This window comes from Vanessa atalanta, chromosome 1 (assembly GCF_905147765.1).
Source record: "Vanessa atalanta chromosome 1, ilVanAtal1.2, whole genome shotgun sequence".
Classification (NCBI taxonomy): Eukaryota; Metazoa; Arthropoda; class Insecta; order Lepidoptera; family Nymphalidae; genus Vanessa; species Vanessa atalanta.
This window is the reverse complement of record NC_061871.1, coordinates 10,639,374-10,783,552: the sequence shown is the minus strand read 5'-3', so window position 1 is coordinate 10,783,552 and position 144,179 is coordinate 10,639,374. Positions and strand designations below refer to the sequence as shown.

Genomic DNA, 144,179 nt, shown 5'->3' with positions numbered 1-144,179 from the left:
TCACGAGTAGAATAAAGATAAAAATAAAAGATAAAAATAAAAATAAAAAAAACGTTCTTTAGTTTTCTATGTTATCTTCTATGTTGTTTGTACTTACATTGGGATCAGAGTAATGTATGTGATGTTGTCCAATATTTATATCGAAGGACAGAAGTACAAACGGAGCTGGTGTCGCCAGAACGACAACAAAAAGAAATTCATCACAATCTGATTAATAGTTTAGCAACGTATAGCGGACAAAGAGATACAAATATTCTTTTTTTTTAATCAAAAAGATAATCGTAATACAATTTCCTTTAAAAAAAAAAGATAACGTATTAAGCTGAAAAGGATACAAAGTTCAAACAAACTCCATTTGCGTTTGAGTCATACAAAAGTCAAATGGTGCCCGCATCGGAACTGAACGATAAAACTTTGTCAGAACGGATCCGGATTCGTACAAAACGTGCTGAAAAGTCAACTCTTAGACACAGGTGTCTCGGGCAACTGTCGTTCTCTAATCAAGTGGAAATGTTTGCTTGGACGCTCGGACGAATCTAAGCCGGAACGTACGGCCCCAGACTACCTTATTCACCTGAGCGCCATTCACCCCATGGAATTCAAATCCCTCTTACAATCGGTTAGCCCTAAGTGAATGACCCAGACCTATTCTATTTACCCGCTCGATTCGACTCATAAACATTTTTATAACGAAACTCACTCAGAGCTTTTTATTTCGAAACCTGAATACGCTTAGCTACTTAATAAAAGTAAGATAAAAATAACAAAAACACAATAGAACAAAGAATGATTAAATATATTTACGTTTAATTTAACAAACTCCGAGCTTAAATTAATGCTTGTCGAAGTTACTGTCTTATCTAAGAGAAAGCGGTTGGATTGCGTGCGTTTGTTTGAACTGCGAAACACGCGCCGATGGGCGGATAGCAAGTGAGCATTCTTTTGTTTCGTTGCGAGTAAGCGTCGCTCGTTACCTCTAAGATCCGTATAAGCGTTTTGACGTTTCGCTAAAGGGTTCATTTCGGTTGATTAATGTTGTAATTCTCGCGGTTGCTGTACAAAAAAGATTCAAAGAACGTTTATTGGGCAACGGGTCGTGAGTGAAAGAAAAATGAAGCAAATTTATCTGAAACGTGTATCGTGGCAAACGACCGACTTGATTCTATTTTAGTACGACCGTTTTAATGCATAGAGTTCAAAATATATTCGAGAATATCAAAAAGGGGACAGTGGATATTTCATATTTCAAAACCAGATTAATGAGATCTGGTTCTCGTACATAAACAAACTGTAGCAAACATGCCAAGGGGTATTTGTCATAAGAGTCCAGACAGCCTCTACAATAATCTATAAGCTTGTTTACTGCCTACGATCAGATGTACGATTATTGAGTGTAAAAAATTTTTCGTCTAAATAAACATATGATCATATTTTAAATTTTATATTAAATAATTGAAGTCATATGTGGTTATTCACTTGGTGGTAGGGCTTTGTGCAAGCCCGTTTGAGTAGGTACCACCCACTCATCAGATATTCTACCCCCAAACAGCAGTACTCAGTATTGTCGTGTTCCGGTTTGAAGGGTGAGTGAGCCAGTGTAACTACAGGCACAAGGGACATAACATCTTAGTTCCTGAGGTTGGTGGCGCATTGGTGATGTAAGGAATGGTTAATATTTCTTACAGCGATGATGATACTAGATAATGGGTCTATGGGCGGTAGTAACCACTTACCATCAGGTGACCTATTTGCTCGTCCGCCTACCGATGTGATAAAAAAGGGATAGTATTGTTAAATAGCACATAATTATTACTCAATATTATTTAGGTGAAAATAAATGGGAGTTAGTATTTGTTGATTTTCAAATAAAATATATATAGGTACATTTAATTGGTGCAAAGAGACTAACTATCTACTGAGTTTTTTGTTCTATAGTTCTTCTAGGTATTTGGTGAATTTAACTTTTAAAACGGCTGTACAAACAAAAATATTATAAGTGTGAAAGATTAGATACGTGGACGTATGTTATTAAATCAAGCCAAACGGCTGAACGGAACTGAATAAAATTTGGTACAGAGATAAATTTCCGTATATAATAGCACATAAATTTTTGTCCTGGAAAAATGCATTCCCCCTAACCATCTCCCGTCATGCGTGGGAGTAGCTGCATTCGGAAACTAGTTTAATATAATCCTGTAATGTGACATTTGTAATTCAGAATTGCTCGTACAAAAACCATGAATAAAGCGTATTATGATTTTTGATTTTAGAGCAACTAAACGCGCCTTAAAAAAAAAGTATCAAGCTCATTAGTACTGTTGAATACCTTTTGCTATCGTGATAAAAATCGTCACAGATTAAATATGCTCATCAAATTTCAACGCGTTAACGAGGTAACTCAGTGTACGTAACAAAGTTACAAAATGCAACGACTTCGGCAGTAGCGCTTTCAGTCTGCGCCATTCCCTTAATTATTTTCTTTACAAACTCTTTAAATTTTCCATCGCTTTTAAGATTCGCGACTCAAAACGCTTTGCAACGAGAAATTGTGTAGCTACTGTACAGGCTCGTAAAAGATGCAGCTATCGCATTCCAGGTTTGTAGTTTATGGCTGTTAATTTTCTTGTATCTCGACTATCCTTGATTATTTTCGTTGTTTGACTACAAATTTTCGTAACTATTTTAGTTTTAAAAAATTTACATAGATATAAGTAATTTTTAAAAATTTAATTAATTCTATACACGTATATAAAAGAACTGTACCACTCATAGATTATTCACGAAATCTCAGAAATTTTTCGGATAGGTTCCTTATAAGGTACAGACATCCGCTAGGAACGAATTTTATGAAACTCAATCCCTAACTAACACTATAACCAAGAGGGTAAAACGGGGTTTGGAAGTTAGTGTTTTATAAATTTCGCGCAAGTAAAGACGCTGGTTCAGCTATGTTGAGCGAACGGCGGGTTGAATAAATGAATCTTAACGGATGATTGTGCTCCGTAAAGTATACTTAAATTTAGTTTATAATTCGACTCGTGCACGGTATAGTAAAGAAAAACATTCTGAGGAAACCTGCATATATCAGTTGAAAATTAGCCTCAAATATTTTGAGAATTGCTGCCGTAAAATTTTCTTGTTGTTTGGTATCTTATCAAGAACTTATTTTCTGTATCGTAACGTATATACTCGAACTGTATTTAATATATATATAATAATAAATTATTTTTATATATCTTTTAGTATAAAGCTACACACTTCACATAAGACAATAGATAAAAATTGTAGAGTTGATGAAAAAAAAATGTTGGTGACTTACTGCTGAATATAGCATACAGTTTCAAATACAGAAACGCACCACAACATCTTAGGAAGTTTTCTAAAGATTCCGCGAATCGTGACTATAAGACAAACATAGTTTATTATATCTCTACAAGCCGGTTTCAAATTTATTGCCACTTACTGCCCTGTATCACTCGAGTTAATCTTTTTGGTCGGCCGTATTCTTACAGATTTGTCAGGACAGGTTATCTATTCTGTAAGGCGTTAAGAAGGCGTGGGTAGGTTGTTTATTTAGGGACATCTCGAGCGCATATTTGAACAGACATACACTTGTAATGTCATTCGACGGGCCATCTTAAATTGGATTTACAAAGCTTTTAAATTTTATAAATGACCATTGATTAGACCACCAAAATTAAGCGATTTGTCTTGAAAATTTCTAAGTTCAAAGAGGTTTTATACATGTATATATATTTTTTTTTTAATAAGTAGTTATTAAATATCAGTAGTTAAGACGCAAAATAACCAAACAAATTTACAAACTTACTAATTAATTATTTACCTTAACTAGTGTCCTGACTTTTTACGTGGTTATTGTCACTTAGTCATGTTTTTTTTTGGGCATGAAGCCCGCATAAGCTATACCATCAATTACATTTTTATGCGAATGTTAAATTTTAATATTATTTCCCTAAATGGTAATTAACACGAAATAATAAAACACATAAATAAAAATGTTCTTGCTGGTATTAATGATAGCCATACGTTATATACACATTTGTAATTAATATCACTTTTTCATTCGAATGTATAAAGTAGTTGATGTGTGATCTAGACGAATCAAAACAGCAGTTTCGTTCTAAGAAAATAAAAACTCGACGACAAATTCTAAGAACACTCGCCGTTCGACTCAGTAACTACTTATGAAACTTTATCTTATAATTATCCATCTGTATTCTGTTAAATTAAAAAAATAAAACTTTAACCTTAAGAGGTGCTTCGGATACAAAAAAAAAAAAAAGAATTTCATTACTAATTAAAAGGTCATAAAACAGTTCTCTATATTTGAAAATTATTGTATAGCCATTTTCTTTTTCTATTTTAAATGAACCAACTTATTCAAAAAAAAGGAAGTAAGGTTCAAATTATAAGAAAATATATGTGAAAGGTGGATTCATCTTTCTTATTACAGATAATTTTATTAATAAAATTAACAAAGTTCTGCTGTTTAAAATGTTATTTATCGCACTTTAATAAACCTCCGAATTAAAACAGTACTCCAATGTTTTGACAGTTACATTTTAATCGCTCCTTTATAATCTGTATTCTGATTTAATTAAATAAAATATTATTACTTATATTGTATTTTGTAGCGTCTTCTCTACATATATACTATATATAAAATGCTAATTTTATGAGGCTGTTGACCTCACAGTTCTATTTACAAGTCTCAAAGCCGGGCTAAGAAAAAAAGTAAAGTTATGGTGTCGAAGTATTCTTAGTAGAAGCTCAGAGTTTGGAACTTGACCCTACTAATACTGCCTTGCTTCGGGAAACATATAGTAATCAGCCGGTCTTGCTTATGAACACGTTCCGTTCGTGTTAGATTGTCATCCCGACTGAGTATCAGAGTTATAGAATAGATATGGACTCAGTATTGAAGTAACCACTGTAGAACTATAAAATCTCCTACACAGTTGACTAATCTTGAGACTAGACGATCGCAATCAGGTAAACAGAAAGAGACTATAAATAAATATGTATTAAAACAAGTTCAAATATAAGACAAGTACATACATTTTAAATTTTACTTTAAAATGTAAACGATAATAATAGTGTAAGCTGATGTAGACAAGTGATAATTTAACTGAGCGACCCCACCTTGTGCGGCGAGCACGCGAAAGGGGTGACGTAATGGCGAGTACAGAAGTACAACGTAATTTCGTCTTATTTACAATAATTCGCCTGTCTTTTTTCAAAATTGGATTCCTTAATATGTATGTAAAATATAAAACATGATTTTTTATGCAGAATTAGTTATTTAAAACAAATGAACACCTTTTATAGAGAAATAAGGCGGTGTAATTTTAATAGTTAAATTAACAATATATAAATTGATTATATCAATAATTATTTTTATTTGATATCACATGCGAAATTCAACGTAAAGTGTAATTAGGAGAATTTTTCAACGATTCTCATATATTTATTCCATATATATTATAATTTTTTTTTTAAATTCCGTAATACTCGAATTGAGTTAGAAAATACAAAAATAAACTGTTGTTTAAAATAAGTTTTATTGTTCAAGAAACGGAAGAGTAATGAGGTTACGAGTTTATATACGATGAAAACACTGAAAGAGAGGATCGCAAATAAACGGAGCCCGTTTTTATTTTTCTTTTATCTGCCCCACTAAGTAAAATAGCGAAATAAGGTCGATTGGTTAAATAATAACAAAACGAGTTTTATAATAGAAAAAAAGTAACTAAGTTTTATTCGTTGGTTCGTCTCAATAGTATCTTACCTCTACATTTAATTGAACCACAAAGAATATTTTGATTTTTATATCATAGTTACACTTACTGGTAGTTGATTTGTATCTAACTTACAAAATTCCAGTATATTGGAAATATATTGGAATTTTTAACACAATAGGAGATAAATTGAATATTTTATATATTATTTTATAACTAAAGGTCTCTACGACTACTTTTGTATGGAATTTAGACGTGAGGTTTGATTCCATTTTATTTTCTGGTATAAATAATTCTATCATACCTACTATCATACCTACTTGAATATCGTATTGAAATATATATTTGAACGTTATGCCTTGAGGAGATTCATCAGTATTTAAGCATCTTAAGTAGCTTTGGTATGATGAGTGAAAAAATAAAAATAATTTTAAAAGATTTCGAATAGACAACAATTCAACTTGTAACTATTTTTCAAAATTCAATTGGTTTTATATTTATATTATATACTGTAACAGTTATGTAATCGATAGTTCTAAAATAATTCTAAGTCGGTTAGATAATGACCACATGTCGTAACGTTTATGGTCGGTGAACAAAAAAAAAAAAAATATGCAAAATACGTGGTTAATTTCCAACCCTATAAGGGGTTAACTCACCCTTATAAATTACAACCCACCTGCCACCTTTCTGTATTCTCTAATCGTGAAAAAATATTGCACGCAATCGTCAATTTTTTAGGCACAGTTGTTTAGCTAAAACATTCTTTTTTTATAATATTTACTTTTTAAATTGTCATCATTCGTTACAAGTCATGTAAACGAAAAGTCTAAAAAAACACGTCATGTTTTTTATTTTTCAAATTAGTTCATGACTCATAAATATTTACAATTTTATTTACGTTACTAGCTGTGCCCGCGACTTCGTGCGCGTCTGAATTTAATAAAAAAGCGTGACTTTATTATTATTTTACATATAATTCTAAACTAAAAGTACTAGTAAAGTACTAGTAAGTAGCCTAAGTTACTCCTTATTACATTAGCTGTCTGCGAGTGAAAGTCCTGTCAAAATCGGTACAGCCGTTCCAGAGATTAGCCGGAACAAACAGACAGACAAAAATTGTAAAAAATGTTATTTAGGTATATGTACCGTGTATACATACATATGCCTTTAGTAAAACGCGGTTATTTTAATATTAAAAACAGACACTCCAATTTTATTATATGTATAGATAGGTTGAATGTCATAGAAAGCTTTTATGGGGATAAATCCGTCTTTTGGATTAGAAACGATAAAAAAAAAACTTTATTAAATAATAAAATAGTGAAATTAGTATTATATGTAATCACAGTAAAAGGAACAACAATACGGGTCAAAATAAAAGAGCGAGGCCGTCTATAAAGAGGCGGTTCGTAATATAAAATTAATCGCTTATTATAAGACTAGTATGTTTGCGCGGGTGAAACTTTATGAATAAATGGAAAATATAACGATGTTGACAACAATAAACATCCTTCCTCAAAGATTAGACACGAAGGCGGGCTTTAAAATAATGCTTCCATTATCACAACTCATGTCTTTGTATTTTGTCACAATCTTCCATCTTTTCATGCTTGAGCCTCTTTGCTAAAAGTACCAGTTTTTTATGGGTGGTTTGTTATTAATCATTTATTGTTATTGGTGGTTCGAACACGTGGATATTAACGGAAAATTGCGAGTTCGAAATCGGACTAGCATAATTTCATGTGTTTATTTTCTGTTTATTATTCAAATCTCGTTCTCGAGAAAAAATGTGCGAGGCAGCGCGATGGAATAAGCTCCAAACCTTCACAAGGAAAGAGGAGCTTAAGCCCAATAGTGGGATAATTATGTCGTTACTTTCAATAATGTATATGCATTAGTAAATAATCCAAGTAATTAAAATGCATCTATCATTGTAAGTAATTCATAGTATTCGATAAGATTGTTCGGTTCAGAAGGCTTAATGCGACAAAGCCTGTGAAAGTCGCATTTGTCAATGCCCGCCCAGGTGGGCGTTGTACAGTTATTACTTTATATTTCAGTTCATTTCATAGTAATGCTACCTTACTTTTGACGGCACAATGTGTATTTTAAAACCAAGCTTATCTGAGCTTCATGCATCTTATTTATACATCAAACGAGTCACAAATGCAATACAATAAAATTCATATTTCAAGCACAATCTTCAATCTTGTGGCGTCTTTATTTCCGTCGTAGGCATACAATATTTTGACAAAATAATTTATGGATCATGGATCTCATCTTAGATAACGAACTTTACTGTTAGCACAGGCTGAAGTTTGAGTATCTGTGTACGATAGCTTAATTATAATTTAGATTATTATATATTTTGTTCGCAACTAGTAAGGCGATAAAGAACATTCCCAACTGGACTGCATAATATTAAAACCTATACTTTTTCATATTTATTTGTTAAGTTATAACACGTTTTCTCACTGAGAAGATCGTTCATTTGTTTCAGTTTCGGTCCATGTATACTATCCACGGGACCTGGTGATTAAAATATTTTAATAAACGTCGGATAAACGAGGAATAATACCAACCAGTCATTGACCGGATCATAACCGAATCTTCAGTAAGTAAGTGCCACGGGCCGGGTGAAAAACGACATACATTAAGGAAGTGAATACATTTAAAATAATCGGCTTAGTTGTCCGACGTTGACGTATATTCGTACTTATCTTACGAAGATACCGACACAGATACCCAGACTAATCCCTTACACAAATATCGGGAAAAGACTCGGCACTCCTTGAGCCGAGTAATTGAATGGGTCGCGTCCAGCGCTTCGATTTGAACAAAAGTAACTAATAATTTATGCCTATAATCTGACGCGCTCGGTCTTATACGTTTTTGGAATCGGGAGTACGTCCGCCTTTGTTAGATTCAGATATTAACTCGACAATAGCGGCGACAGTCACAATATTACGAACATGTTCTCTATTCGCTGTCAAGTTGCAATATTTATATGTTGCCGGATTAAGAACGCGCGTAGAGTGTAATATTTCAGTGAATATACAATCGCCCTTTCGCTCGTAAAATACGGTTTGTTTATCTTTGTATGTACAGTTTGAATACCAGCTTTATTGTAGCTAATAATGTATATATGCTTTTATAACTAAATCTACAGCTGTAATTAATGATATGCCATCGCGAATTAGTCTATGACATTTTTATGTCCATTTAATTTATAAATATAATGACGTGTATCTGAAAGGTCATTAATACGGGATGTCAGTTGACAACGAAACACAAGTGTGCAATTGACGCGCTTCGATAGAATCCTCATATAACCAGATGTTCGCGCAAGTCGATAAAAAGGGATATTTCGTGTCGCACAAATTAGATTATTACACATCGTGCGATACAATACAATCACAAAGGACGACAAATGATGAGTAACAAGATAACAATAGATAAGCTAATAGTCATATCTTTAATTTGTTGTGGAATGTTTAAATATATTATGTAACTAGCTGTGCCCACGACTTTAATAAAAAAGTTATCGTTTCAGCCTAAGTTACTCTTTATTACGTCATCTATCTGCCAGTGAAAATCCCGTCAAAATCGGTCCAGCCGTTCTAGAGATTAGCCGGAAAAAACCGACTGACAGAATATATTAAGAAAATTGTTTATTTGGTGTATGTACCGTGTATACATATGCATTTAGTAAAAAGCAGTTATTTAATGTTACAAACAGACACTCCGATTTTATTATATGTATAGTTAGAAATATAAATGATATCTTTCTTTGTAGTTTAAGCTATGTAAAGCAATAACATTCTGAAACTATATTGTAATCAGGAAGCAGTCGTGAATCTTTAATTATTTCCGTCGTATTAAGGAGCTGTGTTTGTTTATTTGTACTTCGTGGCATCAGCCACAAATCGTTGAATCAATGACTTATGTATCCGACAAGTCATTTATACTATCTATACACTTTATTTTGTATGTATGTAAATAGTATTAAATATCTATATACATATAATAAAATTGGAGTGTCTGTTTGTAATAATAAAATAACCCATTTTTACTAAATGCATATGTTTGTATACACGGTACATATACCAAAATACCATTTTTTACTATTTCTGTCTGTATGTTTGTTCCGGCTAATCTTTGGAACGGCTGAACGGATTTCGACGGGACTTTCACTGGCAGATAGCGGATGTAATAAGGATTAACTTAGGCTACTTTCATTTTAGAATTATATATAGAATAAAAATAAAATCACGCTACAATATCCAAATAACATAAATTCAAACAACGCGCACGAAGTCGCGGGCACAGCTAGTTATTTAATATAAAAGAAAATTGTGGGTTCAAATTTAACATCAATAAATTTTCATATGCTTATATTGCGTTGATAATAATTAATGCTTGGGAAGGATACGCCCGCGAAGATACGCACTGGTCGAATAAAGATCTGCCAAATGTTTATCAACGAACTAACATTAGAATAGCTTGGCGGAACCTCCAATTCTTTTCAACGCGAGATTAAGCCTTGGCCCAAAGGTACATTTACAATACTTTTTATTTTAAATTAAAGATAAAGGCTTAACTCAAAGTCACCGTCACGTTAAATGTATTAAAGGAGATAAAATTAATTACATTAATCCAAAATCGATACGGACCGAGATCCCATATAAGTCCGGAAGCAATGCCTAAGGATAAATATTATTACGTATACACAATTGCACGGAATAGCCGAGTTTGCTATAACTTAGTTACAGAGAGGTAAAATAGATTGTTGCTGATCACTGAATCAAATAAAAAAAAATATCTTCAATTATGACATCATGAAACATGGATTCGTCTATAAACTTACCTTATTCAAATATATAAAAAACTTGTTCAAAAGTGATCTAAAGTCCACGCTAAGGGAAATTCTCTTATTTAAACTCATTTAACAAATAAATATATTGTTACGTATTATATACTTATTGTTGCACGAGTTTATGCTTGGAAATAATAACTTTATAACCGCTTATAAAAGTATTTTCTTTTTAAAAAAATATATATTATTATTAGTATATATCATTTCCAAAATTTGAAACTCAAAACGAAAGTAACATTTAATTTTAGAATCACACGATATTATATACAAAATTGAATAACTTTACGTGTATTTTAGCCTCTCAAAACAATTCCCTGCCAATTTATCGATCAATTTATATAAAACACAGTACAAGTACTGTAACAATACATAATTACGTTTGTGAGAAAAGTTTTTACCAACTAAAAGAAGCTCTACGATCATACAGTGCCAATTCCGTTAATTAAGAGACGGGTGTGGATTTGTGGGACGCCTATTGAACTACGGTAAAATGGCAGAACTCAATGAGCATTCCCGTGGTATTTAATCAAACAAGAACTATTGATTTTTGTACTAAAACTATAGATACGTGCCTCCAATTAGTGCTTACGCTCGTAGAATATTTACAAATGTTAGAGTCAGACTAGCATCGTTTCGTAGGACGTGAGGTCGCAGCTTTATCTGTTATTGTATTTCAGTTCTCACACGTTTACGTTATCGTGTTATTCTGTTGCAACTGCGTTTTATAAAAATAAACGCAACACGTAACCTTTTATGAGTAGTATAATTGGAAAAATATTTTACCCTGTTAAATATTTTGTAAATAAGCATTTTAAAGCTGAGGGTTCTTAACTATTTTAAATTCCTTATAAAAATAATGCGAAGGTGAGCTCTAGTGACCCTTAACAAGTTTAAGAGTGGCTACCATCGAAGCGTCAGAGTGAATTATGAGAGAATCGAAATTTGAAGTTGTTTCGACGTCTCTAGACGTAATAAGCATTTAAGGGATTACATCCGTAATGTAATGGCGGTAAGGACTATAGTCCTTCAACTGAACAATCTCTTGCATTTTAGCTTCCGATTCAAGTGTACAAATAAAAACAATTACAGTGACAGTTCTCATAGGAATAACTTTGTACTCTTACCTATTTTCATGTCAACGGAATTCGTTAATTATTTCATCTGAGATGAGACTCATATTTTCTAAGAATATACGCATATAAATAAAAAAGTTAAGTTACAATGTGTTATCCCACTGAGTTAAGACCTTATTTTAAGAAGAAGGATTAGAGCTTACTCTAACACTGTCCTTCAAAGAAGGTTGGTAGACACATGTCGTGACCGATTATCATAGTAGGCTTTTGCACAATTTTCCCGGACTTGAAGTTGATATCTGAGGTTGAGTTTCATCACTTAGCTCATTTATTATCTCCATCTTTAAAGAAGACATACAATGAAAAGTACTTTTTTTAAAAAAAAACCACATCCATTACTATAAAAACATATTTATCGCATATTGAAGAACCATAAATTAAGTTCTTAGAGAGTTTGTTTTAATATATAAAACCTTTTTAGAACATCTAAAGTAACATCTCTGTTGACTGATACAACTATTTCCGTTCAAAGAGGGTGTTAAAACGATGATCCTTTTAAGTCGCATCCGAAATAACTACCGTTTCAATAGTCAATAACTAAGACTCTAAAGAAGCATCGATCCACACAAATCGCTCTGCGGAAACTACACTTAATACATTTTAAATGTTTGACATCGTGACGCATTAAGATGAAAACATACTAAATATAAAACGTTGGGTGAGATGTTACTGTTTTCATTATTCATCGTTCTATTTAAATAAAGAATTAGTTTTTTTTTTTATTCTTGAAAAATTTGTACACGCAAATGATTCATATGGTCATTTTGGATATTCGATTTAAAAAAAAAAATATTTATGGAAGACCGTTCGAAATAAAAACAGTTTTGTGATATATATATATAAGCGATTTATTAATTTAAATGAATCAATGAAATTTATAACAATGATTTAATTATTGTTTTGTACTTTAAATAGTTTATTTATGTACGTGTACATTATAATATTACATATTTAGATATAACAAATAAATTTTAATTGTACTTTATTGACGTATTCTGTAATTATATATTGGAAAAGAGTAACTACTCAGTTTCTTTCCGGTTCTTCCGGAATCGATTGTAACTTTATCTTAATATAACACTGTAACATAACGATTCAAACATGCTTTTTAGTGCTTGAGTCTACTTGAATAAAGAATATTTTGATTTAATTACTATTTACAATTCAGTATTGGTATGAATCGACACTAATGTTTCCCCATCGGTACATTTCCCGGCGCCCGCGCTCATGTAACTAGTATGGCGTCGTTTGGAAATCCTCTTCCGCACCGTTGGCTCTGACGAATTAAGTTATTAACGCTCCAAACAGCTGCTACACACAAATCAAAGTGCCGATCGGCCAGCGCATCTAAAGCACGCTCGGTGCTCCCTACCACTCTTTACGACTATTTTATGAGCTCTCTCGTATTCAACTTTCAGCTACGAAGCTCTTAAGGAACACGATTGTTTCCAGGACGAAATAAATTAATATACACTCGTAAACGTGTTCATTTTCCGTGTCCTGCCATATCCACGATAACGACTCTTTGAAGATCCTAAACAGTTATTACTACTCGTCACCTTTGATCCTGGCGGCGCTCCTTAAATGAATTTTCATTGCGTATTTGTCATTCGACTGATGCTATATTAGTTTCAAATGCTTGAGTTGAATACGATCTGTGTTGGGACCTTTGAAGTGCCTGCGTGGTGAAATTACTAAGCTCCAATGAGAAAATGTAACAACTAGAAATAATTGTACTTTACGCTAGCGCCGTGTGAGAAAGCATTTAATCCTGCCAAAATCTGCAACGTAATTTGAATTTTAGTACGATACCAGATAGTACATTTTGCAATGTATTAAGTTAATAGATGCCGTGCCTCGTCAGGTGGCCCAATGTTTATTCGACGTGCAATATCTTTCCCTGAGCCCTGTCTTGTCATCGCTCCGAGTTAGAAACGTCGTAAAGCGAGCTGTTATAAATTATTTACAGTTTCCACGCGAAGGCCCCGTATTTGTCACCCCGGGCTGAGGTGAGTATTAAGACATTGCTTCGTATTCCTAAGGGTCTCATTACAGGTCGGGGAGGCACGCGATACCTCCAATATTTTATCCTTAAAAGGGAACGCTGATGAAAAATGCTACAAGAAAAAGGAAGACTTTTAGAAATGATGTATTCAGGTGCTCGTGTGATTATTCACTGAACATTAGCTTTCTTTCAGCGTGTTTAATATATTTTATTCTTAATTATATTAGAAGCAAACATTCCGTGGGAAAGAGCTGGCGAGCAAATCGCTAAAAGGTTGTTTTGATGCGTAGTAACATTAAGGTAATTGGTTTACGACTGCGAAGCATTTTTATAGCCCATCGTGGCCGACGGTTTAGACCACTCCAGGCCAATCGTTGTCTTTGCCTCCGGCTTAAATTAACACGAAAAACGCTACAAATGAAATTCGAGTTATAAATCCAATGAATAAATTGGCTCTCAGAATTTATGAAACCACAAACCGCCAAACATATATTTAAATTAAAAGCCCGGTGTTTATGAAGCCTTGTCACGGGCATCTGTTATAAAAACAGTTACAGATGAAGTTCATAAATAAACTACATTTAAATACCATCATTAAGACCATCCATATTACTTAACATAAACTATCTAACGGTCGTTATGGCGTCAAACAAGAAGAAAAATGTCATAGCATATGCGTAAGCAATTGCTTTAGCGCCCGCAGCATCGTCAAAGTTCAATTTACTCTTACAAGGATGTTAATGTAATAAAGTCATCGCGGCTCAGTGACGAGAGTAACAATTTTCATTATAAAAGTATTAAAGGAATACTATTTGATATTATCTCGAGCGTGAGTCGCGTGTGCGAGAGGAAACTGAGACGGGACGTTATTAAAAAAGCACATGTGGCCCAAGATGCGTATCGCAGCGTTCGTTAATTACTTTTGACACGCAGCATATGATTCAATTATCATATGATTTATACGGAACGATGGATCGGCGGGGGTAAACGCGCCAGTTTATTTAAGCGTTAAGTAGCACATTAATTTCGACGTATCGCATTCCAGGCAGATGGTAGGCAAATTCTCACAAGAACGGTAGCCCGCCTTTTTGTCAAATTGTTAAACACGCAACCGATGTGTCCCACACATATCGCGTTTTAGTTTTCGTAGATTTAGATATTTGATAAAGGAAGAAATTCGAAAGTAACTTTATCTAACCTGAATATTTTTTATAAAATATAATCTTTCTTTATTTAATTTTCTCTGAAAAAGTAGTCATATAATAAATTCGTGCCATTATCGCGCGCCACATCTAAGACAGCATTCCCATTCAAGAACCGCTTTAATTGCTCAACTCATCCGTCCCTTGACCACATCACTCACTTCGGAACCGCTTTCAAACTCAAGATCATCTCGTTGTAATCTTCAACCAAAACCTGCTAGTAATAAATACTAATTACTAGAGAAAATAATAACGATAACATCATGACCGAAATTCTTATCATTATTAGACCACGACTAGTCGGATGCTTATTCTTTAAAAAATGTGGATCCATTTAAAGTAAATCTTGCGTGACACATACTGGTGCTACAGACTTGATTTATAGACGTCAGTCGTTTCAAGTGAAACGTTTAATAAATATTATCACTTTTTAATTCATCAACAAACGTGAGAAAATAGCCGATGACCCGATTCGTGATATTTGTCTCGTTTTCGGGATTAAAATTGATCGCTTCCGAACGACACTCTTCGCTTTGTTGGATGTGTCTTGTAAATAACACAGATGGTTTATGAGTCTTTCGCGTCTCAGGACTTTCTTACAAATAATTAGTACCGGTTCAAATAGCTTTTGAGTGTTCTCTAATAACAAAAGACGGCTTAAATGGATTTGTATATAGTAAGGTTCTTTGCTCGATTCTATAGACTCAATGACAACACTTCATGTCCAATTTGTGGAAGCATTTTTTTTTTCGCTTCCTTCAAAATCCTTTACACGTTTTGCCGATGTTTTTAATAAAAAGGTAAGAGATAACACCTGGTATAAAGATAATAGATCCATTTATTTGTGAATATATATTTTTAATGCGAGTTATTTTTATTTTGAACTAATTTGCTTTAATTACTTAAGTAAAACGAACAAATTAAAAAGAATGTATCGTTGAATTTAAATGTGCATTGTAACAGCGTAACAATGGTGTAACGATGTCATTTAGTGGGGCAACGTCTTGGCGGGGTTCCCACATTTGCCACCACATGGCTCGCATTAAAACCTATCTCCGATGTAGTGTATTCAATAAATCCGGATTACTGTTCACTGATATAGCAATGGAAAAATAGAATCTTTTACCGGCGTTTCAAAACAGTTTTAAGTTTTAACGTCACAAGGTTCACTATACAATAAATTGCAAGCATTGTTCATTCCAAGCTCGAAGGAAGTGCGTGTTATTGCAGCTTATATTCCGAAGTTACCCGCTGAGACATTCGAAGCACCCGTCCGTTTTTTGTGACAGACCAACCGAGTGCCATAAATAATAGGTAGGGGTCGTACCATGCGCGCTTTGTAATAAATTCGATGTTCTTTTTGGTAGCAAAGAGCGGGCTATACGATTGAATTATGGTGATGCGTTAAGCCAGCTAACGCAGTTGGAATCCCGGTTTTTATTTTCTTTTCATTTCACTAAGCTTCTTCTCTTTGCGTTTGTATCGTTGATTATTTCTCTAAGTCACGTTCTGTTGCTATTTAAAATCACTACAATGGTATTTGTTCGTTTTATTCAGTTCATCCTGTTCCGAGTAGCGTATCAAGTTACTCTGTATTCCCGGCCATTTGAAAAAGACAACACGCAGATGGTACATCCGTATTGGTTTTCTCTTAAAACAGAAGACTTTTAAATCACATGGGACCGTCAATATTTTCCTCTACCAAACAAAGGAGTATTTACTTCGCTTCCAACTAAGATCGATTGGGTGGGGTCATATAAAGCAGCGGCTATACACGATGTATATGGCAACAAGTTGTAAGTTTAAATGAAACGTATAAATTAAATGTTATATTATAATAATAATTATAATATAACATTTAATTATCGTGCGCGTATATGTCTCTATCAATAAATTATTTGACGCTTGTCTTAAGTTTTGTTACAACTATTCAATAATTTATATTTTCATAGCCAGAGATTTATCGTGACTTCATGATTTTTTTAATATAAATTGTTATAATAAAAAATTAAATTATAGTACACGTTTTATTACTTTTATTCATTCACAATTCATGAAAGAATACATTGCTTTAATAATTGAAGTTTAGTATTAACAGATTAACAAAGAGCGATTTGATTCATCCGGCACTTCAATCTATCCTTAATATATGCATCGGTAACATTAAAGCGTCCTTATTTTAATACCTGTCACTGTTGGTGCTTGTCGCTCGAGAGCGGGTATTGAGTTTCCCTCGGGAGGCAGTCGCGGTCCGTGCATCGCGCGACCGCTCACGTCGCGAGTGCCTCTCAAATTACCCCCGGATAAGTCAATCATTGAAAACGTCCACGTCCACGTTTGCCCAAAATAAAACGCAGTTCGAATGTTGCGTGTGGCGCTCCCGGCATAATGCGTTGCGACAGCCGACATGTTTTGTGCGAGAAAATAAAATTGATGGCACTGGGAACGCTTCAGATTTAAATAGCTCACTATTCGTGTTGAAGCTAAACGCTTTTGTCTATTTTATAACAGGCGTCATGTCCCCTGTGTTCTTTTTTATTTGTGTTTCCCATATAACATACTAGTTTTCGTTACAGTATATGTGTCACGCGAAAAGTCTTAAATAATGATAACCTTTTGTGACACGTAATTTAAAACTAAAACGGTATTAAAACGATTGACGTTTTAACCCGTTTAGCAGTTAGCTACTGAACGGAAGTAATTGGACAAGTGTTAGCGTAGTCGTATCGTTGGCGGGGCTCAATTTCCTGCTCTGTCCGAGGTCTTTGGGCAAATAGCTCTTTGCAAATCAAACAAGGGACCGTCTAGCGAGTCTACATATCAACTTCGTATTGTTTCACTCCCGTCGTTCTGGGCTTACGAGAGGCGTTTTCGATTATCCGCCCTTAGGCGAACAAAGCTTGCGACCGCAGAACCAAGTCAATTACATAGTTCAACAACTCAGCCCTTATAACTTTCATGGGCTACCACCGGAATACAGAAAAGGGTATCCTGTTTTCAATACTTCGGACGCGCGATGCGATTGACCCTTTGGAGCGTCCGCATTGACTTTTAAATTACTAATCCCGCGGGAGCAAACAGCAACAGAGCCTCAGGCAGCGGTTGTTTACACGGTCGAGTGTGCTCGCATATCTTCATTAGCCGCCGCGTTCGTCCGACTTGCCTTGCTTGCTCAGCACTCGTGTGGCCGACAGCGAAAGCTCGACGGAAAAGTACTTGACACAAATCCTTCATTTCCACAATATTCTTCAATTTCTAACAAGTTACCTTACTCTTTGTTATTAATCACAGCGGTATTAAATACTTCATGCTACTGTTTAATTTTCACGTTTAAAACAAACAAACTAAAAAAAAAACTAGCAACGCATAATGAGTTGATAAAATCTTAACGCAGTAATTTAATTAGACTGAGTTGATAGCACATATGCACAATACATATAAATCGTTGTCCGGAAATAATTGAAACAAGGGAATTTTTATTCGGAGTTGAATGGGTACCTATTAATGTTTATCTAAACATCGGAATAAGAATGCGTCGAGCGGTTGAACGAGGCAGCCGCCCGTTGGGACCCAGTCATGCGCGTCTATTTCGAATGATGGCTTCATACCCCGCTTTTTTACGTCAAATACAGTCTACCCTTTTATGCTGAATGAATTACTTAATTTTTCTACGCTAAACGGGTCTGCGGTAGTGCGGATGTCGAAATAAATTAGCGGTATAGAATCATGAATGCAGAAAAATTTAAAAGGTTGAATTATAGTATGAATTCTGACGAAATTTTCTATTGGTGCAATGAAACGTGAACTAACGGTGAAGAGTTCCAGAGGTAGATTTTTTACGTTTAAGCTTCCAATTAAATGATGTAGCGTAATAATTATTTAATAACATACCTCGCTTCGTTTTATGTTTAACCTGAATATCAATGAATTCATTTCATTAGAAGTTGCGCATATAAATTTGAAATTTATTTTTTACCAGCTGCTCTGCGTTGGTTTCATTCGAATTAAACGCTATCGCTCCGAATTCGTCTAGTTATACCATGATGTTATAAAGTATACCCTTTCAATAAGCTATCCGATGCAATCCTAATTTTTAAATTAAACGGGTTAATTCTGATATTAACGCGTTCAAACTTTTCAGCCGAATAATACTAGTAAAAATAAACATGAGTCAAAAAATTATGAACATTTCAAGCAATATGTTATTTGATTATCGTTGCCAAAAGAATTAATCAGTAGGGGATATATATTAATTAAACACACGCCATGACAATTAGAACCCCCTTTTTATGTCACGAAGCATTATTCGACCGGAATGAAAGCATTAAATGATATTAATGTGCACGTTACCATTCGAAAATAATACGTGTAGGAACCTTTTAAGCGCGTAAAAGCATCCTCCGTCGCTCCACTGATTATTAATGAGATGAAATTGTTATTAACGACTATTGATACCGTATAAAAAATACCGATTAAGAATGTTAAACAGCCGTAACTGATTCGAGTTCGCTTCGCCAGTTTTGGAGTCCATTGTTCCGAATAAAAGAACTGTTTGTGTTCGGGTTGATTTTTTTTCTAATAAAAACGAAAATATATTAAACGCCCGCTTTACCTGGACAGAATCATCCATCACGCTTCATAACTAGAAATTATGATGTTTTTATTGCAATTCTAAGAGCATTCACCGTAAATAATAATGCAGAGGCCGACGTCTTTATTTGCAAACATTGTATACTGAAAACTGTATTATAAACAGCGACCGTAAAATATTATATCATTCGGACAATAACGTCGACTGGTGGAAAAAAAATAATGGCTCTGTTAATGAAATTCTGTACTGACTTTATTTATGCATACGGACTTAGTTTGAGGCCGGATAATTAAAAGTGAATACTTTATTTTACTTTTTCTTATTCAAGCGTAATTGGACCGTACTCCATTGTATATAGATCGTAGAATTGCGTGCACGAATTAACTATATAAGATGGTGTGTTAGACAGGAACGTCCATATGCAGATTAGAGAACGGATACTTGTTCGCCACCCCACAATGCGATTCATGTAACGTCCACATTAGTATCTTAGGGATAAGTATATCATGCGACTTTGATTTGTAAGGCTTAAGCATTAAAGATTATATTTGAATAATATTTTCAACGAGATTCAGGGTCTGGTCGGAGGTGTAGAGGACCCATACAGAAATTATTATTGTTTAACATGAGCTTTTACCGGTTTGTTTTATGTAAATATATGTCGCTAACATAAATCTAGCCGAGATGAGTGGAAATATCATTGTCAATGTTACTTACCGTAAGGGGGTGTCGTGACAGCACATATTATAACAAGTGAATCTTAAACGAAAATTGCTGGTTTTCCAGAAACCCGGGAAAGCACCGCTGCTTTTTTGTGGTTAATTTCAGTTAAGAATAAATTTTGCCTTTACGTCGAAAAAACATGGCTAGGAAGTGCATTTGTCGGATGAAAATTTGCCACACGAATCTTCAAAAGACCAGAGGCCTGAGTCCAGTGATTCAATTAACAAAATCTTTCACAGAACTTCGTTTGAGTTTCAATAGAAAATTTTTATAATATTATATAGTTTAGTTTATAAACTAAAATATTCGCTCTGGAAGCTTCAGCCAACGCAACAATAGATGCTAGATTTATAGTTATGCCGAGTTTTATGAAAAATGACGACATTATATTACCAATATATGGAAAACAAGATTTCCTTAGCGGGCACCGAGCCAGTTTACACAATAATTTGGCCTGCATTCAAAGAAAGGGGATGCTTCTACGAAACTACTAATAGGCAAACTATTTCATAGCAAACTACACTTTGCATACAAATCAGTTAATAAACTGATATCAGACTTGAAACTTTAGAAAATATATGTGAGTGTAATTGATACTGAATTAAAAAAAAATTAAAGCACATATAATGAATCCTCACTGAAACCTTCAATATATAAAGATTCAATAACTAAGACTTATTATTGAATACAATCCGGTACAAATAGATGATCATTAAACATAAAGCTATTTCATGTATAAAAAATTAAACCTTAGTGTTTTCTTTCTTTCTTATTTTTCGGTAAAACCTACGTCGCGAAGCGTTCGTAGCCTATATTTAATAATCTTTTTATATGATATTAGTGCTAGTGAGAGTGCGAGAAAAGTTTATTTTGATTGTTTCATTGAAAAATAATATTAAATATTAAAGCCGGCTTTTCACTGCGCGATATAATAAATACAATATATCTGGATATCAAATTATATAATAATATTATGGAATACAATATACTTCTAAGTGTAAACTGCAGTGAAAGATATTAATTATGCATTCCATAGTACAAATTAGGCTTTAGGGTCGTGTGTGGCAAACAACGGTGTGAGTGGATAACACACACATAGGGCTGCTAGAACAAAGTCGGACATAGTTAAGCTTTTTGATTTTGGCGTGTCCGGCCAGAATAAACTGTGTTCGGCTTTTATTAGGCTTTATATATAGAATTTAACAAGATTTATGGTAATCATTAGAAAAAAAATAATTTTATAATACAAAATCTTCGATAATTTTTGGCCTTTTTACCCAAATATCCGGCCAATCTGGCTGTTCGGTCCGGTTAGGTTTTATCTATTAGGTGTGACGTGACAACCCTATCGACATATAATATTCCATATCCATACTGATACAACTCGATGTTGAAATAAATGTGCATATCATTAGACTAACAAGAGATGAGCGCAGGCGAACGAGTGTGTGGTCCCGTTTCGATATTCAATGTAGATATATTTTTTTTTCTTTCCTTAGACTAAGGTTGCCAGGGATGAGTTTAAGTAAAACAAACGCGAAAGCAGGTTTTATATTTTAATGTTTTTATTCATGTATTCAACACAACACTATATGTGAATAAATTAGAGTAGGTTGTGATTTGATTATTTAAATTCACAGAAAAAGTAATGAGATACAACTCACGTTCCCGATATATAATTATGCTTAACGATACGGAGCCGATATGGCTCACTAGAATGGTTGCTTGGATCTTAACTTAAGTTCGTAGGCTTAGTTTACATTTTGTTAGTAAAGGAAACCATCCTAAATGAGCCTCCATATATAGAATTATATACTTTTGATTATTTATATTCAGTTGGTTATTATTTATACTATTAAGGTTGTATGACGTTTGGCGAGTGTCAAGCGTAGCGGTCACGCCCACCGAAATAATAAACTTAACTCGTTTGTTTTAGTAACTTTTTAGTGCGACATTCTACCCAGATATATACATATTCTAAGAGTATAATCACATTTAACGACTTGCATAAGAGTCTCGTGGTGGATTAAGATTCAAATATTTTCCTGAAGAGTTTCTTTTGCCAAATTATGAGACATTAACATGTCATTACTAATGTAAAACTATACGCGACCTTTAAAATTAAAAACGTCTGTGTTGCCAGCATTCATTAATTATTTTTTTATTGTGAGGCTGCAAGATGTAAGTGGCTATTTAAGTCATTACGATCATTAGTAAGAGGCTCGAATTTCGGGACGGTCTCTCGATTAATTCGGCGTGTAAGCTATGACATACCATATACCACTGTCTTTTTGTACGTACGTTAATATAAATGAGTTTTAAGTATTAATTGAGTTTTTTTTTTGTACTTTAGTGGCTTGGAAACGTGACTCTTAACCCAAGATTACTGCAAACCCAAATAGGCTGATTTTTTATATATTAGTCATTTTATACTCGGTGTTGGAGCATTGTAGGGAAATTTACTTAAGTATCGGGTGAAATTATGCCTATATCTACCCAATCATTTTATTCTTGACGTGCTTACCTCTCATTGGCTAAAATTATCTCTAGATAAATTATTTATAGAGATAGTTTTTGTATATACAAAAATCATAAAGTCTGCCTTCCAGTGAACCTGCCTACAAGCGAAGCCTTCATTACGATGCACTATTGATACACATTACATAAATATAGTTTATGTTTTTTATGTTAATCTTTTAACTAAGCGATGTTACATGTAATGTATTCTTTACAAAACGAGTCAAGGTACACTTTATCATAAAACATTGAAAGTTATAGACAATAGTTATTCTAATCATGCAAGAGATCCACTGTTTGTGCTCAGTCATTCCTCGCTGGTATTAAACATTGTTGAGTGAACGACATAACATGTTAATCGTTTAGTTCGTTCGTTTTACGTTTATTATAAATTAATATTTAAACCCGTAGAACATCAGCAACAACGTAGTTTTTATTATGAGTAGATACACATCTGGCAGATTTTCACGAGACATGCAGGTTTCCTCACGATGTTTTCCTTCACCGCATAGCATGATTAGGATTATAAACCAAATTTAATATTTGAAAATTGTGTGGTGCCTGTCCGAGTTCCCGAAAACTTTTAAAATGCACTGGACGTCACCCAGTCAGATATCAGGCGCTAGGCATAAAAATAGCCTTTGTCATTCCTTGGTGTTTTAGCTTGCTTCCTACCAAATTTTATCAAATTCGTTTTAGTAGATTGGCTATGAAAGAGTATCAGCCAAAGTCTGATAATAATAGTATTGATATAAAAATACATATTAAAAAATCAATATCAAAATCATCTTAATACACCAAAGCACTTAAGCCTCGCTTATCTGATGATACTCTCATGTATTAGTAATCAAAAAAAAAACACAATGAATACCAAAGTATGCTAATACGATGATAATTGTACAATAAAACAAAACAGCAATGGTAATAGAATTACTAAGTAATTTAGAATAGGACCCATCAATCATTCGTGATGTAGGATATGATCTTATCTGAAATGAAACTCATCATTTATAGATCCGACGGGATTGGTCGATTATTATTTATTTATATACGAGTAGTCACCGCTAGTTGATTTGATTGGGCGTTTTTTTATTGTCTTATTAGAATCTCTTTAATTTCAAAATTGATTTCATATTCCGGAATTCATTCTTAGTTTCATCAAAAGATCACTATACTATATACTTACATATTAATAATTTAAAATATCGCAGTCTCTGCAATATATTTTTCTACAATTTAATGATAATACATATTATAATTCGGTTTAAACAATACTATTTATTTACGTTTTAAGGGTTGGTCATCGGGTGAAAAAAAATTGTACTTCCAGGGTTCCCTCATACCTACTTTCATCAATTTCAGACGAACGGACATACTTACTTTTACGTTTATAGTAACTAATTATTCATTCGAATCAGTAGTGCTCTGTAAAAAATATCATCGTATAACTCTTCCAGTGATACAAGATTTTGACACGTATTCCTTAAAAATTACAGTTAATTAATTATTATAGTTGATGTCACATATTACTTTCTGACATTTCACAATTATGATCATATAGATCATATTATACAGTGCTATTATACATAATAAGTATATTAGAATAGTTCTGCTGAGATACCTTTGTTTGTCGGTACTATCAACGTCTATAATTAAAGGTTCAATGTTCCAGTTACGCGCCGTATGTAATCAATGAAATTAGACAATTAATTATTCGACTGAGCTAACTTGAACTGTATAGTATATACGTATTTATTTTTTGTGAGCAATAAAAACTTTTTTCATTCATTTTTTATCTCTCTCATTATAAATTAATCTGATTACATTATGGTATCATTTTTAATGAATTATAGAACTGACATTCTTAAATAATAACACCAAAGTAACCTATTTTGTTTTTATTCTTTAACATTTGTCTCTATCTTACGATAAGTTGATATCGTATAGCCCACGGCAATCGGGATAAGACAAGTGTCGAAAAGGACATTTCTTTCGTCAAAAAATAGTATATAATTTGTTCTTTAAGAGCTCAGATATATACAGGAAAACTGTATCGTATAAATACGCACAATGATAAAGTTTCAATAATATAACCTCTTTTTAGTACTTCTCGGTACAATCCGTTGCGTACTGGCAACTTTAAATGTCTCCTATAGCGACAATGAAAATTACTTATAAGGGACTATTCGAATAAAGAATCTTTTTGATTTTAAAATAACTCGGTTATTTAAAAGACGAATCATTTTAATATCATTCTCAAACATAGTCACACATATACACACAAAACTACTTTGTATTTCTAACGCATACAATAAGTTAATATAATTCCTACAAAACCTCACGACTACCACTTTATACAGTCTCATTATTTATTTTTTATTGAGACCTCGAACAAAGACTATCATGCTTAAGTCATTGACTTTTTACGATAAATTCGTTATAGTTAAAACTTGCGCAGGCAATATTATAATCTAAGTTGTGACGTCATTTGTACAATTACACTAGCTTACTCCATTTCAAACTGGAATTCAGCAGTGGTTCGAAATTCAAATAAACGGTTGGGCGAATATATCTAGTACTTTCTTTTTCATCAATCATACATATATTTAAACATTAAATAACAATATTCTGTCAAAATAACTTGTGGTGAGTTCGTCTGGGTAAGTCATACCTATATTCAACTGCCAAGCAGTACCTAGTATTGTTACGTTCCGGTTTGAAGGATGAGTATGCCAGTGTAACTACAGACACGGCGGTCTTGACATATCAATGTCCATACTTAGTAGCGCACTGGCGTTTTAAGGAATAGTATATGTATGTATAAAATTTTCTTACGGCAATAATGCCTGAGGACATTGATGACCAAGAAACAAAAATATAAACCAATAAGTATTAATACCAAGCAATTTATATCATCTGTATATAATAATTACGATAATATTGAGCAGAAATATATGGTTTATTGGTACGTATAACTTAAGTGTTTTGAATATACATTATTATATACTTCTAAAGTTGCCTCTAATAGCTGCAGTGCTATTTCGAAGCGAATGGAGAACGTACTTCACGTGTCACTCGTAATGTTGTAAAGCGACTTAAACGTTATAATTGGTATTTATATTACACGATCGTATCCTGCGGTGAGTGAAGAGTCTGTTCTCACAGAATAGCTCTATCTAGACGTAATTACGTATACATATTCAAGCGTTGTATAGATAAATTATTTTCATTAATAAAATTAAATATTTATTCCCACATAAAAGTCGATATCTGTTATACAGTATGGCTAATAATTCGTGTATTGATGATTACGAAACGTCACCCGGACATTCTTTAAGATGATTAGTGATACTGTCAGCGAGATAAGTTAAAACTCTTTTCTTGTACAACGATAATCAGAGAGTGCTTTGATATACCCGTTGATTCGAGAATGAGATAAAAGAACCATCTCAATATCATTACGTAGTTACTACTTAACAAGATTGTAGGCTTCATTGCAAGATAATGATTGTATTTTATTTCATTATGTATGTTATACATATATTCGATCGTTGCCCAATTTGTACTGGACCGAACGACCGTTGGATTTCGATATAATTTAATTCTTATTTAAATTTTGAACGTTGATACATAAGTATACAATGTTTTCGTGTCTATTTGTTTAACTAAATAACACATTTTCCAATTACGTTTTTTTTTTTGTTAAAAAAGTACAATGTCGTCAGTCGCCTTACAAGTAATAATACTATAAACACTTATTTAAATGGATGTAATCCGATAATCGTTTGCCTGTCATATATTCATCTATCAATTTACATAACACCTCGTGGCAATGGTCTGCTTATATTAATAAGTTTACATAGACGAGTGCACTCGGCGAACGTTCAAACATGCCTCTGCCATACAATACTACTTATTCTAACGTTTATCTGCAGTTCTTATTGCTATTCGAATAGAGTTCAAATTCATAACCAGTTTTGCTTTATGGAAAACTGTCCTCAAATATATTCAGCAGGTGTCCACGTATTAACATACAATTTTCAAAGACTAACACAATAACTCCCTCTTTAGCAGCGGATCCGGTTAAATCATTTTTTATTAATGCAGTCGATTATGAATGAGATTATTTGATTAAATATTGAATATTAAATATGTTCACGACTATCATGTTTAAATGAATAATTAGAACGATCACAAATAAATAACACAAAGGCGTTTGTTTTATTCCTTAAATAAGCACACTTATCTTTTAAATCAATATTAGATAAACGTGTGGATAATTTATTTCGTTGAGACAGTTAGTCGTGCCAGTCGAATATTCTTTCATATGAATGATTCCTGTCTGAAATGAATATAGAAATTAGCCCAAATCCCACGTAATATAATAAGACAGGCGTTAAACGTTCTACAGAATGGAAGTGACAGTCTGACGTGGCATTATAATGTCTAATTACACAATGAAAGGAATGTACGTGGGATGTTTTGATGGCAGCTTATTGTTTCTTATATAGTAAATGATTTAAACTTTCGAAGTAGGCTACAGTGCAGGAAATGTTGGGCAAACAAAGCGTATTAGAGAATTGTAGGCCACCCTCAGGCTCGGGGCTGCACCGCCCACTCGGATCGTGACTTGGTCTGCCTACTTGTACCACAATAAGAATACTTCGATACGGAAGCGAACCATTTTATATTTAGTTCGTTATAATTCAAAATAATAGCATTTAGTTAATTCATTTAGTATATTCAATAATATATAATTATTACTCTGCGTAATGAAGCAGTAAGTTTTATGATTCAAAAATAATTAACAAAATAAACAAAACAAACTCCGTAATATCATCTATCAAATTAGCATCTAACTTGTTTATTACGACACCCACACGGCCCTTTACAAATACACCTAAAAGTATTAAACTACGCCGCGGTCGCCGGCATCAAATTAGAAATCCAACGACAAAAAGGTCCAAGCACACATCACGCTATCGCACTGGCGTCCCAACTTTCATTATCCAGTTATGAGGTTTATTATTTCGGGACGACTTTTATTGTGCTGTAAATATTTTATTCGATGATAAGAAGTAGGTACGTTGAGATAAAGCAAATTGATCGGGCAATACTACGAGATCGGAGGTTTATGTGTTACGTGGGCGGGTTAATTGAAACGACGAGATTGTGCGAACGATGTCTCACATATATTAATATTTAATATCCTATTTAAAAAAACTAACGCATAATTATTCAAGATAAACCATCGAATACGTCGCGTTGCATTCAAATGCATACATTCTTTGATTACATCTGAATTTAGGAACTAAGCTCAGCAATGATACTTATTATTCAGTTTAGATATGTTATCTTATATACGAATACCTTTACAAAGTCAATGTACAAAGTAAAAATCAAAATATACTTTATTCAAATAGGCTTATAAAAGCACTGTTGAATCGTAATGTTAGCATTACTTTTTTTTTGCATTAGCAGCCTGTAAATTTTCTCACTGCTGGGCTAAAGGCCTCCTCTCCCTTTGAGGAGAAGGTTTGGAGCATATTCCACCATTGTGCTCCAATGCGGATACATGCAAGTTTCCTCACGAAGTTTTCCTTCACCGCCGAGTACGAGATGAATTATAAACAGAAATTAAGCACATGAAAATTCAGTGGTGCCTGCCTGGGTTTGAACCCGAAATCATCGGTTAAGATGCACCCGTTCTAACCACTGGGCCATCTCGGCTCTAATGGTGGCGTAATGTTAGTGTTGAGTTAAATCCGATATGTTCCTCAAAAATTGCATCCATTTCGATCCAGTTACGCTCGAGGCAAAATTGTAATTGAATATTTGAGCCGCCTTAAGCATGACTAATAATAATTAAATTAATCATTAAAATTGAAAAGGGATTATATTATTATCTCATTATAATTCCCTTTTCCATAAAGCGTCTTTTTATTTGGATTTAATTAAGCGTTTGATGGAAGCCTTCGACATTAGGCGCGCGTGCGTCGAGATTACGTCGAAGCCGTGGCAAGCGCCCCATACTCCTACTAGTAAGCTATATTAAATATGCCTTAACCCTAATAGAACGCTATCGAACATCTTATGTTTTATTCAAAGGAGATTAACGTTGGATGCTTCGAGCCACACGCCTCTTAGAAATTTTCTTCATACTGATATTAAAACAATTTCAATAGGAAAATAAATTCTTAACGGGTGGAATATTGCACGTATTTCGTGTTGCGCTGAAATTATTATTATTAAAGCGTCTTAATTGAGATTAATTATTCTCTATTGATCAAGGAGCTACTTAACATTGCTATAAGTTTATGAATTGAATTGTTTAAAAAGATCATAACAATTTCATTTGTATATATATTATCGATATATTTAAATTATTTATGGATATCAATGATATATTTACATTGAATGTACTAGAATTGTAATGAAATAATGAGTCCAGCTGTACTCAATTTGAATCTCTTGTCGGTGTTCATTTTCGGAGCTATTATACAATCATAACATATACGAGACGGCTAATTCGGCGTTACGCCAGAAAATACCATCTAATTACAACTCACGTAGAGCGTAACCGAATGAAATATTAAAAATAATGACTGTCGGTTAAAATTTTTCTGGAATTCGTTATTATAAAACGAAGAAGCAATGCGAGCTCGAAGCGAACGTCGCTTGACGGGCAGCTGCAGAATTAATATATGACCATTTTTATCCCTCGGCCGGCCGGACGGTACACCTGCCTGCCCGCCACGATTGACACCTACCCCATTATACAAAGCCACGATAAGCTGAAAAAAAATCTCAACAATGGCCCCTTTACAGCCGCATGAGAACTTATTATTGGCCCTTTACAAACTGAGCCGTTCCTTTTTACATCTTTATACAATCCTCGCCATTAGCAGAGGCGTGTGGGCAGCGTAGGCTCGTAGCCAAATAATACGTATTGTTAAACCTAACAAAAACTCCAAGTGAACATCTTCATAACGAGAAACATCTCTATCATTGCCTATTGTTAACTAGCCTTTTCGAACAATATTTTTTAATCACAATTTATTGCCAATTTCATGTTGTACCTATTTAGAGAATCGCTGTGCCCCGTGGCTTTAACGGCGTTTAATTTATATTATATATTGGAATCACGAAAAAAAAAATTGATAACTTTTATAATATCTGTACTAGTTTGAAAATAGGCAGTTATTTTAATATCACAGACAGCCGCTTCAATGTTATTTATTTGTAGAGTTCTATGGATGAACGATGAAATTGTAGACGAAGGAATTATCGTAACGAAATAAAGGAAGCCAGATTGAAAGCGTCCGATGGAAGGCGACGTTGTCGTGAAGAGAATTGTTTGATGGTAATGATTTATGGCGACAGAAGAACGGCGCGATTTTCGCGCGTTAATGCCGAGAAAGATAAATGTGCTGTGATTTTCAGAGAGTAAGGAAAATGGTGCATTTTTATAAATTAATCATATCTCACACCAAGTCACTTACGGATAAGTACCGAGTAAGATTAGAAGGGAAAATATTAAATTACAAAAGATCTATAACTGGAGCGTCATGTGAAAAAAAATCTTGTAACCGCAGTAAGGGCAAGCTGACCGCAAAACTCGTTAGACTGCAATCATCTCGTGGTACTTCTATATTTAGATGAGCGTTCCAAGCTGGATTAGCAACGCTGCAAGGTGCAAACTGTCAGTCACAGCTACACACTAAGACGACACTTAAAGCACTTCGTTTAATGGATCCATAAATGAGAGACTTGTACTTGTTGACAATGTAAGTCAATGATTTCGAAGAATTATTGACGGACTTGGGTAAGTTATAGTCTTTAACTAGTGTATAGGTAGTTATATATTCTAAGTAATTAACAGTGTCTTAGAAATTACTAAAATTAGCTATTTAATCATCATTCATCAACATCAGATCTTTGCTACGGATTCATTGTGAAACACCTCATTCCACCGAAAAAATAAATATCTTATTTATCACAATATATTCACCATTAATTTTGTAATAACGCATAAAATGTCTGACAATTTCATCATTATTCTAACAAACAAAAACTTGGACAGGAAATTTATTGGTACGACGACACTGTAATGGAGGACAATTCAAAATACTCAGCTACACTCAGCCCTTACTCTTGTTCGAGCTCAAAAGCGGCAAAGTGTAGGCGATTACATCGAATAAGGCATTATAAATCACAGCTGAATAATAAATTCTCGATTAAATAGATATTTTATTTGATTTTAAATGCGTGCCTTAATTTGTATGCATCAGCACGAGAAGCCTTCCCATCACGAAGTCATAATATCCGCCCATATTAAAAAACATCATTATTCTAGTAAATCACGCGCATCACTCATCCTGTCCGAAATCGCGTCTTTTAATCAGGAATGAGTCAAGAGTTAATATTCGCGATTCATGTTGCGGTCGCTTTGAAAAATAATAACGTAGCCATTTTAATATTCCTCGTCCGCCAGAGAGTTCCTTGTAATAGAAACTTTTTTAAATGCTTTATTGTTTAATTTTTTCCGTGCGTTGCTTAGACATTCTGTCAGTCAGATAATTCAAATTAAACACACCTACCGCACGCGGGCGCCCCGTAAATGTGAATGCTAATGTAAGAAGTGCCGCTGCGCTCCCTCTCCGGAATTGAAAATGAGTGTGGTGATGTTTTGTTTTAATAAACTCACATTTGCCTTTAAAGTAAGAGCTTTTTATTTGATTTGTTCACTGAGCAAACGAGTACCAGTTAAAGATATATGAACGCAAGTACGCTGTGGTGCTGTGATGAAAAAAAACCATAACGAAATACTATTTATTTATGGGAATCTATCTTTTTTGTTCGAAACATTGATTAATAAATCAAATTGATCAATTAAGTAATAGAAAAAGACAAAAAAGAAACAATGCAATTGCATACAGAACGCTTAAGTAGAATCTACATCAAAACACGACATAGGAATTTGAAATTATGTGATATGTCTGTAACTATTATTGTTTCTGTGGAAATATTACGTCTAGACCAACAAGAACGCGATAAAAGCAAAACGAATACACGAGTAGATCGGTGCATTGCAGTTTAAGATATCAGCCTATTGTTAGTATTACAAGCTATAAATTTCGTATATACGTAACAAACATTTACAATAACATTCTTATTAGATCAATAAATAATAAGCTATATTTTTCAGTGTATATATCATGATATATTTTTACATTTAACATATTATAAAATCGGCAAAGAGGTTAAAACTAAGAAATTACGTGGTCTTTCGTCCCTATGGCACCATTTATTTTAATCTACTCTTCAGTTATACACAGGGTTATACACGGCGATGCTAAGCCCGCACTCATTTCATATTTATCAAGTTACACCTGCAAATTCTTTGGTTTCTCGTTTCACGTCTGAACCTTGCCTCTATTTAATTATTGATTAAGTATTCCGGTTCCTCTTATGATTAAATCATTATAAGGTATGAACGCCGGCATACGTCTGATCGTGAAGGTTTTAATTAAGGCGTATTGTTCAACTAACCGCGGCGTGACTTTTCATAACTTGTTATCCGTCTTAACTTTTCAAATATTCCCATTAAATATCTTTATTATCAGATGTTTATTTCTTAAAAAGTAGGTTACCTTTCATTGCGTATATAATGAATGGAGATAAATTAATGTTTATCATTTCGAACTACCGTTATTTATTGTAAATAGAGCAATGGTAAAAAAACAAAAGGCATAGAAGCATAAAAAGTTTTAAATACAAAAGCGGTCCGCTATTCTGTGAATGGAGATTTAGACACGCTTCTATATTGATTTGATGTTTTGATATCGCAATCCGTTCGACTGCCTCGTATTTCAACAATAGTTTAACTGTTTTTTTGACTGTTGATTTGTCTATCACATGTAGTTAATAATTGCATTTTTAGATCAATCTAAATGAAGTCAAAATCGTTTAATGTTTATACAAGCTCGGTTGATCGTTATTTTGTTAAACAATAGTTAATCTTGTTTTAAACATGAAGTAACGGTAATCCATTCGCGTGTTAAATACCACATATCGATCTGAAATAAAGTGAAAAAGAAAACCCAATTTAAACTCTTAAACAAATAGCAAGTGCAAGACGGACGCCAGACAGAAGTAAAATAAAACTGCAAGAACGAAAATAACGCTCACGGCAATGCAGGAGAGTTAAAAATCAAAACTACGCCAGAGCGAGTCGGTTGAGGGCCATAAATTACACCTGTCCGATGAAATATAAAGAGAAGATATTGTTTTAAGAGTAAGTCCCGGGCGGGTGATTACAGCTGCCGACCCAGACTTCAAATTCCGATAGTTTTTGCACCGGTAAAAACTGATATTCCATCGCCCGCGTTCCGTCCGCCGTATATTGAGTTAATGTCGGTCGTGATTGTGGTGCTATCTCTCTTACTCTCGGAGGCGTGAGCGAGATGACGCATTGTTTCAGTCAGGGTAGTGTGGAATCGCATTTTATGGTAAGTTGGCGGGTCGGCAGGTGTACGCGTTGCACCTGCGACGCGGTCGGACGGGCCGTGAGATGCGAAGGACAACGAACTCTCCATGATAGTTAACCAAAGTCGAGATCAGATTCTTTAAAAGATATTTTATAATTGATCATTTGAATCATTTGTTATCAGCGTATTGAGATTTAATACAAATGCATCTTTAAAAACTAAATAAATACTTTAAGCATAGTTAAGAAAACGCTGAACGTAAATTAAACGTAATTGCATGCGAATCGAAAATCTATCTAGGAACTAGTAGAATTTCCCAGCTAACAACTTAACCAACTAGCAAGGCGTCTTAACGAGTATCTCGACGGATAAGATCAGACATGCAAGCAATTCTAGTGAATTCAACATGAATTAGCTAATGATATGTGAGAAAACAGGAACGTTCCTACGTTTGAACTAACAGCAACATGAATTGGTTAACCCATAATCTTCGGTTACTGTTTTGCATTTAATTTACTTAAACGTTCAAATGAGTATGAGTTTAAATAATGATAATATTATTTATCTTTCCATTGTCATGTAAAAATGTATAAACGTAAAATAAACATACACAAGTAGATTACAGTTTCAAGATGCATACAGTTTTTTTACGTCTTATTAATTTTAATAAATCGTCTATTACGTATAAGTAATCGGAGATAAATCGTCAGTACAAAAAGATATCTGGCAAAAACAGGCACTATGATTAATCTTTGTATAATGTTACAATTATTAATTTCAAACATTTTTACAATAAGTATGCGACAATATATTTGTATTAATAAAATAAATAATAATTTTAGATCAATTTATGTTGAAGCTAATATTTCTATAAGAATTTGAATATAATGTTTATTTTGCATATACTAGCCAAATATTTTCTTAATAATAGTTATTTAAATAATGTATCTCGTATGAGACTGTGGGGCAAAGGTCCTCTCTTTAAAATATAGAGTCGCGTGACAAGATAATGTTTGGAATTTATTTCTTCACACGATTCTATAGCATGTTGGTGCATACAGATCCAGTAGTATTCTGTCCACCGCGTACAGAATATCTCAAAATATTTTCCTTGACCACCAAACAAGTAATGATACTCCGATAAAAGCTCAATTATATCGACCATGAATTGAACCAACGATCTTGGGATATGATCTACTTATTACCACTAGACCATCTCGACTATTGTACATTAATATCTATACGGTATGCAATTTAGATGAAGCCCAAGCGACAATAAGTACTGTTTAAAAATATAGTTATAAATAAGATTTGAAATTAACATGGTAATTTTTAATACTATCAGTATTTAAAACGGGATATTTACCATGTTTTTATTTTTATTTGGTGGAGCTCGATATTTCGACATTATATATGAATCTCTTGTTTACGAGAACATATAACATTATATATTTTGGCGGCGTAGAATCGTTTCACAAGTAAACAATAATAAAGTTAGCGAAATTTTAATTACTAAGTTTAGTCTTGTAGTTTTAAAGGAGCTCTAACTTATAATTTTGTTTATTAGACGACGAAGAATATTTAGAGGAATAGTGTTTTGAAGTTTCAGCGCGTGTGTACCTACTTAATGTCGACCCGAGAAGTTGTTCGGTGTGCGAAGTAGTTTAAATTTATAAGAAAATTGGAAAGTACGTATTTTCCTCATTAAGCATTTTAAGTTGTAATATTAAGTTATATCTTAACTTTAAGAGCATCACTTTACAAAATGTGTGTGTATGTTACCTGTTACACAAGTCAGTCACAATAAGTCATTATTATGTGAATAGAAAGTTGGGGTGTTTTTTAGCCTGATTTATAAATCATAATATGTATGTAACAATCCAAGAGCTATCTCTCTCTCTTGAGAAAAGATTCGGAGGTTATTCCACCATGCTTAACAAACTACCCGATGAATACACATGTGACAGAATTCAATCCGACAATTGCACCTTCACTGCAAGCAAGATATTACTTATAATATAAATTATACTTAAAAACTTAATGGTAATGGAATTTGATTAATTCACGTATTCCATGCACTACATCTTGGCTCTGTCTTGAGATATACATTTTTCATCAATCTCGTTCTATTTTTAAATCTTACTCAGACGTTAAGGTTGTCTTTAAGGGATTGCTTAAACAAGACAGTTTTTCCGAACTTTTTATTATTTAAAACATTATTTGTTACTTATTAAATTGAGTCTGTTAGAATATCTTCCTTTATATTATTATTCATAATCTTGATAAAATAGAAAATAAAGCACTTGCAGTCAGAACTAATACGATGGAAAAATCTTTTATTTTTTTGTTGTAATCGTTTCAAAAAATTATAAACAAAATATATCAAAAATTAAAACAATAAATTTTGGATTGAACCGACTGTTAGTTTAATTCAAATTTAATAATAAAACGATTAAAATTACCAGACAGAATTTAAAGTTATGACGCTCATATCTATTTAAACAACAAATCAATTAAATCGTTAATACGTTTTCATTATTTACTTTAAACTTACATACTAACCGTATTAATCGACAAACATTACGAGAACCTATCAAGCTATTGTAGTCGGTGTATCCGTAGACGGAAGAGGCAAATTCTGTCCGGATATTGAATATTGATCGTGCACCCTTAGCCCTGATGTATTGGTCGTTACCGGCTGAGATAAAGGGGTGTTCAATGGTTATTCTATCGAAAAACAATAGACCGATTCTATGTATTCATAGTTGGACGTGCTATAAATATTTTTGTAGATTCATATTTTTATTCATTTGTTAAATATACTTTTGTGAACTTGAAATGTTTAAGTGAGATTTAGTATATAATATAGTATTATATATTATTAAAGATTATGTATATATTATTTTTAAAGAAAAAAGTCAGTGTGGGCCACGACTTCCAAGAAGACGACATATGTATAAAACGCCAAAATATATAAATCGTATAAATAATATAAATGTATAGTGGGTCAATGGTATTTTTTTCATGAATTTTTATTTTATTATATAAATATGTATTCTATGCACGAAAGTTATAAATATTCAAAGAGAATTTTTTCGTGAAAGTCTGAAATGACAAAAATAGACGCGCTTAAACGCGTGCGTTTAACAGTGTGACAGTCGCACATATATAACTATAAAAAATATAATACTTATATATTAACAAATGTGAATTACTTTTTGTAGGATTTACTTCACAATCAATGCTATATCCGTAATGAAATCGTCACTAAATTTAAATATGGAATAAATAAAACCTCTTTGTTTCATAACAAGCTCCTACAGCGCAGAGAAAACACACTTGAATCTTAACCAAATACATGAGTTCAAATCCGAATACCGCTTAGTTTTGACATCAAGATAAATTTTATAAAAATCTCTACGTGTCGGATGAAATTCTTCTGAAAACCTTAAAATATTATCTTTAAATTGAGATGAAACTTTTTCCACTTACGAACAAGTATTTTCTTTTTAATTAAAAATAAAAAAAAAATATTTCACAACCTAAAAATAATACGCTCCTAATTTTTCAAATGAAATAATTTTGAATCGTAATAATAATAATGTTTTGTCTTCATTTGCCCCTATTTTCCGAAGTTAATTATAATTAATTTTGAAGAGGGTGCTTGTATGTGAGCCTTAAAATTATTATTTTATACGGAACCCGTGCAGTTCGGTGGATAAATAACTTTAATATTGACGCGAGTTAAAATATTGGATAAGTGCTGCGATCTGTGTATCTTCGGATGACCATATCATTTAAATTCTAAATTTGGAAGTTTAGTTTAATTCACATTGTATTCATCCTTGTCATAATAAATACATACGTATACATTATATTAAACGCGTTAAGAATATAAATGTTTTATTTGAAATTTTACAATTATAAGCACCATTTAAGAAATATGAGTGAATATTCAAATAAGCGAGTGCAAAACTGTGTAAATCTAATGACAATAAAAATAATCCTTTTTTTTAAGCACGCAAATTCGCTATAACGACTACCTAGTTATAATATATTGCGGAAAACAGTCTACAAAACTGACTAGACATGTGTTAATAATTTATTCAAACCGCCTGTACTTATGTCCATACGTCCATCATATGCTAATACTATACACCGACCGACGTACATATTCATGTATATAATTAAGTACTTGGAGTGCGATATTGTCTTCATTGATGTATTTAGTTAGTACCTTCTTTCTTAGTACCGTTCCTTGATTGCTTTAATTGTTTTATAATTATATTTAATTTGCGTTATTATTGACTTCGTATACCGTGTTTGTAAGTGTTTTAGTTGAATTGTCTTTTTTTATATATGCATGCGGACGGGTACTTGGGCCACATGGTTCACGAACACCATAGTGCTGTAAGAAATATTAACCATTCCTTACATCAACAATGCCCAACCTAGGAAACTAAGATGTTATCTCCCTTGTGCCTGTAGTTATTACCTCACTCGCCCCTCAAGCCGGAAAACAACTATACTAATTACCTCTGTTTGGCGGTAGAATATCTGATGAGTGGGTCCACTGGTGCTATCCCTACCATCAAGTATGTAGATTAATATTAAAAGCTTAAAAGTTAAAACATAAAACAAATAAACAAAATTTACTTTCTCTGATAAATAGTATTTATTATATTTTATTAATTAGGGTTACCCGATTGAAATTACAATTTATTGATATTGCTCTCAAATTTTTATACATATACTTGTATACTTAGTAGATATTTTGTTTATATTTATAACCAAGAAAACATTATATAATAGACGTCCGATCAAATGAATTATTTAATTTCACATGTTATATTCGAGTTCCAATCGTTTCTTACTATTTCCTCTCTAAAAAAAATGTTTATTATTTACTATAGTATACATGGCATATTTAAGGTTGGGACTCTCTAGTGAGCGTAATACATAATGTCAAAGGGAATCGTGACTGTAATTCCTTATGATTCGTTTTGATAGAATTGCACCTGGCTGAGCCACGAACAGTCTCTCAATCCTCTGCGTCAACTCTCTTTGTCTACCTCCAATAAAATATTCATTAAACAAAAGTGTATATATTAAATTATATATGAATGAACGCAACATAATATCTCAAACATAATACAAAAGTCTATTATGTGTGAGTGTATAAATAATAAATTGATATTCTGATTCTGACTGTACTTAGTAAATTTTATGTAGAATTTGGTTCTTATCAAAATTAAATAGGTTACTTAGTTTCACAGTTACATACAACTCAGACAAAGCTATGAGTAAGTATTATTCAATTTATTATGTTCATGTGACGTATCAATAATTATAACTATAATGAACCCTATAAAAATCATTAAAAAATATTCTTAACGTTAAATAGTTTTTTTTTTTTTTTATTTCACTCAAAGTATTCGAGTCATAAATATTACATATACTTTTTTTTATTTAAAACTACGATCGAGATATAAAATTTAATAATATCATGTAACAACAGCAATTTAGTCGTTTATTATTTATGAAGACGAATAGCTAACCGAAAAAATTCAAAAGTTGTTATAAATTTTATAACCACTTAAGGCACCTATTAAGTTACGTAAAACTCCTATAAACGGCTGTAAAATTAGTCAATAAAGGATGTTATTTCACTGATAAGTGACAGTTTATTTGAATAAAAGCTACGGAACGTCATAACATCGCTTTGGAATACTATAAAACCGATGCCACGTACGCGTGTATTTCTGACTTTAAAATTTTAATGATCAATTATTGTGTACGTTATTGAGAATTCTTTAATTTTATTATAAAGACGTTATATTAATGAAACTAAGAATTTAAACGAGCTAACTAATTAGCCCTGATTCTATAATGCTACTAATTTTAAAATGTTTATATTTGTTTATTTATGTAATACTAGTTACACCTCCTGGCTTCGCACGGTTAAACTAAGCGTCGATGTAAAGCATTTATATTGAAGAACAATAATACAAAGAAAAAATTCGGTTTTTTTTTGGGTCAGGATCCTTCTCGGGACTGCGTAGAATAACTTACAAATTTCATCACAATAATAATGGATGGTTCGGATCGGATGTTTGTTCGATATTTTTGGAAGGAATTATATATATCGACTAGCTGAACCTGCGGCTTTACCCGCGCGAAATATATATATAGATTATTGAGTCTCACACAAATAATCTAAATATAAAAACGATTTTCTAATTTTAACTATTTAACATAGCGGTACTTTCAGTAGAAGCTAAATTAATATCAACACAAAATTTAAATACTTACGAAGTTGGAAACGTTGACTAGTTTCATAAAATATTCCGAGGTGAATCATTTCCAATGTTTTGAATGTGAAATATTAAGTGTGCGGGATCGGAAGTTAGCAAAGTAAAATGTTTATGAATGCAAGATGGAAGTTTCGAGTTGGTGAACTTTTAACGCCTTTTCGCGGAATGAGGATTACACGGGAACTGCGTTAGGTCAAACTCCGACGTGCTTATATTAAGTGACTTTGTCTTATATGAATTATTTATTGACAGCATACTTTTTTATTAATATATATCTCGATTTTTAAGAGGTCAGTCATCTATTTCCTTCGTTGGAGTTCAATCTTGCATCATGCCAAATTTCAATGAATTTGATTCAGTAGTTTGGCATTGAAGGAACAACAAATAGATAGACAGTTACACAGACAGACAAACACCGTAACTTGTGTATTTATAATATTAGAATAGATACGACTGTATATAACGTTTTTATTATATGTAAGCTTAAGTAAAAGTAAAAAAAAAATAACGTCTTAACGATGTAAAGATCAATTTATAAATAGATTAAGGCATAAAAGTTTAATACCTTTGCATTTTTATTTAGCATATATGTTATAAAAAAAATGGAAATAAGAATAGAAAAAGAAGAAAATTCTAAATTCGAATAACGGTTATTATATGAATCACTTCCACGAACACTAGTACACGTAAATATATAATTAAATCTCATGTCGAACTTTTAACTACAATAAATAAGGCAGTTTTTGAAGTTCCCCAACACAAGAGGCTTAAGACGAAATAACTTCGATACGTATGTTTCACAATTTAAGGCTAACGACACAACTTTAATAACATAATTGTAGTAGTTTTAGGCATTTCAGTAAAAGCTTAAATTTATTTGAAATAATTGTATCAATAAAGTATTTTAAACATAAAAAGTCATCAAACTCCAATCACACATATTTTTAATTAACCTCTTCTAAATACCTTAAAATTCTTTAGTCACATGGCAATACTTTTAGATTTTTTTTTTAATTTTTTTAGCAAGCGAAAGAAGTAATACATCAACCGCCATTTGCTCGTAAGTGTCTGTCGGATATTTCTATGCGGTTAGAAGACGTATAGTACATTATTTATCCACTGTGGCTATAATTATTCAAACTCACCGTCGAAATACAATCCAGCGATACAAACTTAGCAAAAAAAATACGAATTACGTATCAATATACCTATAAATGTTTAGTGGTGTTCAGTTAAACAATACTGTCTTCTTCCTTCTAATGTTAAATCGATTATGACTGAAAGAGAGAAAAAACAAATAACACGAAACCAGCTGTTTCTGACATTTCTTCTTAATTGAGCCGTGCTTACATAATTCATGTATTCGGCTTCATCAATATTATACTAAGCCACCTAATTGGTTCATTTATTATTAAGATTCTATCGATTTAATTACGCGAGCGCTAATTAGTGATTTCGAGTGCATTGTTGATTGAGATTATCGTTATCGTTTAAGAAGTGTTCAATGGGTTCGGAATGACTTCAGGGCGGTCCCGGATCTGGTTCGATCAATTTACTGTTTACAACCGTCTTACCGCCAGCCATCAAAGAAAACCGCCGCGTATCGTCTAATTGGTGGAAACAGTATACAGACCTCAGTCCCAAGCGCCTATTAAATAAAGTAAATTCATTTGATATCATCTTACAGCATAAATATCGAGGAATGTATTTAATAATTTATTGAAATTAATAATATTAGAACCTATATAGCCCAGTAGTAACGTGAATCTTAACTAATAATTAAGGGTCCAAATTTGACCAAGCAACATTGAAATTTCATGCAGCTAATTTGTGTTTATTATTCACCGCGTGCACGGTGATAAAGGAAAACATTTTGAAGAAACCGGATGTATCGGATGAAACTACCTAAAGTGTATATATATAAACTGTGGAATCTGCGTGGTGGTGTAAACTCCAAACGTTAACTATGAAAAAATGAGAAGAGTCCTAGCAGTGAGATAATAAATAAATAATAAATATTGGACAACATCACATACATTACTCTGATCCCAATGTAAGTAGCTAAAGCACTTGTGTTATGGAAATCAGAAGTAACGACGGTACCACAGACACCCAGACCCAAGACAACATAGAAAACTAATGAACTTTTTCTACATCGACTCGGCCGGGAATCGAACCCGGGACCTCAGAGTGGTGTACCCATGAAAACCGGTGTACACACTACTCGACCACGGAGGTCGTCATATCGTCGAGATACTATCAGGCTGTTACTAACTGTTAAATATTACATTTAATTGAATATTATCTGAATACATTATAATAATTACTATTAATTCTGCAAAGAAAACTGATTGATGAATAATCGTGAATTATTTGTTCTACGAAATATTATCACTCCTGCTAGTGTGATGGTGCTTCTGGAAATTTTAAGCTTATCACAAAGTCAGCCTGTGTTCGTTGAATTTCAATCAGGTTGTGGAAGTATAATCTATACTAATATTATAAATGTGAAAGTAACTCTGTCTTTCTGTCTGTCGCTCTTTCACTGCAAAATCACTAAACCGAATTTGATTTAATTTAGTATGAAGCAAACTTGAACTCCAAGGAAGGACAAATAAAATAAAAGTAGCCTAACTTTTATTGCCTAACACGTGAGAACCAATCCCCATAAAACGCGAGCGAAACCGCGGGCGACAAATAGTTGTATATTATTTTTTCATGTTTATGATCGATGAATAAGAGTAACTATTGACTTTTGTGACGATTTCTCTGGATAGAAACTGATGCTGTTTTTCAGATCTCGTAATATAACCATTCAAAGCTGATACAACAGCCAAATTAAATAAAGTTAGTAAGTTTATATTTTGTTTTAAATTGTAATTGAAATCCATACTTAACTAATGTTACCATGACAAAAAAATATCTAAAAGGACAATAATCAGTTTCATTGCTTTTATTTACAAAGTATATCGTTTTTACATATGCCCTTTCAATCTGAGAATATATAATATATATAATAAAACTTACCGTAATAGGGGTATGAATATCTTTGATATTGTAGCAGAAAATTCGTTTAAAATATATCGTTCCTCCTCGTTAAATATAATGTAAGACTTCTAACAATTTTTTGCCCGAAAAACTTGAATGATGTACACAGTTATACATAAAACAAGTCTTTGCTCGAAGTATGAAAAGATTTAACAACACGGCTGAATGAACATTAATACTGTTCACTTTTAAATACATATTAAATTAATTTTAATTGCTCTAGATTTTTTATATTATGTTTAAATTATAATCTATGGTAAAATTAATAATAACGATATAAATAACGTAAATATAATCTGGTTTAAAAATAAAACAACAATAATAACGAAACACAAAATATATAACGAATGCTCATATGTAACATACTATATTATTTAGGTCATCGTAAAAATATAAACACCTGTCTATAATATCGTCGAGATATATATATGTATAAATTTTTCTTATGTCGAAAAGCGAATTTTCCTGTCGGCTAATGTCCGTATAGTGGAAATTCCTCGCATGCCTCACTTCACCGGCCGCTCACTGACCGTCTATGTTATGTTTCAACATGAAAAAGATACGCCAATAAATGTTTTATATGACACATTTGCGATACGACGGATCAAGCAACGTCTTATAAATCATGAAACGCTTTATTGCACAACTCTATGAATATTTTCTTTTTATACCTTATACGTATCGAGTGTCGCTTGTCATTTATTTTCTTATTTATAAACATATGATGTATGTTAAGTTAAATTAAATAACAGTATTTTATGTCATGACACAACTTGAATATACGTTATAATTTTAGAAACAATCAAACATTATTTTTTTCGTTAACGTTACAAATAACTAACATAAAACCTTGTAAAAAATGCTATATTAATAATATTTTCTAAATAAATGACCCCGAAACAATACATTAAAATTATGTTATTCTATTTATCTCTGTTGATGTCCATTTTTAGTTATATTTATTGTATTTATAAAGCGTATTGAGAAACACGTTTCGATGACATTAAAAGCTTTGATAAGAATAACAGTGACCCCTTCTATAAATTAAATGCACTATAGATAACATAGTAATAAAAATTTAAATACGTTTTTAGTAAATAAAACGGAACGCGATAACCAATTAATCATCATCATTACTTAATATATGCTCATACCTTTAAGATAATAACTTCAGTTTTCAGCGGCAGTCCATCCACCGTTTTAAATTTAATTTATTGTAATAACTCAGTCACTGAAATCGTGAGACACAGACACGTCCAAATCCAGTTCGGGCACAGAACACAGAGTTAGAACTGTATTAATTATTTTTCATTTATGTTAATTACGAACGAACGTGCGTCGATGTTGAAGCAAAGGGAACAGAGAGACGTGCACTCCGCCCGCAAGTTAAACGTAGACTGACGATCTACTGCTTGAAGCATTCTAAATATACACCCCCCGGTGGTTTCCCGCGCACCCTACGAGCGCAACGCGTGTACCATGCAATTTTCTATAAATTTTCGCATAAGCTCCAAAGCCAAGCTGTCAAAAGCTGTTTTTGGTGGAGCTCAGCGGAGCCCGCTTTTGGTGCATACTCTGTAATTGAATTACCTTTACCTAATTCGGAATACGTTAAGCATGCTTTTAAAAATTTTGCATTACATTTTAAAGAGATTAGTGGCGTTGTAATTAGTAAGTTTCATAATTAAATAATATTCCTTATACGTCCGTTTGGTTTAATAGATAATGTTTGAAAGTCATTTCCGGTTATGATTAAGCTATGTATCTCATTTGAGAACCATAGGCAACCACAGGAACGACAGGAAATCATGCTACCGTGATCTACTTAAATATGTTAGTTAATTTACACCAATTTTATTTTTTGTATGTATAGTATATTAAATGCGAAAGTACGCTTTGTTAAGCTTTCCCGGCTGAACTACTGAACCGAATTTGATGAAATTCGTTTTGACGAAAGTTTGAACCCCAAAAAAGGATATAGGCTACTTTTTATACCTAAAACCCAGGAAACATAACACATAACTGAAAACTAGTCAAAATATTTTAATCGATTTGGGACCTTCAATACTACACCCAATAGGACAAACTAAACAGCAATACAAACGAGAGGTGTCGTGTGACATCCGGTTAGAACAAACTTGCCTTCGCAATTATGTATAACACATAATAAATTTAATTAACAACGTTCGAGAATAATGAAGCGACAACGACCAAATTGTTATTAAAAATCCTGAGTCAATTAAAATAATTACACAAATTAAGACTAAATAATGTTATGTATAACTATATACAATGGAAAGAGACAAATAAAAAGAGACAGAGGTGGCAAGTACGCCTGACCCCTTCAGGCGTACTTGCCATATAACGCTATATAACGCTTTTTCCTCATGTGACGATCCCTGCCAGTTTAGACTTCTGGAAGCCGCGTGAATGAACTTCGTTCCAAAATATTTACGTTTGTCCGAGAGACAACTAATGAATGGACTTACCTAAGAATCTTTCAGAGTCTCACCACTAATAAATAATGCCATACATAGACATGAAACACAAATTGTCCAATACATTGAATGAGCACGCATTAAAACCACGAATTCCTTCCAATCATTAGCCTAAATAGAGTTAGTTGGCATAAAACGTTCATTATACTGCACGTATAAATTTATAGATAGCAATAAGCCATATCACAATATTTACGGACAATAAATTGAATTTGCATATAAATCAGAACAAATTAATCGCGTTTGTATTAAATGGTTTACGCTCTTTTCTATTATTCTCTTATTTGGCACGGTGCCAGTACAGCGGTGAAGATAGAGGAGACTGTTACTCTATTCGACATTTTTGTATTTGTCATTAGTCATGAAAAATAACGATGGGAATAGAACGTTTTTTTTTAAAGATCTTTCGCAACTGTTCCAAGGAAAACCCAGATCCAGACTTTTGCGAATAAGTACTGATTACTGTTTTTATTAATCATTTAACAAGTTGACGATATAATAATATTGAATTCCCTGTGATTAAATATTAAAATTGAAATTACAATTGTTTAATGAGTTGTCCAGGCTCGATATCATTTGTATTTCACACCTATGTATGATGAACGACGGCTCGTGCTATTGTGGATAGCTATACATCTATTTAAAGGGTGGGGTGTCATCCAGCTAGACAGACGGATACAACTTGTAACCATGGCTTTTGAAGAGATATATCCAACATTTGGTTACGATAGGCTGATGATGATTATGGTTCTAATAAAAATACAGTGATTTTTATCACAGTAACAGCCTGTAAATTTTCCACTGCTGGTCTAAGGCCTCCTCTCTTTTGATAAGACTTAAAAACACAAATTACGAACGTGAAAGTTCAGTGGTGCCTGAACCTGCAATCATCGGTTAAGATGCTCGCGTTTAAACCACTGGGCCATATCGGTGCTTATGACGATTGATGATGATTCTTCTGCAAAATTGATATTAAAAATGATGAACTTGACTTTTTATATTCATTGGATTAAATTTAATACCCTATGTACCCTATGTTATACCCTAATGAGTTGAAGAAGGAAGTTAATTTACTGGCACAAGGATATTACGGCGTTAATTACATAAGGCCTGAAATAAACATTTTATTGAATTAAATTGCCCGACTGTTGGTCTCGTTTCTAAGTGTCCTCGGTTTTCTAGAATAAAGGCATTAAACTAATCGTAAAATCAAAATAGTCACGAGAATCCGTTTCATATGAAGTATTTTTTTTTTTCGGAAAGCCCGCCCTTTTCTATTATCTTTTAAATTTTGGCGTTATGCCAACACCATAGCGGAGTCAATTCAAGATCTGACTGATGTTACTGGCCGATGCTGCATTTGTCACCGCCCACCGACGTCAGGAAGCCACGGAGATTGCGATCTGTGACTCACGGTAACAATGACAAATTCAATTAAATAAGTAATACTATCGGCATTCGGTAAAAGATTAAAAGATTTATATAAAACGAAATAGACGCTATACAAATTAATAGTGCTATAATCAAAAATTTTGTCATAGCTTAACTTAACGAAGTAAGTAATCAAATGCTTGAGTTCAATAGATTAACTATTACAATATTTTTTTGTAAAGTGGCGTGGTGGAATACGCTCCAAACCTTCTCCTCAAAGCGAGAGGAGGCCTTAGCTCAGCAGTGGGAAATTTACAGGCTGCTAATGTATAATTACAATAATAAACACTTTATACATAATTTAGATTTCCGCACTTCTGTACTAGGCTTAAGAGATTTAAAGAAAATTGTTAATTCTTCTAAAATATTTTTAAAACGAAATGACAATATTGATTTTTAATTTAATATTTACAATACCGTGTACATTACATATTATAAAAGTCGAAATTCCTTTATTCTAGTTCTAAAAAGATACTAAATTTTTATATAGAACCTCTTTTTAAATAGTCGTAAAAATTGTTACATAAAATTTTTATTCTCATAGCTACGACTCTCTGACTAAGTAAATATTACTTAAGGCTTTACTATGGTTTTATTTTGTAATGGAACTTTATATGTTGGCTGCTTTTCTTCTCCGCTTAAAATATCTCAATACTTCTAACCTGCTCAAAAGACAAACATAATTTATGTATTATTTTTTACGTTCAATGTTCGAACGACATGTTCGCGTTCGCTCAGACAGTCACATTTTTAAGTAGTAGTTGCAGTGTTCGAGATTTAAATAATTATTTAAAATTTGAGAATTTTAAATAGTGTTCGAAATTCAAATCAATATTAAAAAAATTAAGAAAATATCCGTAAATCTATTTGTTTCACGTTTATTTTTCTATTCTTATTTCTAATTTTAACTCTTCGATAGCTATCTTAGAAATTGCAAACGAAAGTTAGTTAATAAACAGAGGAAAAAAGGGTACTGAACTGTTTTGTCATTGCCTACTTATGTACAGTTGGTTCAACATTATTTGTATAGGTATAATTATTTAGGTAGGTATTATATGGCATATACAGATATATTTTTTTTTAAAATGATACTTTTTACGACCAACAAACTTATATAACAACTTAGATAATGCCTATCCAAAATTTATTTCGCGAGTTTATCTACACTATTATATACATTTAAATACGTACATTTATTTTGTTTATATATTTCAACATGTAATAATTCACTTTGCGAGACGGCAACAGAAACAGTTCCAGGATAGAATTACAGTTCCGAGACTTATAAGACACAGATAATCTATTTGATAGACTAACGAGCTACTAATCTGCAGCCAAGGGTTCGTTTACTTAGGGCCGTCTGATTATATTACGACAAAGGCACACACGTGTTTACATAAATACCTTCGATTACGATGTGGGAAAGTTTATTTCAAAATAACAAATGATATGACATTTTGGTAACAACATTATCATAAAATCAAAATAGTCTACAATTCTAGTTCTAAATAATTTAATTTTTTTTTTTGTTTTTTTTTTACTTTTTACTTTAATGATACAGTGTCATACATCGTTAATAAGCCACCAATATGGGAGTTAAGATGTTATAATACTTCTACCTCTTATTATACAGGTTCTCTCTCATTCACACTTTTGTTTGGTGGTAGAAACAATAAGGACGGTGCCTACGATGAGCTTGTGCAAAGATATCATACTATGAAAAAATATTTTATATATTTAACAGAGTTTTAACGTGATTTAAGAAATAATAATGTAAGAAAGGAAATTTAAACTTTAAAGAATAGTGATGTTAATATAATCGATGTCGATATATTTAGGAATCGAAGAAAAATAAATAAAAACATAATTAACGATTAAAAATCATTTAATAATTACGTAAAGATGTAGTTCATTTATAACCTTATTTTGTTTTATATAAACTACTAAGTTTCTTAATTCGAATCTAAATTCCAAACCGGTGGTAGCTTTAACACAATTCTGTAAAATAACGATTAAAGAGTGGTTGTAAAAGCCTACTTAAATGAAGTGTATATTCAATTGAGTTGATTTTAAATTCAAATTTCTTTATAGAATCATTCCACAGATACGACGAATGCTACTTACCAGGTAACATTTTTTTTGTCAAATTTAATAATTGCCTCCAATTTTCAACAAAAAGATCCAGGAAGCGAACGATTAATTCTCAAGGTGTGCTATCATCCATGAAACTATTATAACCTTCCCAACAACGTTCCTTATCATATTTCTAAATATAGCAATAGAAGCAGTTCGGAAAATTTCTGAAATGTTGTTGTAAAGCTGAATACATTGCCCCACAAAAGAGTTACTGACTATGCATTCGAGAAATACGAGTAATAAATTCGTGTTTGTTCCTCGTATTCGTGTTATGAGTATCACTATTTCTCCCCAATTCGTTATTATATTTCCGAACATAGGTTATTTGCCTATGTTCAGAAAAAAGCTATAGTCAATATTTTTATTTTATTAATTAATTAATATTTATTTTTGTATCTAAATAACACCTATTTTTATTACAAGACGTACAGGAATTAAAGTCGTAACTTTCTATTATTAATAATATTACGTACATATAGCAACCCAAGTTAATATGGTTTTTTTGTGTTATTTTATTTATGTGGTTTCCGCCTTATTATATTCTGATAATATGTAAGGCTAAACAACCCAAGTTTCATTCATATTACCCTCCGTACTAAGTGAACTATAGTACGGTAAGCACGCGTATTATTAAAAGACGTGAAAAAAGAAAAGGGTTATCAATTCGGTTAAATTATTATTTTAGTTATATTAGGTTAAATTATGATTTTACTTACGTCATTTATTAACCGATTTGGAACATTATTTTTTATTTGGAAGTGTATATTCCGGTTTGGTTCCATTTAAAATTGCCCTTATAATTTTTTTTTATTATTTTGTTAAAATTTTATATTATTAGTAATCAAGATATTTATTAACTAACGGATGTTCCGTTAATTTATAAATATCCATGTCAAACACACATTCATGTTTGCTGCACACAACTAGTGTACATATCCAAATGCATCTCATTAGCTAAATACCAATAGAGTCCGCCAGATTGACATTTGTGGTTACCGATCCGTCCTTAAAATCATAGCGTGAAGTTGCCTTTAAGATTTCCCAACAAATGAACTCTCAAACACAAATTATAATATTAAATCGTACTAGTAGTTTTTATAACTAGCACATACAAACATACAGTATATATTTTAAGTGAAATAATCTGTATGTAAGCCGACCCGTATGTCGTGACGGCAAATGGCTTGATCTATTTTTCTTGAGTGTGCGTGCCGCGTACACTTTATTTATTTATTTATTCAATTCACGAGTCTCCAACAAAAGATACAAACTTAATACACATTCTTAAAATTAAACAATATAAAATTTACAAGTTGTGTGCTCCCTCAATTATAGCAGACCTCAGCATGCACCAAGCTTAAGCAAAAAAAAAATTTAAATACAATTAAGATAACAAGTCAAAAAAAATATACATAGCAATAAAAATCACATATAAATTAAAAACTCAAAACTAAGGTTTTAGTGCATTACTACTAAAATGTTAAAGCTTTAAAGGTACTACGTTTTTAATGTGATGTATTTAATTATTTTTTTTACAAATTCATACAATAACCATCAATTTCGATGTCCACATCTGTCGGGCATCCTAGACGACCATATTGTTTTTAGTCTATTAGTGGTCATACTCTTACCTTGAAGATACCCGGATTATAATGCTGAGGATACACAGACGCTGGAAGGACATTCCATAGTCGTGCGCATGAGAAAGGTGGAATTTCGATTACGTAGCTTTGAGGACGTCTAGTACAGATAAGGTTTAGATCCATAGTGACGTCTACTTATCTCATGGTAGAAGGGTGAAGGGTATATTACGTCACGTATCTCCGGCCCATACTCTCCTACTTTACATCAATGTTCCAAACTTACAATATTACGAAAACATTCGACTAATAACGACATACAAATAAATCAACTAAATTTAATAGTTAATATCGCAAAAAAATAATAATTTATGTATCTATTCTAATAGATAACAAAGGACATTTTGAAACGATAATATTCGTAGAAAACGTATCTATTCCCGACTCCAAACTGAAATATTACTAAGCATATTAAAAGTACAAAAGAGCACGACGGGGCGTGCGAATTTTTTTTATATACCAATACAATGGATATTCGTGCGACTGCCTAACAGTAGGAAGATATTTTTACACCCGTTCTTATTTCATCTGTCATCACAAATAGAAAGCATCCGCCCACTTTTTCTATCCATAAATCAGCTGCTATGTGCCTCTTAATTAAGCTTTGTAAATATTTATATTACACGAAATAGAATTGAGCGTTTGTTATTGTAATAATTTATAAACTTTGATTACACATTATTCAGTAATCGTTTCCTATTACGTTTTATTTATAAAATAATAATGCTGTTTGGTGTGTTGTAGTCTGATAAGTGGGTAGTTGGTACTACCCAGACGGACTGTAACAAAGCCTAACTACCAAATAAATTTAAGTGATTATGCAGATTTTGTGCATTGCTACTAAAATGTTAAAAATAAGCTTAAAGTAACTACATATATCTTTTTTTATCAATATAATATTCTATTCGAACAAAAACGAGTATTCTGTATATAAATACCAGTTATTTTCTTATTTATATCACGACCACGGATTAACGAGTTTCGAGTAAATTTAATAATATTATTTTTATTAATTATTAATTTTGCTGTAATATAATACTTATTAATAAATATCTTAATCATACACATTTGTTTTTTTAGTATACAACCGGGTATTCCGGCAACTGTTATATTAATAAAGTTGAAGTTGAAACGATGGTTCGTACCGAATCAATTATATCGATAAGATTGTTTAGCGCACGTGATTTACTCAATCATAATATGATTATATAGGGATGTTTGGGAAACGGCTTTGGTTAGATGTCGATACAATGCAATCTAAACTGAGGTCTGCACGTGTGTGCATTGTGATTAGAAAACCGAATAAAGGAACGGAAAGAATGAATATTAATAAATATTACTCGATATATGTATAATAACTACTTACTTCTGATATAATAAAATATGCTTTTATTTAATTAGTATTTAAATTGTTTTTTTTTTTTTTTAATAATATGTTCTATCAAAACTTACTTCAATTTTTACAGTTATAGCCGGTAAATTTGGCAGTTTTTGGGCTAAGGCGTAATCTCCCTTTGAGGTGGTTTGGAGTTTATTTCACCACGCTGGTCCAATGCGGCTTGGTGGATACACGTGTAGCAGAATTTCCTTGAAATTAGACACATGCAGGTTTACTTGCGATGTTTTAATTCACCACCGAGCACAAGATAAATTATAAACACAAATTAAGCACAAGAGAATTATAAACACAATTCAGTGTTGCTTGCCTGGGTTTGAACCCGCAATCATCGATTAAGATGCACACGTTCTAACCACTCCGCTCTTAATTTACTACATATTTGTACGAATAAAATATACTAGTGGTATATATTCGAATTAGTGAAAATTACAGGAAACCGTATACATTTGTATGTTTCGAATATTTTTGAAATTATATTTATTTGGAGCGTTATTAAAAAATGATGAGAGTGACTTTTTAAGTTGCGCGCGCAGAGGCTGACCTATAAACTTACTTGATAAAGTTGCCACCAATTAAGTGTCACACTTCGCAATGTTTATTTCACTCCAATTTAAAGTGTGTATTTTTAAATTTTGGAATAAAAAATGTATCGTCATACTTATAATAATAATAATTTTACTATTTAAAAGATTATTTTTATTAATTATTTGCGTGCAATTAAAAACTGTTAGTAATTGCGTCGAAGAAACTAAACTTTTTTTTTTCTTAATTTTTTTTCAACCTATTATAATATTATATCTTTATTAATATTATAGATGTGAAGGTAACTCGTCTATCTGCCTGTCTATTGCTCTTTCTAGTACAAACCACTGAACCGATTTTGATGAGATTTGTTTTGAAGCAATCTTTATTCGCAAGGAAAGATATATACATTTTATGCCTAACAATTAACGAACAACTCCTAAACTCAAGCCTAGTCGTTGTTGTAAGCTAGTTCAAAAAAGAAACAAACAAACAAAACAATATTAAAAAAATCAGTTGGCAAACAAACAGTTGAAAAAAGAACAGTTTGTTTTTATATATTTATAAATTGTATTGTATTTATTCTTGATTTAATTGTTATGCTTTGAATACGAAAAACGAAGTTATGATTTTAGAAAGCGACAATAACGACCTCTAGTAGTAGTTCTTAAAGAATAACGCTCTTCACGTAGTTCCTATATTTATCGATAGACGTCGCTGTTTGTTGAGCCGAGATGGCCCAATGGTTAGAACGCGAGCATCTTAACCGATGATTTCGGGTTCAAACCCAGGCAGGCACCACTGAAATTTCATGTGCTTAATTTGTGTTTATAATTCATCTCGTGCTCGGCGGTAAAGGAAAACATCGTGAGGAAACCTGCATGTGTGTAATTTCAACGAAATTCTGCCACATGTGTATTCCGCCAACCCGCATTGGAGCAGCGTGATGGAATATGCTCCAAACCTTCTCCTCAAAGGGAGAGGAGGCCTTTATCCCAGCAGTGGGACATTTACGGGCTGCTAATGTCGCTGTTTAGTGACACAAATAATATAAGAAGATTATTATTTACTTATTTTAATTGGTGGTAGGGCCTTGAGCAAGCCCGACTGGGCTGGTACCGCTCACACTTGATATATTGTACCGCTAAATAGCTATACTTAGCATAGTTCCGGTTTGAAGATTGAGAGAGAGAGTGTAACTGCACTCTGCAAACACAACAGCCAAAATATTATTTTATACAAAATACATATATTTTTTAAATAAATTGGATGTATGTTCCTAAAATTAAGTATATACTATTAATACTAATACTACCCTACTAATATCATAAATGCGTACGTTTGTAAAAATGTATGGCTATTTGCTACTATTTTACGCTAAAACTACTAAAAGGATTTTAATGGAACTTTACAATATAAATGCTTATAAATCAGACTCATAAGCTATAATTTATTAAGATACTTATTAATTAGAAAATATCTACGAGGCATTTTTGGGTGCGCTGTTAAAACTGTAAGACTTACACGAATATAATGTATGGTGGAATTTTTTCGTTTGAATAGTTCTAAAGAAAGCCGCAGCAACTTATTGTGCAAGCTGTTATTGCCAAAATAATGAACCAAAAATATAATTAAATTTGATAATTTATTTCCAATGCACATCTTGCTGTAACTAACTGATTATTATTAAAACTTTTATCGCTTCTGATATTAAAATTAGATAAACTTTGTCTTTTACACTACGTTATTTTAGTTAGTTAGTTATTCGGATTAATATTTTAAAAGCAACGACGATGACAAGGTTAATATAATTAAAAATATTTATTTATTATTAACTAAAATAAAAAAAAATTAAAATAAATTTGTAAGTCGCTTGGAAGATTAAAATGATTAGGACAATATTTTAATAAAAGTTATATTTTTAGAAAATATTTTTATAAAAATAGCTATGAAATTTGGTATCGAGATGGTTGAAGTCCCAGGGCAGGACATAATATGGTATTTATCACAGAAGTCATCACTAAAGAGAGTGAAAAGGTAATGGAATTTACTATAAAAATGCAATTGAGAGCAAAAGCGAGTTAATATTAAATTTAAACACATGTGGCTTAAATTAATACTAAAAATATATTTAAGTATAATTAAGAATCCTTACACGTATAAAATAATTTGATAAATCCAAGAACGAACTATAAAAACAAATTAAAAAATAATAAATACATATTAGTATAGATTTTATCAGAAAAAAAAAATAAAAAAAAATATTTTTACGATAATCATATTTAGAAAAAACGAGATAAAAAAAATAACAGTAACAAAATTCTATTTCAATTAAAATTCTCTACATTTGGAAATGTTTATGAAAAAATATGGTACCTTGAAACATAATATAGTACACTTTTGCTCTCTCTTTGAGAGTGGGTAAACAAAATTTAATGAGTTTGAGAGACAATTAGTACCTACGTACAAATTACAATAGAACTTCTTACCGACAGGTTCACACGGACTGTGATTGGACTAGAAAATTGCCTTTAGGATATTACGAAAGTTTTATTGGTTTTTCATTCATAACAAAAACGGAATTGCGTGAAATATTTGGCCGTACCAAATTATCATTCGATATGTCATAAATGGCGATAAAATTACGTAAAATACATGTGAAAATAATTCAAGCAGGCTCCTACAGGCGCTTTCAAATCGTCATTTCCGAAGAGTAAATTAAATTTGAAGCTACTAATGATTTGCAACGTTTCGTAATTAAATCTATTATATCATAGTTAAATTAAAATCAAATTAATTTAAAAATATAGTACTGAGTTTAAATATCAAAATATTAAATATGATTTTTCTAAGAAGTTATTTTATTAATGAAAAAAATACTGTAATTTAATCGCCCGCAAATGTCTTACAGCTTATTTCATCAAGTTACTTTAATCCGGAATGGCGGACAAATTTTATCTACCTCATGCATTTTTCCTTACAATAAATCCATCTATTCAATAAATGCTATCGATATTGTGCTAGATTTAATCTCGTCTATCATTTTTTAAGACCCAATTTATGTATTCATCAAGATGGCCAATGAGTATGTACACTGGCTGTCGTGGTTCTTTATTGAATTAAGATTATTAATTAAAAAAAAATCATTTATAAAAAAAAATATTCCTTAAATAATCAAATGTTTTATTTCTCAAGTATAATTATATATCTCATTCGTTCAATAATGTTTTTAGCTAGATCGAATATTTTTTATTACGTAAGTACTTGTCTAGGGTATTGTTTTTCAAATATACCTACTCCTACCCTGTGAAATTGGTTACATATTCGCGTCAATATCACATGTATAATATTCACTATAGATTAACTTTACTCACGAAGGTGTGCCCCGCTACATTTATTTTATATGAGTGCATTACTATGAGTGAGTGACGCACGCGCTTACATTTAAATATATCTTAATGTGCGTGAGACAACTAAGAGTAAAGACAGTAAAAAGATACTAATTAGATAATATTTTTATCATGTACTATTGCACGCTGATATATTAATAAAGAGGAGCGCCTTTCTGAATTATACTTCGTCGGACTAGCGTCTAGATTAAAAAGCTGCAAATAATTACTACTGGGTTCAAATAACAGTTTGGACTTAGACGCCATTGGGGTTTTGTCAATGCATTCTCAATAGCCCGAAGTTTGAAAGTAGAAAGTGTTTTCACTGTCAAACCTTGAAAATCGGTTGAGGGAACATAATAATTATCATCATTATCAATTTAAACGTTTCATTGTTTATGTCGTATTTTGTACTTGAAACGTCTAGTAAAAGAAAAGTCTAGTAAAATAATCGGAATATTTAAAATTCGTGTGTTAAAAATAATATATGTAAGTAAGAGATCCTTTAAGCGTTCGGTTTAGAAATCAGTTTCATTCAAAAGTTTTGACTGTCTGCTTTCGAAATAAACGTTTATCAAATATTTCATTATTTAAACATCGTACAGAACACAACTGCATCATTTGTGTTATATCATTCCACGAAGTAGGCGGTACTGCTTGCTTCGTAACGTCACATCGTTTCCTATAACCTATTTTGCCATTACATTCTTTGATATTGCAATAAAATAATCTTTAAAATGTTAATTCTAGTAATGATAATACGATACCGGTTGATCGAACATTGTTTATCTTATTTCTAAAAGGATTTACAAGTGAAATCGGTTTCAAATCGTATGTAAATCGTAATTCATCACAACCTGATTCAAGCGTACAACGATAAGACGTTTATCGTAATCTGCTAATACCAGCGTCCGATGAGTGGCGCTTATCAAATTATTTTTATCAATCATTATCAATTCGACTCGAGCTTCTTACGTTAGTGATCGGTATTTGAGGACTAGTTGAAGACAAATATTTTTGTTTATTGTGACCTGTGAAATTTGTTTTGTTTTATACAAGAATGTTCAATCATCAATGACGATGGTGAGTAATTTTATGTAATAATATATTCTATGTTAAATAAATTAATTATTAGTACAATTATAATGATGTATTAATATTATTAGTAACGATAAAGCAAGTTGTGCATTATTTTTAATAAAATAAAAAAAATGAATTATGTTTTATCTTCAACGATATCAATATAAATAAAAACGAATCTTATGTATGTTTGTCCTATTCGCATTCTTAAACTATTGATGGCATTTTAATGAAACTTTGGTGCATTTATTTGTGCATGCCCGAGAAGGACCTCGACCCCAAAAAAACACGTTTTTTTGTATGTTTTTCCTTCAACATACATTACGTAGAATTCAAAAAGGACGGTTTACTAGTAAATAATAAATTATGATTAGGTATCATAATTATAAAGTGAAGTTGTCCCCTAACGCAACGAAAAATAGCTATAATGTCAATCAATAAAAATTTTCAACATGCAATGCATTAAATTAACTTGATGAATTGACATAGATCCTAAAAGTATATAAGTGTTATACCACTCAGTATTCTCTAATAGTGTACCCTAGTTTCAAAGCATTGAAAATTTGTAAAAATATTATATAATCTAACTAACTTTTTTATTTATTAATTAACATAACGTTGACAGTCGTCTGCGTTTAAAACAATGAGTACAATAAATCCATATATAAAATTCTAGACTATATAATATGACCCCATTATAAAATGAATTATAAACACGATGAAACACTTACCGTATTAATATTTACTTAAAATATTAATATTTAAACCATATACGAATATGTAATATATTACTTTTTATTACTCAACTCTTTCATAGCGAAATTTTAAAGCTTTGTTATTAAATATTCGCTAATTAAATTATTATCAATTACATACATATGTTTATTGAATTCGGGTTTTTACCGCGATAACACCTCTTTTAATTTTGCCTGAAAATGAAAACATGATGCTGCAATTATTAAATTTACCGAATTATAGGTTTGGCTAGCTTCGAACCCTGATACGAACCAAAAGTTATTCAGTTTTTCGTCGAGAAATTCTTAGTGGCAGCCAGGAATCTTGAATTTGGCAGTGTATACATTCCCGTGCTTCACTTGAAACTAAACTCATTCAGGTTGTATCGGATTTGCAGTCCCATCGAATATGAGAGAGATAATAGAGAATACACTTGTGTTGACACCCAAACGTGCACACTGTAATTAATTTGTCCTGCACTAATACCTAGTAATGAAATATCCTTTGAGAATGGTTGCCGTAGCCAAAAGTGGTCGGGAGAGTCTCATTAGATTTTAAATGAAACTTGGCCTTAAGGTAACTTTGTATACATATCAAGTTACATAAACGGCTTTCAAAAAAAATTTTTTTAAATAAAAAGGAGTTTATAGTCATCTTAATATTATTTGAAACAACAAGAGTCATATTTTATGCAGTAACACTGACATTAGTTTTGACTATTAATCAATGTGTATATGTGTATATAATGAGATTAGAGCTGACTCATGGAAATATAATACGTTCATGTCAAAGTCGTTACTATCGCCTACAAAATTAGACACAGTATCCTTTGAATGGCAAAGGAATTGCTTTAGTTCATTGATAATGTTTAGAATCATCAAAGATTACATTGTTATAAAAAATTTACAATCACCTGTTAAATATTCCACAGTGTCTTAGTCATTAACAGTGTATTGAAGTCACTGTTTATTTCGAATTGTATACAAAACATACATAAATATATTCAGAATATAAACCGAGATGGTTATAATACTTACGTCAATCTTAACGGAAGATTCGTTGTTCAAACCCGTACAAGCACATAACGAAATTTCATGTGCCATATTTATAATTCATCTCCCGTACGGCGTTGATGAATGTTTTTCTTTGGAATATTTGCTACATATGTACCCATCAACTCGTATTAGACCATTCGTAGTATAACTCTTTAAAAAATAGGGAACGTATTAGCCCAGGAGAAGGACAGTTACACGCTGTTGCATTATATTTATTTAGGTTGTCAAAAACTACCGTCACTGATTCGATAGAACCAAAAGAAGAACCGGTAAACGAATTTCAGCGAAATTACATACTTATTTTTTCGACAATAAAATTAATGACATAATAATGATAAAAATGACGATTTTTAGACGTTAATATCTAAATAACCGTTTGAGATATGTTCATGAAATTTGGAACACATATGTATCTCGCAAGTTTCAATATATGAGCCAAATTTGACACATTTATGTCAAACAGTTTTTGAGTTATGAGGAGGTCAAAAGTGGCTCCAAATGGTTCGTGTAATATTACACACGGTGCTGCACGCCAGTTCTGTTACTAGAACTTGGCTGACACGCTACCGCGTGTCTAGATGTTTTATTTTTTAAACGGCGAAAATTCTTCCCCAATGTGTATTTATCACTTAAAATCTTGTTACTTTTATAATATTCGCCAAATAATTTTGACTTTTAGCTTTTATTTCTTTTTATTATTATGCACTTTCTAATAACAGTAACAAATACCATAGACTAGAGTTTAGAGGGGTTTAAAACCGGCATTACTTATCAAATAACTTATAACATAAAATGTCTTCTAAATTCGAAATCATTCTCGCTCGCAAATACCGACATGATTAAATATATGAGAATGGCAAGCATATAACCACAATCCGAAATATTGAATTTCTAAAACACTGCGATCAGGTTTGTCCTTAACCTAATACTATATTATATGTTGACCTATATCTTCGGATGGAAAATAGTTTATAAAATATCAATTAAAATAAATATTCTAGAAATAAATTTCTTAAGTGAAGAATACTTTAAAAACTTTGCATTTAATAAAATTAGAACGTAGAATTGCACCTTAATAAATATAAGTAAATAATTTATTAATAAAGCAAAATACTGTCAAAAGTTTGTGTCATCTGGTAAAACTATAGACACTAGAATAAGGGATATGTCAAAGTTGTCAAAGTCAATACTAAATTGTTCCATGTTAACGTTTTTTATTAAAAATCATTTAAAATTTTGCGCTTGTTTGTGTGTTTACGTGCGAGTATATCCATAGTCAATAAAGTATCTTATAAATGTAGACAAATTATAAAATCGGGAAGGCGCTATTTAATCGACGTACATTAACAAATATAATCTTATTGCAAGTTTTTATGTTGTGTAATTAGTTAAGCTACTTCGACTTGACAATTTTTGGTTATATTTTTATTTATTACCAATAATTAGTATAACTCTACTTATTTTTTAATATATTTTTTACACTGTATATTTCTGTTGGCCCTTATGACCTCCACAGCGCCATCAGCTGGGGAGGCGAGTTAAAATACTCAGTGCAGAGGGGCCCACTTAAGGGCTCAGAGTAAGCGCGTCCTAAGGGTGCTTCCCGTGTGCCGGACCTCGGCTTAGGACGTCGTCAACGTCGGGAGAGAGAAATTTTTGATTGTATATATAGCAAATGTCAAAGAAAACATTGATAGTGTGATTTAGGTAACTACCTAAAGTTATAAATAAATCAATATATAATACAACTTTCAAATATTACAAATATTTTTTAATTCATTGCAATGATTTCACAATTACTAATAAAGTTATGTTTGATTACATTTTATTTGGTAACTTATAAATAAACATGAAAACTTTTTATTTTAATTATATAAACACATATATCAAAACAAGGATTAATTGGTACAAAATAAATAAAACATTCATTTAATAAATAATAAACCTTTTATATAATACGATCATAAATAAATATAATTAAATAATAAAATATTTTGAATTTAATTACCATTATATTCGATGCAATTTGTTCAATAATAAAATATTTTAAAATAAAAGACGTAAAACGATGCGTCGCGTGACGAACGTAATGAACGGCGAAGGTGTTTTACCTTTTTGTACTACTTAATCGTCCTATACTATACTGTTATACTTATATTAAACAACAATGTGTAAAAGGAAAACTTTATTGAATACGGAAAAATTGAGATTTTATCATCAATGAAATGAATAATTTTAATTAAATTATTTGTGAAACTGTTCAAGTTTCAGGCGGTACATTTCCTAAAGAAATTTACGAAAGTTGACATTAGCAGCCTGTAAATTTCCCACTGCTGGGCTAAGGCCTCCTCTCCCTTTGAGGAGAAGGTTTGGAGCATATTTCACCACGCTGCTCCAATGCGGGTTGGTGGAATACACATGTGGCAGAATTTCGTTGAAATTAGACACATGCAGGTTTCCTCTAAATGTTTTCCTTCACCGCCGAGCACGAGATGAATTATAAACACAAATTAAGTACATGAAAATTTAGTGGTGTCTGCCTGGGTTTGAACCCGAAATCATCGGTTAAGATGCACGCGTTCAAAGTTGACAAGTTAATAATATTTAGTAAGTCTTAAAAACATATCCTAATCGTATCGTATAATATCGTAAATTTCCAGCGAAGTCACGGTTAATAAGCTAATATAGATACACTAAAAGATAATTTTATCAAAATACTACACTTATTACATTATAAATTATAGATTTTTGTAAGTAACGTCGACGTCAGACAGATACATACGAATAAATAAATGCCGTTATATATAAATAAAAGCCTAAAAAGTGTGACGCAATAACAGGCTTTGTTTTTATTTAGAATTCCTAAAATATTTGACTTAAAATATTTTCGAAATAATTTTTTTTTTTTTCTTTTTTCTGGCTTTTATTTTTCGAAATAATATTCAATTGAAAAATCAACAAACATCCAATCATTTTGAAAACTATAGTCCTATTGACATAGCATTTTGAAAAGGCCTGTAGTGGATTATCCTTACATTGTTTAAATTCAAAGTCACGTCTTAACTGCACAACCGATGGTCATAAAATTTTGCATACGAGTGAAAGTCTAGAAAAAATAACATACAGTACCCCTGATCATAAGCGAGCGAAACCGGGGGCGGAAACTAGTAATCATTCAATTATTATTAATTCAATCAGGGTAAAAGATTTTCTATCATACTTAATTCGTTAACTTGAATAGTTGTAAGTATCAGACACGCGTTTTAAAAACATTAATTGCCTATCTAGTGCAAATATAAATAATTCGATTAACCTTGGAACGGGTATTTTGTATTAAAGTAAATCCCGTAGTCTCGGATGCATGTTGAACAACAGGTTACTAATTTTTCCACACCGATTCCCATCTGACCTTCGCGACCATCTAATCTTATCAGTGGCACGATTTTTTATAAATACAGAAATGTCTATTTCGATATTTCGTCTTTTGAATCATAGGATTTATTCACGATAGTTTTATATAATTACTAGTTACAACATACATACCCCCAAGGGGGTTTATTAACGCTAAACAAATATTACATATCGAATTAAGCAGTATAAAATATTATATTAATATATTATTATTAGTATTTATTTGTGTTTTGGGGAAGAGTGGTCGTAGGATTTAGATATAAAAAATCAGAATATATCCTTCCTCAAGTGTTCAAGGTCATTTTCTACCAAATTTCGTCAAATTCAGCTCAGTGGGTTGATCGTGAAAGAGTAACAGACTGACAGTGTAAATTTCGCACTTATAATATTATAGATCAATTTAAGTGTGGACAATTATTTGCAGAAAGATATCATCGGAGCTGTGTCAGATTTTAATGGTCAATATTTTCTTTTCCATTAGTTCATTATGCTATATACACTTCAGATACAATTAGTTTAGCGTTATTATCATTATCACTCTACATGAAATAACACTAATGTTGTGATGAATGACTTTTTCTAGAGACAGAATTACAGAATTATCTCTCAAAAAATCGTATTTAAACAATTGTACATTTTTGTAAGGACACGAGATAACCCTGTAGACACAACAGCAAAAACGAAGTTTAAAACCTGCGCATGTATCACAGAAGCGCATGTTTTTATGTTTGTGTTTATAATCCATCTGGTACTCAACGTCATAGGATAACATCTTGAGAACACCTGTATCTGTCGGATGACATTCTGCCATACTATGAAATAAGCCAAACTTTCTCCTTAAGGGAATCAACTTTGCCTAACAATAGAGTATTTACAGGTTTCGATTAAATAAAATCTTCTTATAAACAATATGTTAATTGTAGGACGATGGCACACTGTCAAGGACAACGGGCTCCGTGGTGCTCCAAGTCGGAGCTCTGGAATTACTGGCTCGATACTCCATGAATTCTGGGAGAGCGACCAGTGTACTATCATCTCTTCACGAGTTCAGAAGTCAAGAGGCAGAACAAAATGGAGGAAAACAATGGAATTGGAAATATTTAAGGGTACCTTGGATACAATTGGATTAAATAAAGATGAAAGTCAATTGACAAATATTTTATGGCATTTGTTAAGAACGAAAACATGAAATGATATGTGTATTATATGTAAATCGAAAATTAAACTGAAAATATATTTAACATGTACTCTGAATGTTTGTATATGAAAATATTGCTTTATCATCGAACGTGTATTGCTATGACAGATTCTGATTCGATTAGTAATTGATTGCAAACATTTTGATAAAATAATTATTTATAACAATAAAATATTCATAGTATAGTAGTGATAAAAAAGGATGAATTCAGTCCGCCAGTGTTTTGCCTGCAATCTGCAGATCTTGTTCTATTTATTTGGGACCAATGCAATGTTTGTCTCTTCCATCAATTTCTTTTTGGATATACACTCAGCTAAAGCAAGCCCGCCTGGATAGGTACCATCCACTCATCAGATATTCTACCGCGAATACTATTATATGATTATTGATATGATATGATATTTGAAGGGCGAGTGAGCCAGTGTAAGTGTAACTACAAGCACAAGGGGGATATAAAATATTAGTCCCCAAGGTTGGTGGCGCATGGCCAAAAAAAGGAATAGTTAATATTTCTTACAGCGCCATTGTCTATGGGCGATGTCACTTACATCATCAGGCGGCCCATTATTTCGTCCGCCAAACTGTATTATAAAAAAAAATAACACTGTTTCAATTAAGATTTTCTGTGGATAAAGCTATATTAAATTTGCATATTTCAGGATCAGTTTTATCAGAAAGATCTAGAAGGTTTATATCGAAAATATGATGACAAGTTGAGAGAAACTCTCATATACATTTATGTATCGCTGTTAGTATTCTTTTCGACGACTCACATAATTTTGGTAATTGCTAGTACTTACAATGAGGTAAGTTTTACCTCATATTATTACCTTGACACTTATAATATGCCTTTAATGTTTGCTTAAAATTTTTATATAGATCAAACCAAAGTAAAAATTAGATTGCAAAGATGAATTTTATATCTCAGAAACAAAGCGATTAATTTGTAATTAATATCCCAGTTTAAATATTTTGCCATACTTTGAACAAAATTCAGAGGATCATTTTAATACGTGACTTTTTACCGGATCATCATGATAAATTCAGTCAAATCAATCAAGCCATTTTAGAAAGTATTGCTGTAATCTGACCTGACCAACTTGTTAGGAAAATAACATGTTAGCTCCCTTGGCTTAAGGCCGGTTTTTTTTTCTTATGTTAATGTTTATGGTTGGTGATGACCATTGCAACATCACGTGGCTTAAAGTAAAAAATTCATCAATGACAACAATGATTATTCATTTAAGCTTCAACAGCTCAAGTTTAAAATCCATCTCGTACACATAAGAAACATTTGCGCATAAGTATCATAGACAGCGGCAGTATTTTATATTTAATAATTCTTATAAATTTACATTTCAGCAAGTACAGTGGAGATCAACATATTTGTCAATGGGAATGTATTTTTTGAGGATAGCAGTACCAACACTTTCCTTCTGCAAGTGTTTCTATAAACCGCTCAAAAAGAAATGGTTCTGGATTCCAATTATGATCACGTTTATTCTCACCGCTGATCTCGTTATATCAGGTAACATTTAAAGATTACACTTGTGGAAAAATATTTGAATAGTTCAACTTGTGATTAATAAAACATAAAATGAGTTCAATATGTATGCATGTATAAGTAAATTTTCTTTTCCTATACTTACTTTCCTAGATTCTTGGCTTAAAATCAATAAGATTTAAAAGTTATTATGGCGTTCCGAGATAAAGAAAGCCGTTGACCGGATTAAATTACGATATATACCTACTCACTCCAATACTATTTTTATAACTAACATAATTAAACTGTGAAATATATCAGTAATTAAGTATACAAAAACAATAGCATATAAATGAAATAACAATGACATATGTGCACTTAAAAAAAGGAAATTAAAATACTATGAAGTGCCATGTCAAAAGAAATACGACCACTAAGGGTATCCACTCCTTACAAAATCGAAAAGCATCGCACTTTGTTGATACGCAGTAAAACCTATTATATCGTATATTTAAACGATCATCGTCATTCTAATAAGCTGCTAAAATTTATCTTAATATTTTATAACTCTCTAATAAGCCCACTCGGTGGTAGGGCTTTGCGCAAGCCCGTCTGGGTAGGTACTACCCGCTCATCAGATATTCTACCGCCAAACAGCAGTACTCAGTATTGTTGTTTTCCGGTTTGAAGGGTCAGTGAGCCAGTGTAACTACAGGCACAAGGGACGTAACATCTTAGTTCCCAAGGTTAATGGCGCATTGGTTATATAAGGAATAGTTAATATTTCTTTCAACGCCATTGTCTATGGGCGGTGGTGACCACATACCATCAGGTGACCTATTTGCGCGTCCACTTACCGATATCATAAAAAAAAAAAACTGATATTAAACTAAGTTTTATTGATATTTCAATCAAAGTAAGATTAACAAATTTCATTCGAGTCGGAATGGTCGATTGCACTTGATGACGCAATAAACAACGAACAAGCATTCGGCATTTAATCTGATTACTAAATCTGACTTTATCCATCATTTCCTAAAAAAAAAAAGAATTTTAATTAATATTAAAATATTTTTATTACAGATATCACTGTTGCGATATACAGCGCGTTTGAAGGCATGCCTTTGAGACCAGCTTATTCCACCATGGCTCTTCTATCGGTATACATATTCCTACCGATGAGAAATAACTACCTGGCGATAATTTTGGGAGGCATTGTCAGCATTGTCTATATCTTCGTGTTCGCATTCGTCACGTATATCGGTAACCCGAACATCGAGGTGGTGGTAAGGGTTAGATATCTTTTTATTTTGTTTACAACTTTGTTTTTGTTAACAAATGTAACTGTTTTTACCAAGTCCCTATTTAAATTTAACGTGAACTCAATGACTTAATTAAAATGTTTCTGGTGAGTTGATCCATCAAGATAATACTTGTATTCAAAGTGTAGTATTGTACAAATAATCATGAGGACTATCATTAAAATTCTTAAGTTCCATTTCATCAAAATCAGATAGTGAAACTGAATGATAAATATCTAGTGGTCGAGCAGTGTTCGAAATTCGAACATAATTAACGTAACCATAAACTAATACTGGTTTTTCTATGATCGAATTTTCGATTTTGATAAAAAGCCAAGGAATGTCAACTCGACATTAAATTTTAAGATTGACTACAGAATATATTTTTTTAACATTGGTAGTACACATTGAATAGCATGTATATTCAATATTGACGACCTCCGTGGTCGAGTAGTGTGTACACCGGTTTTCATGGGTACGCCACTCCGAGGTCCCGGGTTCGATTCCCGGCCGAGTCGATGTAGATAAAGTTCATTAGTTTTCTATGTTGTCTTGGGTCTGGGTGTTTGTGGTACCGTCGTTACTTCTGATTTCCATAACACAAGTGCTTTAGCTACTTACATTGGGATCAGAGTAATGTATGTGATGTTGTCCAATATTTATTTATTTATTTTATAATATGATGTAATTCAATAGCGCATCTTTAAAAAGATGTACATTATTTTATTTAAACGTATCATGTTATATTATAAGAAAATAACACTCAAAACGGGAATATCATATCGGCTTTGAATAATTTCTAGGTACCTTTCTATTGTCTTAGAAACACTAAGCACCTCTATATATTATTCATATGTGTCTGTCAAGTTGAAATGTTTCGTTTGGATATTGAAAAGATATTCAGTAACAGCGGCTTATAATATGTTTAAATAAAAACATTCAGTAATGCGAATGTATAATAAAATATCATCATTTGAATTTAATCAAACATTTAAAGAGATTTTCAAAGCTGCTTAGCTCGGATACATTTTTTTTTAATGACGAAAATAGGCTTTGTCTGTTTGTATTATAAATGTTATCGTATAGCACATACACTTATTACACTCTGTATATACATATATGTATAACTTTCGGTCTATATTACATGTTACGTGGTATAATTTGCTCGTATATACTCCTTAAAGCGTACCCGTATCATTCAGTTTTGCGCAACCGTCTAATCCCTAAATGCACCTTTTACCTAGAAAACAGTTTATTAGACTGTAGATTATGAAGTCCCGGAATTTAAATCCAATTTTCTTCTAATTGACCATCCACCTCAGTCAGACCTCTCTCAAGTTACTTCATCGTCGTAATCATTGACTACTGTAATGATAAATATAAAAGCAGCAATACGGCTACTAATACATCCAGCTCTTATTAATTGACAAGCAATGACACTTTGTGGTAGAGCTTCGTGCCTGGATATTACCAAACAGCATTATTTGTTATCCAGTGTAACTACATGCACAAGAGATATATCATCTTAGTTCTAAAGATGGTGGCGTATTTGCAATGTATGTTTCAGCGCTAATGTCTATAGGCGACGGTTGCTACTTACTAACAGGTGGTCCATTCGAATTCGAATAGTGTTACAAATATGTTCAATTTCTCATCAACGTGTCCCATACGCGTTGATGAGAAAGTGAACATTTTTTAAAAATCTATGATTACAACGTATTAATTTAATATAAAAATAAATTCAATATAATATTGTATACACTACACAACAGTCATTGTACTATTTTCTAACAAGCAATCGAGGGATTAGTCGCTTGTAATGCACATCGTTCATATTCTTTATCATTTCGATTTGTATATTTTTTAATCTCTCTATTTGTAACAAAGAAAAAAAAAACAAAAGCATAATTAATTTCAATTATCGATCTGTTTATCTGTAACTTATGATATTATAGTTTAAAGTTTTCGTTCGATTAAAGATTTCTCGAAGGGAATTAGAAATGAGAATTATCTTTTTAATTCTTAAATAAAAATAAAGAAAAAAATAATTTGCTCTTAAAAAAGCTTTGGATACAGGAAATAAGTTAGAGCTAATTTCGTACTTAAAAAAATCGTACTATCGCTAATCGTCAAACTGTTAAACAAATTTCCCTTTCGTTTATTTACTGTTACTTTCATACGCTCTATAGACAAGAGAACTTTTATTTAATTCATTGATAAATATCAGATTAACAATCGAGATTATCAAACCCGTGTAAAAATGCTAAGCCGACATAAATACTCTTAACTATGTAGGTTTCAAAATCCTGTTACTTATAATTATAGCAAATTAAATGACAAGTTATACTAAGATTTTCAATTCGAAGTAAATAAATAAGTATTGGACAACATCAGATACATTACTCTGATCCCAATGTAAGTATATAAGTAGAATCGAATCCGGGACCTGGGAGTGGCGTTCCCATGAAAACCGGTGTAAACACTGCTCGACCACGGAGGTCGTTGAATGATCGAAATTATCCCAAATATATGAAAAAACCTTTAATATATATTTTTCATGTTCTGTTTTAACCTTGATATATAACAACTGAAATAATGCGTTGGAACCTAGTTGTCGTATAACCCCAAGGACAATAGCATTTGAAAAAGAGTAACACCCATATATTTTCAAACACTAGACAAAGACACTTAAAATGAATATTCGGACCTCACTCCACTGCCTCACTGAATCCTGTATATATATCGCAGTATTTCATCCGACACAATTCTCCTCGCAATATATTTTTTATATGATGATTAACGATACAAAAATGTTGCAAATGTAAAATTTAACCAGCGACCTTTAGTAATCCAGTCTTCCATCCAACGGAGTAATCTCTGTTTCTTAATAACGTCAAGATTTTTTGTTATTTATTTATTTAAATACTTTATTGCAAAACATATGAGTACATAAAGAGAAAACAAAAATATTTGACAAAAGGTGCGCAAAGGCGGTCTTATCGCTTATAGCGATCTCTAAGAGACAACCTTTGGTGATATAAACTTAGAACGAAAACAGGTAAGTGCATGTAGATAGATGGAGGAGATAATATTAGTATATTTATACTAAAGTATAATAATAAACTGAACATAATTACATCCCAATAATGCACACATAATAATATAATATAAATATAATATATTTATAGACTATCAAAATATACATATATACATAATTATAAACAACATATTATTTCTAAGTTGCACACAAGAAGTTGCAATATTTAGATATGGATAGATAATAGTTTTAAACGAATATTGTTAGTATTGATTAAAAAATAAATAGTAGTAAATAAAGAGTATTACTACTGACAAGATGACATTCTTATCGGAGCCGAATATTTTGTAATCGTTACATCATTTCTTAATCTACCAACTAAAAGCTATGCGTTCTTATTTCAAAATGACATTATCTTACGAATACGATAAATAAATTAATGATTTTAATTCCAGGTTGCATGTGAAGTTATTTATCTGATTGGAGTCAATCTCATGGGTATATACTTCAGACTGATGAACGAGATAGTCACGCGACGGTCATTTTTAGACAGACGTGCCTGTGTAGAGAGCACGCTAAGACTTAAATTTGTCAAGGACCAAGAGGTATATCGCATAGGCTTCGCACGGGTGCAATACTGTTACTAAATATACTACAGTCTTTAAATACAAATTTCACAGTTTTTGTAATACTTTATTTTGATATATCTCGTAGGTTTGCAAAAAGTTGTGTTTATTTATGATATCACACTAGAAACCTCTAAAATGAACAGTATTTCTCTACTGTATTATGCATGTATTTTATACAAATTAATAAGCCTTTCTCTTGAATCACTCTATAAATTAACAAAACCGCTTCAAAATCCGTTGCGTAGTTTTAAAGATCTAAGCATACACAGGGACAGACAGACAGCGGAAGCGACTATGTAGTAATTTTATTTAGTGATTATTGTTAAAACTTTATATTGACAGCTCATTGCAAAATAGGATTTTGTGTAAGCTTAGTTAGGTACAGACAAAGCGCAAGCTAAACAACAATGTTATTGTTGTGTGTTTGAGGACTGCATAAGCCAGTGTTGTTAAGTATATAAGATCTTAGTTCCCATGTCAGCTGCGTTTTATTAGAGTATCAATTGATTTGTACCTCTTCTTCTTGAAATGCATATAAGAAGGTTTCCTTGTATATTAATAATAATAAATGTATTTTTCTAGTACTAGTTTCCATGGTTACAAACATTCGGACTATGCTGATATTAATAATAAAATAGAACTGTCAACTGAATGACAGATTTTTAATAAATGTAAACTTAGTACTTGGTTCAAGTTTGACGTTTAATCGACTATATTCGTTTATGATATTATTTATTAAAACGAGAAATATGAACATATTGAGAACTTTAACGTTAATTTATTATTATATACATCTTTGAACAAATTCATCGCTCGCTTGTCTTTCGAATGATTGCTTTTTGTTTTATTCATAAATTTCTGAAATGAAACGGATATCCAGTACCACATAAATATTTTTAGTATAGAGCGTAACATTTCTAGAGTTGAAATTATTATTTTTAAACCAATATCTTACTGCTTATTAAATTTAATACGAATTTATTTACTGATCTGTAGAATTTTATATTAATGATAATATATATTTTCAGGAACGTCTCATGTTGAGTATTTTACCTGAACATATCGTTTCAAGAGTGCGGCAAGACATACGAAACATGTTCTTGGATATCCGATCGCAGAGTCACAGTCATAATATGAAATCTTTTAGGTAATACTACTTTTATATAACATACATTTATATTTATAAAATATTTGCTCTCTCTAATATTAGATTCTGTATTGCGTACAAGTTGCTCCGCACGTTTTCATCCCCGCTATGAGTTTGGACTAAGTAACTAGTAAGTGGGTACCAACTATTATTATAAGTGCGAAAGTAACTTAAACTACTGAACCGATTTACATGAAACTTGGTACGGGGATAGTTTGAGTCCCGGGGACCTTAAATAATTCACCCCATGCTGTAAAGTGTTATAAAGGTTACTCCGGTAAAGCCTCGGACTAGTAATCTATAAAACCTTTTCACAAACACACACAGAATTATAAATTGTTTTCAAAATTATTTTCTATAGTATGAACGATATATCTTACGAATTTCAATGCACTTTTATCAAGAACCAGTCCGATTTGAATAGTCATTTAAGCGTTACATAGCCCGTTTACTGAGAGATCAGCTTTAAAATAGGCATTTATTTGTAGCGAAGGCGGTTCACAGAAGATTATTGGTCGTACTTTATAAACATTGTCTAACGGGTGATTAATTAATCAATGCTGTATCTCATTCTTTCAAATGTTAAAAGAAAGAGATGAATGACTGATTATTTAGACAGTTGCTAAGCAACGGTTATGAAACCGGCCATATATGACAAATTTCGTAATATTTATTGAATAACGTAATACTAGATTACCAGTCAATCTTTATATATATACAAATCTTCTGTATGTGAATGTAGCTGTACTCCTCCGTAACACTTGGTCCGCTTTCGATGTTTTTTTGTGTGTATTTGAGTGGATGATTTAGATTCGATCCAGTAGATGGCGCTACGAACTACATCAAATTCTTATTTCACCTCCACCAACTAGAATAATTAAAGACACAGATGATATTATGAACTAATCTTAAATTGTATTTTATTCACTTTTTATAAAATTTTGGTCAAGCGTATATCGTTTGCGTGCGTCTTTACTTACATCGGAATTTATTACAATCTTAAATTTTAGATTATCGTATTTAATTTCAACGATTGATTATTAAGTGGCGTGCTAATTATCAAATTGTAGATATTAATTAGTAAATCATAATGACATATTCATAACCTATTCATAAAACAAGTGTAATTATCATTTAAAACGGATAATTAATTATTATTAATAAGTACAATCTTAATTTCGTATTCGATAATTTTATTCGTTCTGTTGATGATGCTTCGTACCATTATCACAATGTTTTCAATAAGTCAATATTATGATTCTTGGGTCTCCTCAATTAGTACGACTATTTTAGTATTTGTACTATATGGTATATATAAGTAGATGGTAACAACCGCTCAACATTGGAAAGCCATTTTCAGTTGACATTAGTCGAGATAGCCTAGTGGTTACAACGCGTGCATCTTAACCGATGATTTCGGGTTCAAACCCAGGCAGGCACCACTGAAATTTAATGTGCTTAATTTGTGTTTTTAATTCATCTCGTGCTCGGTGATGAAGGAAAACAACGTGAGGAAACCTGCATGTGTCTAATTACAACGAAATTCTGCCACATGTGTATTCCACCATTGGAGATGTGTGGTGGAATATGCTCCAAACCTTCTCCTCAAAGGGAGAGGAGGCCTTAGTCCAGGAGTGGGAAATTTACACTAAATTTTTCCTAGGTGTTCGAAATTTGCAACGTTATAAAATGAAATATATTATTTTAATTTGTTGCCTTTTAGTCAATTATATGTAGAGGAACACGATAATGTAAGCATATTGTACGCGGATGTTGTGAACTATACGAAAATATCAACGACCTTGTCCCCTATGAGAATGGTAGAACTACTCAACGAACTGTTCGGAAGGTTCGACGAAGCATCTGAAGTAAGTTGCTGATATTTTATGAACTTTTATTGACTTAAAGTTATAACGTCAGCTCTTTTATCGGCATTATATTGTTATGATATGTTGAAATTATTTTAATTTTCAGGAGCACGACGTTCTACGTATCAAATTTTTGGGTGACTGTTATTACTGTGTAAGTGGAATACCGAAACCAACGGAACAGCACGCAAAAAACTGCGTTGACCTTGGACTGGAAATGATACATATAATTAAAGATGTCAGGTATGAAGTTTTTTTTTTATATATACAAACTTAAAATGAGTAGACGGACCTATGGGCTGTTCGCGCTCATTGGCGCTGATAGGTACCAACCATTCCTTACATTGCAAATGCTCCATCAACCTTAGGAACTAAGATGTTATGTCCTAGTGCATGTAGTTATACTGGCTCACTCACCCATCAAACCGGAGCAAAAAAATATTAATTATTGCCGTTTGAAGGTAGTATATGTGAGAGTACCCAGATTGGCTTGCACAAAGCTTAAGTGATATTTATAGAAATCAATTTATTAAAAATATATTATATATATATATATATATTATTTACATATAGAAATAAAAACGGTATCGTGTGATATATTTTGGTGGATTTTAAACATTTTATAACACAAATAGACAAATATTTAAGTTACAGCTTAAGCTCTGGAACGTCATGATTATTTGTATGTATGTGTGCTACTTATATGAAAAGATATTCGCATTAAAATTTTAAGCACGTGTAATATCCATATTATATAAATTTACCTGAAACTCAATAATCTGTTTGGCAACCGGCCAACTCCTCAAACTAAGTCTTCAGCTTATGGAATGTCTTCTTGAAGCCTAAATGTTAAATATATTACACGTTTATGTTATTTAGTATAAATCCTTTACTTTAGGTAACTTATACGAAATTATTTTTATGTTTAACTTTACTTAATAATACTCTTGGTATTTATTTTCTTATAATTATAATAACTGTAAATTATTTAACTCACATTTTTCTTATGTTAAAACCATTGGAAGATAATTGTAGCTCTAAACTCTAAGTTCTAAGAAATAGGTAATAAAATGCAGTATAAATCAAATAAAGACTAAATACTTTTATTCAAGCCGAGATGGCCCAGTGATCAGAATATGTGAATGTTGTCGAAAGTGGATCCAGTTCGTGCTCGGTGGTGAAGTAAAATATCGTAAGTAAAACTGATCGAACTGAAACTGATGAACATCGTGGTGAAATAAGCTCTAAAAAGGGGAAGAGGCCTTAGCCCAGCTGGGATATATTAAGATTGTTACCCATTCAGCCACATTAAAATAACATAGATCATGGCACGGACAGCACTCCTCTAGATAAACTATAACAAAATTAAGAAAGTAGCAATAATATTTTCTACATTTCAAATACGTTTTTATGTCGCCAATTTAAATATAATGTGGATAAAAATGGCGACCGCTAAAAATAATATATCTTTCCAGAGAAAAGCGCTGCTTGAATATTGATATGCGAATCGGCGTGCACTCGGGGAAAATCTTGAGCGGTTTGATCGGCATTCGAAAATGGCAATTCGATATCTGGTCTAAAGACGTCACTATTGCGAATAAAATGGAATCCACGGGAAAAGCCGGGTAAGATTTTTAACATTTAATATAAGTTAAATTCAATAATAGTTACTCTCGATTAATTTTATTATACAGTAACGTCTCATACGATTTGTCGTATTGATTGAAAATGTTTTCTGCTCAGTCGACCTTATTCCCCAGATATATAGTCTAAATCTTACTAATATTATAAATGAACAAGTCTACATGGGTGGATGTTAGTCAATCGCACCGAAATGGTAGATTATAGTCTGGAATAGAACATAGGTTACTTTTTATCCCTAAAATATGTACCTAACAACTACAAGCCGCGCACAGATACTAGTGAAAATATACAAATTATAATATTTGTTAATGATGTACTTTTAGACCTTGTTTATAAATTATTAATTTAAAAATTGAAATGAAAAGTTAACAATACTTTTTAGGTGAGTTATTCAATATGTTTTTTTTTTTTAAAAAAAACATAGATGAATGCTTGTATATATTAACTTGCTACTATTTTCTTTGTAACTTGCTAAACTAAGTAAAAAACACATACGTTGTTAGAAAATGAATTCATGTAAAACTTATAAAAACAATTAAATTAAATAAAATCAACAACTACGTGTAGTACTGAGGCAAGATAATAGTATAACGCAGTGGAATCGACATAACAATATTTCAACAACGGACCAACGTACAATCTCGTAATTGTTTTGGCCCACAATATATCCTGGCGCAAATGCACAAAGACTGAATTGCTTGTCATTAAAACAATAGTTCTGCAGTTTCATGCAGACAGACCGACATGGGACAGAGAGATTGATTATCTGCATGCAACAAAACGTTGAACGTTGGAACTTGATTTGTTGGAAGGCTGCAATGTAATTGAATAAATGAATTTGATACAATTTAGAATATACCTGTATTGCGGCAGTACACTTTTATTAATAGTAAAAACGAGTTGCATTCGTAATGGCCGAAGTGGATTTGATTTCAACGAATATTGTTATTCCATTTGCTTTTAACACTGCGATTTAAAAACATAAAAAGTTAAAATTACGTCGAGGCGTGTTAATCGAATGAAAATGGAAATATTTTTGAATTTCGAATCATAAATAAAACCTACTCGATACGATCAATCTTTCTTTGAAGATATTACATTATCTGTGAAAATGAAAATTAATTAACATAATATATTTCAGTAAAGTCCACGTTACGAAGCAAACCCTGGAACTTCTATTGGACTATGCGAGAGAATACATCATCGAACCGAACTTCGCGTCTCAGAGCGACCCATTTATAATTAAGAACAAACTCGAAACGTATCTACTCTCGAGACCACCGAAGGTATTATAATATACAGCCCACAATTATTTTAATAATAGCAATAAAGAATTAAGTGGTTTCGTCTACCGTTCTAAATAATAGACAACATTTAAATTTTTCAATTTATTTTCGTAGCCTCCAGCGGATTACAAACCATTTCGAAGGGCTTCTGTTGGCTTCAACAAGATAATCACATCTCGCTCGCGCGGTAGAGTAAGTAGTTATTACTCTGTGACATTTATTCTATCATGACTATCAAACTTTATTTACATTGGCTTTTATTACAGTCGAAATGGAAAAGTGAAATTTTGTCTTTGATTACGTTTAATTATATGTCTTACTAAAATCCGTCACAGACATTTTTTATTTGTATTTTAGTAGGACAACCAGTACACATTTAAAAACAAAACTACATTCCGAAATTATTTTTACAAACGCTCTATTATTTACAAGTAGTCTCTGGATGGACTGATAACATTACACTGTTAATATTAACAAAACTATAAACATTAATTAATCACATATATATAAATCTGAACACATTGAAATACAATACAATTTATTTGATTGAGTACGCTCTGTATCAACAAACTATTACACTTTTAATGTATTTTACACTCCAAAGCAATTTATAATATTATTTTTATTTTTAGTAGCGATCGGAAAATAGAAGTTCATCAACATTTCGTAGGACAACCGCTTTCATGGACGAGAACCTCGTTGAATACCAACAAATGCTTAAGGCAGCCGATGCTCAAATGGCAAAGGAAATTGAAGATATGACAAATGGAAAGTACGTACGTAAAACATTTTAACATTTTTTTATTAGCATTTCCAATGCAAAACGTTGAATTCTATCTTTTAAAAGATCGACGTTGTTTTGAATGTCACTCAAAAACCGCTGAATATTTTAACATTAAATTTAGTACGATTTTATTTAAGTACCGTACTTCAGAGGGTTTTAGCTAAACAATATCATTCAACCTAAAGCGTAGCCACAGCAACGCGTGGCTGGGTCTGCTTGTAAATATACCTATGTATTAACTCATTGTCAGTTTCAAAATGATGAGTCAAATTAGCTAGTATGATTAAATATTGATTGCTCATTGGATACCTATTGTCTATCAGCTGCCATTTTCCAATTAAAATACAGAGTAATATCAAATTGGTTAAAACTGACCAAAGTCATTCAAAACCGTTGCTTTTGATATTGGAGATTAATGTAAGAAGTTGTACCGATTTTTAAATTAATTATTTTAAACGTACTTAATTAAAAGTTAAAAAATATGTATTATACTTCGCCGGAAATCACATACCGGCTTTGAAAACGATAACAAAATCTATAGAATCAATAACGTCTTATTCAAAATAAAAAGGTAATATAGTTAAAAAATCTTTTATCAATCATAAAATCTTAAATGTAATCCAAAATATGAAATATTACACGTCACATTCTAGGGAACATTTGAAACACGAATCTAGTTTAAACCGGATAACATTGATGTACAAAAATTTGAAGCTGGAAGGATCATTTCTGCAGCAACCGGATCCGTTATTTAAATATTACATAACATGTTGTCTCATTATATTGATCTTAATCATGATAATCAATGGAGTGACTACTAATTGGTAAGTATGATAAATTTACATTCTTTGTTCGACCAATTTTATTATTATTACGGAAAAGTATTATATACTAAACTAACGAGATGGATGGACCCGAGATAGCCTAGAGGATATAATCATTTTTACCTTAAATGAAGATCGGGGGTTCATATCCAATATTTATAGTAGCGTTTTACCCAAACCAATGATGATGTCCTCGTGACCGATCTTATTCACGGCCGCCAATCTCAGAGGAGACCAGTCAACTACGAAGGACATATAGTGCCCAAGTGTGTGCGCAAATCTTTATAATTAACTTACTTGGTGGTAGGGCTTTGTGCAAACCCATCTGGTTAGGTACCACCTACTCTTCAGATATTCTCCCGCCAAGCAGCAATACTTGGTATTGTTGTGTTCCGGTTTTAAGGACGAGTGAGCCAGTGTAACTACAGGCACAAGGGACATAATATCTTAGTTCCCAAGGTTGGTGGGGCATTGGCCAAGTAAGTAATGGTTAATATTTCTAACAGCGTTAACGTCTATAGGCGGTGGTGATCACTTAACATCAAGTGACCCATTTGCCGATGCACTCTCTATTCCCCCATTCTTCTTGTAATCCAACGGGACGGCAAATCTTTCCGTAACACTTCCAACTTCCAGACATTCCAATTTATATGCTCAAACCTCAGGGTTTGAACCAAGAAATTCGCGATCAATTTGATAGATGTCAAGTACATTTGTATAAAAATTGCTTCTTATAGAAGTTGTTTATGTTTTAATTTGCGCCTCGTGAAGCGGGCGTGCACTAGTTACAATCAGTAATAAGCTAGTTAATAATAGTAAATTAAAATACTTTCAGATTGATATCTTGGCTTTCCAATTAATTCCAAATTCCAAAACTATTATCCTTTGATAATAAGTGATAATAGGTGACTAGGAATTTAACTTTTTAGTTTACCTTCATTATAAACATGCAAAAGATTGAATATTAATTTATACATTCCAACGAATTTATTTAAGATAATTTATGTATTTTTAATGCAATTTTGTCAACAAGAATTTATATCATTAAAATTCAAATTCAAATTATAGATAAATGTTTATACAATATATAAGAGTAAGATTAGAACTACCATTATTTTTATCTAAAATTTTGTTATGTGTTTTCAGGTATTTCGAATTCGTATGGTATACGAAAACTTTGTGTTCGCTATTAGTCATCGTACTTGTTATAATGCAGCCATTGAGTTGGTTTCAATTAATTTGGATAAAATGTAGAGGTATCGACGAGCCTCAAAATCGATGGCTTCGAAAACTTTACGATACGTCTCTCACAATAATAAAATCAGCGAAAATAAGAACAGCTATGTATGTAATGATAAGCTTGGGTCTAACCGCTACTTCGATGGTAAATGTCATTGCTTGCACCGAGGTCCAAGTAGAACCTTCGATTGCAACCGTTTTGTCGAACTGCGTGTCGTCGTGGGTAATCATATTTTCTTTCTTTTAATATTTATTTTAAAAGTAAAAACATTATTAAACTGACGTAAATTTTTTTTTAGCATGTCACTCAGTGTTGGAGCTTGGCACTGCTCTTGAACTTTTTATTTAGCAGAGTATTTTTTATATTCAAATGGATTGTTGCTGGAATAATGACCACTTTCTACCTGTGGGTAGTGTGGGAAATTAAGTCATCGCTCTTCTCTACAGATCTCACTTGGAATGTGGGCTTAGACCCGAGAATATCGCACACATTGTCAGTGATATTTATAACAATTACATTATACTGGATTGACAGAACTACTGAATACAGAAATCGATTAGATCACTTGTGGCAAATACAGCTAAGCGAGGAACAGGAGGAAGCTGAGACGATGTTGAAAGTCAATAATATGCTTCTTGAAAATATTTTACCTGCTCATGTGGGTACGTATTTTCATACAAATAAAAAAACCTAATGATGTCCTCGTGACCGATTTCGGACATGGGGCCCATTTGAATATAGCCATGTATTTGGGACATACATATTATAGTGAATACATACATAAGGACACATTCTCTTACTCTTATAATCTGATAGGACTTAAACAGTTAAAACCTAACGTCTCAATAGAAAAATCCAATAACGTTTTGAACTGAGCTCAGGCTGTTGCGTATAAGCTATCCAATAGAATATCATTAATTATTACATATTAGTGATATTTTTTTAGTAGAGGTAATTTATTTTAATGCCAATATAACTTTTTCAGTTCAAGTATATTTAGATCTAAATAGGTCTATAGATGAATTGTATTATGAGAAATATGATAATGTGGCGGTAATGTTCGCTTCACTGACAGACTACAAATTAGGACTCGAAAACGACGCAGACTTAAGTGATAAATTCGTTCTTAGCATTTTAGACGAGGTCATATCTGACTTTGATCGGGTGAGTTTATTAAAAAAGCAATTTTTATTACAGTTTAATACAAGAAATATATTTTCTAAAAGTCATTCGTCGATGTTTTTAGCTTCTTCTAACTGGTACGTCAATACATAAAGTGGAAAAGATCAAAATGGCAGGCTGGACGTATATGGCAGCATGTGGATTAGACCCAAATCGACGAGATTCGTTCGACTCTTCGTCCTACAGCTCAGTTTTCGATAGAGCGAAAAATACGCCATATAATCAAACTATCGTGGTTACAATGGTCGAATTTGCAGCAGCTATGATGATGCAGTTACAAACTTTCAATCGCGGTTCTTTTCAAAGTTTCGAAGGATTAAACTTACGAATAGGTATCTGGTATTTAAACTATTTGCAATTTTTGTGAAACAATTCAACATCATATTCACAGTATTGGCTCATTGGTTAAGAAACGTGAAAGATTCATGCAATAAAATTTTCTCAATTCGTTGATATGCATGGAAGTTGTTCAAACCCAAGCAAACACCATTCAATTTCCATATGCTTAATTTATGTTAAAAATTTATATTGTGTTTACCTGTAAAGGAAAGTATCACATCAATCTGCCTCACGTGTCTCCCATTACATTGATTAACCTCAAAAAATACAGGAGGAAACAGCCCATCGGTGGGACATTTCAACCTGTCGCTTTATTTATAACAGTATTTTATTTAAAGGAATATCAAACGGCGAAGTAGCAGCCGGTGTCGTTGGGTCACTAAAACCTCTGTACGATATCTGGGGTAATGCTGTCAACATGGCCTCGCGAATGGATTCTACTGGTGAAACCGGTAGAATACAGGTTAGTTCTATGACTTAACACTTTGTTTATATTATGTTAGCAAAAAAGTCGTAAATTTAATATGTTTTTATTATTTATGTTCGATAATAAATAAAGATTTTGATTGATTGCTTCTTGGCAATGTACATAATAATCAAAAAGCTTCAAATCCTCTTATGTCAAGATTAAATGTTTTATTATAGAAATAATACATTGTATTTTTTTTTTTCAAGGTTACAGAAAATACCGCGATTATTTTGGATGAATGTGGAATCCTGACAACTTACAGAGGAGAAACATTCGTAAAAGGCAGAGGCTACATCAAGACTTATTTCGTACCATTAGATGATCATTTTAATTTAGTTAAAAAACAGAACAGCTCAGATTATTTTAGATCAGGTGGTAGAATACAACACTATGTAGCTAGAAATACAATATTAACCGATACTTCTGAAGGAACTGGTACTTTTGATACAGTTTCACAGAATTCAACATATAATATAGGATACGTTCCTACCTATAATCAATCGGATTATGAATTAGATGAGAGTAATCAATTTAAAAGCTTTAATAAATTAAACAGATCCATTAGTTATTTAGAAAGTGTTGAAAATGTTATTCCAATACCACCAAGAGATGATCTTAGCGATTCTTCCTTCGAACCTGATATTATCGAGACTCGTTGCTAATGTATGAAGTTCTGTGATTGGGATTGTAATTCGAATGCTTAAAATCTTAAGTATTTATGGAATACTTTTTTTAATAGTTCTAAGATGAAATGTTTGTGATTGTGAACGAGTAATATATATTATGTCAATATTTAAAATATACCCTTTTTTTAAACTTTAATATATTGGTGTGTAAGTTATCCATTTTATATATTTTAGTAAGGTCTTTACTGCGATTTTTTTTTTATTTTCGACTTTTTGGCAGAATGGAATCTACCGTAGCACTGAAACTCTATAAAATATATAAAATGTATATTGTAATTATAATAATTTAATTTATATTAACATTTTCAATCTCACGAATCTGCCGCTTACGCGAAAACAATTTGTGTTCGTTTAAAATTAGAAAGAAAATTTATATATTTTCTGGTAAGTTGTAATTTTTATAATAGAATATAAATTCTTCGTGAGAAAATTTTCACAGGAATAAATAAATAACTCATATTAGACGTGAAATAAAATTTAACCAAAATGTTTCATTTCGTTTTATTTAAAATATAATATAATATAGAACAGAGTTTTTTTTATTAATAATTACAATGTAAATAAAATCGGTGACTTTTTAAGGAAACATACCGCCGTTTTGTACATAATTTCATCCTTACTAGATCCTTTTGAACCATTGCACTCATCGATAACTTTACCAAGTTCATTTTTGCTCCTGTGATTACCAGCTAATTTCATAATTTTGTCTTTCACAAGGTAACCGTCCTCATCTGCGTACCCGGTTGACTTAGCGAAACAGTATATATAATTTCTAGTGCTTTCTGTATCTTCGAATTTCCAGACAAGGATTTTTTGCAACGATTCAGCATCGATGCCGGTTTTTTCAACGCATTCCATGGAACGACTAAACATATTCGGTAATAACTCTGGAGGAATGCTCACGAAGCTCTGAAAGTAATTTATTGTAAATTTTAAAATAAATGATTCAAGATTGTTTTTAATTACAGTTTTAATCGAACACTGAGTATGTCAGCAAGATCGAAAAACTAATTTTATAATAAATATACTGCCTAAAAAAATGGTATCACAGTTTATTGGTTAATTTATTATCAAACAAAACTTTAAAAGGTGTCTTGTTATAAATTGTGTTACTAATACCAAAAGAATAATGGCCCCCAACAACTACCAAAAAGATATTAGCGCTGTAAGATATGTATATTAAAAATTCCTTGCATCGCCCATGTACCAAGAAAATTATGTCCCTTGTGCGTGTAATCACACTGGCTCACCCTTCAAAACGGAACACAACGAATGCATTTGTTGCCATTGACCGGTACAATAAGTTAAATGATGAATAATCATTTAAAACGACTTGACAAATAACTTAGTTGACTATGAAACTCAGTCGTAAAGATATACTTACAGTTTTTCCGTAAACAAAAGCCGCCGATACAAGCACGATGTACAATATTTTAAACATATTTAACGTATTTATTACGTACTTAATTAATTATATAATAATATAATGTTAAATATATATTATATCAAAACAGTGAAACTTCTCCAACGGAGCAAAGCATAACAAACACTTGTCAATCTCTTAGTGAGCCTGTATTTATAAAGATGCGCAAATGAATAAAAACTTCACCCGTTTTTATTTAATAACTCATCTTTACAATAGAAGCTATATATGTAGATAAATACTTAGTTACATTTTGTAATTATTACAAACCAAGGCTTTTGTATTATGTCGCAAGGAATATTTATCATAGTAAAATGGATCACAATGTAATGTTAATATTTCTCTTGTTAGAAATGAGGATAGACGAAGACTTAAAAGAATAAATTATTTTAGTGCGACCAGTGGAACATGGCGTAGTTGTCTTGATCTAGTTTTGCAAAATTACGAGTATACATCGTTATCTATGCAATCTATACATCTTATCTATATAAAAAATTAAAGTAGAATTGTTTGTCTGTGACATTTTTTAAGTAATTATTAACCACCTATTTGGTGGTTAATTTGGTATGGTGGCCAATCCACTCACTCGAATTAGTCAAGCATGGTGGAGTAAAATTGTTACCTTCGCCTCAATCACGGCTTATCCAATATCAAGATTGTTATAGAAATAACTTTTATTATTAATTTTAATATCGTTTTTAGTGCATCAGGCAAATGCTGTTAGATGAATGATCACTGTATATGCTGACTTGATTGAGACAAATACAAGAAGACTTTGCCTACAATGACAGCAAAATTGCAATACCGAATTTTGAGGCAATATAATTTGCGATAATGATGTATGTACAGCCATTCCTGAAGAACAATCTCGAAACTCAACACATAATATAATCGTGCAATGTCAGAACGTTATATGCGACATTGACTTTAATAATAATAATAACATTTAAATTATACGCGCAAATAAAAAGCGTCCGTCGTTAATGTCGTGACGTCGTTAACATTTCACATATGAATATGAACTGACTGTACTAATTAGAAAAAAAACCTTGATTTTAGCCGTATGAAGTTCTCTAGTCAGTTCAAATCTACAGAAGAGTCGCTAACATTACTTATTATTTATTGCATTTAAAAATCAATCTGAAATAGCTGTAATAAAAAATGCTTTGTTCTCGTTTTTATTTCAACAATTATCATACAATTGCTACTCGGACGAATAAGGTTATTACATAAAATTTATTTCTATGCGCTTTAATGTATCGACTACAATTAGTTATTCTTAGAAATATATAAATTGCAAGTATAATCTTGAGAATAAAATTACTGTGTCACTAGTTTATTAATCAATAAAATGGTTTTTTTTTATAAATTACATAAGTATTAGTATGTTCAAAAAGTGAATCGTTCACTTCAGTTGAATTAGTCTAAGAGCTAGTGTATAATGCGACTCCGGGGTCTTGATTTGAGAAGCTGGCAATATTCCTCCCCGTTCCTTGAAGAGCTTATAAATCAGATGATCCTGCACCTTTCTCCCGTCGCGTCGGAGCAATCGCAGCATGAGTCTGGGGATAGACAATGCATCTGTTTTTGTCCACATAACATCCGTTGCACCTCTAGCTAATCTTGTTTGACTGTCGTTGTCCAGAATTGGGTCCATATTAATATTATAAATAATAAAATAAAAACCAGAAATAAATTATGAATTACGTTTAATAATAATTTTCTTAAATATATAATATTAACAACAGTATAATATAACACAGAAATTCTTTATAATATATTTGATTACTCAAATAAGACATGTTGTTTTGTATTGGTGTAATAACATTTGAATATTTCGAATGCGGTGTCCGCTTGGTTGTCACCTTTCTTGTTTTTACATTCGTTCAACGTTTTGGCTGCAGCGATCTTGTCAATACCGGTTGGTAGTTTCGATAGAGCTACATCACTGTTCAATTTACCATCTGGAGTAATTATATTTGCTTTTTGAAAGAAGCAATGTATGAACTTCTTCAAACCCTCATCATCAGATAGGTGACCCTTTTTTGCTTCAGCTAAAATTTCTGGTTTTACGCCCGACTCTTTCATACATTCCACTGTGTAGCTTTTGACCTTTTCTTTTTGGGTTTCCGATAAATGGACGTTCTAAAAAAAAGAAAAAAATGATATATAGATAATAAAATAAAATGTCTTGCATGGACAGGTTTGGTATTTTCTATTACAAATACATAATATTTTGTCGATTTAGTAGAATATTTAATATATTCATGTTAATAATTATAACGACCAATATTTATATAATCAACGTTGCTTTTCTGGACAATCTTTCTAACACTCCGTATTTCATTCGTGAATTGTTAAAAACGGAGTTAAGGTGTTACGCTCTTTTGATTTTGATTATGCGGGAATATTTTAATGTAATAAATATCACATGTCACTTTCTAACATTTTACTGTAGTAGTCAAGAGTCAGCTTCGAGTTCATTCTTACAGAATAGCGCTAATACAGGTGTGAAATGATTCAGGATACAGTTGACAGACTTACGTCTATTAATTGTGGTTGGTTCTAAATTTTCCTAAATTTTGTGGTGGATAAAGGATTAAATTCAAACAGAATTACCATTTAAAATTATGATCATGGATGAGGTCTAAAATGAAAGATGCACTGATTAGAATTATGGGAAAGTCATCTTAATCGAAACACACTTTGATAGAAAACTCATCCATATCTACTGGCTTAGAACGTATATCCTCCTCATATATCAGAATTCGACCAACTATGGGCTCTAAAGTGTTATTTCTCTTGTACAATAATTCGGTAATTTGGTGTAGAGCTTTGTGGTAGCCTGGCAAGGTATATACTACCCACTGATCATATATTCCACTGCCAAACGGCAATACTTAGTATTGTGGTGTATCAATTAGAGAGATAACACATTTTAGTTCTCAGCGGTGGCACAATGCTTGCACAAAAAAAAATAGAGAGAGTTTCCTTGCAAGAGATATTTGAAATCGTTAGTTGCCACTAAGTTGTAAATTTTAATACACCACATCCTTCACCCGTGACTCACTCAACCTTTATATGAAAAATAACTACTTAATCTATTTTCACTAAACCTTCACATAATACGAAATATAAAGAACATACACACAAAACTATACAATAAGAAATAAGGAAGAAAAAGACACCTAGTACATAATCATTTAACCAATTTACTTACATGCGCTTCCAAACTCGCGATAATAACAATACAAATAAATATAACCGCCTTCATATTGAATCCTTGTTGATACGAATCCTTTATGGAATTAAATAAATGAGAAATCAGTCTTAACAAGTTTTTATACAAGTATAGGAAGGACGTCAGGGCGAATTCGTTACGTTTTAAAAACGTAACTTTCAATAACGTCCAGTATTACATAAGGCCTTTACCCACTGCGGTCAAATCACTAACTTGCCTACTTAAACATGTATTTGTATATTTTATAATGTACTAACGACAGGATCCGGCTTTAGACCGATTTGACATTCCACTTTTAGAGGTTGGAGTAGGTTAGTTTTTATATCACAAAAATTTGCTCTATTTAGTTAAATTCCATAATACTTGTATTACACCTGGCACTTTCTACATAGCTCCTGAGCTAATTTGTAATTTGTAATGCTGAAACCTGGTTCGGCATTACAAATTACCCTGTACACCTTCATATTCTTATCTCAATTACACCTGTTACCTGCTTGAAGTCAGATTGGGCTAATTGTCATTTAATTTAAACTTACTAGACACCATCAATTCGTACCGGAATTTGAAATAATTTGTCATATTTAAATAATATTTGATTGTTAATATTAAATCGGTCGTAATTTAATACACACCGTATAGAGAATTCTTTTCGATTTAAGAAAAAATAATATAACTAATCTTGGCCGAATATCAAGAGTAGACTAGATGTCTACAGATGTCACAGAAGATATTATAATGAATACACAATGACAGGTACTTGCACTCAGACATGACCAATCCCAAGAGAGTTAATGTCCAATAAATTGTACTTGCTTTCCGAGGATATGTAAGCACTACCAAGCTCCAAACTGCCAAAACCCTAAATTATTTTGCATTATTGTGTCCAGACTTTAAATGACATCCCAGGACATCAGAATGTGGAACCATGTAAAGTATTCATCAGATGATTAGACAAATAAAACTACTATTAATAGGCCACATAAAATTTCGGTACAATTTTAGGTTAGATCGGGACAAGGATAGGTATAATTTTCGGTGACACTGTCTGTAATATTACAAATCCTCCTTTCACAATTATCCCTTAGTTTACATTCTCGATAAGAATATTGTAAGTTGACTATTTCCAACTATTTGATAACAGACATCATCCAAACAAAAACTATTTGTATACAGGACCAATTATATAGAATCAATTTCGCCAAATCAACGAGAATGTGTAAACGTAGAGAAGCACTTTTTATTATACATAACATATAAGGTAAAGAATTTAAAATACCTAAAAAATAATCTACCTCCTTATAGTTTTCCTTAATAATTGTTTATGTTGTAAATGCGATGTCATGAGGCACAATTTAAGCTTGTTTTTTAATGATACAGGAAGGACAAATCCTGCTGTAAAAAAAAATACCAACCTTGGGAACTAAGATGTTATATCCCCTGTGCCTGTAGTTCCAAGCACTCTTGTACAAAAAATATATACCAGTTATCATTGGTTCTTCCAAATATATGAATAAATGAAACTTAATCGTACTAATTGTGACTAAGTTTGAGATAAAATTTAAAATATTTTTGGACTATTTTCATTAATCCGGTTTTTCCAATTTATTAATCCTTTATCAAAATAAATGCTGACCTTCGTAGACCTTCAAAGGCAAATTAGTATCGCTTGCTCTTTAATACCAGTTATTATATTATATATAAGACATTGAAGTTTTTTTTATGGTATCAGTAGGTGAACAGGCAATTGGGCGAATTGGGTATAGTATGACACAATTTAAATATAGCATGGAAAAATTAAAAAAAAAACACCAATCGCTAATTTCACGAATGCATTTGGTTATATGACATTACAAATTTTATTACATTTGCGTAAAGATAATTTTCGCATTAAAAAAAATATTAATGACTTTGAAGGCGCACATAATTCCGATGTGATCGGTTTTTCTAATTTTGCCGATGCTACATCTAAGTTACAACTGCAATCAGGTTTCTTAGGTTTTACTGGAAAATCTTAAGATTTACCGTATTTCGACCTATGTATATATATAAATATTTTTTTTCATTTTTTGTAGTTCGTAAATAAATTTAATGTACAGTTTGACAGATCTTAAAGTATAGCAATACAATGATGAAATAAAATAAATAATTAAAAAAAAAATTACATATATTTAAAAATAATTTCGATTTGATTTAGTATATTTTATCAAACTTGTGGGTATAAAGTTTTTCTTAACATCGCTGTCGACCTTTTATTATCTAGACCACGCCGTATAAGGGATACTTGTATCTGACCTTTACGTGTACAAGTTCACAGTCGATTCCTACTAAAACTGGTATTGTTTTTATTAAGGTAATTTCATAAATTTAAAACTTATTTTATTAAGCTGGTTTTATTTACGTTTTTTTGGAAACAATATCCTCAACTGAACTCGGTATTAATTTCATAAGTATATTATATCTGCAGATGCAAATAAATAAAACTGATTGTCTGACTGTCATCTCAAAATAAATTATTTTCAGGCTAAGGCGACCACTTTTTTATATGTCTGTCTGCTTGTCTAGGTTAATTTTCAAAACGAGGAAAAATTTTTTTAGCTTAATATTGAGGGTCATCCAAAGTCTTCATATTTTGTCTTAAATTTATCATCAAAATCGTTGTGTCATTCAAGGTAATCAACCCATCTAATTTTAAACTACTTTGCCCACAAACTTAAAAACCCTGAGAATGTAGTGTGAACTTAAATAATTTTAGCACTTCCAATACAAATGAAGTAACAAATAAATATAACGCCAAAATCAGTAAAATTCCAATTTCAAAATTTGTCAGGAAGCATATTTTATGTTACTATTGTATCTCCACAAACAGTTTAATTATATTTATGTTATTTTAATGTGCATAATATTTACAGAGCAATCAAAATTTTAGAATTGCAAAACGAGGAAAGTTCTACGACGATGACTTTTTCATTGACTCAGAATTTGTCATTTTTGAGTATTCTTCCTTGGTGTTATAAGTCTTCGCGGGAATCTGGTTTCAGCCAGACTTTCTTCTTAGGTTATCGTCCAGTTCGCCCACAATCAGATTAGTTTTTTCATGGATCACCACTCATCACCATTTTCATAATATAAACTATCTTCTCTGCGTGTTTAACCTGCATTAAACGTTACTGCTGCCAACTCTGTAGATCATATTATGATTATATATACTCTAACCAGTCTCGTTTTCAAATAGGACTGATATTTACTATTCCTTAAAACAAACAAACTGTACCGCTTTATATACGTAAACATAATTAATAGATAATTATCTAATGATAATAATAGGACCGAGTGTGTATTAATATAAACCATAGTTATGTAAGTATTACTGTCTCCCAATAAAGGCTGGGTAATTGTAATAAGGGTTGTGTTATATCAATCTGGACCATTCGTTTGTTATTCCTTGTCTTTAGATGGCTAATAAATATTATGCTGATTTTTTTTTTGTATAAATACTAAGCTTTTTATAAAGGACAAATTGTTACACTTTATCATGTTATTAACGAATTGTTCGATCCTTGATGACTATAATTCTGACTTTTGTGACTGAGATATTTTGTTGTAAGAAGATATATTAAATGTAATAATTAATAATTTATTCATACCTTAATAATATTTTACACGGCACTCGGTGCTCACTCGATTTTTCTTAACTCACGATACGAATTGATGTTTGTAGATTTATTCATTAGATATGTACAAGGTACATCAAATCTGTACAATTTAAGTTAGGTTTAAATTTTAGTTCAATTATATAACAACAATTGAAGTCCTTTTATGTTCCAACTCGAAAAAATAATATGTTTCAATAATACAACTTTTTGAATTAACATATAAAATCTTTATAATTTTTTAATAAAAACACGCTTTTATCAGAATTGAATCATGATCACAAACTCGAGGTGTGTGCTGGTCGTGATTGAATAGTTTCACTGTCCTCTTGGACAAGCAATTGATACTTTTATTTTCTATTTGGGTACCGACATAAATTGATCTGTACCAAAACATCTGTAGAAATTGAACAGTTAAAATACTTTAATTAAAACCTATAACCTAATGTTAATTATTCTACTACGTCGCATGAGATTGGATTAGAATCGATATTGTGATTATTGAATACGCGTTGAGAAGAAGCGACACATACACATTGTACCTTATGAAAAGGTAGTCATTTCGTTCTTCACCAGCGCTTTTCAGAATCTACATATCGAATCGGTAGTATGGTTAGGTTTAATTAATCTTAAGAAATTGTCTACTTTACTTAAGTTTTTGATATTTTTAAACAGTTTCCTAAACACAGTATCATTATCTTTGAGTTCGAAACGTTGGCAAATATACTTTCGACCGTTCCTTACAAATAAGAAATTAAAAATTGTCGAGAAAGAAGATATCAAATGTTTGTAGTGCTGCATTTATGCAAATTTTGTTTAATCCATATGTAAAATTTAGTTTTATGTATTGGTGCTATAAAGAATTACTATTTGCCTGTGTCTTAAATTATTTTAAATTTGTGTTTTATTATGTATAAATAATTATTCTGAGCTCGGTAAAGTTAAGCGATCTATTCGCCCGTATTGTTATCAATGTACCTAATTAAAAACTACTGGTCCTAATTGTTAAATAAATCCAATATATTTGATATGATAATTATAATTATGAATATGACTAAAATGACATTTCATATTTTAAGTTAAGATTTTTTCTTTATATTTTTAATTTAAAAAATAATAATACAAGTTATATTTTATATTAAATTGACTGATAAATGTAAATGTTATTTTTTACAGCTTTTATTTACAGCTAACGCTTAAAATTAAAATTCGACTTCCATAAAAGGTATAATAATACTTAGCCCGCCGTTGACACAAATTATCCCTTTTCTTTTTTGTTCACAAAAATATTATAACAATCGATTTTAACTAACCGATAAAATTGATAAAAACCGCATTAAAATCCTTTTGCGTACTTAGTTTAATAGATCTTAGCGTAGCGGAGGGAAGCGACTTGCTTTATACTATGTAGATATTATGTGCTCGTCGGTAAATAACAACATCATGAAGAATCTTATATCTGTCAAATAATATTCTGCCTCAATCCGTTAACCAGTGGTTGTATTGTTTGGTAGAAAACTGTAGAATGTATTTTCCCTAAATCGGAGGAAGCCTTTGCATAATCGGTCGTATTTACGCGACGTTTAATTTTACCTGTAATTTGTAAGTACAAATACTTATATTAAATCTGCGATTATGGTTTGTTGAAATGTGGGTTATTGTACATAACGACAAAAGTTATTATTTGAGTAGGTGGTGAAACCATAAAAGTGACAGGGGTGGAAAACCTTTGCAATGTTTATACAAAATCGCGTCTTGTCATAATATTTTAAACAAGAGCTGAGAAAATACTTTTCATAAATAATGACGCGTCAATAAAATGTTAACTTCAATTTTCATTTGATTATTAAAATGGCTGACGACGTTTACTTGGGGCTGGAGGGGTGATCGCCTGGAACATTAAGTTCCAGACAGTTTTCATTTGAAAATTAGTACTTTTTTGCGGTCACGCACTATGGGTGTAATATTGGCCTCAGACAGGCACTTAGGAATACGACCCTGGATTTAAGTTTATTTTAATACACACAAATATGATAATATAATACTTTATAAGGTATTATGTGTATTCAAGCGCCAAGTTAAGTTACGTCCTATTGTTATCATCATTTTTCGCTTTTTATAAGATCAAATTAATATGTTTTATAATATCCTTATTACCTTGCCTTCTTAATAAACTATCATAAATTGTCCGATAAGGTAATTAAGATTTATCGTTATTTCTTATAAAAATACAAAGTTAAATGCTTAAGTTTATTATTAAATTTTAATAAATCTATACACGAGTAACGAATTGTAATAATGTGCTTACGTGCAAGCAAATTAGGGGAGTTATTCGCTTGTACAACGTTATTAATAAATAAATGCTTGTATCATGTATTTAACTTCTATTCAAAATATAACTGTTTTAATAATATATTATTATTAATTATAATCACTTTTATTTTGGTTCAGCTAATTAGTTTGTGTTTTTCGTCAATCGATAAAACGCGATTGAAAACCTTTGTGACAATGCCCCGTTAAGACGGAGATATGGGATCTGAAGAAAAAATAGTATCGTTGTATGCTATGCTATAACTTGAAGGCGAGCCGGTATACATGCACACCGAACACATCTTAGATTCCACAGTTGATAGTGCATGCTACACGGTTCGAGATGCTTAGATGATGATGTTATTTTACAGCCAGTATATAAGGGGTAAAGCGGACCATTTAATATCAGTTTTGACAATTTTTTTGTATATAGTGTCACATCGTTAATGTTTATAATAATAATATACATGTTATAGATATATAATTGCATCCTATATTATCTTAATTTTGTTAAACAGTAAAAATGTTTATTCCTACTGTAACCGAACCCACAGATTAATGTCATATGGCTTCATGCTGATGCGTCCATCGTTGCTCCTTAGTCATTCTCGGCATTGTTCACCTGAAAGTTTATCTAGGTTTCGAATAAAAGTTAACTAAAACAAGTGTAATAGTGAAAGTAGTAAACATCGTTTCGTTATCAAACACTCCTGTGACGAAAAAGGTAATAATACTTTTTTGTCTAATTCAATTTAAATTTGTAAATTAATATATTCCCTATTTAAATTATAAATAAATATTTTAAATTAAAAATAAATATTTTTACCAAAATTTTGAGGAAACATTTTTAATTTAGTAAAATAGATTCAAAACAATGGCCGAGGAATCCGGATCTGGATATCAGCTACGAAGGCGACGTGGTCTTGGTAAGCCGCAACTGGCCTTAAACCTGGATGCGGGTTACGTGAACGAAGGTTGCAGTAAACTGGGAACGCCCTCACCAAGTTACGTGAAACTAACGCCCAGTGTCACCCCCAGCTCTGCCAGATTGCTACAAGAATTTAAGAATAAACAACAGTCGTTCGATATACGGGTATGTTCAAACATTTGCAATATTCATAAAACATCTGAAGATAAAATTATTATTATTTTTTTTTTCTAAATATATATTGGAATAGGTAGAGGATTGCGAAGAAATAGAAATTATTATTGAGAGCGACGAAGAAGGTGAGGCTGAGGAAAATGCTTCGGCGGTCGTACAGAATCGCCCCATCACTCCCACCCCCGTACAGGACTTCGGTACTAGTGTCGTCTATATGGAAGGTAATATTATAATATTTCATAATTATTTTTTGCAAATCACTAATGCAAATCAAATTAATACTTTATCTGTGACTATTCTTATGATATCACGCACTTTACAAGATTAAATGAATTTAAAGCTACTATCAGTTCTTCAATTAAATAAGAAAATTACTTTGATACGCAATTAACGCTTATTAATTAATTATAATCACGCAAGCAGATCAAGCTGCTAAATGAAAGTAATAGCTATGATAAACAAGGGTACTGACAGGAAAAAAATACAGAAATATAGTAATGCTTAGCATTGTTGTCCCGTTTGAAACGTTAGTAAGTCAGTGTATCTGCGACGTAACATCTCAGCTGCCGAGGTTAGTGGCGCATTGGCGATGTGAAGAATGGTAAATATTTCATATGTGGTGACCATTTACAATTACATTTACCAATTGCTAATAAGTAAAAATATTTTCAACAAGTTTACGTAATGAACTGAGAAATGGCCAAGACTATTTTGATTATATACATGTTTTAAGTGAATCAAAACAATAAATAAAACTCGTAACGGTGATATTTAAAAACTTAACGCAGTAAATACTCATTTAAAGTAAGGTAGGGTTATCGTATCTAACCTACATATTCGATAATACAATATCTAAACAACACAAGTCGAAATAAAATAATGGGTATGGACGGGATCTGCAGTGCGATTCTGTAAGAAATCACTTCGTATCTCACTCGTAAAGTACTATAAGATACTTGCGGTGATACGCCGTTTTGGATACGTGTATCATATACATTTTAGTCAATACCATATATACCATTCTGACTTTTCACTCTTCGTATTCTGAGGTGAGTTTCCAGTTTTTTCTTACAGTACGAATTTATATATATATAGAACTATTATGTAAGACAAACCTTGAACTAAAACTAAACTAAACTATATTAATTATAACATTTAAAATATTCAATCATCAATACGGCATATCTCTGTAAGTCGGTTTTCAGCGATCACGACTGATGTAGTGAGTTCTTAGACAAAGTGAGTTCTTATTAAGTATTTCCTTTTCGATATTTGTACATACACTAAAACCTTTCTGATAATATTGCATGTTTACCGACCTTAACCATATCCGTTAATATGTATAAGGTTTAAGCAACATTTAATTGTGTTTTGTGCTCTTTGCAGGACCGCAAGCTACCGATTTTCTGAAAGTAAAAACATTCGAGCAAGATTGTTACACTGACGTCTCGGATGCGGGTTCAGACGATGAAGACGAGCAATAGTCTGACGTACTCATATTTCACACTACTCATGTTATGAAGCACTTTAAATAGTATGTTTATTTACACAATTATATAAAATAATAAATAAATATATTTCTATACTAACATACCTCTTTTTGAAGGAACCGCATTTGCGAACTTATTTTCAACCCTTGTCTACCCATGGGGTCAATTTCACCACAAGGAAACATATAGACTAAAAATTTAAAAACACGAACTACTGTCACAGACCACAGTCAAAGTTTAAGTTCTTTGATGAATAAATACGCGACATTGAAAGACAGTGTCCTATTTTGGGCAAAAGTCTTCGAAAAATAGCAATGTGAAACACATACTTGCAGTTAAAGATTTTATGTATTTTGTTTGGTATTAGATGTTTCAGAATGTAAATGTATAAAGTAAACGGTAATATTAACAAATTTTACTTAAATAAAAAACTTATCTAATTTAAGTATAAATATGATTTATTCCTTCTTTATAAAAAATAAATTTGTCGAGTTTTGTGACATTTGTAACTCATAATAACCATTTTGCGACTTAGCACTACGCTGGCGATACATAGGTTAACCGAAATGGATACGTGATCAAACATAGAATAAATTACCTAACTAAGTTAAATTGGTTTTACTGCGAGGCGTTTATTGACTTTAGTCGATAAATTAATTGGTAGTGTAGGTACATAACATGTACGACTGTACGCACTGGCAGGCAAATAATTTTATATGGAAACCAACCTTTTTATGGGATTTTATTTATTATACCTTTGCAATCAAACAAATACAGTGAATGAATTTCAGTTTAATATGTTGAGTAAAAAAGATTTAAAATTCTGTCACAGGGTTTGACCAATGCATAATAACAAGCGAAACTCATTAAAGCAAAAATAATACCATAATATATTAATGAGTACTATAATTATATATTTTTTATATATTATATCAAATAAATTAAAAATAATACTTACTTTAAAAGCCATCATCATAACCTTAATATATTTTTAAACGTTTAATTATAGCTAGGTATGTATTTGAAAATACTTCAACTAAGACTAATTTTTATTCTGTGGCGATAATAGTGCATCACCACGCCACTTCGCGTTTGAATTGCAATTTTCTTGTATATATGTTAAGATTTGTCGTATGAACTTTATTATATATATAATTTATTACTAGACTATACTTGGTTATTACAATAAAATTTTTATTTGCAGGTTTTTTTTTTTTTAATTTCAAAATATTTACGTAATCATTGCACATGTAGAAACAGTGTTCAATGAAATGGATTCAACGCTTCAGCTCAGACGTCGCTGCTGTCATTTCTAATAAGTTTAATTAAATAAATACGAACTCTACGTAAGTGGAGTCGGCGTTGACGTCTATAAATAAAATCATGACTACGGATTGCAGATTTATAACTGATCCTCGCCCATGTTAAGTCCTAACATATTGGAAAAAGGCTTGACTAATTAATGTTATATAATTTTGTGAATGATTATCGCGTCAACAAAATATGCCGATTTTTAATATTATTTAATAATAATATTTGATGTAAAATATTTATTTGCTAATTGCTACACTATGAACTAATAAAATATAGTAAAGTATTCAACCCTTTCATGTGCACATCTTTGTATAGATTAATTTCGATTGATTTAAATTATAATTCCCTTTTCATACATAAATATTCTATTATTATTATTTGTTTACGTAATGTATTGTTTCTAAGGCGCGTCTTCAATATATCACTAAAGCTTCTTAAGAGGTGAATATACGTCGTCGACCTTGCTCGATCGAAACCTCACACCCTCCGTGCCCTGTAATTGAGGAGAAATGTCACAGGTCCATTCAGAACGACGTCTCGTCCCGGACTGATTTATTGAGTAACAACGGGCACCAACCCAAAACAATCAATAATGAATTGTAATACTTAGTAAATAGGGTATTGACAGCCTGTAAATTTGCCACTGCTGGGCTAAGGCTGAGGAGAAGGTTTGAAACACATTCCACCACGCTGCTCCAATGCGGGTTGGTGGAATACACACGTGGAAGAATTTCGTTGAAATTAGACACATGCAGGTTTCTTCACGATGTTTTCTTTCACCGACGAGCACGAGATTAATTACAAATACAAATTAAGCACATGAAAATTAAGTGATACTTGCCTGGGTTTGAACCCAAAATCATCGGATAAGGTGCACGCATTCTAACTTAGAGCCATCTCGACTGGGCAACTTTCGTGAGTGAAAATTAAATTATGTAATTTAATAAAAATTAAAATATATGTAGAAATATACTTAATTAAATATATGTATATAAAGTTTAATACTAGTAGTTGTACACTACACACGATGGCTATGGCTAACTCATTATTTTCCCAAAAGATATTTATAGTTGTTAACTTTGAATGAGTGCCGGACGTACATACACAACTGTTGTTTTTAACAATATGACGCCACCAAAATTACTAACACCTTTTTTACGGGGATATAAAAATGATTCATAATTTTATGGCAACAAAGCCTGTTTATTTTGCCGAAATATATTTTTGCGGCTTTTTATTAGAAAAATCCCCTTTATATATAATAATATACCCTATTCAACAAATCTAGACTGATTACTTACTATATTTAATAAAGGTATTTGATTGTCAAGTCACAAGTTAGCATTTTTCCGTTTGTATCTTTTTTTTACTGAGACTTATCCACGAGTTAAAAATGACATAAGCTGTCAGTGCATAAATATGTCAATAAAATCCGAACCAATATCCGAATAACATCCAAATGGAGGAATGTATATTTGTATATATATATATCAATAAATATAAATATTGGACAACATCACATACATTACTCTGATCCCAATGTAAGTAGCTAAAGCACTTGTGTTATGGAAAATCAGAAGTAACGACGGTACGACAAGCACCCAGACCCAAGACAACATAGAAAACTAATGAACTTTTTCTACATCGACTCGGAAGGGAATCGAACCCGGGACCTCGGAGTGGCGTACCCATGAAAACCGGTGTACACACTACTCGACCACGGAGGTCGATTTTTTTACCTATTATTAATCAAAATATCAATAATTGAGACGATCATTCTACCCTGTCATACTACTTGGGACTTCCAAGATTACATCCAATACAATTTAAAAAGAGGGGAAAAAAAAAACAAATAAGATTTTATAATATTATATTCCATATAAGCCACAATATTTATTTAAACACGTTACTAATACAGTATGTACAGTTACACCTTCCACTAAATATTAGTCGATTGAACTAAAACTTCATAATCATAAATAATTTCATATTTTATAATAAAATTATAATATAAATTTTCGTCTCAAATTGAAGTTACTCTCCGTCTATAAAATCGTATCTATAAAAATGTTAAATGTTTATCTTGTAGAATTTATTACACTAATTTAATTATAGGAAAATGTCTATGCACCGAGAAGTCGAACTCAGGAGGCGTCGTCGAATCCTTTTTATGACCGCCGGCCAGCAATTTTAAAACTACAAAATTCGTTTTCGCTACTTTCAGAAGATCCGTTACCTGAAACAAAACAGTTACTTATAAAAAAATGTCCAAGTTAATATTCCGCTATTGTAATAACCGATTTTATGGAATTGGCATTCCAGTAAATTCCCACGGAGAGAAGCCAAATAAACAATTTTGACATTGAATTGACACCGTCGGTCGAAATCTTGAATTATCTCTGGTATGGTCTATTCAATTAGAAAGGTGAAATTATATCGGCGTGCATTAGTAGTGAGTGACGTTCGTGCTTACAACGTGTCTGTGTGCGTGAGATGCAAATACAATACAAATTTACTTGATGGTAGGGCTTTGTGGTAGCCCGTCAGAGTAGGTACCACCCACACTTCTACTATTCTATTTGATATTCTACCGCATAGCAATACCCAGTGTAACTACAGATACAGGGTACATAACATCTTAGTTTCCAATGTTGGTGGCGCATTGGCGATGTAAGGAATGGTTAATATTTCCATTGTCTATGGGCGGTGGTGATTACGGATCAACTGACTGCTACCGTTAATCTGTCTAGGACATACCGGTCGTATTGTGATAGGGGTAGTATTGTATTGCCTGATATATATTTAACAATCTTCCTCTTTATATAGGATATATAATCATTGAACAAATTAAAGTGAACTAGAAGGTCGAGTACTGAGGGTCATTTATTAATCTAAACTACTATAGTAAATAATTACGTATAATTAGTACGTAATTTAGACAAGTGTATACGCACCTCCTGGTCCGGTGTTGTTACCGTCTCTAAAAACGTTCTCGCTTGCTGGAAATGTTTACATCCAGCTACGTACAGAATTATAGGATTTTCATATCTGTAATAAATATTTAGACAAAATTACGATACCTTTAAATATTTGATACAAGACATTACTTTGACATATGTATTATTATTTTTATTTGTGGTTTTTACTCAGCCTTTGTATTACTAGATACTTAGATGACTACACTTGGAGGTCACCTCACGAAGTTATCCCACACCGGCGAGCAAGAGTTGAATTATAAACACAAATTCAATAATATAAAAATCCAGTGTTTTTATTTTATTGGGTTTGAGCGTATGAGTTGAACATCTCAGTTCCATGTTGATAATTACACTGACCTAATGCTTGTTCGTGAACAGTCAGGTTAGCACAAAGGACAGTACATATAAAACTTACTGAAATGGCTGCGTCATTTCACAGAACTCGTGGTAATGAACCTGCGGGGGCGTGAGGACTGACAGCGGGGCGAATCTATGCTTGTAGCGGACCGCTTCGTTATCGAACTCGGACTGCGGCTGGCGGATCTTTCCTTGCAGTTTAAAAGCGACTAGAGCCTGTGAAATATATATTCGTCAGAAATTAATAAAATATATTTATAAAAACATTTTAAACAGCGATATTGATGATTATCGAAAGATATAATTAGAGAAAACTAATAAATAAATATGAAAGAAAAACATGTACATATAGCGAAATATTATTATAAAAAGCGACGAACGGGTCCAGTATACTGTAGTCGACTACAGAGGCACGCACGCACACTCACAATAAGAAGCGATTAAGTACGTAGTACACGCGCCACACGCACACACTGGTGTTGAATTCGGCGGAGATGGCGAATGACGACGTAAAAGAGCCTCATTGTGTTTGCCATTTGTGACTTTTATTTACTTCTTCGACTTCCGTCTTCCAACAATATGACTAAGTACTAAATTAATGCCCCAAATTATAAACAATTAATCCTTATCACGTGCAAGAAAAAGTGAAAATAAATTTATCATTTATTCTTATTATTATCAAACAGCCACCATTTTGGAGATGTTCTAAACGGACGAACAAAGTGTACGTATATCGCTTAGAGTAGAAAGCGTTCGTGCGCGTGTGCCCACCCGCGTCTTGTGAGTATATGCGGACGCACTTGTGTGTGTGTGTGTGGGCGTGCGTGTAGGAATGTTTGTCCGTGTGTTGTGTGTTTAATGACCATACATCAAAAAATAGCTCCGAAGAAAATTAAAAATACAAAGACACGACGTCTGATGAGGAACTGCTCTCAATAATTTGTGATGTACATTTCCCACGGAGATTGACATAAATAAAACCAGCTGAAATAGAAAACAATGAACGTTTGACAATAGTATGCTTTTCCAACGCTATATTGCTCTCGTGACGTCACTGTAGAAATTGTGCAACATGAAGCTCAATTGTGCAACGCGTTGTACAAATAGTGCAACATGATGCCCAATTGTGTATCATGATGTACAAACGATGGAACATGTTCAATTTTCAACACTCATCTGGCCTCCTCAATTATGCCCCCGGTTTATGTTCTTATTTTAAATTTAAAAAATATCTAATCTACTATATTTCCCAAAAAAAAAAACAAAAAACACTCAAAAATTGATAACCTGTAAACAATTGAATTGAACGATAAATATTTCTTTTAATTAATACCTTTAAACTATTGTTTGGATACTATTTCATATTTTCTTAGATAACAATAAAAATATGTGCCCAGAACTACAGTTCTGCTTTCGGAAATATTATTATCTCTTTTAATAGAATTTTAGACTTTAGTTTTGAGAACTATTTATGATAATGAACGTCCAGTTGGAGAAATTATTCATGAGTTACTTATTAGCTCACTAATTGAAATAGTCTCCAAAAATGACCACAGCGTACTAGTTAATAACAATGAGTGTTTACAAACTGGCAATATGTACGGTCCAGATAAGTTAAACGGTATTATAATTTAAAGACAACACATGTATAAATTTCATATTAATTACATATATTTAATATGTTATGTGACCAAAGAGTGACAGAAAAAAATCAGTATAAATCGCAGGGACTTGACTTGCACTTGCCTAAGCCTTCTGATATTTAATTGAAAAGAAGAATATTATGGGTTCATTCTGTGTGTATACGTCACTGTCAAAGCTCGAACTACGGTAAATCTTAAGATTTTTCAATAAAACCTAAGATTTACCGATTATGAATGGTAAATGTCCATAAAACTTTGGGATTCGAACTTTTACAATCATTCACTTGGTAAATCTTAGGATTTAAATGTAAGGTTAGATTAGGTTGGAATGGTAAAAGTCCGAAAAAGTCGTTCCTTTATAATAAATACTTACATTTACGTTACGTTTTACTGGAAAATCTTAAGATTTACCTTAGTTTGAGCTTTTACAGTAACATATATAAAATGAGCTAGAACAACACAGTCACAATATCTGTGCAAGTAATGAGGGAAACGAGATCCCCTTCAGCGCTTTGCGCTAGCCTAGTTTTTTTTTTTTAATAAATAATCATTACTTAAAACATATATTTCTAGTGATGTTTGTTTTTCACACCGTACCAGTACCCTTATATAAAGTCATCGACGCCGGTTGCCAATATTCTGTGACCGGGTTGTATACAATTTAAATTAAACACGTACGAAACTATGGATCCAGCTGGAATGCAATAAACATATCTCTGCGAGTCGTACCTTGAAGTACCCGCCGCACATGTTCTGCATGACCTGACACATGAGGCCCTCCCTGGCGTACGGTCGGCTGCGTTTCTTCTTGCGAGCTGCGATACGTTTGGGGTCCTTTCGCTCCCCCGACAGGTTCTCGGCCCGGCCCAGCGCCGACACCAGCCAACCGTACAGAAACTCATACAGGTACCTGCGCGACAACATCGCATCCTATGTTTTATTATTTCGGAACGATAAATAATAATTACTTTTCATAGACCGCAATTCAGAGGTAGTCACGCAATTACATCATGTGTCAGACACTCATCATATAATCATCCTCCTGCCCTTATCCAAATTTTAATTGGGGTCGGCGCAGCATGTCTTCTTCTTCCATACCTCTCTCTCAGACGTCATCTCACAAGTAACATTATTTCTAACCATATCGTCTTTCACACAATCCATCCATCGTTTCTTGGGTCGTCCCCTACCTCTATATCCATCCACATACATTCTCAAAATCTTTCTCACAACATTTTCATTAATGTGTCACACACACATTGTAACATGAATTATCACCTAATGTATGAAGTATGTGGTGCTGCAATCCTGTGAATTGTCGACCTCTTCTTCTACTTCTAAATATGTAACGTAACTATAGGTATGTAACTACTACTTTAAAGTTCTAGCCACAACACGACATAATCTACAAGATTTTTTTTTTTTTTATATCAATCAACTTAATCAATTGTTTCGTTATTTAACGTCGTCTGTATTCAATAGCGTATGGAAGTTAGGTGTTCCAATTTTAAACTGGGATTAGAAATGTGCTCGCTGTGTGTTGTCTGTTGTACGGTCATGCTCACCAGAAGATGTAATGGTACTCGTGCACGCTGTACAGCTCGAGTTCGAGGCCGGACAGCAGGTAGGCGATCATGACGCGCAGCACGTGGTACAGGATCCACGTGCCAAAACACGCGCGTGGAGCCGAGCCCGCCGCGCCGCTCACCAGCGCGTCCACGCTCTCCGCCTGCGATACATCGTAGAATTATAACACTGGCCGACTGGCTCATTACCCACCCGATGGAAAGTGGATTACACCATCAGAAATGTTCTCCATCCCTGTATCCCATCCATGAGTGAGATATTAAAATCAATTTAAAAGTGAAAATGAATTGAAAACCACAAATCAAAATACCAACTAGTGACCCCTGGCTTTGCAATTGTTCAATCTGTATCCAGAAAAACAGAAAAATCGAAATGTCTGTCTGTGTTTTTCAAAATAACTGACACTTTTATATTTGTTTGTTTGTTAGATTTTAATGAACATAGAATCGAGCTAGGAGGAAACTCAAGGACGAACGTAATTTACTTTTTTTGTAAGTATATATATAGTACTCAATATTATTATAATTTCCATATATCTAGATATCGTAACATAAATATTGAATTAAAATTGTTAACACGTCGGTATCTCTCTTGTGGTGGCCCCGGGACAGTCGGCCCGGTTACCTAAATTCGGCCCAGAGCGCCTGCAATAATGACAGTAATTCCGTACTGAACCTGACTGACGTACGTCTTCGTGCACGTTCATTACTTGAGTCGATTCAAATATATAGTAATGTTGCCAGCGAACAATCGTCCACGGGAAGTAAGGTACCTCCTCCTGCAGCGCGGCGAAGTCGTCGAGCAGCAGCGCCAGCTTGTCCCGCTGTCGCGCGCGGTTGTGTCCGCACACCTGCACCAGCACCGCGAACGGCCGCACGCAGCGCACCAGGAAGTTCTCCACGAACTCGCGCGCCTGCAACACGAACATTACATTTTCATTAAAGTTGCGAACGTAGGTATATTGACCCCTGTGTTATATTTTTATTATACTTTTATTTTAAGAAAAGTAATAATAATATTAACGGAAATAAAACTTTTGCTTATGTTATTCTAGAGATGTTATAAAAAACGCCTAAAATACTATTAAGATATTACATATAAAAACCTACTTACATTAATTTATATTCGATTAACAAATAGGTACCTATGTTTTATTTATACATTTCAACTGCTATGACGTCACTGCTTGGGCCAATGAAAGCTAACGAGTTTATATTAATAAATAATCAATGGATGAACTTGAATGAGAATTTCGAAAATATCATTACAATCCTCGGTAGTATAGTGGTAAGTATCCCCGCCTGTCACGCGGGAGACCGGGGTTCGATTCCCCGCCGTGGAGTTCAAATTTTTTTTTATATTTTTTATTTTTTTTAAGCTTATGGGTGTAGTTTAGTAACAAAAGTTAGTACTTCATATTTTAAAAAACATGTCAACTTTGTTTGATATATTTCCAGTATTGTTATTCCAGTTTGTCTTGTTATAATCGCTAGCGTATTAGACTATGTGAGACTTGTACATTATAATGTCTATCCAGATAACTCGTATTTAAAACTGGACATCGAAATTTAAATTAATTTATACTATATACTACAATTTATACAAAATATATTTTTTTAAGTCTTCTAATACTTTGTAGAAAGTTCTTAGAAAAAAAAATTAAGAAATAGGCGCAGAATATTGGTGATTTTAAAAAATCATAGGAGTGTTTAAGCCCTATTAAGGGCTTATGTACTTATAATAAGGGTATAAAGGGATTATTGGCTCACAGCCAATAACAATATGTAAAATTGCACCCATACAAAGCTGGGGCAATTCACTCGTATCATAAAACATCTTTAAGGTAAGTTTAATTATTAATTGATAGAAATTTACAAAACTCATTTCACTTACAGGTGGATTTGGTCCAATAGTAGACTTCAGGGATAGCGCCGGTGGATTTACAAATGACTTTACAGACTCTCTCAGGATTTCAATAAACGCATGCTGAGGTCGTTGCCGTCCTTGAGGACTATTGACATTACTCTGAGCCATAGACGCAGTTATCGCTGGAGATGGACTCAAGTATAGCAACTGTAGAGCAGATCTAGATAGTATACACGCACGTTGCCTGCTGAATTCCATGAAAAAGTCCTAGAAAGAATAAAATTGTAGTGTAAATTGCCTCATCATGACCTTGCCCTTATTATATAGGTCATATTGTATGTAAGCTGTATAAGAAATAGACTTGGAAGACTTTTGCTACCGACTGCCTACCCTATGCCAAACACCTTGTGAATGTGCTTAATTGATGAGTGCGCTTGAAAAAAGTGCTTAGTAACACATTCCACAGGTCACTCTTTATATATATCTTTTAATTATATCGTATTCAATTTATATATATAACCAAAAAACTATGAATTCGACGGGTTCTACTAGGAAATGTAAACACTAAAACTGCTTTAAACATCTGGCTTTCACACATTTTTATCATGAGAACGAGTCGTTAACCATTGCTTTATATATTCAAATGTCTATTGGTTACTTACCAAGGCGGTGTGAAAATTTGTACAGGATTTAATCTTCCACGCGTGTCGGAGTCTCGTGACGAGATCGTCGAAGTACTGCAACGCTTCGAGTCTTGGCTTGATGCGCGTGTATCGAGGAAACGTTGGCGGCAAGAGGCGTTGGTTTATCATTGGCTCAAAACCCATTGGGTTGGGTATATCTACTGAAAACAATAACTGTCTTAATAGATGATATCATAGAAGATTATTCCAGACACTTGTGGCCCTTTTATAGGGTTCAGGATTTTCGTTAAAATGTCTAAAGTGTACACAAAAAAATATCTAAATCTAGACCATAAAATACAGAGTTATGTGATGAAATTAGTTTAAAGAATTCTAATAAAGAGGTTTCATTTGACATATCAAAGGAATGATCTTGAAATGAGAAATACAAATAAATATTTTATTATCATTTTAGAATGTATATATTTAAAATATATCAAATTACTTATACGAAGATTTATCTTTAAAAAATCCGAATCAATAATGTGTACTGTACAGGACTCACAGTATACACTTTGGCCTATTCCGATCGAAGAAGGAATAGAGATAAACTAATCTTAGATTTGCGTATGCCAAGCAAAATAATATTGTGCTAAATATATTGTATACTAGTTCTTGACTAATATATTTTTATTTATAATACAAATGTATTCAATTGACCTACTTCTATCCAAATTAATTTCATTTCCTAAGTTTCAATAACAGTTTCGACAACTTTTGAGCTGTGAAATGTGTTTTTATTTGGCTTTTGTCCTCTTGTGACTGGAACAGACTTTAAATGAATACAATAAGTCTTTAAATTAGCGAGAAACAAAACACTACGAAATCTACAGGAACACCGTTCTAATTTTAACAATAACTTACGGTTTTCAAGCGGTTGGGTTCCTTTACTGGCCGTCTTTATGATCACCTTCATCATTTCAGAGCAGCCGTTCAACAGAGCAACACAATCCGCACCAGACTGGGAATCTCTCTTTGTTATTAAAAGCAGAGCTTGGTAGAACATTCTCGTAAATCGAATCCGAGCCGCTAATGCAGCCCATAAGTTATTAGCCTGAAAATATATTCAATACTTAAATTAATAATTATAGAACCGAATGGACCGGTCAATTGGATGGATTATATGGATCTTAATCAAAGATTGTAGTCTAAAATATAGGAAAGCATCGCTGTATTCATATGTTTCATCTTATTCTTGGTGATAAATGTATATACATAGCGAGGAGCCCTTTATTTCTCACTGGAAAAATGTGTTCCACGTTTCCCTAACATGACGTGGGAGTGTGTAGGACTCGCCGGTGCTCAGGACGCTTAGCACGCCTTAGTACACCAGATTACCCACAAAAACACAACAGCGGTACCCTTTCCGTCTCTTCAGCGAGCGTCACAGGATCGCTTTCGCATGCTACCATGACAGAGTGAGGAGGCTTGACCCAAAAGACATTTGCCTCTTTTGTAAGTAATAATTATCATCGTCACATTATACTTATGAAAAATAAGCACTTTGTCCACTATTTACCAGAAAACAAGACCGAAATGTTATGATAAACCATGAATGTCAATCATACAAATTTAAATACTTGTATCATTGACATTCATGGTTAAAGATTGTTCATGTCTAATCGGTATCTTTATTTAAATAATAATGATTACTTTAATAGAGAAAACTAATTATTAGTCCATCAAAAGTTCCAATTTGAAGAGGCAGTGTAACTACTACAAGGTACAAGGGACTAATCATCTTAATTACCAAAGGTAACTAAAGGTAAAATTGGTCAAAAGTTTTAACAGTGCCATTATTGGATATTATACATTGTCTATGGACATTAGTGATAGCTAACAATCAGATAAAAAAAAAGTTTCTCAGACAAATACTTTTCTTTCACAGAACTTTTTTTAAATGAATATATCTTGATTGTTTTAATTATATGATCAGAGTTCTAATTTAAATAATAATGATTACTTTAATTGAGAAAACTAATTGTTAATTCATCAAATTTATATATTAATCAATAAAATATAGTAACTCTTTCGGACAAGTTGTATACAACAGTATATAAGAGAGGATTTGTTACTGTGTGTGTAAAAGAATGACCAACCAACAAACTTGCAACATAGTAGAACTGTGTGAAAACAATTACAATAAACAAATGAAACTGTACCTCATCCTCTTGACTTCTAGCTTTTTTATTCAGCTCTTCTTCCTGTTCACGTAACATTGATATACATTTTTGTTCACTGACTTCTAAGCTGGCATCATGCTGGTTTCCTGATTGTAGATTTGAACCTAGACGATAGCCATAGCCCATGGGAAGAAAATCTTCCTCTTCGAATACTTGTGCCCTGTAAAGAATTAAAGGCCACTTTTTTAATAACTTATATTTAATGTCTAATAGACTGTGTTACATACATATACATTATGTGTATTATATGGTGCTTATGACAGCGCTGTACAATACAAATTGTTTTTATTTTTTATTAGATGTACTTGAATATACAATTTTTTATTTTATAATTTAATCTTATTTTTTTAGTTGGTCATATTAGACATTAGTATCCCCTAAATATATTCCCTTGAACTGTCATTAGTATTTAGGGAATTCTAATGACAGTTCAAGAGTAAATTCAAATTACTTTTACAAATGATAATTTCATCTAATTTATAAAATTTAATATGGAATTTATATTACAAAGGAAATTCATAGATTCAAATCCTTCGTGGTAGAACATGCTATGAGTGGGTTAGTCACAACCCAGATATCCTTGTACAGAGCCTTAACACCAACTATTACAACAACATAAATGCAGAATATTTTTGCAATTCCCCAAAATGGATTCTATTGATGTCTGTTCTGTTGTATGGTGTTATCAAATTGTCTCAAATAAGGTGAATATTAAAAAAAAACAGACAAAACACAAATGGCATAATGATAACAATATCCTTACTTTGTTATACAATCTCTTATACAATCCAGGAGTTTGTAGACAGCGATGCAATATGCTTTCAAAGGATTGTTGATGATTGAATGAGGTTGGTGTAAATATACATTAGTAAATACTGTTTGTGCTAGAGAGTGGCCTTCCAACCAAGAAACAATGCAAGCCACTGTCGCATCTATTATTCCTATGATCTCACTTGGTTCTAAGTCATCAATTTTTAATTTCCCACTCTGAAAGAAAATAATTAGGACATTACAAAATTATCTTGTGAACAAAATATGTGATTACATTCCATTCATTTTTAATCAACTAAAAACAAATAATAATGTGTAGGTATCAGGCTGTATCAGCCCATAATAATATCAATGTGTTAATAGTTCATGTGATTATCTTTATATTTATTGTAGATATAATTATATCAACCTTTACTGATAGATTTTTAATTTTAATGTTAGGTCTGTATGTTATAGGTGTCATAGGTGATGAACTAATAAAGAAATTGCTACTATAATGCTGTTAATATGTAGAGAACAAGAGAACATTCCAATGAACAATTGTGATATAATAAATTATAATTAGTCTTTTAATAATAAAGATTAATTGGAAAAACAAATATAGATATTTCTTATGTATGGTCATGATTTTATTTTTGGGTATGAAATCAAAATATGCTAATCTTACCAATACAGCCTGCTGAAAGTTTAAGGGCTTTGGATTGCCTCTATTACATAACATTCCAGCATCCATTTTGGGGTCCATCATCTCAATGGCAGACATCGCCTCGAATAACCCAAATAGATGTCCATCATGCAACAGTTCGCCTAACTGAAGATCTAAAAACATAATTGATGGTATTTTATTTACTTGGTAGTAAGTTTTGTGTAAGCCCGGCCTGCAGGTACCACCTATACATTAAATATTATACAGTCAAACCAATACTCAGTATTGTTTTTCCAGTTTGAAGGGTCAGTGAGTGTCAATATCAACAAGCACAAGAGATCATCTTCTATCATATATTCATCTAACAATGTGAAGAATGGTTAATATTTCTAATAGTGCCAATTGTCTATGGACAGTAGTGGTCTTTAGGAATTGGGTAAAAAATAAAGTTTTATAGACAAATACTTTTTAAAAACAATTATACCTTGAATATTTTTAAAAAAATCCGTAGTTATATCAACCCAGTTGTAGGTGACTTCAGGTGATGTTGGTAATGATTCCATTGTCCTGTAAAGGTTTCAATATACACAATAAATTAAAATATTTGTTTCAAAATTTATAGTTTTTATAATGCCAAATTAATATTAAGTTCATGTTACTCTAATCAATGATAAATATTCCTAATATGATTTGGAAATGTATATATAAATTTATTGTATATAGATGTAATATATCAATATTAATTCAAGTCAAGTCGTCCCCAAATAGTTTTACAATTTGATGGCATATATATTTAAATAAAAATATGAAATGAAATTGTAAGCAAATACTTTAAATTGAAATGATAGAACTATTCTTGAAAATATATTAAATAAATGGAATATAATATATAACTAAAAATAAAAATACTAAACTTGATTATTGTATGTATTTATATTAGTATAACATTGATATAACTATGTATAAGCGTCATGAAATAATTGTGTTTTTTTTTTTAAATATAGCTGATACACACTATATGTGTGTCTTTGCCTATAAATAATAAGCAAGAGCTTACCATGACAGAAAAAGAAGAGTGTTCAGATTCTTAAGCCAGAAAATAAAATATCAAGATATGCAACTTGTTTGTTAAGGCTTTATAAATAAAATAGTGAAAAATCGTTTTAATTGTAAATGAAACAAGAGGTAAAATAGGAATTAAAAAAAAAGCATGCATAACATTACTAACCCGTCACCATCGAAAAAATCATCTGTATCACCCATTTTTGAAGCAAACTAAAATGTCTTATAATCAAGAAAATATATTACCATTTAATTTTAGTTATATATACCTAGAAAACAATCAATGTTGGGAGTCAAATTTTGGATACCGCATTTGACGTTTAGTAGAGTCAAGAAATGACAGATCACAGATATTGATTGTTACTTTGATGATTATGACTACTGGACCAGTCAGGGTTGCCCAATTTTTAAATTACATTTGAAAAGTGTACTTGTAATATGGATGGATGGTAAGTGAAAAAGTAAAAGAGTTTTTTAGAACCTCTTTTACTAATTCTTTAATTTTCTAATATATGTTTATTCAGCAGGTCGTAAGGAAATCAAAATAAATGAGCATTTTATTATAAGTTTAAATGCCTAATATCGATTAATTTCTTAAATCTTAGAAATTAATTACATCTTTTAAGTACAATTGAAACAATTATGCCACTGTTGTGTTGAACAATTCAGACATTAGACTAATAAAAACTTACAGGTGTAAACTATATTTTTCACTATTTAGATGATTAAAAATGAAAGTCATGGCAGTATTTCAAGCAATATATTTTTCATTAAATAAATAGTTATATTACACGATTTTTTAATTACTTTTATGGGATTCAAATATATTTAATGCTTTTAAAAGTAGATTTTTCTGTTGTCTCTACACTTTCAGTAACAACATCATATACATCACTATCTATTTGTATAGGTTCTTGTGTGGTCACACTAGAGGAATTTTCGGATATATTAGGCTGAGTACCACCACCGCCTGGTTTTGATAGCCCTACGCCAGTAGCTCCCATGTCCATACAATCAAAATGTAGAATCTGAAAATTAAATAAAATTGAGTATTTATTTTCTATAGGTATATATTATTGAGAATAGGTATCAAAAAGTAAAAGTGAAAGGTAAAATTTTTGAAAAAACGTACACAAAGCCCTACCATAAATTAAAATTAATCACCAAAAGTTTTGAATGTATCGAATTTATAAATTTTTTTTGTAGTTTTTTTTCTCCAATTGGATTTATTTTAAAAACTTACTACAACGGGTGCCTTATCAATCCTTGTGTCCATGTCCATGCAAACATGTAACCTTTGTTCTACAATAGAAATATCAAACAGTCTGACACACATGTCGACCAATCCAGGCGGTAAATATGGTACCGGTATCGGTATGCAGAAGGGCGGTGGATTACGCGCTAAAAAAAAAATTATTACAAACATTTATTTGTATTATATTTAAAAACCCGTTGTTCGTAAGTCTTAATATCTTACTTGAAAAGGAATCCCTGAAAACACTCGCATTGTTCATCATTACTTCCAAATCAAGTGTTGAATCCACTGGTTCATAAGTTAATGTTGCGCAAGCTGAAACAATAGGAATGATAACAGTTAATATTTTTACCAAAAAAGGAATGATATAGAAATTTTGTCAGATTTTTATTGCGAATAGATATTTATAAAATAATATGAATAAGTACTCCTACTGGGCCAGGGACGCCAAGCCAACGGAACAGAAGATATTATTTTCGTATGTTCTATTGAAATGTACACTTCTCGTACTAAAAGACTAACATACAAAATTTAATATCCAAACAGATTATAATAACATTATTCTTCATATATTGTGTATAAGTATATTGACTCTATTCTTTTTAATTTGCTTTTAATAAATATTAAATACTTACTCCGTCTATCAAAGTTGAAAGCTTGTATTCTAACACCCGTGCAACATTTACATTGCAAGCCATCGCATTCGCAGGGGCCTCCTCGGAAAGGTAGTCTTAATAACCAGCCTGGTTTGTACCATGGTCTGGGCATCATGCGTTTTATAGTCTGAAAAGATATACCTATCACAACTAGAACCACGTATATATAAAAGCTAAAAAATGTATCGTCGATTCATAATAGTACAAAATGTAAAACCTATTACCTTGTTTGTCTCTATATCGTAATAAACAGAGAAATCAGTGACATCCATAGCATTGTCTTCTTTTATAGTATCTAAGTATAAAATTCTCTGTTTTGATGACTCGGCTGAAATATAATTCAATCATACTAATTTTAGTCGAATTTTTGTGTAATAATATCCTGTAGGGATCCTTATTACATAAAAAATAAAATAAAATCGTTATTATTTTAAAATAACGTAATAACATAATAAATAAGTTTAATGTATATTACTTACCACTTATCACAGAAGTCACATAACAAATAATTAAAAACAATATTGTAACTCTCATTTTCATTTAACTTGTGTTCGGTATTGTTATCTATTGTTGCCGTCTCAAGGGATACCATTCAAATGACTACACGTTGGTAAGTTACGTCAATACAGATAGATTAAGGTTGGTTTGTTATTATTTGTATGCAAGATATGCGCTGAATGAGCGCAACTGGCTGGGACTTTCTAGAGAGAAACTCCTGCGCGTACGCACACTGGACACACCACCACCGAACGTCATTAAATACCCATCTATTCTCAACTGGACGATACATTTTCTCTTTCATTGTGAAAATTGCTTACAGTGAAGTCGTTAAGAAGAAATTAATGACGCTATCCCCTACTCTAATATTATAATTTAAAACAATATATATTTTTTCAATTTTTCAATAAGTTACATTTCCTTTATTTATATACATTATAATTGTGGCTTAATAACTAAAACACACTATCCTATAAATTAACAGATTCGAAGGAATATTGTTATTCCTCAAAAATTTCTAGCAGGGATCGCACAATGTTATTTTCGTCATAATCTTCAATATCATCTTCACCAGCGTCAATGACTGCATCAACTCCACCTTGGGGGTTAGGAACTGATATTCCGCCATTTTCTTCTGGACCTATCATAACGATTCCGTTAGCGCCCATCCTACAAGAGATTAAAAAAAAATATATCAACCCCTCAATCCCTAGGAAAATTTGGAAAATCAAATTTAAATAATACGTTAAATAATTAATTTAATTTTTGCTTAAAATTACCTGAGACAGTCGAAAGTAAAGTTAAACAAATTGAAGGATCGCCATTTTCCAGTCATCGCTAAGCAAAAGTGAAAGTTTCTACCAGGAAAAAAAACATTGTAGAACTTAGCGCACACTTTTAAATTCGGAATCCTTGGGGGGCTTATACATATTGGTCTTGGATTTTTGCCTAAAATAAATATTGTTTGGTAAATTTATTGCGTAGTAGATTTAAATAGCTTCAAAATAATTATGTTGCTCACCAGACAAGGAACTCTCATAGAGAATCCTATTATTCATAGACATAGCAACATCAAATGCAAAATCTCCTGGATGATAAGTGACTTTCATACAAGCCTTTTGATTAATTAAATCCAATAGATACCCAGTGCAACATTTACAAACTCCGAGAGTGCAGGAACAGCGTCTTGATGTCGAGTTCTGTTCGCTTACGTCTGGATTTTGCCTCCCATAATATGATATACTAGAGATTTGCCGTAAGTTTAAACGATCGAGTAATAATAACGGACTGTCGGGCACTTCGATATCATTTAAATTAATATTTGTACTATTATTAATCGTTTTTGATGGCGCTAGAATGATATAAATAATTAATTTATTATATTTATAAAATAAACAATTTAAAAATAATTAAAATTTTTGTTTACTTACCTACTCCTTGCACATTGATAAAAAACAGAACAACGATAAAAATCGCGCATTTTTCGATATAAAAACTCATGTTAAAGCTTAGTTCAAGACGAAGCTACGTGAATGCCGGTCGTCTGAATAATAAACATGTCCCAATTCACTGTACAGTTTTGAACCGGTTTAATGGTGATAGCGAAATTTCATTGCCATGAGCTTAACACTTTCTCACAGAGTAAATATTTAATTATCTCTTCGATTTTTTTGAGTTTTGTTTTTCAATTTTATAGATAATTGTTGAGTAATCAAACTATTGAATAATAAATATATGCGTTCGCTTTATTTCACTCACGTGTACTGTACAGTTTATTTTGCTTTTGCAACGGTTTATATACCTTCACATGCTATTAGTATGGCTATACAATCACTTAAACGGTTTAGAACGATAAAAAAAATAAAAGAACAAAATGAAATAAATAGTTTATTAAAAACTAAAATAAGTTACTTGAGTACTGCATATAAATAATTTTAATAAATATCTGCATATAAATAATTTAAAAAAAACTCAAAATCAAATGTATTTATTGATTTTCTCTTCCGCCGAAAAAGTCACCAACCGCATTACCTATAGCATCTAAAGGACCGTCTCCTCCACCAAAAATACCACCTCCCGGGGCTCCAAAAATACCATTACCATTGCCACCAATAAGGGAACCCGCTGCATCAAGTAAAGTATCTTCATTACTATTGGTACCACTTCCAAAAAGGCTTATTGGTTTAGGACCTGAAGATACTGGCTTGGGTTTTAAACCAGTTTGCAATCCAGATGATCCTAAGCTAAAAACAAATATATTGACGATTTTATTTAAGTTTAAGGAATGTCATCATCTTTAATTCGTTCAATATTCTTACCCAAAACATCTGAATGAAGCTGAATAAACCGGAAACCCTCCAATGTCTGCATTTATATCTAAGCAAGCAAAGGCGTTTCCGTTGCGGATTCGAATATTACTAATTTCTGCGCAAACTCTGACAAATGGTGCTCTTCTAGGGTTGAAGCAAATTGGAGGTGGGTCACTTGCTACAATAGTCATGAAAATGTTAGTTAAGTATTTTTGATAAATTAAATAAAAATTAAATGAAAATAATAAAAAAAATATACCTGAAACTCGTCTCCGAACAACTGTATTGTTATTAACAGTTAGTCTGACATCAAAAACAAAGTCTTTGGGTACAAAAGATATATTTCCACATGCCTTCATTCTAAATCGTTCCAGGATAGTTCCGGTACAACAACCACACTGACCGCTAGCACAAGTACATGGAAATCTCGTGACTTGACCATCCACTTCCTGAGTAGGCTCCGGTGTGATTTCATCTTGTAGTACTGGTTTTTGAGTCACATTAGCAGTTGCTGGTGATACAGTCGCTACCGGTAATTCTTCTATCGGTGCCTCGGTAATTAGAGTTGAATCTACTACGACGTTTACTTCAGTTGCCTCATTTTCTATATCTTCAATATCATTTTCGTCTTCTTCTTCAGCTACATTTATTGGTACAGTTATAGTAACAGGAGACTTAAGAACTGGCGTTGGGTTTAACGCTTCTTTCCAAATCGTGTTCGGTATTCTGAAGTTTATGACGTCATATGATCGGTCTTGCTTCGAAATAATATTACCTATATAATTAATTACATAATTCAAGTCAAATAATAAGGTATCAGGCTAGTAAATAAACAAAAAGTGCATGGAGTAAATACTTACCATGTCTTGCGGAGCAAGATGAAACTAATATAAAAATACTTGACACTAACAACTTAAGGGACATAGACATGTTATATATTGGAGATTACTATAACAACAGTTTCGTTAGGCTTTCCAATTGTTATTGCTAGTGAAGCATGACACTTCCATCTATTTAACTGCTGTCCAGTAACAAAGTTCCGAGTTTGAATTTAGCTATACGGTCAATGAACATAGTAAACAAGTTTTAAATTTTAATGTATGGTCCGGAGAAAGTGGTTACTTAAAATGACAGTATCGATTCCCACTTTCGGTATTGGGAACGCGCAGCGACTGCAAGTTATTTGCAACTGAATTGAAATTATCGACGTAAAATATATATATTCTGCGTACTCTATTGCTAGACTAGCCATTTCATGAGAAAGGTACAGAAATATACGGTTTGTCGTACATCAGAAGTTAATGTACATAAATTGAATGTAAAAAAAATAGTCCAATAGCCAATAACGTAAGCTAAAAACTATTCAAATTGGTAATAAATCTTATTAAATATAGAAACATTATATGTGAATGTTGTTACATAATCAAATTATAGTTCTTCATTTTAATTTTATGTTATCACCGTACAAAATTTCTCATCCACAGCTACTAGTAATATCTTTATATATATTTTTACATTATTTTTCTGTTTTGTTTGTAAATAAAATATTGAGATTTAAGATTTTTATTAATTGACAAGATATTTGTTTTTAAATGAAGTATCAATTTTTTTATCAACACGTCTTAATAACTCAAATCCAACGGATCAATTGATTGAATAGTTACTGTATGCTAAACTACAAAGAGCTTTCTTTAATAACAGTAATATTTTTAATAATAAAGTATTACTGTATTTAACAATTGTATTAAAATTTTATTTATACTAACTTTTGATTTTTTTTAATGAAATCTTTGGTTTTTACGTTTTTAAGTTAATCTGTAGTTTGTCTAAGAGGAGAGTCTCTCAACTAGTTAAAAAAAATCATTGCATTGTACGACAGCAATTATTATTTATAAATTTATTAGATATAAAAAGTTTTTAAAAAATATTAACGTTAGTAAAAAATTATATGATGAAACTACACTTAAAGGCCTGTATTTTTGTGTAAAGGTAAAGAAACAAAAGTACATTTTTTAATTTTTTACTTTTTTGAGAAAATAAATAATTTCTTACATATGATTACTATTTACAATGACAATAAATTAAGGTGGTGAAATAAATAATAAACTAACATTAAGATCTAATACATTTTTTTCATGATTGCGGCCATAATCCGCGCATCATTTTGTTTTGTCGTCTCCTGTCTTTTCTGCTCAAATCGTCTATATCTGGTAAACCAATTGAATCACTCAAAGCATCGAGTCCGAGCATATCGTCATAGTCATTAACACCTTTTATGTTCTGAGGCTTAAAAACTTTATTTTTATTTTGTCTCTTATGTTTACCAAATATTCCTAGTTGGTGTCCAACACTTTCACCAATGCCAGTCAAATCCAAGACATCTAAATCACCTAAACGAAACGGTCCGCCTCGATGCTTCTTTTTTGGCAATGAAAGTCCTTCGTAGTGGTGACTTGGTTCATTTTTGTGTGATCTAGTTTGATCTACCACATTTTCACTATCAGCTGCATGTTCTTCTGAATGAGAATCTAGTGTTTGAACTATTTGAACCATTTCCTCGGTATTATCATCATCCACTGTAGTAGCAAAAGGAATGGTTGAATGCGGCTTAGAAGTAACTGTTTCCACTTTTTCGAAATTCATATCATCATTATTGACTACTTGCGCACTTGACTCTTTCATGTCGGTGGGTATTAATTGAGTGACGGGCAAAATAGAAAGTTGACCAGTAATATGAGCCAAAGACATTTCTAGACCAGGATCTTCAAAGGTAGTATCGCTTTTTGTGGTGGTTGACACTGAAGATGGTAATGGTTTTTCAGTTATTGGTATAACCTGGTGTTCTTCAACGTTTTGAGAGTTATCCAGTGGCTCATTAATGGGGATTTTTAAATCCACTGAAGTAACTGGTTCTAAAGTCGTGGATATTGTTGGTAAAGTAGTGCTTTCAACATTTAAGGTAGTAGAAACAGTTGTTGATCGTCTGGTTGGTCTTCGAACGGGTCTACGTGTTGGTCTACGATTGACGGGACGAACCCTTACAGTAGTAGTCCGCGTGACTGTAGTTCTTGGTGTAGTAGTTCTAGTAGTAGGTTTTCTTGTGGTTCTGCGATTGGGACGGGGACGTCTTGTTGTCGTTGTTGAAGGCCATGGGGCTTGCTTGTTTTTATTTTTGTTTGTTTTTTTACCACCTGATCCTGAGCCAAACAGTCCTCCTAAAAGGTCTTCTCCCAATAAACTGAAACCCGTATAGTCTGCACTATCTACATCGTTGACAGCATCAAGTCCCCCTAAAAATAATACATAGCATTAGGATAATGACAATGTGCACAAGAAAATTAGAAGACACTATGTAAGCAGTAACTAAATACCATCATCGTCATCATCATCGTCGTCTTCTTCATCATCATCATCGTCGTCATCATCTGCCTCGAGTCCAAAATCGTCGTCGTCATCGTCATCGTCATCATCGTCGTCATCATCATCATCAGTAACCTTTTCGTCTTGGGGCACGAGAGGCAATGGATCGGCAGGCTCAGAAACAACACCTCTCGGTCCAAACTTGAAGCAGGATACTCTGACTGCTGCTTCTACTGTACTTTTAGCTTGAAGTTCCAATCCAAGACAGGCTCTGAATTCTTCTCCAGCTCTCGCGATATTATAAACTCGTCCACAAAACTTTGAAACACCTCCGGGAAGAGGCATGCAAACTGGACTAGGTCTGCGACCTATGAAACAAATAAAAGTTTTATTGGTTACAGTCACCAGTTAATTTTAATTTGAAGAATTTCTATGGATATTTTAAATTTTTTGTGTAGAAAGTTTGTCAAAACGGATTAAAAATTCGGCTGTAACTTAAACGTAATTTGATGTACTAAATAATTTCTGTTTGACTTACTTGAAAGTGTTCGGTTTGTAATTACTTTATTGCCGAAACTTAACGAAACCGACATTTTGTCGCCATTCAAATACATTAACGAAGCACATCCTGGAAAGAAAACAAGATATATTACAAACGTTTCAAGACATGTTCAATGTCAATCAATTTAGTTATATTAAGGCGTATGAAACGTACCTGGCCCATTTAGATTTAGAACAGGAACTGCAAAATCTCTGCAACAATTACAATACGCCTCTGAACATTTGCAGTATTTGTTGATGCTGTTGTCCTCTATCGGTATGCCGTCATTTGCTTTCTGAATCCCTTTTTTATGATTTTTTTGACGACCTAAAAATATTATTACATTAAAAAAATTGGTAAACAATATAGATCTGCAAATAAAATTATATGATTAAATATAGTGACTTCAAAAATGACTAATCCCGTTCGTAATAGGAAAATAATATCATAATAGGTATCTGAATTGAGGGTAAATTTTGTAAAATTTTAATTCATAATATTTGGAAAATATTATTTATAATACAAAATTAACCTAGACTTAGGATTTGTTATTATTTATAAAACATTGTAGGTTTCCAAAATATTTAAATAAGGAAGAGGTTTAACTTAAATGTTGTATTCCTAAACAAGGTACAATTCTACAACAAATTGTAACATTGCGTATTATAAATCAGTAGAATAAATGATCCCCAGCTCATTTTTAGTATCTCATACTGCGAAATGTGTTAGTATATTGTAAGTCACGCTAGACTTTTTAAAAGAGAAAAAACTTAATGAATTGAAACATTTGATACTTTTTTGTTATACTTTCATGATAAAACGCGGAAGAATTTTTTGTATGGAATTTAGTGACCGAACGATGCATAGTACAATTAATGTTTTATAAGTCAACAAACTCTCTGATACGAAAATAAATCCTTTTATAATTCTTCATTCTATTTTTCAATTCTTTTGCAAAACGAATTGACATTAACCGATATATACAAAGTCGTCTTCATCTATAATATATCCTAATTTTAATTGGCTTTTAATTTTTTATTATTGCAGAAGCTGTAGATAAGTGTCTTTATAAATAAGTATAAATAATATATTTGCATTGCATGATAAATATAATAATGATGAAATTAAATTACGACTTTAAATCATTTTATTAACGTAATCTTTATACGGATTTGAGTTTATATATAAAACTAGAAGTCACCCGTGGCACAAAAAAAATGTAGCCTATGTCTTCCTTGGAGTTCAACCTTGCATATACCAAATTTCATCATATTTGGTGTAGTGGTTTCGACGAGATAGCAATAGACAAACAAAGATACTTTAGAATTTATAATATTAGTATAGATGCTCTTGAAATAAAATTAATGTACCCGTTTAAATAGTGTAACATATTTTTTTGGGTTATATTATTAATTCGATCAACCTTAAGTAATAAATCAATAGTAAGATAATTAATACCGCTTATATTGTTTTATTTCACAATTTTGAAATTCCTAAACAAAGACTGGATGAAAGTAGATCAAGACAGAAAAAAATGGAGTGGGATGGAGGAGGTCAATACTCGACGAGAGGTCCTTAGTTAAAATTAGAGAAAAAGAAACTCTCTTATTACTATTATTACTAAGGAATTAAAGAGGCTTAAATAAAAATAAAAAAAAAATATTGTTTTATACAAAATGTGAACTAGGAACATTTTAAGCTAAATATATTTATATAAGTAATACATTTTCTTACCTATATTCTTAGAGGCTGCAAATGCAAGTAAAACAAATATTAGTAGAAGCTCAAACACAAGGGAGAGCTTCATTTTGAAGACCCAACCCCTATCTGAAAACAACAAAAAAAAAACAAATAAAATAAAAATTTTCTCAGCCAATAACTTAATGCAATTTTTGAATATATACAAAATATAAATTAGGTACTATTATCTTAACTTAATTATAATATAATGGAAAGTTTAAAACATATAATTAAGCTTAAATATAATATCACCATTGTATCCATCCATCATAAAAGTTATTTTACGTAAGATTTGTACATAATATTTTGCTGTCTTTGCATGTTCAATATTATCGCTTTAGCTCTAGAATATTTCATATACTAAGACAATACATAAAATACATAGGTAACACTTATATAAATATAAAAAAAAAAACATCTTGAACAAAACTCGCGTATAAAAAGTGTGAGTATTTATTATAAATATTATGAAATTTTACTAAAAAAATATCGCATATTTTTATAAAGTAACGTTTCCAACTAAGTAATGATTTTGTATGTTTAATATCATATTTTATGTAATATCTTTATCAACTGATAATTAAATTACATATGAACATATTTAAGCTAAATAAGTACAATAAAATATAAATATTATCTCAATTTATATATCGAAAAACCTCTACTGAACATAACTCGTTGAAGTCTTTACTATGAGGCAAATATAAAAACTTCAATGACTGAAATTGTTTTAAATGATTTGAAATAAAAAACGAAGTACTTTTGATTCTTATGTTTATACATTTTTTTTATTTTTTTCATTGATTAGCCCAAAAGTAACTTTATAAATAAAATTAAATAACATTAAAAAAATATTTTTTTATGATACTCACCCTGTAAGTCGTCTGTTACGTGTCACAAAATCGATAAAATCGATCGCCACCAGTCACCTGCTTGAGCGTTCACAGCCAATTAAATTATAATTACTAGAAACACTAGCCCTAAAACGAACCACGCCGGTGTTACAACTGATTCCATATAACTCCAACACAGAGAAATGTGAAACGTATGACGAGAAAGGAAACCCGCCGTCTCTTTCACTCGCAAACGATTCGTAAAGGACAGGAGAAAGCAATTGACCGCTTTTGTGGAAGTAGCGTCACGCACTCATATTAGTATAAAAATAAGTCTACCGAAAGAAAATGAATGAATATCAACAATAAGGAAAAAGTCATGTCATAAAATAATAAACTCTTCTTATTGTAAGCAAAACGTACCTAATACGTAGTTTCTAAATCACATTAAAAAAAAGACATATTAGTTCTTAAAACATCTTTTTTGAAAATTATTTTATTCCATTCGAAGAAAAGGCTCCATTCGTGGTAAATTCTAGAACGTTCGTCAAAAGAGCGTTGATCTCGGATATAGTAAGGCTGACGAGTATTGGTACAACGCGGTTACTTTTCAAGCTTGTCCAATACTTTACTTTATTTTCATAAGCAATCAGAATTCTAATTTATGTTTGAGATACGATATGGCTATTAATTTTTAATATGACAACAAACAAATCAAAACTGTATAAGGATAGATAAATAGCTCATTAATTATATTTTTAAAATAAAATAATGTTTTTTTTATCGTTCATTAATGACGTTTGATAATACATACAAACCAACTGTATCTCTATCAATATTAACTGCCTCGATGGTCTAGTAGGTTAAAGTAGTTAATATTTTATAAAAGCGATGTTAAATTTTTTTGTTAAGATATTTTCAGTAACATATAGAAATTAAGTTTGCAGTGTTACACTCTTGCGCTTCGTACGTAATGTAAGTCTTTGTGTTTCCTTTGATGTCCCTCTAGTCACCTTACAATCGCAATATAAAATGTAGGAAATAAAGATTGCACTGGGGCAAACACACTTGTGCCCTGTAATACCATGTACGCTGTGCTAGCTCCTTGAAATTAGCTGCCGTGACTGAAATTCAATGGGGATTTCAATAATACGAGGATACAATTCGTTTACATTTGCATATCGTCTTAAAACTATTTCATTTTCATGTGTTGAAATTATTATTAAATTATCGAGCAATTTCTAGTAATAATACTAAAAGAAAATTCTATGAAAACGCCTCATTAAATAAACTCTTCAACAAAAATATATACGTTGTTTAAATCACAAAGTATATTAATAAAAAGAAATATCTTAAAAAAAATAAACATATGTATTTTAAAACTAATTCTTATAATTATTTCATTTGCGTAATCATTAATACGCAAATATACATATCAAAAATATATATACATTATATTACATTATATACACAATTAGTGTGTTTAATAAATTCTGTTAATTTCTTAAATTTAAACATATTATCCTTTTAGTATAAAACGCCTAAGGACCATTTCATTTTAGGCGCATAACGTCCGCTTGTAGCACCCAGACAAGCGCTCGTTATCGACGCGCGGGTCACTTTCTACAGGAGAAAGTCACCTCGGAGTTATGTTTGTTTTTCGAACAGACGCCATAACTTTTAAGGCGATAAATATTATGATACATAGTATTATGTTAATGTTGCGTTTTTAGGCTTGAAGATTATTCCGCCACGCTGCTTTGCATGTTGTTGGTTACATGCTTATTACACGAGATTAGTTTTATACACAAATTAATCGCATCAAAACTCAGCATTACTTACCCGGGCTCAAAAGCGCCACCATAGATTAAAATTCACATTTTCTAGACTCTGGACCATCTCGGTTGTATTTTAATAACATTGATATCAGAATTACTCTTGTAATTAGCAATACTCTAAGTAATCTAAATCGAAATAAATATTTCTATTTTAGAAAATAAAAAAATATCAATTTACAATTACTATTTTTACAATCTGTGGTTTTAACTGAAACTAAACTCTTAATAATTAATACATTTTATTTTAGTAAACATTACTTTAAAAGAGATTCAATGTTGGAAGCATAGTGCCTTTAAGGCACTTATGATAAGTCAGATGCGAAGCCGGGTAAGGTCATTTGTATTTATTATTTCCTATCATGTCTTTATTCAATTACAATCAAACAAAAAAGAACTACTTTTCTAAACGTAGTACTCATAAGTAAATAAAACTTGTAGGTACTAAATTCAATTTATAAGCTATTTCGTGTACTTCGTCTTCGTGTTCGGTGAAACTAGTAAAAGCTGGATCTATTTTCAATCCAATCTTAAAGTCTGTTCATTGACCTCGATGTGGGCTAGTGGAGCGAGCTGCACTTGGCTATATGCGTTCCAGTAACGCTATTAGTTATATTTATGGAGCGTTCCATAGGAGGACCCGTCGTTGCCTTTGGTACCGTTATATGGCATAATTTATTATATTCATTTTATAGTACATACATAAATTATACATAACCAAATGACATTAATTATGGCTTTTTGAAGTCCAAAAATTGACAATGATTTCTTTTTTTATTTTGGAAGTATAAGTAACTATGGCAGATGCGTTAAGTTGGCGATTTGTTTCATAACTTTCAAGTTCTTCGTAAGAATTTCTAATATTTCTTACAGTGACAATGTCTATAGGCAGTTGTGACCACTTGCCATCAATTGGACCATTCGCTAGTCCAACATGTACTATAAAAATTAAACAGAAATAAAAGTGTACTGAACCCTCGTGTGCTTACACTCAGCTGGTTATTTAAAAAGTTAATATTCATGTAACCAGATAGAGAAAAAAACATCACGTAGTTCCGTTCAAGTGATTGTTAAAGAATTTTAATTATGGTTCTTCTAGAAATATGATATAACATCTATTGTAGTTACATATTGTATCAGTTTAAATTGAACCTATATTTTGTATGTTGCATATTATTTATGGAAAATGAACGATCCAAGCAACTTATTAAACCAACTAACATTGTAATTTTTAGCCGAAACATTAATTGTCTGATTTTTTTGCGAATAAGAACTAATATTCTAAATTAGTTTAGTTGAATTCTTCTAGAATATTAAAATATATTTGAATAAACGTATTAGAAAAAACGCAGAGCGCACGCGGGGTGAGCCGTAGCCAGAAGACGTATTATCAGAAGATGTCACTATACGTCCTATATAACATTGCAATAGACTATAAAATAAAACTATACTTCGTTTTGATCATCAAAATAAAACCTCCTTTCTAATAAATAATATAATGAATGTTGATAAAATTAGAAAGTCATATTACAAAACCACTTTGTTTATGCAGTTTATATTACAGTAGCATTTAATCACGCGATAAGACCCTCGCATTTAATTTAGTATATCTATGACTAACTGAAAAAAAGAAACGAATACTAACTGATACCAGAAAATGCAGCTCGATGGAGTTTTAGTGTAGTCGAAACCAGATGAAGGTGTTTCGCAGTTTCACCCGATCGTACTGTAAATACATACATAACTCATAGTCTTTATTAATAAATATAAAATCTTAATCAAAATAAATAATTCAAACCGTATGAGTCATTATTGAAATTAGCATGTTCAACGACACAAGTGATCCTTTTAACATAAATATATAGTTTAGAATTAATATGAGTATGTATCGTATTGAACGTACGCCGTACATATTATGTATGATCGGTGAAAGCCGAAATCAATTTCTAAAACCTTATTACGATTGTATTTTAAATAGCATTTAATGCTGTTAAGTTCCAGGAATATTAATATTTCATGATTTCCGTAGTGTTTTTTTCATTGGAATGCAGTTACAATAAACATGCAATCATCAAGTCTCATTGAATGCGTATAGATGTATATCTTTTAAATATCTTAAACGTAATTTATAAATTAGGTTTATGATTAGATCCTTTCTAGCTTTCTCGGTGCACCTCATTGGTGCTATCATTACTTTACAGCGTTATGCTTTATTTTCAATTTCACCTTCTATTGTGAGTGTGGAGAAACCGGCTAAGATCCGAGGAAAGGACCAGTGTAGACTCGGCGCTGGCGACGCTCGCCTCTTTCGAAACGAATCAAGACTTACATTAAATACATTATTTTTTCTTCATCGTTCATCATATCACGACATGTCGGCTAAAGTGACGCTTTCGCTCTTTCTTGCTTTATTTGCATTTGCAAACAGTGCGAGTATTTTAGGTGAGTACGATTGCCTTACCTTTTTTGTTTTGATTGATTGAATAATAGTGACGATCCTTTTTTGTTTTATTTTAATTGTTTAATGAGTTCTGAAACGGGACGTAGAATATGTGTTTAATATTTTTTTTTTATTTGGAAATTAAAATAGATCAGCTTTTAGATAACATTTATTAATTTAACAATATTTTTAATTTTTGCTTGGTGATTTTATTTATATGGATTGTAGCAAATATTTTTTTTATAATTAAATTGATTTTAAAACAACATTGTTTTAACTTTCAATAATATTTACTAACAATAAGCCGTCTTTTTGTTAAGAGTAATTCATTTCTTTTATATTCGTCTGGTTGTTTATAAAATATAAGATATATTAATTGGTTAGAAATAAATATTTAAATATTAATTGAATGTCTCTATTAAACTTACTGGTATTTTAGAGTGTATTTTTTAATTCTGCCACTACATACATATTTTAAATAAAGTGTCCAACTGCGTATATACACATATTATAAAGTTTATGTTAATACAAAATTAAGGTAGTGTGTAGTACAAGTAGTGCAAAAATAAAACGTGCGTCCATGTAACAAGCTTGACCTTCTATGGCGTGTGCTAAATTAATCGATATGTTTAATTATATGAAAATCCGTACTTATGCTAAATCAGTGCGGATCGTTAGTTTCATATAGTGTACCATCGTAGTAGCATCGACACATTTTGGTAACGAATTCATTTGTTAACTTTTTGTAACGTAAGTTACTAGTTATCTAACCTAACGCACTTACGTTTATGTAATATCTACAAAGGGTTAACGACTTATCTTATTGTCCAAGTGACCGAATACAATGACCGGTGACGTTTAAGTGAAAGTAACCCGTCACGTGAAAGTACAGAATAAGCCTAAGGCTTTTAGACTGACATCATTAATAAAACTAGATTTCAGTTAATAAGTTTTCTTATTATATATAATATAGTTTTTAATATATGTGATGTTTATTATATATATTTTGTTCACTAGTTAGGTTCTTTGTTTTACATAAAACAGAAATGTCTTTGTTTTAAAATGAAAACCTACAATATTTGACAACTCATTACCATCATTATCATCTGGAATGCGATTCTGTAAGAATTAACTTCGTATCTCACTCGTGAAATGTTGACAACCATTAAAAATTTTTGATACGTGTATCATATAAATGTTATTATAATAGTCAATGTCGCATATTACATTAATTTCACGTTCGAATTCTGCGGTGACTCGAGTTTCTTATTATAGAATAACATTACAGCCCGTGTTATTTCATGTCTGGATATAGACCTCTCTAAGAGTACGTCATTGAACCAAATCTTCGGCTTTTATTTCAGAACCTGTCATTTATATTTATTAATATTTAATGATAGAATAACTATGCACAGATTACCTTGACTGGGACGATGGGAAGAAGCTGATAGAGGTGCCGGAGTTACGAAATGACCAACCAAATAGAAATTGCATGTGCAAAGGACCAGCCTGCGTCTGTTGTGTTGATTTTAACATAACATTTGTTGACCTTGGAGGACCAGGTATGTTTTTTTACTATGTAGGTAGACGGATAGGCAAATAAGCCACCTAGTGGTAAGTGGTCACCACTGCTTAAAGAAATTGGCGCTGTAAAGTTATTAACCATTTCTGACATTGCCAGCCTCGGGAATTAAGATGTTATGTCCCTTGTTCTTGTAGTTAAAATGACTTACTAACTCTTCACCGGAACATAACAGTACTAATTATTGCTATTTGGCGGTAGTATTTCTGATGAGATGGTACCTAAGCAGGTCAGCTTGCACGAAACCCTACCACCAGGTAACGGTGAGTTTTGTAATTGAATATCAATCACTTAATTTTGTTCATTTTATTTGGGAATGATGGAAATAAATCACTAGCCACGTTTACCATCGGGTCAGTGATGTGAATGTGTTCTAATCTGATCGGATTAATTCTGACGCCTTCTTTTAACCCTTTCATTAAAATCCTACATAATTGCTCCAAGTCCAATGAAAAAGAGCATTCATATACTTATGTATTTGATGCATTTCAGGTTGCGTTCACATGAAATACTTATCACCCGAAGACGGGTTCTCAGTTAACGTCTCGTATGGAAAAAATCTCCTACACTCTTCTAGGATTCAAGGTAACGTAATAAAATAATGGTTTGCCTATTTGTTTTTTTCTGATTTATACGAAAAGTATTAATCCGATTCTTCATAATTGCTATCATATTTGAGAAGGATACTTAATGTACTGTAATGTAATATTGTATAATATTTTATATGTTTTATATGTATTTTATACATAACATACATACTATTTACTTAAAATCTATTCGCTGATCTCAGAATTTAACATTCGCTTAGAATATATTCATAGTTATTTTAATAATATTTTAGGCAAAAATCCGGCACCAATATGTCTCGAAGTATTTGGCAGATTTGCGCAAGTATGTGCAAAATTCAGCGACCTAGCTCCTACTTCTGACGGTCTACGGGGCTGTCTCGAGCTGGAACCAAGGTTACTTGGAGAAAGTCAATTGGAGTTCCCGATTGGATGCTTCAAATCTAGTGCAGGTGGCATGGAAATGGAAGACCCACCAGCGGAGCTTGAAGAGTAAGTCAATAACTCAGAACAGCTTAAAATAAAACTTTTGACTAGCTACATAAGGTTTTACGTTCAGAAGTTTACGTCAAATACTAAGTTGACTTGAGAAACGCTGATTTTAAATTTCAAGTGCAATACTTTATTTCATTTGAATAACTGAAGAAACTGAACGATGTGATTCATATATGATAAAAATTATTTAATATAAGAGAATGGAGATTTTTTTTATTTTCTCTGGCTTACCAACGTTTGAAATATATCTTTAGATATCGTAACAAATATTAAACTATTAACATTTTGTGTGACGCCCTTTAGACTGTATCGGTCCATCTTAATATTACTTACAAATACTTACAGAACTACAGAAGAAACAACGACGGAAAATAGCAACACTTTTGACGCAGAATCATTTTTAATAAATATCTACCAGACAGCGGAGCAGAGTGTTGCGTTTCTCGGCAGCCTTCTAGATCTTCCGTTGAGGAAAAATGAAACAACTACATTCAAACCAAGTACAGAACAGGAGACTTCTCAGAGAAGAGCACCAAAATGTTTAAAACATCCAAATCAATTGTGATAATTTTATGATTAAATTTATGTATATTTAAGTACAAAGAAGGCATTTCATAGATTAACTTCAGCTTGCCAACTTGTTAACGCTCTTTTATAAAAAGTCAGTGATATACTTTCTCCTATTTATTGCTTTAATAATAAAATTAGTTAGTTGACTTATGTTTGATAATTATAACTATAATAAAGTAATATGGACAAAAATAAAATGTTTTATTTAATATCTTAATAAAAACTTTTTTTTTAACAAAACACTCTGTTAAGGTGACAATGAGTGCACGAGACTCTGTGACGTGAAATTATCCTTGGGAAAATGGTGGAGATGCGTTCGTCTCGAGCAAATAGACGCCAGTTTCTCTGTAATCAAAATGACAAATAAAAAAGAAATTCAACATTAAAAATTAGGTATTATCTACACGAATTGTACCGCTGAATATTTTCCCTGTAAATTCTGTAATTCATATGTAGGCTTTCTTTACCCAAGCCTTAGCTAAGTTTAGTTGTAAGGTTGTAACAAACGTGTTTACAGAGATTACAGAGGCTATTTCATATTTAAAATATGAGAATAGATTAAAATTTAACAAAATGTAAAACATACCCAGTTTTAGGAGTGAGTCCACCCATTCTCAAAGTTTTTGGACCATAACATAACTTCAAAACAGCGGCGTAATAATTCACACATTCCCTTCCAGTGAATCCTCCAGATGTAATAGATTCTGCTAAATAATGGAAACCTCTAGCGTGATCACAAGCGTTCGAATTGCAACCGGGCATTGAAATACCTCCATTAGGATAGAAATCAACTAGACCAAGGTCACCTAGATAGCCATAGACACCATAATTGGTATGAATTACTTCAGTATACAATCCATCGGAAGGCCGGAAACGGAAAATATTGTTAACCCATCCAATGAGTGCTGGGTCCAGGGCTGAAAAAGTAATGCAATGTAACCAAACAGGAAATATTTCACTGATACTAGATATTAGACTATTTTACATGATGGTAGGTATTATATGCAAGTCCGTCTGGATAGGTACGACCCACTCATCGTATATTCCACCGTCACACAATTATACTTTGTCTCGTTATGTTCCAGTTTAAAGGGTAAGTATAGTTACAGGAGACACAATATCTCAGTTCAAAAGGTTAGTGGTGCGTTGTTTATATAAGAAGTGATTAATATTTCTCAGGGCGCCAATTTATATAGGCAGCCTAGATGGTAAGCTATCAGGTTATCCATTTGACCGTTCGCTTACCACGACACAAAAAAAAATGTTTGGCCTCCTCTCCGTTTAAGAATTTTGGTGCTTGGAAACTCGAACAGCTCTAAAAGCTCCAAAAGGATAAGATATAATATATATAAGTAGTAGTATATAATATAAGTAGTTTGATTGATGTGTATGTGGCAGATTATTCAGGCTGCTTTATAAATGAATAGGGACAAAAATCTTGTAAATAATATCATTTATAAAAAATAAAACCAAAAAAATCCCGCTGTATTAACATATCTGACCGTGTCAAATGTATTGATTGTTCTTGGTATATTCATTTGTATTAATATAAGAAAGATTCTTACCAGTAATATATGGCACTTGACGACCTAAATTTCTTCCTACAATACCAGCTTGATGTCCACCGACTCCGTGACCGATAATATGATACTGAGCAATCGTTGAACCACTAGCCCCATTCAACCAGTTAATGAACCGTGCCACCGCTGCGCCGGATAGAATACAATTTTGATTTACTTCTCTATAATTCAAGGAACCAGCTCCAGCACTCCAATCCACTACTATGACATTTAAATCTTCAGCAGCCAAGAGCACTATGAAAAATAAAAATCATAAATAGCATTGAACGGGAAAATTTCCAGATATCAATTAAAAATTATCTAATTTTTTACATTATGGGAAATGTAATAGAGGTCATTGGATCTTCCGAACAAGCTTCTAGAAAACCTTTAATGCACAATTAAGTAAAAATCAATAGAACAAAAAACTCAATACCAATTAAAGCGAATTAAAAATACTACAATATATGATATTAAGCTTACAGTGTGTCCGAGAGTCATGTTCTGAATTAAAATTCGAATAAACGTATAGTTGAAGAACATGACAATTGTCTAGTAGTAAAAATAAAAGTGCTTGAAAATATCATTGGGTAGAAAAATTTAATAAGTTGAATTAAAAATATCGCACTATGCGTATCTAATAAGAACTCAGGAGTAAATATCGCATTAAAAATAACAATTGTATTTACTTATAAATGGGTTTTCCTAGCATTTCATATGGCTTAAGGAAGATCGATTCGAATTGCAAAATTAATCATTATTACGTACGTACTCATACATATAAAATACACAGCGTTATACTTATAAAAGTAAATGCAAGCCTTTGAAAAGGCTGTGACTTTTTTGTTTTTATCGAATAGGGGATGGTTCTAAATTCATAACCTATATAATTAACAGATTTAACTACTCAATTGCCTATAGCCCTATACAAAACACGTTCAGGTACTTTACTCAGATAAAAATGTGGTTTTTGATATTACGAAGTATTAATTTGCTAAATTTCACGATTCTTAAAAGGGGCAAGGCCAAAAGTTTAGGTGGCTAAAATCGGGCCTGTCTAAGTTGATTCCAGGGTCCTAGAAATTGTAGAAGACGTTATTCAGTTTACTGTTATTTTTTTTTCTAATTTTTACCCATCATTTTGATGGTACTTTTAGGGAAAGCGCGAGTCCCCTTTGACACTGAGGTTATGGGTTGTTGCCCAAGACGCTTCTGTTTAATGGGTTCAATTTTACATCTAAGTGCATTGGTACATAAAACTTAAATATTTCAACACTAGTTTTCTTACCAGGTACGAGAACATTATTAAAATCTGACGTAGCTGAATTCATCCATCCGTGTATGAGGATAATAGTCCTTCTAGTGTTCTTGTAATTAGTCTGAGATAGTAAGCCAGGATTAGTAACGATTGGCTGGCTTATAGTTGGGTTTTCTCTGAAAAAAATATTTAATTATAATTTAAATAAATAATATTCATTATTTAGTTGGTAATCCATCTAAAAGTGATAATGCTGGAAAGTAATTGTGTCTCTTATACACACTTCTTCTAAATTTATCTGACAAATTTTTAAGTTTTTACACCACCTACTATAATACTACTCTACCATACCATTGCTATAGTATTAGTCCAGCTTCTTCAGATACTTCATAGGTCAAGCGATATGATTGAAGATTTAAAATTCTTGCGGGTTAATATTCATCGGGAAAGTAGAATAGTATATTTATAAAAAGTTACTTGGCTTATCTGTAAAGTGATTCGAGGTAGCAACTCGTAGTTCCAAAGATCGTAAGGCAATAAAATCGTAAAAGAAAGTAATAAAAACTAATTGGAAGTGTTAAAAAGTTGCAAAGCTATTGTTACCTGGTAAACAAATGATAAACATTTGATACGGTTGGGTTAAATTTAGATCCACTGAAAATATCATTCAACGTTGTCCATACGTCGGCTATTTGAAAATCTCCATTCGAATTGGCCACATATTGAAAACGTGGCCCATCATCAAGGTTCGTTTGTAACTGGTTTGACTGTAATGCTAAAGAAATGAACATCCATCGATTAACTTCGAATTTCGAATAAAGAACGACTTCAATAAAAGAACATAAAGGGCGAAATGACGTCATGTTTGCTTTTTTTTTGGTTGGTTCAGTTCCGATGACAATGTATTTTTATTGTAACCATGACCCGATTCTATCCTCAGGATCGGTTCCAAAGTACATGGAACTCCTCAAGCTAGACATGAATAGTTTTAATATATATTTTTTAAATTGTATAAAATGTTTTTGTTTAAAAAGGCTTAAACTTCACTGCATTGACTCAAAATCGGATAAGTAATAATGATGATTCCAAAGTGTAAATAATAGCACCTGTATAAATATTCAATCACAGAAAACAAACTATTATGCAAGCATAATTATGCTGAAAAACCCTATATGTTTTTAAGTAAGTTTTCGCTGTTTAAAGCATTTATCTGTGTTTAATAAAATATATGGAAGGGCTGTTTACATATAACTATTTCTTATACACTTATTGTTAAATTAAATAACGTGGAAATAAATGTATAACATTGATAAAAGAGAACTTACCAGAACATATAGATACACAACAAAGTATCACGAAGGATAGCATCTTAGAGCAGTTCACTTAAACTGCGTTTGGACACTAAGACTTTTTAATAAATAATATCGTTATAACAATCGATCACACTAATTATATTAATATCGTGATGATGTATATCAATTAATGTATTTGTGTCTTATATAATAAAAAAATGCCTCGATAATTGTTATCAAGCAATTTAATAATCCCTCAAGCGTAATAAATTTAGTTGTAGATAAAAAAATAAATATCAATATTACAGGCACATAATTTTGTTTCGATATGACGATTAGCAAAAACTTAAATTTACTTTGTAATCAACCAATTCTGGTTTTGCGTGAATATTTATTTTGTCAAGTCATGTAAATTGAACAATATAGATTGAAGTCTGTAAGAACTTGTTATTGGTGACAGGCAATAGCATATTTCTTAAAAGGATATCTATCTATTTATATTCGAACTATCCGAAAAGGTCATACACATAAAATGAAACTCACAAATTTCACATAACTCAATATTCTTTTATTGATTAATAATATATTAAACAGAGTTTCTATACTATATTAATTTTATTCAACCACGTGAAAATGGCGGAGCGGCATTCGTTTCGAGCAAGTAAACGCCAGTTTGTCTGAAAACAGAAATCAATTATTAACAATTGGCGACCTTATTTAGAGCATATTTAAAATTAAGTTAGTTGCTTACCCATTCTTGGGCGTCAATCCACCCATTTGCAGTCTACCGGGTAGTAAGTTGCACGTTTGTAAAATAGCTGTGAAGTATGATGAACACTCTCTACCGGTGAAGCCTCCAGAAACTATTGACTCCGCAAAGTAGAAGTAACTTCTTGCATGATCACACGCGTGACTAGAACAACCAGGCATTGATTCCCCTCCATTGGGATAAAAGTCTACTTGGCCTAAATCTGCAAGATATCCGTTGATACCACAGTTCGTATGGATTACTTCTGTGTATTCACCGTCGTCAGGTTGGAACCGATAGTTGTGGTTAATCCATCCAACGAGAGATGGGTCCAATGCTGAAAAAAATATATTTACATTTTATAAATCAACTTGACCTTTAATATCTTTATATTTTTTTAATACTTATGCCTTTAAGTAAACAATATATGTTACATAATATTTAAATCGTTCAATAATATTTAAGGTAGGTAGATAAGTCAAATATTGTACTGAGTTACTAAAGATATCACTAAAATGAAAATTAGTACTAGTTATATTTTAAAGAAACTTCGCTTCTACAATTATCTCGTTGTATTCGTTTTAATTGTATGTTTTTATATATAGGTATATGTAGTACAATACATCCATGCATTCTCTATTACATAATAAGTTAATTTAAAAAGACAACAGTTCACATACCAGTTATATATCCAACATCTCCTTCCACATTTCTACCCGCTAAACCAGCCTGATGACCACCAATTCCATGGCCAATAATATGGAACTGTGATGGCGTAGAACCGGTGGATTTGTTGAGCCAATTAATGAAACTTGCGACAGCCCGGCCGGAGGCGATGCAGTTTTCGATTTGAACAGGCAAGTTAATGGTATTGGAACCGGCGCTCCAGTCTACCACAATTACGTTTAAATCTTCTGCTGATAGGAGGGCTACGAATAAAAGGTGAAGTAAACAATAGAGTCCCATTAGTGCAGTCTTAAAATAAACAACTACCAAACATCAATACTCTATACTATAGTCTAATCATTATGTTCCGTGTTCTTTAAACGGTAAGTGAATTTATTTCGAGATACAATGGATATAATACCTCAGATTTCGTGGTGGAATAATGACGACGTATTAACGTGTAACAATTGTCTTATACTTCTTGCAGTGCCTATAGTTAAAAATGACCTGCCGATCTCGACCATATAATTGTAAGTAATTGATATACATTATTGATTACTCAACACTCCACGGTATGTTGGATTTTAATAGTTCCAGCTTAGCGAGAAAATCCAATTTAAGTTTATTTAAATTAAAACTCAAAGTATGATTACTCAAACAGAATAACACAAATACTTCAGAATCTCCAAGCGTTACATGCGCAGAAGTTTAGAAACTCCTATATAATAATTGTATATAATACTATCAGATAAGTAGATGTGTTTCGCAGTTTCACCCGTTTACAAGATTATTGACGTGACAAGCGGGGGTTTTGTATTCTTGTGATTTACAGTATAACCAAAAACTCTTAATACAAACCAGGAACAAGGACCGTATTAAAATCACCAACGACATTATCTCTCCATCCGTGAATGAGTACGGCAGTTCTTCTATTACTATTGAAGTTCGACGACTGGAGAAGGCCAGTATTATTGAAAAGCAACGGTTGACTTAACACTGGGTTTTGTCTGAAACATCAAATTGTAACACTTAAGTAATTAGATTAACTTTTATAGTGAATTCCTTTATTTCTAATGAACCTAAAGGTTGATTGATAGAGAATCCCTTCAGGCATCAAGTCCGTCAAAAAAGTCGTAAACTCGTAGATTATTGTTTCAAATTAATATATCTAGTATCGTCATTGTTTAATTATGTTATTTAGTTTTCTTTAATTATCTCCTGTATTATTATACGTGTTAATTATGTACGGAAACATTTTTTTATTATTTTGCATCAATTTATTTGTTTTTTTAGTAATAGCTTTATTTGCCAACGCATTTTTCCAGTGATGTAGTTATGCGTTTATTTGGAATACCTAGGGTTAGGCCTAGCGTCTATATGAGCTTTGAATCGTTTGTACGTATTGAACTCTGCTGATATTTCGGTACATTTAAGTTTATTAATAAATAAATAATCAATTTACCTTGTAAACAAATGATATACATTTGATGCAACCGGGTTATACCTTGCGGTAAGGTATAAGTCACTCAATTTCATCCACAAGTCCACCAAATGATACTTTCCACTGGCATCCCTTTCATGTTGGAAACGCAAAGGGTCTAGTTTCCTAATAATGGGATCAGCTGAGAGTACTGGAAAATATTACAACAGTAGAAAGGATAAAAACTTTTTTTTATTATTTTTAATGGTTTTTTTTTCTGTTATATAATTTATATAAATACTTACCAGCCGATAAGCCCAAAATGAAAACAAATGTTATACGCTTCATTGTTTCAAAAGAAATGAATTTTTGTAGTTTTTGTAGTATTAATACTTAATGACGATCGATCATTGATAATTTAGATAAAAAAAATACATTAAGCACCAATATAATCCGGAAAATACGTGACATAAATATCGACAGTGTTATTACAAATATCGTAAGATACAAAATCTTATATTCAAGATGGACCAAATAAATAACCAACGTTTGTCTTATTATGAAGTTATCTTAGTATGACTGCTTTGTACTATCTAATCAATTATCTAGAGTGATAAAACTACTGTTCTTAGTTTTTTTTTAATTACTCATCTATTATTCTGTCTTCAATAATCCATGATTTCTTGTTTGGCTATTTTAAAGACGATATTGTATTCTAAAGCGGTCTGTATAAATTGTTATTATTTCTTAGACCTTCGAGTGCTGTATTTTACAACTATATCCTTCAATTCAATAATTTCAGCGGAAATACAAGTTTTAAATAGAGCATATTTTCGATGAAAACTTTGATTTTTTGCTGGGCTTATTATTTTTACCCTATTAAGTTTTATTTTGTTTGAAATTTTTATTGTCGTCATACTGAGTGTTGATATCGTCTTTATTTAACAAGTCTAGATTTAATATACTTTAATATATCTAAAAATTAATTAGACCTATTATAATAAATAAAAATTAGACCTTGTGTACCGAAAATATAGAATTAATTTTAGAAATAAGTTTCTGATCACCTGAAAACATTGCATTCTTAATTTGAGTTTGAATGTAGTACGAAGTCTGCGGTTGAAAATAAACATAAACTTATTGACAGCTTCGACGTTTATGATTATGTATATGTTCTCTAAAAAATCTATCTCATTTTTAATAGTACTGCTGAGCCTAGGAGCCTTGGGTGTATTGACAGCCTACCCACACTTTATTACTTTAGGTTATAATGTCTGTCACGCGTTACCCTTTAGGAATATGGGCAGTGTCTCCATATTCCAAAAAACTTAGGGGCTATTATAATACTCGAGTGTAGTTAAAACTAATATCTAGCATTGCTTAAGGAAATATTTACGTTGTATGTTTTACTAAAGGATTTTTTTTATTCTGAAAGTGTTTGTATTAGGTAGCTGTTTCATAAATGTACTTTGCACATAATATATTTTATTTCAACAAAACAGTCTTAGATTGAAAACGAAAAAGGTCAATGTTACTTTAGTAGCTGCTCGACTGATGGTTTAAGTGCTAATCCTTTTGATTTAACTGCCTGAACAATCTTGGTGTTATTTATTCTTAATATAATATTAATCCTGGGTATATTATTATAAGGTATTGAATTAATTTTATTTATATAATAGCTTATCTATATAATACTGCTTAGTAAAATTTTTAAATGAATACATACTCCCGTCTTATAAATGCATGCAATTCTGCCATCGATACTTACGTTAAGAAAGGTAGATTAAAATGATCCTTAATTTAGTAATTAAAGTTATCTGTTATAGCACTGCTCGGAGAAGTCTGTACCTTTTCCTTCGTCTGTTATATCAGTGTCTGTGTACGTGTACCGTACATAAGGAGCCTAGTGGATTTTCATTAGCAATGTTCTGATGTTAGGTATAATCCTCAACTTAGCTATTTAATTTTACATAGGAGACAAAATATATTTAAAGAAAGTTATTTTTTGTAAGAAAGTAGATGGAAATGGACAAATGACCAATATTAGTCCATATTCAGCGTCTCTACTTTTATTACTATTTAATAATTGACACACAAATACAAACATATAAGAGTAAATAAATTAACTGTCTTTAAATATAGCACTTAAATATGTTTTAATACATGTTCATTAGTATTTGCCTACGAGCCATATATAGCCAGTTATAGATTAAAAATGGAAATATGTATTTTTTTTTTTATTTGTCATTGTCTATTCGGAATAGCGATATTTGTTGCCATTCTTCACTTATATTTGTAATTTGTAAATATTTAATTACAAATACAAAGAATCACCTTATACCATTGTATAAACATAAAATGTTTTTAATTTATCACTTATCTGATATTATTAAGCAAACCTCAAGCAATCATCTTAAATTCTCTCTTATCGACATATTTTTTCAGAAAACTATTAATGATTTAAATACTATTTTTTTATGCTAGCTAATTAGACAACTAAAAATATCTTAACTTTAATATGGAAGTGTGAAAAAAGTATTCATTAAAATAAACTGCGTTTATTGAAACATAAAAATAAGAATATTCTTAAACAATCTCCACTTCATCCCCTGGCGAAGGGTGATTGAATGTTGGTCAGGAACAGGTAAATACCGCTACCACTGGAACATAAACAAATTATATTTTAATAAATAAATATCAACAACTATAACTATAATAATACCAAATATTAAGCTATTGAGGAATTTATATTAACATAGCTTTAAATATGTTGTTACTACTCAAGAAATTTATATTAATACAATTTAATATATTGAAAAAAATATTAAGTCTTTAATTAAAAAATATTGTATTGTATTGTAAAAAATATTGTTGAAAAAAATATTGTCTTAACACACTCGGTTGGGACGAAGTTACTTTAAATATATATTATTTATAAAATGACAGACAAAATGAAAAAAAATTATAACTTTTGAGAATAATTTAAAACCGTATATAACAAAAAGAGCAGAGAAAAGGAGGGAAGGGTATTTTCCTTGCGTGACGATTTTTTTCGCGTAAAAGAACTTCGTTCAAAAAATCTATTATTGTACATTTATAGTTAGTAAGTAAACAATATGTATGAAAACTCACCTGGTCTTGGTATTGGTTCCACCAAATATGATTTTGTCCTCACTGGTGCATTGTAAATTCAAGGCGTCTTCATAGGATTGGCAAGCAGTTCCGACGAATTTATTTCCATTGTTAGTTTCAGCAGTTATCGATTCAGCGTAGAAAACGTATGCGTAGGTGTGGGAACACGAAGTTTCAGTACCACAACCAGTTTGGACGACACCGCCGTTAGGATAGAAGTCAATGTCACCGAGGGGCTTATCGTAGCCGTAAATGCCAGACGTCGTGTGGATTACTTCAACAATATTGGCATCATTCTTACTTAGGATGTCAGGATGATGAGTCCAGCCGGTTAAAGATGGGTCAAGAGCTGTAAAAGTAAGTTTAGTTAAGTCATGCGCTTAAATTTTCTATTTTATCAATATTTAATTTTCGGATTAAATACATTACACTATTTTAATTACATAAGTATATTATTATTGTCTTAGTCCAGTGCATTTACTAAATCCAATCTAGTTATAAGGAAATAATTAATGAATTCCAGTTTTAATTTCATTTATTCTCCATGAAACTGTTCTTTTATTTATAAATGGTCAAGAAACATTTCAAGTAAAAAAGAAAACCAAAGGAATTTTGAATTTTGTGCCTAATATATAAAGCAGTTTAATTTATTCGTTTCCATTATTTTCATGTACATAATATAATTCTAATCTTTTCATTATAACTGTATTTCGTCATTTATAATGACTTAATTGTATTTGTTTCATTTCAAGATTTGACTTTATCTTAAGTATAATAACACATGCATTAATTTAAAAAAGAATTACCAATAATATGAGGTACGTTTCCTTGGATTCTTCTGGCAGCAATACCAGCAGCATGTGCTCCTAGACCGACACCGACGATCCGAATGTTATCAGTGCTGTATCCAAAGTTTGTGAGAATGTTTACGAATTGGGCGATGACGTTTCCAACTTGTGGAACATTGCTGAGTGCGAAGGTGTACATAGACGCACCGGGGCTCCAGTCAACGGCGATCACGTTTACGTCTTCAGCCGCAAGGTGAGCTTTAAAAAAATAGTCAAAAATATTAATTTTTATTCTCATTTCTATCATTAATTTTAATACTATACTATCTACCCGTGCCGACATACAACTTCATATTATTAGTAGACACGTACCCGGGACAACAAAAGCGTTAAAGTTTCCAGCAACGGATTGTCCATGATTGTGAATTGTGATAATGGTGCGCTTCGAGCGTTGGAACGAAGAGTTCATGATAGACGCCTCAGAAGGCAACAGCGGCTGACTCAGTTCAGGATTAGATCTAGAATCAAATACAACATTTAATATTACATATACTTAATCTCAGGGCAACATATTTTTTTATTATATTTCTGAATATAATTAGTCGACTTCGGCGACGTTGCCCTTTTATCCTTTCTAATTGACCTGTGCAAACTAGCTAACTAAACATAACATATTATACTGCATAGGTATGTGCGCAAAGCAGAAGTACACAGTCTATTCCATAATTCTCATAATTCCAAATCATATACGACCGGAAAGAGTTTGTGCGCGAGACAACAGCTTTACATATTGTAGTCTCCGAACTTCTGACTGCTGCTGAGAATTTCTTGACAGAAAACACACTATTTTTTGACTAGCTTGACCTGGGGATTGAACTCAGGGCCTAAATAAATCTAATGACTATAAACATTAAAGATAAAGATCCACGAAGTTGTCTGAATAATAATAAGACGTTAAACCTAATATAAAACATGTAAATGTATACATTTTTTCATACAATCCTAATTTAAGTTTGTTACATTTTCACTCAAGCATTTTTTCTCCAAAAATAATAATTAAAATTCTTTGACTATATCCTAGACTACCTGCTACAATAATTTCCTTATTATATATGTCATTGCTCATTTAGCTTATGTATGATAGCAACATACGTTTTTTCTCATTGTCATAAATTACTTTTAAATCTAAAAAATAACCCGATGACCCGAAATTATTGGTAGTATTATTGGGCTTAAGTTACTCATTGTATACAAACCTCGTGTATAAATGGAAGACGATCTGCGTGGGCCCGAGGGCGAAGCCATTTGTTGCTGAAAAGAAAGAATTTATTTTAAAAAGTTCTGCGTTTTAGTATTTCAACTAAATTTTGAACTGTTAAGTCCAAATTAGATTTAGCTAGATACTTAATACAATGTTAAAATGACTAACTGACAATAGCGCACAGCCTAAACCTGCGAGTCTAACAGAATAAAATTTTGCCCAGAAATTAATCACGGAATAAAGGTGAGCACTACGGAATTATATTTCAACATGAATCTCGTAATAGAGTTGTAATGTGGGTTGAAAGTTTGTATAAAAGTTTGCAGTTTTCCAATGTCTAAAATATATAAATCCTGTTATGGCCTTCATTTAAGAATAAAATATTTTTTGATAATTCGTGTGTGGATATTGACTATTTTTAAATGTTAAAAGCATGAGAACCGGTATTTAGGCTTTGTTTTATAAGGAAAATTTAGTTTTTATAATATTTTCAACAGACCATTAAGTACACGGCTATTAAATAAGAAAATCTTAGTGAACGAAATCTTGTCACGGCGTCTTATCTTATACACAGTTTGCAAGACCAATATAATTATTGTTTCAATATTATTAACACATCGTAATTTCTCGAATCTTGATAATGTGCATCAGAACATAATTTTTTATCTTTCTTAAAATATTAAATATATTTATGTCAGAATCGATTATAAAATACACTTCGACCTTGGATTTTAATACCTCGGGGATTATACAATATATATATAATGTATGTTTTTAGTATTCATTATATTTATATTACAGATATGGTAGAAAAAAAATGTTACGATGCATATAAACAAACTTTAGTTAAGTTAAGTACCAAGTAATAGCCTCGATCTAAAATTTCTGATTGCGAATCAGTAAATATTTTCAGACGTGCTCTTCTATCGTGAGATGGATTAAAATCACAGATTCAACTCATACCAGAAAAAATACATACTATACAGAATTGATATAATTATTTGTAACACAAAAATTATAAAATTCACGTTTGTCACGTCAATAGTCTTATATAATAATAATGAGCGGATGAAACTGAAAAAAAATCGAAATATAATTATATTTTTTTGAAAGTAGGTTATTGCATTTCGTCATTTTATTTCGGTTCGGAATGTCGATTCCTTAGAACAACCGGCAAGAAACTCAGTAATTACACTATTATTAAATACAATAATTGAATTATTAGATACTTATTCCGCATGGCAATCGAATATTATAATTATTCACTAAAACCGTTTCTGAAACGCGTTGTATCTTCTTGCAGTATACATGTTAGTGTAATAGGCATTCTTTACTAGTCATACATATGTAGAAAATCAGGAATATTGAGTCTCGTATAAAAAATTGTTTTAATATAGACGAATTCGATTATCGTAGGTACTTACTCTATATACATATTATTTGTATTATCCGTGTCAAAATTTGAGTTTTCTACGGTACCCTAAATAATGATAACATACATAAAATTGGATTACGAAAGATATAGACTACCGAAATGTGGTATTAAATTGAATTATAAATATCTTAATCACATTATATTCCATTGATAAAAAATCGTGTTTATAAATTTAAAAATTGTAAAAATATTATTAATTAAATTGTTTGTTTTGAAATTACAACTGAAACTTCTAGCAGCAGAAGCAGATTATATTCCTATAACTATTTCTGCTTAGGCTCGATCAATTAAAAAATAGCGCATAGGCATTTGCATCCTAAGAAATGTAAACCATTTGTTATGCCGTCACGTCAACGATAGAATCTAAGATATTACATCTCTCTATAGCAATACATAGTAAAGATGTTCGGTGAAGAAACAAGAGAACAACAGCTGTACCCAATAGAAATAGTTGATTGTATAAATAGCAGTTGTCACAAAATATCAATAGCGTGATTCAGGCCGACCACGTATTAGACTGAGAGCCAGTGATCGGCAGACTTACAGTATAGTAGCAAGCTCCATATTCCTGCCAAGTATACTGCTTCACCTGCTATTGGTGAAATGGAGGTTCAATATTCCCATCGAGGGTTCCTTTGAGCGTGCCATGGAGTCGAAAAGCAAAAAAATTGACTTTCAAAACGTGATCGCAGCAAGTCTGCCCTTTTGATATCTTAAAATATGTAAAAAAGTATATAGAAAACTTCAATGGCAGACATTTACTCCGGTTCCTTCTATATTTTTTATAATTTCAAAGCTACTTAAATTTGTCAAAAATAAGACACATATGTCGGTTCTACGACACAGGCAGACAACATAATAGTTTCTCAGTCGTGCTAATAAAGGTGCATGATTTCGATTATCTCACGCTTCATTTCGTGAAGACCTAGTGTTTCAGCATAGCTGCAATTTATATATATTATGTATATTACTATTATAGTATGTATATTACTATTAGTCTGCCGATCACTGGCTCTTGGACTATATCAAATAGAAACGAATTATTAATAAAATGGTTTTTACCAATACCTATCATATTTATTGAATTTTCAATCTTACTTTATTAACTGCGTCAAAATATATATTCGATATCGTCATTTTCTTTTAGAGATATATTATTAAAAAGTTTTATAAACCAATAACAATACAAAAATAAATAAATTTGAGTACTCGGACGCGATTACTAAACATATTTTTGCAGAGAAACACATGGTCGATTGTATAATATGTAACAAATGCCAAAACAAATATTAAAAGCGTGATTCAGGCCAACCACGTATCAAGCAATAATTAAAAATAATTAGTCATTATTCAAATAAATTTTATGAATTACACCGAACGTTGTATACTTCTCTCAAAGACACTATCCATCGTGTATTTTAAAAAACATACAACCAACTGACACACATATTAAGAGACTTTATTTTAAGACTTGAAAACGATTATAAATCGAGTGTATATTTAGATGGTTTAAGCCCTTCATAGAAAACACAAAAAAATCAATCCAAAATTAATTAATTAGTATTATTTAATGGGACTCAAATAAATGTATATGTTTACATTCCTATTATATTTTCTATTATTATTTCTCACCTGCAATAGCAACACATAGCACTAGAATGCACTTGATAACGGACATTTTGTTTCCAGAAAAATCGTAATAACAAATTACACTTGGTTTTTATACATTAAATTTATCTAACTACTTATATATTTTTAAGAAATTGTAATCCTATACGTTGATAAAAATCAACGACTGTAAAGCTGTCAGATATTAACTATTCGACTTGCGTATAACAAAATAATAATCATTATTTATTAAAATAAGGTATATAGATAAACCGCTCCTTCGCTCACTCTGGAACGGTACGGTCCAAAAACCTGAAATTTTGGTTGATCCTTGACTACAACGCTACCGCAAGCAACCTTTTTAATGTCCCTCAAAACTTTGTCCTGGTACAAATGTGTCAATTGAAGAGGGAGATTAATTTATTATGATGATGACGAGTTATTTTTTGCCATCATGGTCAAAAGTATGTAATAATAATAAAAACTTTACTATAAAAAACAATTATTCACAGAACAATGTTCCCCTGGCTCCTAAACTAGATAACCAAGTTTCAGGAACTAGTGCCTTCCCTTAAATTACTACAAAGGATTTTAGCAAATTCCAAAAAAATAACAAATATTAATATTAAATGCATGCGTGCGAATGCATGCATATGCATAGCATCTGTATAGGTGTGTGTGTGTATGTGTTTATTTGCCATTATTTAATTTTGTGTATTTGTTTTTGCCCAAGGTCAGCCTTGTATTGATACATAAATCTGAATTGAAAAGTATCTGCATAGTATTTTAAACTTAAATTTAAGAGGCAAATAAAAATTACAAATTTTATTATTTTCATATTCTGATTGATTTTGATTGATTTGATTTATTTATTACATTGCTTTATTATATATATTTAATAAACAAAAAAAAAATCAAATATCATAATTATTATTTTAAATTATAATTGGAA

General features: G+C 31.8%; 13 protein-coding genes and 1 non-coding gene across 19 annotated transcripts in view; 4 read left to right on the top strand and 10 right to left on the bottom strand.

Annotated features, from left to right (window-relative positions):
* The window catches only part of LOC125067172 (protein artichoke-like), a 64,080-nt gene extending 20,046 nt beyond the window's left edge, over window positions 1-44,034 (bottom strand). Inside the window, exon 1 of the mRNA XM_047675597.1 lies at window positions 43,816-44,034. The gene's annotated coding sequence lies outside the window, so the exon portion shown is untranslated. The remainder of the gene's footprint in view (window positions 1-43,815) is intronic.
* Window positions 44,035-56,494: 12,460 nt separating this feature from the next.
* LOC125064628 (adenylate cyclase type 2-like) lies at window positions 56,495-81,139 on the top strand. 2 transcript variants are annotated; one of them, XM_047671791.1, is made up of 20 exons: window positions 56,495-56,759; window positions 62,881-63,063; window positions 63,815-63,961; window positions 64,518-64,683; window positions 65,722-65,924; window positions 69,432-69,581; window positions 70,634-70,752; window positions 72,476-72,620; window positions 72,727-72,863; window positions 74,096-74,245; window positions 75,406-75,550; window positions 75,665-75,742; window positions 76,186-76,322; window positions 76,988-77,158; window positions 78,305-78,620; window positions 78,697-79,060; window positions 79,384-79,562; window positions 79,645-79,912; window positions 80,258-80,382; window positions 80,595-81,139. In XM_047671791.1, the coding sequence occupies exons 1-20, from the start codon at window positions 56,751-56,753 to the stop codon at window positions 81,048-81,050; spliced, it is 3,648 nt and encodes a 1,215-aa protein (XP_047527747.1). In that variant the 5' UTR covers window positions 56,495-56,750; the 3' UTR covers window positions 81,051-81,139. The 2 variants fall into 2 exon arrangements, with proteins under 2 accessions (XP_047527747.1, XP_047527739.1); XM_047671783.1 differs by having other exon boundaries at window positions 65,722-65,930.
* A 2,763-nt stretch (window positions 81,140-83,902) lies between these two features.
* Window positions 83,903-85,862, bottom strand: LOC125077728 (B1 protein-like). Its single transcript, XM_047689749.1, has 3 exons — window positions 85,718-85,862; window positions 84,287-84,642; window positions 83,903-84,059 (listed from the first exon to the last, which is right to left on the bottom strand). The coding sequence occupies exons 1-3, from the start codon at window positions 85,769-85,771 to the stop codon at window positions 83,903-83,905; spliced, it is 567 nt and encodes a 188-aa protein (XP_047545705.1). The 5' UTR covers window positions 85,772-85,862.
* Window positions 85,863-92,278: 6,416 nt separating this feature from the next.
* LOC125065109 lies at window positions 92,279-94,557 on the top strand. The gene is made up of 4 exons (XM_047672545.1): window positions 92,279-92,422; window positions 92,555-92,791; window positions 92,877-93,021; window positions 94,187-94,557. The coding sequence occupies exons 2-4, from the start codon at window positions 92,573-92,575 to the stop codon at window positions 94,282-94,284; spliced, it is 462 nt and encodes a 153-aa protein (XP_047528501.1). The 5' UTR covers window positions 92,279-92,422; window positions 92,555-92,572; the 3' UTR covers window positions 94,285-94,557.
* A 2,903-nt stretch (window positions 94,558-97,460) lies between these two features.
* On the bottom strand, window positions 97,461-109,709 carry LOC125066757 (N-alpha-acetyltransferase 35, NatC auxiliary subunit). Of its 4 annotated transcripts, none has more exons than XM_047675032.1 (14): window positions 109,627-109,709; window positions 108,803-108,885; window positions 108,340-108,491; window positions 107,665-107,888; window positions 106,881-107,061; window positions 105,583-105,772; window positions 104,698-104,879; window positions 104,063-104,302; window positions 102,942-103,082; window positions 102,148-102,311; window positions 101,312-101,492; window positions 98,998-99,155; window positions 98,559-98,652; window positions 97,461-97,840 (listed from the first exon to the last, which is right to left on the bottom strand). In XM_047675032.1, exons 2-14 carry the CDS (start codon window positions 108,879-108,881, stop codon window positions 97,700-97,702), a joined length of 2,127 nt encoding a protein of 708 aa, XP_047530988.1. In that variant the 5' UTR covers window positions 108,882-108,885; window positions 109,627-109,709; the 3' UTR covers window positions 97,461-97,699. The 4 variants fall into 4 exon arrangements, with proteins under 4 accessions (XP_047530988.1, XP_047530996.1, XP_047530972.1 ...); XM_047675040.1 differs by having other exon boundaries at window positions 109,650-109,704; XM_047675016.1 differs by having other exon boundaries at window positions 109,547-109,701.
* On the top strand, window positions 103,440-103,511 carry Trnad-guc. Its single transcript has one exon. It is a non-coding gene; the product is annotated as a tRNA-Asp (tRNA).
* Window positions 109,710-110,198: 489 nt separating the features above from the next.
* LOC125077722 lies at window positions 110,199-112,058 on the bottom strand. The gene is made up of 6 exons (XM_047689735.1): window positions 112,055-112,058; window positions 111,516-111,619; window positions 111,271-111,418; window positions 110,858-110,950; window positions 110,624-110,781; window positions 110,199-110,408 (listed from the first exon to the last, which is right to left on the bottom strand). The coding sequence occupies exons 1-6, from the start codon at window positions 112,056-112,058 to the stop codon at window positions 110,199-110,201; spliced, it is 717 nt and encodes a 238-aa protein (XP_047545691.1).
* Window positions 112,059-112,289: 231 nt separating this feature from the next.
* LOC125066990 lies at window positions 112,290-113,332 on the bottom strand. Its single transcript, XM_047675347.1, has 4 exons — window positions 113,220-113,332; window positions 112,811-113,140; window positions 112,569-112,737; window positions 112,290-112,458 (listed from the first exon to the last, which is right to left on the bottom strand). The coding sequence occupies exons 1-4, from the start codon at window positions 113,287-113,289 to the stop codon at window positions 112,290-112,292; spliced, it is 738 nt and encodes a 245-aa protein (XP_047531303.1). The 5' UTR covers window positions 113,290-113,332.
* Window positions 113,333-113,776: 444 nt separating this feature from the next.
* On the bottom strand, window positions 113,777-115,028 carry LOC125077713. The gene is made up of 4 exons (XM_047689722.1): window positions 114,959-115,028; window positions 114,358-114,873; window positions 114,108-114,276; window positions 113,777-114,032 (listed from the first exon to the last, which is right to left on the bottom strand). Exons 1-4 carry the CDS (start codon window positions 115,026-115,028, stop codon window positions 113,777-113,779), a joined length of 1,011 nt encoding a protein of 336 aa, XP_047545678.1.
* Window positions 115,029-116,203: 1,175 nt separating this feature from the next.
* LOC125066224 lies at window positions 116,204-119,806 on the bottom strand. Its single transcript, XM_047674222.1, has 5 exons — window positions 119,734-119,806; window positions 118,174-118,326; window positions 117,997-118,086; window positions 117,470-117,826; window positions 116,204-117,388 (listed from the first exon to the last, which is right to left on the bottom strand). The coding sequence occupies exons 1-5, from the start codon at window positions 119,804-119,806 to the stop codon at window positions 116,232-116,234; spliced, it is 1,830 nt and encodes a 609-aa protein (XP_047530178.1). The 3' UTR covers window positions 116,204-116,231.
* A 4,864-nt stretch (window positions 119,807-124,670) lies between these two features.
* LOC125077703 lies at window positions 124,671-128,055 on the top strand. Its single transcript, XM_047689711.1, has 5 exons — window positions 124,671-124,849; window positions 126,263-126,409; window positions 126,922-127,014; window positions 127,271-127,487; window positions 127,836-128,055. Exons 1-5 carry the CDS (start codon window positions 124,780-124,782, stop codon window positions 128,053-128,055), a joined length of 747 nt encoding a protein of 248 aa, XP_047545667.1. The 5' UTR covers window positions 124,671-124,779.
* Window positions 128,056-128,325: 270 nt separating this feature from the next.
* On the bottom strand, window positions 128,326-132,280 carry LOC125066079 (pancreatic triacylglycerol lipase-like). Its single transcript, XM_047673996.1, has 6 exons — window positions 132,203-132,280; window positions 131,481-131,652; window positions 130,908-131,053; window positions 129,626-129,874; window positions 128,647-128,977; window positions 128,326-128,405 (listed from the first exon to the last, which is right to left on the bottom strand). Exons 1-6 carry the CDS (start codon window positions 132,243-132,245, stop codon window positions 128,348-128,350), a joined length of 999 nt encoding a protein of 332 aa, XP_047529952.1. The 5' UTR covers window positions 132,246-132,280; the 3' UTR covers window positions 128,326-128,347.
* Window positions 132,281-132,757: 477 nt separating this feature from the next.
* Window positions 132,758-135,351, bottom strand: LOC125077692 (pancreatic triacylglycerol lipase-like). The gene is made up of 6 exons (XM_047689699.1): window positions 135,309-135,351; window positions 135,046-135,214; window positions 134,442-134,590; window positions 133,598-133,846; window positions 132,921-133,254; window positions 132,758-132,846 (listed from the first exon to the last, which is right to left on the bottom strand). Exons 1-6 carry the CDS (start codon window positions 135,349-135,351, stop codon window positions 132,789-132,791), a joined length of 1,002 nt encoding a protein of 333 aa, XP_047545655.1. The 3' UTR covers window positions 132,758-132,788.
* A 2,182-nt stretch (window positions 135,352-137,533) lies between these two features.
* Window positions 137,534-143,315, bottom strand: LOC125065027 (lipase member H-like). 2 transcript variants are annotated; one of them, XM_047672465.1, is made up of 6 exons: window positions 143,252-143,310; window positions 140,180-140,234; window positions 139,434-139,441; window positions 138,942-139,169; window positions 138,136-138,484; window positions 137,534-137,663 (listed from the first exon to the last, which is right to left on the bottom strand). In XM_047672465.1, exons 1-6 carry the CDS (start codon window positions 143,295-143,297, stop codon window positions 137,606-137,608), a joined length of 744 nt encoding a protein of 247 aa, XP_047528421.1. In that variant the 5' UTR covers window positions 143,298-143,310; the 3' UTR covers window positions 137,534-137,605. The 2 variants fall into 2 exon arrangements, with proteins under 2 accessions (XP_047528421.1, XP_047528412.1); XM_047672456.1 differs by having other exon boundaries at window positions 137,536-137,663; window positions 138,942-139,181; window positions 139,296-139,441; window positions 143,252-143,315.
* Window positions 143,316-144,179: the final 864 nt, after the last annotated feature.

Excerpts from the sequence above, each read along its gene's own strand:
- LOC125077722 (XM_047689735.1), bottom strand. Across the intron at positions 111,419-111,515 it reads ACGATATAGAGACAAACAAG|ACTATAAAACGCATGATGCC; the intron begins GTAATAGGTTTT and ends ATATCTTTTCAG. Across the intron at positions 110,782-110,857 it reads TTTCAGGGATTCCTTTTCAA|CGCGTAATCCACCGCCCTTC; the intron begins GTAAGATATTAA and ends TTTTTTTTTTAG.
- LOC125065027 (XM_047672456.1), bottom strand. The coding sequence starts at position 143,297 with ATGTCCGTTATCAAGTGCATTCTAGTGCTATGTGTTGCTATTGCAG. Across the intron at positions 140,235-143,251 it reads GCTATGTGTTGCTATTGCAG|CAACAAATGGCTTCGCCCTC; the intron begins GTGAGAAATAAT and ends CTTTCTTTTCAG. Across the intron at positions 139,442-140,179 it reads GTCTTCCATTTATACACGAG|ATCTAATCCTGAACTGAGTC; the intron begins GTTTGTATACAA and ends ATTTGATTCTAG.
- LOC125066757 (XM_047675016.1), bottom strand. The coding sequence starts at position 109,581 with ATGGGTGATACAGATGATTTTTTCGATGGTGACGG. Across the intron at positions 108,492-108,802 it reads TTTTTTTAAAAATATTCAAG|ATCTTCAGTTAGGCGAACTG; the intron begins GTATAATTGTTT and ends TTATGTTTTTAG. Across the intron at positions 102,312-102,941 it reads TCGCCGCGCTGCAGGAGGAG|GCGGAGAGCGTGGACGCGCT; the intron begins GTACCTTACTTC and ends GATGTATCGCAG.
- LOC125064628 (XM_047671783.1), top strand. Across the intron at positions 64,684-65,721 it reads CGCTGATCTCGTTATATCAG|ATATCACTGTTGCGATATAC; the intron begins GTAACATTTAAA and ends TTTTTATTACAG. Across the intron at positions 75,743-76,185 it reads CATCTCGCTCGCGCGGTAGA|CGATCGGAAAATAGAAGTTC; the intron begins GTAAGTAGTTAT and ends TATTTTTAGTAG.
- LOC125077692 (XM_047689699.1), bottom strand. The coding sequence starts at position 135,351 with ATGAAGCGTATAACATTTGTTTTCATTTTGGGCTTATCGGCTG. Across the intron at positions 133,847-134,441 it reads TAATACGGTCCTTGTTCCTG|CCCTCCTATCAGCAGAAGAT; the intron begins GTTTGTATTAAG and ends TTTTATTCGTAG. Across the intron at positions 133,255-133,597 it reads AGATGTTGGATATATAACTG|CATTGGACCCATCTCTCGTT; the intron begins GTATGTGAACTG and ends TATTTTTTTCAG.
- LOC125066224 (XM_047674222.1), bottom strand. The coding sequence starts at position 119,806 with ATGAAGCTCTCCCTTGTGTTTGAGCTTCTACTAATATTTGTTTTACTT. Across the intron at positions 118,087-118,173 it reads TCTAAATCTAAATGGGCCAG|GATGTGCTTCGTTAATGTAT; the intron begins GTACGTTTCATA and ends TTTTCTTTCCAG. Across the intron at positions 117,827-117,996 it reads TACAAACCGAACACTTTCAA|GTCGCAGACCTAGTCCAGTT; the intron begins GTAAGTCAAACA and ends TTTGTTTCATAG.
- LOC125077713 (XM_047689722.1), bottom strand. The coding sequence starts at position 115,028 with ATGTCTATGTCCCTTAAGTTGTTAGTGTCAAGTATTTTTATATTAGTT. Across the intron at positions 114,874-114,958 it reads ATCTTGCTCCGCAAGACATG|GTAATATTATTTCGAAGCAA; the intron begins GTAAGTATTTAC and ends TTAATTATATAG. Across the intron at positions 114,277-114,357 it reads TGTTCGGAGACGAGTTTCAG|CAAGTGACCCACCTCCAATT; the intron begins GTATATTTTTTT and ends TGACTATTGTAG.
- LOC125077728 (XM_047689749.1), bottom strand. The coding sequence starts at position 85,771 with ATGAAGGCGGTTATATTTATTTGTATTGTTATTATCGCGAGTTTGGAA. Across the intron at positions 84,643-85,717 it reads TCGCGAGTTTGGAAGCGCAT|AACGTCCATTTATCGGAAAC; the intron begins GTAAGTAAATTG and ends TCTTTTTTTTAG. Across the intron at positions 84,060-84,286 it reads AAACAACATGTCTTATTTGA|ACTCATGCTGCGATTGCTCC; the intron begins GTAATCAAATAT and ends GTCTATCCCCAG.
- LOC125077703 (XM_047689711.1), top strand. The coding sequence starts at position 124,780 with ATGTCGGCTAAAGTGACGCTTTCGCTCTTTCTTGCTTTATTTGCATTT. Across the intron at positions 124,850-126,262 it reads AAACAGTGCGAGTATTTTAG|ATTACCTTGACTGGGACGAT; the intron begins GTGAGTACGATT and ends AACTATGCACAG. Across the intron at positions 127,015-127,270 it reads ACACTCTTCTAGGATTCAAG|GCAAAAATCCGGCACCAATA; the intron begins GTAACGTAATAA and ends ATAATATTTTAG.
- LOC125066079 (XM_047673996.1), bottom strand. The coding sequence starts at position 132,245 with ATGCTATCCTTCGTGATACTTTGTTGTGTATCTATATGTTCTG. Across the intron at positions 131,054-131,480 it reads GTTTATCATTTGTTTACCAG|AGAAAACCCAACTATAAGCC; the intron begins GTAACAATAGCT and ends TATTTTTTTCAG. Across the intron at positions 129,875-130,907 it reads TAATAATGTTCTCGTACCTG|TGCTCTTGGCTGCTGAAGAT; the intron begins GTAAGAAAACTA and ends TATTTTTCATAG.
- LOC125066990 (XM_047675347.1), bottom strand. The coding sequence starts at position 113,289 with ATGAGTTTTTATATCGAAAAATGCGCGATTTTTATCGTTGTTCTGTTT. Across the intron at positions 112,738-112,810 it reads CTATGAGAGTTCCTTGTCTG|GCAAAAATCCAAGACCAATA; the intron begins GTGAGCAACATA and ends TATTTATTTTAG. Across the intron at positions 112,459-112,568 it reads TTTACTTTCGACTGTCTCAG|GATGGGCGCTAACGGAATCG; the intron begins GTAATTTTAAGC and ends AATCTCTTGTAG.
- LOC125065109 (XM_047672545.1), top strand. The coding sequence starts at position 92,573 with ATGGCCGAGGAATCCGGATCTGGATATCAGCTACGAAGGCGACGTGGT. Across the intron at positions 92,792-92,876 it reads AACAGTCGTTCGATATACGG|GTAGAGGATTGCGAAGAAAT; the intron begins GTATGTTCAAAC and ends ATATTGGAATAG. Across the intron at positions 93,022-94,186 it reads TAGTGTCGTCTATATGGAAG|GACCGCAAGCTACCGATTTT; the intron begins GTAATATTATAA and ends TGCTCTTTGCAG.